Here is a 144,179-nt window from a genome sequence, read left to right on the forward strand (position 1 = left end):
AAAAACTACTTTAAACAATTATGAACTTTAGTCAAATAGCAGATATAAAATAAACCCTCATAAATCCTCAGCATTTCAGCATATTGATAGCAAGATATAGCAGCAAGAGCTAGAAAGAGAGATTCCATTTAAAGTAACTTCAAACAATAGAAAATACTTGGCAGTCTACATTCCAAGAGAGATTTGAAAACTCTATGAAAACAACTACAAAGCACTTCTCACACAAATAAAATCAGAATTAAATAGCTAAGTAAATATCAACCGCTCATGGATGGGCCTAGCTAAAAAAATTCTGCCTACATTAAACTACTCATTTAGTGCCTTAACTTTCAAAACTACAAAAATTACTTTAATGAGCTAGAAAAAATTGTAAGTAAATTCATATGGAGAAATTAAAAAGTCAATAATATCCAGGGATTTAATGAAAAAAGTACAAAAGAAGTTGGTTTAGCCCTACCAGATCTAAAATTATATTATAAAACATCAATCATCAAAACTGCCTGGCATTGGCTAAAACATAGATTGGTGAATCAGTGGACTAGACTAGGTACAAATGAAAAAACAGGAAATTACTATAGTAGTCTGCTATAAAGCCAAAAAGTATATAGTAGCTATATAGTAGTTTGATAAAGCCAAAGATTCCAGCTTCTGGGAAGAAAAAAATTCTCTCTTTGATAAAATTTTTTGGGAAAAATTAGACATAAATATAGTAGAGACTTGGATTATATCAACATTTTGCATTACACCAGGATAAGATCAGAATGTATATAGGATTTAGACATAAAAGAAACTATTATAAGCAAACTAGGAGATCAAAGAATAGTTTACCTGTCATATCTATGGAAAGGAAGCAGTTTATTACCAAGGAAGAGATAGAGAACATCATTAAAAACAAATTAGATCATTTTGATTATAGTAATTTAAAAAAGTTTTTGCACAAACAAAACCACTGTAACCAGGATTAAAAGAAATGTAGTAAATTGGGAAACAACTTTTGCAACTAGTATTTCTGACAAAGGACTCATTTCTAAAATATATAGAGAACTGAGTCAAATTTATATAAAAACAAGTCATTCTCCAATTGAAAAATTGTCAAATGATATGCAGAGACAATTTTCATTTGAGGAAATCAAGTCTATCCATAGTCATATGAAAAATTGCTCTAAATCATTACTGATAAGAAAAATGCAAATTATAGTATTTCTGAAGTACCAACTCACACCTCTCAGACTGACCAACATGACCACAAAGGGCAATGATCAATGTTACAAGAGATGTGAGAAATCTGGGACACTAATACATTGTTGATGAAGTTCTGAACTCATCCAAACTTTCTGCAGAGCAATTTGGAATTATGCCCAAAGGGCAAATAAAAATATGTATATCCTTTGATTGAGCAATACCAGAACTGGGTCTTTAACCTGTAGAGATCATGAAAAAAGGATAAAAAATATCACTTGTACAAAAATATTCATAGCAGCTCTCTTTGTGGTTGCAAAGAATTGGAACTTCGGTGAATGTCCATCATTTGGGGAATGGCTGAACAAATTGTGATATATGTGTGTTATGGAACACTATTGTTTTTCACTAGAAACCAGGAGGGATGAGATTCAGAGAAGCCTGGAAGGATATACATGAACTGAAGCTGAGTGAGATGAGCAGAACCAGAGCATTTTACACTATATCAGCATCATGGTGTTGATAATCAGTCTTAATGGACTTGTTCATTCTATCAGTGCAATAATCAGTGATAATTTTGGGGTATCTGTGATGGGGGTACCATCTGTATCCAGAGAAAGAATTGTGGAGTTTGAAGAAAGATCAAAGATTATTACAGTTATTTAAATAAACTATATTATCATATTATGCAATTCTGTTATACCTTATATTCAATTTTTCCCTTAAGTATATGATTTCTCTCTCAATACAATCAACTTAGATCAATGTATAGCATAGAAACAATGTAAAGACTAACATACTGCATTCTGGAGGAGGGGCGAGGTGAGGGAAGTGAGATTAGTGGAAAATTGTAAAATTCAAGAATAAATGAATAAATGTTTTTAAAAGAATGTAAAAAATAAAAGTATGATCTACATTAAAAAAGAAAATTATAGGAATATATCCCTAAAGAATATAGATGCAAAAATCTTAAATAAAATCATAGCAAACTCATTAGCAAGTTATCACTAGGATAATGCACTATGATCAAACAGGATTTATCCCATGACTGCAGGGTTGGTTCAATATTAGAAAAACTCTTAGTTTAATTAACTATAACAATAACCTATCAGAAATCATATGATTATATCAATAGATGCTGAAAAAGCCTTTAAAAAAATACAGCATCCATTTCTGCTAAAAACACTAGAGTGTTGGAATAAATGGATTGGTCCTGAGAATGATAAGCAGTAGTTATCTGAAACTATCACCCAGCATTATTTTTATTGGGAATAAGCTATCCAAAAAGTTCAGGGGTGAAACAAGTTTGCCCATTGTCATCTTACTATTCAATCAAGTGTTAAAAATGTTAGCTTCAGTAATAAGAAGAAAAAGAATTTGAAGGAATTAGAATTGGCAAGAAAAATACACAACTCTCTGTCTTTGCAGATGACATGATGGTATACCTACAGAATTCTAAAAAATCATCTAATAAACTACTAGAAGCAATTAGCAACTTTAGCAAAGTCACTGGATATAAAATAAACCCTTGTAAATCCCCAGCATTTCTATATATTGCTAGCAAGATATAGAAGCAAGAGTTAGAAAGAGAAATCCCATTCAGAGTAACTTTAGATAATATAAAATACTTGGGAGTGTACCTGCAAAGGCAAACTCAGAAATTCTAGGAAAAGAATTACAAAACGCTTCTCACAAAAATAAAATCCGATTTAAATAAATGGGCAAATATCAATGCTCATGAATAGGCCAAGCTAATATAACAAAAATTGCAATTCTACTTAAAGCAAACTACATATTTAGTGCCCTACCAATCAAAATTCTGAAAATTTACTTTAATGAGTTAGAAAAAAATTGTAAGTAAATTCCTGTAGGTAAAATGAAATATAAAGAATTTACAGGGATTTAATAAAAAATTGCAAAAGTGGGTAGTTTTGCCCTACCAGATCTAAAATTATATTACAAAGCAACAGTAATCAAAACTGGTATTTGCCAAGAATTAGAGTGGTGGATCAGTTGAATAGATTAGATGCAAAAGAGAGAGAGCAGTAAAATGATTGTAGTAATCTACTGTTTGATAAATGCAAAGAGTTCACCTTCTAGGATAAAATCACTATTTTCATCAAAAAATTTTGGGAAAATTAGAAGGGAGTAAGCAGAAACTTGGATTAGAATATCTCACACCCTATACCACAATAAGCTCAAAATGAATACAGGATTTAGACATAAAAGTCAATACTAAAAGCAAATTAGGGGATCAAGAAATAGTTTACCTGTAAGATCTATGGAAAGGAAAGCCATTATGTCTAAGGATGAGGTGGAGAACATCATTAAAAACAAACTAGATAATTTTTATTACATTAATTTTTTTAAAAAATTGGGTATAGAAATCTATTTTACTCTTCAGTAAAATAAGAAAGGAAAGGGATTGGAGAAAGGAAACAGGGAGAAAGAATGCAGATGAGAGAAGAGACAGATGATCATTGGTGAAAGTAGTAAGCTGAAACACCCTTTTGACTAGGGACAGGCTGAAAGGACACAGAAAGAATAGAATAGAATAAATGCTGCTAAGGAATAAAATGGAAGGAAATATAGCTAGCAATAGAAACTGTGGGAAAAGAGATTGAAACAATTTCTCTGATAACCTTAAGATGTTATCCATCCCAAAAACAGAGATGATGGTGCTGAATACAGACTGAAACACATTTTATTTTTCCTCACTTTATTTTTCTTGAGTTTCTCTTTGTTTATTTTTGCAACATGACTATTACAATAATGTTTTTCATGGCTACATATTTTTAACCGCTACCAAGTAACCTGCTTTCCCATTGATGAAACTGGGTGGAAAGAAGTGAGATAATTTGGAAATCGAGATTTTGTAAGTAAATGTTGAAATTTGCTTTTCATGTACCTGGTGGAAAATATTTAAAGTAAATAAAAAAAAAAGAAGAAAGAGGAACAACCAGATTTCTCCTGCCTGTCCAAACTGGCCCTATCTTATACCTACATGATATAACTCTTTTCTATTAGAACTATTTCAAATTTAATAATCTCAATATCAATTAATCCCAAACAGAACTCATTATCTTTTTGCCTTTGGTAGGACCAATTTCAAAAGTTTCTATCCTATGTAAACTATGTTAGTGCTTTTTTTTTTTTTCCGTAAAAGGTATTGAAATCATTCTTAACCTTTAACTGATTCAGGAGAATAAGAACAGAACTATCATTCCCCCAGGGTTCCTCATGTATTCTGCTCAACCATCTTTTCAGCATGACCAACATAAGCAGGGGGAAGCTAGGCTCAAATGAATCAATGATTTAGTATCACTAAATATCATTTTCTTGCTATGCTTAAGAAAGTCTATCTTTAATAACTGTAAAATGTACTAGTGTTGCAGTTCATTCCAATTATAATCTGAACTAGTAGTCTAGAGTAATTCAGGATGAATAGTATTGACTTTTAATCAGAGTATAATAAAAATACTGCAAAGAGATTTTGAGTTTATCAGGAGATCAGTCTCATAATAGTGTTATTTATATATTGTTGCTCACTTGTGTATAACTCTTTATGTCCCTGTAGGCCATGGTGATTCTCAGCAAAGATATGGGTGGTTTGCCATTTCCCTTCTCCAGTGGAATAAGGCTGACAACAAATGATTTGCCCAGATATACAGAGGTAGCAAGTGCCCTAGGTCAGATTTGAACTCAGATTTTTCTGATTCCTGGTTGAGCACTCCATTCACTGAGTCATGTAGCTGCTTCTTTGCCTAGATGCAGGCTACATACCTTAGTCTAAGGTAATTAGAAAGTAAAATTTCCATTTTCTTTCAGCTCTGAAAGGCATATATTGATAGTTTCAGGGATTTGACCAGGAATTTGCCCAGGGATTTGGGTAAAATAAAGGTTTAAACTGCTTTTTGTTGAATTTGCTCTTTGTATTTGAAGGTGAATGTGATCTTGAGGCCCACTAACTTGGACAGTATTATACGCTCACCCCTTTGAGCATATATTTGTCTAAGAACTATACCAGTACTCTATGCTTGACCTATCATGGTGATGCCATTACTGAGAATTAGTAGTTGAAATTCTCAACAGAGAGGTACAGAGACAGTATTATTGGCACCATTCTTATATTAGCATAGGAGGTCAGTGACAAGACTCAGAACCTGGAATGGGGAGAGAAGAACTCAGGGATTCAGGAACCAAGACCCAGCATAGAGGGATATCATTTGATTACCTTCTACCAGCAATTTTTTCCAGTTCCCTCTCTCATATACAATACCCCTTCCATAAAATAACTTTCAGTTTATTTTTTATATTTTTATAACAAACATATCTATATATAGTTTCTCACAATTAGACTGTGAAATCTCTGAGGTCAAAACATTCTAATTTTGAATTCATATCCTAATCATTTAACATAATCTTTGGCAAATACCAGGTAATTAACAGATGTTTTATTATTGTTACCATTATCAACAGGATCCCTTTTTACATCCCTATTTAATTTTCGTTGTACATATGCCACTTGTAGCCTGTGACTAACTCCTTAAACATTACTGTTTTTAAAAACTTCTTTTTCACTATTGTCCATATAGAACAATATAGTTCAGAGAAACAAGTCAATAATTGTATCTATACAGTTGATCTTGTAGTTTTCCAAGGCAGAGCCAAGATCTCAGCATGAAGCTAGGCTATTCCTTGAACTTTTCCATACACAACATTAAATGAAGCCTCTAAACAACCATTAAAGGGTACAGATCCTACCTGAACAAAATGAGAAAAATAAATTCTCGACTCTAAGCATGATTGTGGGTCTTCAGTGAAGGTCTGTCTCTTTGGGGGAAAAGGGGGAAATATAGTCCAACTAAGTTGGAGAGCAGTAAATTATCAGAGGCTTCTAACCATAGCATAGACCAAGTTTGGACACACAGATAGCAGCCCAACAAGATGGCAGTTCAGCAGGAAAGGCCCCAATCTCAGACAAAGTATTAACCCCTGAAGGCACTGGGGCAACAGACAGGACTGGATAGCAAACATACCATGTCATCGGTAAAGACTGGCGCATAAATGAGGAAATAAACCTCTTCAAAGGCAATGCCTGGGCTTTCAGCTTGGCATCCAATAAGCCAGGAGCCAGATTGCAGTCCTATCACAAAAAGATCAGCATAGATCTCTCTATCTCAGGAGTAAGGCTCAAGTTAAAAAAATGAAAATTACTAACCATAGAAAGCCACTATTCAGATAGAGATCATTGATAAAAATCCATCTAAGAAGAAGAAACAGTTTTGGATTGAGTGCATGGAAAATCTCAAGGGAATTTATGATTTGGGCTCAGATCCAAAGCTCATGGAAGAGATTAGAAAAGATTTTTCAAACCAGAAAAGAAAGGAGAAAAATGAAAAAAAAAAAAGAGGAAATAAATAAATGAGAGCCTTGCAGGAAAATTATGTAAAATGACTGAAGAAATCAACTCCTTTAAGTTAAAATGACCAAAAGGAAGAGAAGGCAGGAAAAAAAATCCAGAAATAAAATTTTCTTGGAAAAATAATGCAACTCATTTAGTAGTAAAGTCAACCACCTGGAAAAGGAAAGACAAAAGCTAATTGAAGAAAATAAGCCCTAAAAATTTAGAATTGGATAAATAGAAAGTAATGACTCTATGAGACATCAAAATTCCATTAAACACAATCAAAAGACTGAAAGAATTAAAGAAAATAAAAAGTATCTTTTAGGAAAAGCAATTGACATGAAAAATAGATCCAGAAAAGTTCATTTGAGAGATGGTTAACCAGAAAGCATAGAGCAAAAAAGAGCCTAGAAAATATCTTTCTGGATTATACTAGATCAAGAAGACAAAATAATACTTGAAAGAAAACACAGAACACGTCCAGAAAATGATCCCAGAATAAAGTACAATGATTATCATAGTCACATTTCAGAATTCTCGATTAAAGGTGAAAAATACTGCAAGCAGCCAAAACAACACAATTAAAAAAAATTAGAAAAAGTTCAACCAGATTTACCCAAAATTACCTCACTTCAATATTAAAAGGTACAGAGGACCTGGAATATGATATTTTAAAGGGTAAAGAAATTCATGAATTACAATCAAGGATTAATTACTCTGCAAATTTCAGCATATTCTGTTAGGGGAAAGATGGTCACTAGAATTCTGTTTTTTAATTCATTCTGGTATCTATTTATATGGAGATTTCCAAAATTTTTTGATGAAAAAGACCAGAACTGAACAGAAAATTTCATGTTCAAATATGAAACTTAAGAGATATCTGAAATGGTAAATGAAGGGACAGCAGTGGATAGAGCACCAGCCCTGGAGTCAGGAGGACCTGAATTCAACTCCAGCCTCAGACACTTAATAATTGCCTAGTTGTGTGACCTTAAAGGGAAATAAATAATAGTCAAGAACATTTAATTATAACATTCAGGAAAAGGAAAGATACTCTTTCAATTATTGATAATTGTGTGTTTTTCTTAGGACAGTTAAAAGGGTTGTGTATAGTTGAAGGGATTGCAATTAGGGGATATGAGTATAAATGAGACATGAAGCAATTTTATTTATAAGAGAATATTTCCTATAAAGATAGATGAGGGAGAGAACTTAGAGACTCTATACATTTAAATATTTTTATGGTAATGCGGTTAAGAGTGACTTGTCCAGGGTCACACAGCTAGGTAATTATTAAGTGACTGAGGCTGGATTTGAACTCAGGTTGCCCTAACTCTAGGACCAGTGTTGTATCCACTCCACAACCTGGCTGCCCCTTCATTCACCATTTCAGGTATCTCTTGAATTTCATATTTGAAGATGAAATTTTCTGTTCAGTTCTGGTGACCATCTTTCCCCTAACAGAATGTATGTATAGAGCCCATAAAGAAATTATGCACTGACCTTATTTTAATGGAAATTTTGGTTAATGTGGTAGTACAATAGGGACAGAAAGTGTGAGTATACATAGAAGGGTTGGATATAAATAGAATGGAAGTGACCTTGATATAATCCATATTTTAGTCAACAAAGGCCTTATTGCTGTGGATAGAATGCTAAAGGGACAGAGGGAGAAAGTGTACTAAGGGGGGCTAGACATGACTTTACTTTGCCTGATGCTTTGTCAAACAGATGGAGGGAGTGTCCTTGGGGGTGGGTATGAAAGGTTAATGTAATTATTTGGCTTTGAAGGATGCCTTCACTCAGGAGGACTGTTTATCAAAGAAATGTTCTCTGGAAAAGAAGGGGGTGATATAAATCAATTATAATTTGATGTGATTTCAGACTCTTGAGAAGTATATTTCCAATGTGACAGAGGGGAGTATGCTTGTTTAGTTCAAGAAAATGATGATTAAAGATCAGTTAAGTCAATGAATCAATCAACTTTGAGAGCGATACTCCCTTCAGAACAGATAAAAGGAGTACATAATGATAATGGGGTTGTAGCTACAAGATAGGGTTAAAACAGTAATGGCATATAAAGACTGACTATATTAGTAGAAGTTTAAGCATTAAAATAATACCAGGTGAAGAGGCACAAAGTCTTATTATACTAGAAATAGAGAAGGGAGTGTGGGAACATTCAATAAATCCTACTCTTAGTAGATTTGTATTAGAGAGGTATCAATATAAATTCCAAATTTGGTTTAAAAAATCTATCCTGATGGGGGCAGCTAGGTGGCTTAATGGATAAAGCACCAGCCCTGGAGTCAGGAGTACCTGGGTTCAAATATGGTTTCAGACACTTAATAATTATCTAGCTGTGTGGCCTTGGGCAAGCCACTTAACCCTGTTTGCCTTGCAAAAACCTAAGAATAAAATCTATCCTGAGCAATATGAACAGAACTAGAAGAACACTGTAAACCATAACAAGAATGTGGCATTGATGATCAACCTTAATGGACTTGCTCATTTCATAAGTGCTACAATCAGGGACAATTTTGGGGCATTTGCAATGGAGAATAACATCTGTATCCAGAGAAAGAATTGTGGAGATTGAACAGACCAAAGACTATCACCTTTAATTACAAAAGAAAGTTAAAAAAGAAGTTATCTTATTATGTAATCTTGCTATCACATATCTTATTTTTTTAAGGATATGATTTCTCTCTCAACACATTCAATTTAGTACAATGTATAACATGGAAACAGTGTAAAGACTAACAGATTGCATTCAGTGGGATAGGGGTGCGAAGCAAGATTTGGGGAAAAATTGCAAAATTCAGAAATAAATAAATGCATTTTTTAAAATTTATCTGATCCTATAGGAAAGTGGGGGGTAGGGAAAGAAAGAGGAGAAAAGGTGAGCTAAAAAGAAAAGCTAAGAATAAAAGGACAGTTAAGGTTAACATTTAAAATAAAAGGTAAAAGGGGAAGGTAGTAAAATAGAAGAGGAGGAATAAGAGGAAAGGAAAAAGAATAGTATAAATGGGGAATGATAGTGAGGAAGGACATACAGAAATAATAATTTTACCTGTAAATGTGAATGGGATGAAATCTCCAATAAAATGTAAGTATATACCAGAATGAATTAAAAACCAAAATTCTACAAAATATCGTTTACAAGAAATATATGTGAAATAGAGACATGCACACAATGCAAAAGTGAAAGACTGGGGAAATATATTATGTTTCACTGGAAGGAAATAAAAATTAGGGCTAGAATTCCTAATCTCAGTCAATACAAAAAAAAAAAAAAACCTCATTAAATGGGGCAAGAAAAGAAGCTACATCTTTTTTTTTTAGATTTTTTTTGAGAGGCAAATGATGTTCATTGGCTTGCCCAAGGCCACACAGCAAGGTAATCATTAGATGTCTGAGGCCAGATTTGAACTCAGGTACTCCTGACTCCAGGACCAGTGCTCTATCCCCTGCTCCACCTAGCTGCCCCAAGCTAAACCTTCTTATAAGGCATAAGGCACCATAACCCATACACCAAGTGGCATAGCATATAAATTCTTAGGGAAAATTTGAGACATAGATAGCAAAACTAGAATAGTAGTAGAGAACCTCAAATTCCCTCACTCAGAATTAGAGGTATCTAAGCACAAGTCAATGAAAAGGAAGTTAACAAGGTAAAAAAAAAATTAAACTTGTTATGATAGACCTCTGAAGACAACTGAATGGGGATAGAAAAGTATATAATTTTTTCTCTAAAGTACAAGGCACCCATACAACTTCTATCAGACTATTCACTTTTGATGGGAGAGGGATGGAAAAAAGGATGGTAAAACAATGTGTAACATGAATATACAAGTAAAGGAATGCTGAAAAACTTTCATAATATCATTGGAAAAAATAAAATAAAATGTCAATAATAAAATAAATTTATTCTTTAATTTTCAATATTCATACCCTTTCAATTCAATACTGACCTCCCTTACAAAAGGGTATACATTTTTTTATCTAAGGTTCAGATCTTGAATAAAACTCACAGTTCATGATTTGGCTTCTAAAACTCAGTGTGCTGAGGAGCAAAAATAGACTCTAGCAATGAGTAAGTTAATTATATATGGCCTCACTAGACCAGAAGAATTAGCCTCAAAAGTATTGTTCTTCTGAGTTCTATGTGATCATCCTTTCTCCTTCATCCTGGTGAACATAGCTTAAGGTAGCAGTGATAATATGTTCTTGCCACATGATTGAACGGAAGGACTTTGTGAACTCAAAACAGATATTGAACTATCCTGTAACCTCTTTCCATCTTCCTTTGTATGACTTATGTGTTTGTGTCTTTAGGCTCATGTGAAAGGATTATAGCCACAATTTATGGACATTACTTTTGAGGATATGGTTTTATGTACTGAACCAGAGAGCTCCTTAATAATCAATATCCTTGCTATTCCATTGAATTTTTATTATTCAATCTTCAACAAAGTTCTGTCTTTACACAATGGGTTTCATTCTCTCAAGTATCCTATCACAAGTTATTTTAAAATATTGCTGGATAAACATAGAGCTTGTCTTATGCAGATCTGATGGATGATTTAATATTTTTCAGTCATGTCTGAGTCTTGGCAAAAACACTGGAGTTGCTTGCCATTTCCTCTTGAGTTCATTTTGAAGTGACTTGACCAGAATCACACAGGTAATTAACATTTGAGGTCAGATGTGAACTCAGGTCCTACTGATTTCAGACCTACACTTTATTCACTACACCTAAGTACTCTTCTAATGAATAATGATGGCATGTTTCTATAAAGGTTTTACTATAAGATGCCTTGTTGTGACAAACTCCTGGGATTAGATACTTTAATTTGCTTAACCTTGTTTCATTCTGCATTGTCCTAAAAAGGAAATGTTTACAAGCCTTTGGGGAAAATTAAGAAAATGACTTAGGTAAAGACATCAGTGGGAAAAAATTGCGGTGGATTCCATGTCAGGAAACAACTTTGAAGTAACCTCAAATGTCTATTTTTTAATTTTAATTTTTAAAAAATATTAAATGGATAATATAAAGGTTTCATTTAAGACAAATGAAAAGAAAGAAATCCAATGACAAAAATTTAATCAATACTTGCTATAAATTATTCCTTTTTGACAAGTATCTGTAATAGAAATTACATAAAAACTTTTTGACAAATAAATCACACTTCTGTAAGATGATTAGATTAAGTAGAGTTGGGTTTTGATTCTGCTTTTGTCTCTTTCTGAATGAAGATAACATCTTCTGGATATTCAGTGTCATCCATTTCATAAATATATGATGATGTTATTGTAAGTGTGGTTTCATTATTACTGAAGGCAAGTTAATTCTGTGATCATGGGATGCCAATGGAACTAGCACAATTGTTTCTTGTTGAGTGGAACCTAAATATCAATAAATCTTACAAGCCTGTAGCAAATGTGTTGTGAAATGAAATAACACTGACAGTAAAACCAAATCAATATTATAATATTATTATCTTTTAGACTTTAAAATTTAAATGATTATTTCTTAGTCTTTACCCAGGACTTGGGTCCAAATATTCATTTGCCACTCAGTCTTTAATAGAGTTTGACACACAACCAAGCTTATTTGGAAATGTTAGTATGTAATGAGTCTGATATTTCAGACTGGACTCTTTCTGCTTGGCATAGCCCATATTTCTTAAGTCTCCCACCAAAACTCTCTGATCAGTTGTCTCCACAATTAATCTATCTCCAGATACAGTGAGATTGCAAACATTTTCTGGCAGAGAAAAACATCAGTGCATTACAATGAATTCTGGGATCATGCAATTTAAATGTTTGATCCCAACTTCGAATACCATAATATTGATTTCTGGAAAATATCTGACACATCTAAAGCAGTATAGTGGATTCCATTAAGGGTTTCTTAATGTGTATTCAAACCATGCATTTTTGGCTGGTGATCCAAACCCTCACTCCAAGCATGTTTTGGATCTAGAAAGCACAGTAGAGGAAAGCATCAGTGTGTTGTTATTTGAGCTGCAGGGATATCATACAGTAAGATTGAAATGTTCCAGGAAAAGGCCAGCAGGAACTGGGTTGTGTTGGACTTGAACTTCACTGAGTGGATAACATCTTCAGGAGGATGGTTCAATTGAATTCTTCACCTGGTCATTTTGTCTTCCATCTGATCTGTAGCCCACCCGAAATAACTATTTTAAATTTCACATTCAATTTAATATCTACTGCTTATTTCTGCTCATTCATCAAAATTAACTGGCTCAAAGACAAGAAAAGAGGTCATTTAAGAAATAATTGTGCAGAAATAGAAATCTATTACTAAGCTTAAAGGCACCTCCTGAATCTTAAATAAAAAATGTTGCTGTGGTGGGTAGTTGCTATTGTTTTAATTTAATTTTGTTATATATTGCTTGCTTTATCCTGTAAACTTGAGGAAATGATGAATATGATAGACGATACATAGACTTCCACTCTCATATTCTATCTTTGCCACTGGATGAATTTTTTTTTTTAGTTTTTTTGCAAGACAATGGGTTTAAGTGGATTGCCCAAGGCCACACAGCAAGGTAATTAAAAAATGTCTGAAGCTGGATTTGAGCTCAGGTTTTCCTGACTGGTGCTCCATCCACTGCATCACCTAGCCATCCCCCAGTAGATGAATTTTTGACAACATATGTGTGGAACAACTTCACATTATTTGACACATTATCATCAGTGAAATCATTTAGTATTGTTCATGAGCTCCAAACAATTCAGAGATTTTGGATGTTTCATTTTTTTTTTTGTCTGTGTGGCATAAAGAAACTACTGCACAGATATAAGAACAGCAAGCAACATGTTGAAGTTTCAAAGCCATTCCTGGGAAGTCTATGAAAAGAGAGTAGTAGTGAGTGGTTTAGATTTAGAACTAAAGTTTCATGTTTTTTGAAAATACACTGTATTCAGTAAAAGTATGCACACAAGTATATATATATATATATATATATATATATATATATATATATATATATATATTTGTATATTTGTGTGTGTTTGTTATCTAAATTAAATATCCCTATTCATATATAAGTGTTTTAATGAATGTGATGGAAATAAATTATTTATCATTTCGATGAAACTTGAACCTGGTTTGAATTGTAAATCATTCAATTAGCTAATGAGTATTAGGTAAGGATAGAGAGGTCAAGAATTCACTATAAAGGTGCAACTAAGCAAAATTCAAGATGTATTCAAATAAGTGGTCATAACTGAAAATTGGATTAAGGAGAACAAAAGTCAAAGATGTGAAATCAGGATATAGATTCACATCTGATGGTCTAATAGTTAACTTACATAAAAATTATTAAGGATTTTATAAAGTTTACATTACACTAAAAGAAAAATTGATACACATTGTTATAGAGTTTTTGAATATGAAAGTCCTATAGTGGGGATACAATACCCTAGACAAAGTTGCAAGGAGTTAATATGATCTCCTCATTCTCTAAATGAGGAAATCTAGGGGTCTAAACAGGGTCTAATGGGCTGGGGAGAAACAGAAAGAAGGAAGGCAAGAGCAGTGTAAAAGGGGAGAAGAAAATAATGACAAAAGAAAAAAAAGGTTTTTATGGCAGAGAATTTTTCATTGACAGTAAAGATTCCATTCAAGAAAGAGGTAGATAAAAGACAATAAAGAAAAATAGTAAATTCATCAATTATAGCAGAGAAGTATAGGTAGTCTCTGAAACTATTATGTGACCAAGGTAAGTCAGTGTCCTCATATGTAAAATAACAAGAAGAGAATCTAAATTCACTAAATTTACTTAAAAGAACCTAATCCTTCAAAGAGAAAAAAAAGCACATATTTAGGTAATAATGTATTGAATACAAAACAATTTTCTTGAAACAAGCCTATAAAAGATATTTATTTGTTTATTTTCCAGATATTGAAGGAAAGGACCAAAAACTTAAACTATTTGAACATTATCATTTAATAATAAAAGAAGCTATCACTTGTATACATCTTAATGGTTTGCAAAATGCTTTAAAGGATTAACATATTCATGGTTTCAATTAGTGTGGGAAGCTGTGATTATTATGTTTCCCATTTCATAGTTTAGGAAAGTAAGGTCAAAAAAAGTTGTCTCATGCCCATAGTCACATAACTAGAAAGTATCTCAACCAGTTAATAACTCAAGTTTCCCTGACCAAAAACAGTCAGTGAACAAGCTAATTGGCCATGCTAATAAATAGTTCAATACCCTTCAGCCTCTCCTTCTTTAATTTTTGTCAACTTTTAGCAACTCATTTAGTTGCCATTTAAAAAAAATGGTACAGATAATGAGAATGTTTGCATTCATTCTTTTTAAAAATACATTTTCCAATTATATGCAAAGTTATTTTTCAGCATTCATCCTTTTGCTAGATTTGGAGTGCCATGATATTTTTTTCTCTCATCTTCCATTGCCTCTCTCCTTCCTATGGTAGCACACTATTTGATATACGTTGTAAATGTATAATTATACTTGACATATTTCCATATTAGTCTTTTATTGAAAGAATTAAAACTAAAGTGGAAAAACATGAAAAGGAATGGAAGAAACATAAAAGAAGCTTTAAGACATGAACACAGTATGATCTTGTCTGTATTCAGAATCCATTTTTCCTGGCTCTGGATGTGGATGGTATCTTTTTTAACAGGTCTGTCAGAATTGCTCTTGATACAGAACTAATGTGAGGAGTTGCATTCATGAAAGTTTATTATATCAGTAATAGCTCTTGTGAATCATTCCAAGCTTCTCTAAAGTCTCACTCATGATGCCTTATAGAAGAGTAATATTCCATAACATTCATTTATAATAACTTTTTCAGTCATTTCCTAATTGATGGCTAACCCTTTAATTTCCAATAATTTGCCACTACACAAAGAGATGCTAGTAATATTTTTGATCATTGAGAGTTTTTTCAGTCCTTTAGACCTAGTAGTGATATTGCTGGATCAAAGGGTTTGCAGTTTTTTGCCCTTGGTTCCAAATTGCTGTGCATAATGGCTGGATCAGTTCCCAACTCCACCAACAATGCATTATGTTCTCAATTTGCCCATATTCACTCCAACATTGATCATTTTCTTTTTTTTGGCATCAGGTAATCTAATAGGTATGGGATAGCAATGCAAGTTGTTTAAATTTTCATGGAGCATTTTTTCATACGACAAAACTAGTTTTCATTTCAGCATCTGAAAATTGTCTAGTCATATCTTTTAACCAGTTATCAATTGAGATATGCATTTTAATATAAAAAATTTTATTCATTTAATTCCCTAAAAGATTTTGTCCAGGTTCTTTTATTCTATTCGTTGATTTCCAGTAGAGTACTTAATAAAAAATAGTAACATCTATATCTATTTTCTAGGTTTGCCATTTTTCTTAAGTTACTTTACAGTTTCTTTATATGACCTGTGTTTTGGTAGTATTTGGTGGAATTTGGGGGTTTGGGGGGATTTTAAGGATTTTATTTGGAATTTTTAATTTCCTTTTGTCTAAAACTTATTTTGTATGCTTCTATTTTGTTCAGTTTTTTTGTCAAATATTCAGTTATTATCCCAAAAGTTGGGATCTTTGTGTTTATCAAATACTAGTTTACTGTGATCATGTACTATGGTGCTTTGTGCATCTACACTGTTACACTAATTCTTAGTGTTAGAGAGTATTAGTTATTACTACTTTATGGCACAGTATGAGATCTGGTATTGTTAAACTTCTTTTATTTTAATTTTTCCAATAATTCTCTTGCTATAATTAACTTCTGTTCTTCAAGTGAATAGTTCTATGAAATAATTTTTGGTAGTTGGATTAGTAAAGCATTAAACAGGCAAATTAATTTGGTCAGAATTACCATTTTATTATGTTGGCTCAACTGAAAAATGAGCAATTGTTATTTTTCCATTTATTTATAGTTGACTGCATTTATGTGAAAAGTGTGCTCATATTGCTCCTGGTTTTGTATTAGCATGAAGTCTCCCAAGTATTTTATATTATTTACAGTCATTTTAAGTGTAATTTTTCTTTCTATCTAATATAACTGAATCATGTTGTTCATATCAAGAAACATTACCCATCTAGTCTATACCTATTTCAATTTAACAGGAAAATATCTGAAAAATAATAATGAGGTTATTATTTCATCAATGAAGAAAAATGGGATTGCACTATTATTTTTGCCTGCTTAATTTTATCCAGCACCAAGTTTGCATCTGCAATGTTACCTTAAATTGTAAGTCAGCTGATCATGTTATATGTATACACATTTTTCATTAATATCACATATGCAAATTTAATTATATATATGTATATATATATATATATATACATATATATATATTTCATCTGAGGTTTTTTCCCTTATTGCCTATTCTAATTCCTTTAACTTTTTATTATTATTCTGAAACTGGTTTTTCAGTTCAAACTTGAAACTTCCAATTAAATTTTATAACTAATTAGTGGAAATCTGTTCTCACAAGATGACAGAAATTCTTTTTCATCTCTATTTTGAGAGAATTTATCAATCAATTAGTGAAATGAAGGGAAGAATGTCTGTAAGAGAAGAGACAAGTTGAATATTCCATTAGAGTAATTACTATTTCCTGAGATACTAATGAATTCTTGCTGAAATTGTGAACTCATCCATCAATTCTGGAGAGCAATTTGGAATTATACCCAAAGGGCTATAAAGTAGTGCATAACCTGTGATCCAACAATACCACAATTAGGATTTATTCCACAGAGATCATGAGAAAGGGCAAAGGGCAATCATGTACAAAAATATTTATAGCTAATCTTTTTGTGGTGATAAAATATTGAAAACCGAGTAGATGCCCATTGATTAGCAATGACTAAACAAGTATAGGTACATGGGTACATGGATGGGATGAAATAACATTGTTTTCAAAACAAAATAATGAACAGGTTAATTTAAAAAAAAACATGGAAAGTTTTTTAAACTAATAATGAAGGAAGTAATAAGAACCAAGAAAACCTTGCACATAGTAAGAGAAAACTTGTGAAATGTTCAGTTATTATAGATCTAGTTCTCAACAATGAAGCGTAGCAAGACAATTTCAAAACTCTTGCAATGTTAAATACCATTCACATCCAGAACAAACACAAACTATGGAGTCTTAATACAGACCAAATCATACTATTTTCACTTTTTAAAATGTACTTTTTCTTTATTAATTTTTTATTTATTTAAGGCAATGGGGTTAAATGACTTGCCCAAGATCACACAGCTAGGCAATTATTAAGTGTCTGAGGTCAGTTTTGAACTCAGATCCTCTTAACCTTAGGGTCAGTGTTCTATCCACTCTGCCACCTAACTGCCCCTCTTTTTTCTTGATCATGTTTTACTTTCTTTTGTTCTGCTTCTTCTTTCATGATAACTATTGGGGAAATATGCTTAATATGATTGCATATTTTTAACATATATGAGATTGTTTGCTCTCTTTATGGAGGAGGGAGATAAAGGAGAAAGAAAAATGTGGAATTCAAAATCTTAGCGAAAAATAAATATAAAACTAACATTACATGTAAATGTAAAAAATATAATGTAAAAATAATTAAATTAAATAGAATGATCAGGCTTTTCATTAATAAAGAAATTCAAAATTCTTATGATTTGCATAGGTTAATCTTATATCCTGCAATTTTAGTATAGCTATTATTTCAAATAACTTTTAATTGATTCTCCAGGGTTCTCTAAGTATACAGTTAGCATCTGCAAAAAATTTCTATTGGTTTTGTAATTTATATTGTCAATTATATTTATAGTTTTCCTGTTGTTGAACCAAACTTTCATTCCTGTTATTAAATCCACCTGATCATAGTGTATAATTCTTGTGCTATTCTGTAGCAGTCAATTTGCTAGTATTTTGTTCAAAATATTGCCATTAATATTCATAGGAGAAATTAGTGTATAATTTCCTTTTGTTCAGTTTTATTTTTTCTTGTTTAGACATCAGTACCATATTGGAGGCATAAAAGAATTCCAGAAGTACCCCCTTTTCATCTAATTTCCATTTACATATATAATATTAGAGTTAATTTTTTTCATTTTGAGAATTTAATTGTGAAACCATCTGACCATGGAGATTTACTTCCTAGAGGGTTCAATAATTATTTCTTCAATTTATTTTTCCTATGATAAGATTAGATGGCATTCTATTTTCAGATCTAATGTCTAGGTAAGTCTTATATTTTCAGAATTATTGATTTAACTCAGATTTCTTGATTTATTCCACATATAATTGGGCAAAATATTTCCAGATTCCTTTAATTTCTTCATTATTGACAATGTCTTTAACCTTTTCATTCTAATATTGGATATTTGATTTTTTTCTTTCTTTCTTTCTTTTAATCAACTTAGCCAATGGCTTATCAATTTCATAGATTTTTTTCATAGAATCAGCTCTTAGACATATATTAATTCATTTTAAAAATATTCATTGTTATTAATTTACCATTGACATTCAATATTTGAAATTTTGTCCTCATATGGGGATTGTTAATTTGTTCATTTCATGATTTTTAAATTGCGTAATAGTTTATTCATTTGCTATTTTTCAGAGAAATAAATTTTCCTTTAAGTACCACATTCAGTTTCCCAGAAATATTTTGTTTGTTGTCCAATTGTTGTCATTCTCTTTAATGAAATCATTGATTACATTAATCCTTTGTTCTTTGACCAATCTAATTTTTGATATTAGATTATTTAGTTCCAAATTAAATATCATTTCTTTTCTCTTCCCTTTGGTGAATGTAATTCTTATTACATTTTTATTTGGGAAGTCATATAAATTGAGTCATAATGAATTAAACTGATGCAGGAATATGATTTACATGACTATAAAAATATAAATGAACAGAACAAAACAAAAAAATTAATCTGAATAATTATAATGACCAAAGTATGTGCTTCTGTGAAAAAGTTGAAAAATATATGGCTTCTGTTTTCAGAGAGGAAGGATTATGAGTTTGGAATGGTGCATACACTGTCAGGTTTGGATGATATTTTGACTTGCTTTGTTGAGTTGATTTTTGTTCCCACATATTTTGTTACAAATATAATCTTGATATGTAAAGTAATAAGTAAAAAAGATATTTAGAAATGAAATTGTAGTAAAAGCAAGAGATATCATGTTCTTCCAAATTGAATCATTTCTTATATAATTTCCTAACAAAAAGTGATCAGTCCTTTACTGGAAGACTTCTTCTGAGGGGGAGTCATTTCTTTTTTTTTTTTTGGCACAGTTCTAACTTTTATGCCCTTTTATATAATATATATTCTCAATTAACCTTTTTCAATCTAGTCATATCCTCTGAAAACAATCACAGTAACTTGAATTCTTCTTCTAGATGATATCCCTTCAAGTGCTTGAAAGACAGATAAAATTTTCCTACTCTTTTAATTTTCTTCTGACTAAAAAGTTATAATTTGTCACATTATCTTCATATTATATCATCCTTTGGTCCTTGATTATCCTGGTTTCCCTATTATGACCATTAGCTAAAATATAAAAATCCTAACATTCTTCATCATCTTCTAAATTGTCCACTGTTAATCATGAGTTTTTTTCTACTATTATTTCATGAAAAATTGAATACTTTTTATATTCATCTTGGCAGACAACAATGGCCCTCATTTTATTCCTTTCCTTCCATTTTCAAGCTTAAGTACATTTGATCAGAATCATAAGAATACAGGCATTAATGGGGGGGGCTTTTTAACAACACCTTAATAATGCATTCCATCACAGGCCAAGAGCCATACTTATTCAAGTTGAGGTTGGAAAAATCTAAATAACATTTTCAAAAACCATATTATTAACCAGCTGTTCACTCAAGAAATTTGTCTTTCTCTTCTAAGTCCCCTGTCTTCAGTCAGTACTAGTGATGAAAACACTACCTGTCTTTCTGTGTTCTTTAGAATTTTGGCTTGAAAATTAGTAATCCTTAACAATGATTTATCACATTTGTCCTGGCAGCATCATTTGGTTCCACCACAAAGAAGTAGGCAATTGTTTTAAAGTTTGACATTCCCAAGAGATTCTCCAATACATCTAAAACGTATGTCTTGGGAAGATCACAGATGTTTCTATTGTTATTTTCAACTCAATAAATAGACTCCTAAGTACGATCTTACTAGGAAGCTCTCAAGAAAGACTACTTACTTTTTCTTTCTGTGGTTGAATGACCTCTCAGCAGATAGCACAAATACATTATTCCCATTAATCATTTTTTGAATTACAAAAAGTTGCTTCTTTCTGATATGGGCATTGCTTTGTCCTATTAGGAAATGACTGCAAATTTTATTCAAGTAACTATTTACCTTTATCTCTTCAATTATTTTTATTATTTGTCTCTTTTTTAGTATTACTTTTAATTTCCTTAAGTCAATGGGGTTAAGAGGCTTGCCCAATTTCACACAGTTAGATAATTATTTGGTGACTGAGGCCAGTTTAAACTAACTAAGGGTCTCCTGATTTTAGGGCCAGTACTCTATCCACCATGCCACATAGCTGCCTTCTATGTGGGGGGCGGGGCTCTTTCTTGAAGCACCCATTCTTCCTTATCTTTATATGGTGGAATTTTATTCTTGCAATAATTTCAATTTCTTTATGACACAGATTAATTTGCAATTTGTGCATAAATTGAACATTTTATACTTTACAAATCCCTAAATTTCCCATTTGTCAGTCATGCTGGCTTAACGTGATATCCTAAGTCATTTTTTCCTCTTTGTTCAAACTGTCATGGCTAACAGTCATACTTGACTACCATGGCCAACTATTCTTTACTATACTAGTCACACCAATGTCTATACATTCCCTACTTAGGGATCATTTTTATTTGAGGTTCCAAAGCTAAAAATAACATAATTATGGCAGAACCTAGCCACTTTCAGCATCTAAAGTAAAACAATACTCCTGACCAATATAGAAGAAAGAATTCAGGCACTGTACTAAAGTCTCCTGGCTTTCCCTCAGAACTAATATGAATTTAGCCCTTTAATGGAATTTAGATCCACATTATACAGAAACAAAGAAGCTAGGAGAAGAATATCAACCATCAAGGTATTTCTCAGGGAAGCATGGGAGAGCTGGGAGCAGAGAGCAAAGAGCCGGTACAGAGATGGCAGGTTAAGGCTGGGGACTAACCTGAGAACAGTTGCTGAAGCTTTGTCTGTGTGATGAGTGGGTGGAAGAATGTCAGCTAGGCTGGAGGGAGAGTCCCAGCCCAGTTGGGCAGCAGAGCTCCAGAGTGAGGGTACCCCAAACAAATTATATAGCCCCTCTCCAACCCCAGACTCATGGTGGGCAGCAGATCTCTCTCACTACTGAGTTAAGACTAAGGAGATTAACTACCTACCCTGAAGGCTCAGGTCACATTGTTCAAGGATAATCCATATCCTGCTGTTCTTACCACCACCCCCAGGTCTAAGGAATGGAGCACAAATCAAAGTCACAAACACTCCAGAGAAAGCCTCTAGCAACCCTACTGGCCAAGCCTAATTGAAGTTGCTATGCCCAGTGAACAAAGCTTATAGGGATTTCAACAACACAGGTTTGTGAAGCAGCACCTCTTTCAACACAGGATCCTAGGATAAAGAAGATAAGAAAGCAGAAAGGAGGGTCCATCAAATGCTGCCTTTAAGTAAAAGATCCTAACTCAGAGCTAGAATTTCTGAGCAGAATATGAATTGGTATCCATCCCAGAAAGACTTCTTAGAAGACATCAGGAAGGAGTTGAAAAATCAATTGAAGAAATTATAAAAAGAAACATAAGAGAAAATTAACTCCCTGCAATGAGAAAACAAATCCTTGGAAAATCCAAATGGACAAATGGAAAATTCCATCAAAAATAGAATTGACCAATTGAGAAAGAGTTGCAAAATGTAAATGAAGAAAATCTCTAAAAAGAAATATTGGAGCCACTGGAAATAAATGACTTCACAAGAAAAAAGGAATCTGGTCAACAAACAAAATATTGAAAAAAAACTGAAAAAACTTAAACTATCTCATCAGCAAAATGGTAGACCTATAGAACAGTTCCAGGAGTGACACTTAGGGATCATTGAACTTCCTGAAAACATTGTGGATAAAAAAAGTCTGGTTTTGATATTTCAGGATTTCATGATGGAAAATTTTGCTGATATTATGGAACCAGAGGGGAAAATAGTAATTTAAAGAATGCATCATGGGGTGGCTAGGTGGCATAGTGGATAAAGCACCGGCCCTGGAGTCAGTAGTACCTGGGTTCAAATCCGTTCTCAGACACTTAATAATGACCTAGCTGTGTGGCCTTGGGCAAGCCACTTAACCCCAATTGCCTTGCAAAAATCTAAAAAAGAAAAAAAGAATGTTTCAGTCCCCTCCTGAAAGGGATCCCAAAATGTAAACACCAAGGAATTTTGTGGCCAAATTCCAGAACTATCAGATAAATGAGAAAATTCTGCAAACAGCCAGAAAGAAGCAATTTAAATACCAAGGAGGAACAGTAAGGATTACATAGGACTTGACTATATCAACATTAATGGATCAAAGGGCTAGAATCCAATCTTCCAAAGAACAAGTACAATTGGAATGTAGCCAAAAATTCACTATACAGCAAAAATGAGCCTTATCATCAGGGGAAAAAGATAGACATTTAATGAAATAGGATATACCCCGCTTTTTCAGATAAAAAGACCAGAGTTAAATGAAAAATTTTGACTTCAATCAGGAGACTCAATAGAAACATAAAAAAGGTTAAAAAAGGAAAAAAGAAAACAAAAACAGCTATCCAAAAAGATGAAACTGACCATATCCCCAACTGGGAGAAAGATTCTCATAATTCTTGAAACTTGTTAATCTCTTAGAGAGAATATACTTAGCCAGAAGTAATGGACACTCATGACTTGTCCATGAGGATGATAGAATGATGTAAAAACAATATCTCTTTAAAAAAGGCAAACGGGGCAGGTAGGTGGTATAATGGATAGAGTACTGGCCCTGGAGTCAGGAGTACCTGAGTTCAAATCTGGCCTCAGACACTCAATAATTACCTAGTTGTGTGGCCTTGGGCAAGCCACTTAACCCCCTTTGCCTGAAAAAATCTAAAAAAATATTAAAAAGGGTAACAGTAAAGAGAATGGAGGATGGAGGAGATTGTATGTGGTAAAATCTCATTACATGATAAGGTACCAAAAAACCTATCACAATTCAGGGGAAGAAGGAAGGCGGTGAGAAACATCTGAAATTGACTCTCATCATATCCAGCTCAAGGAAGGATTAACATACACACACTCAGTTTAGTTAAGGAACTTATCTAACTTCTCAAGTATTAAAAGGGAAACAGGGGAAGGGAGGAAACAGGCAGTTATTAGAAAAGGAAGGAAACAAAGAAGCGACAAAGCAAAGGGAAAAGAAAGGGGGGAGGGGGTTGGATATAAGGGGTCAAATACACTGAAGGTGGTAGCATTCAGAAGCAAAACATTGGGGAATATAGAGAAGGTGTAAAAAGGGGAAAATACAAAGAGGGAAGAGAGTTTGGAGGCAATAAAGAGTTAGTAATTATAAATTTGTGGATGAATGGGATGAACTTTCCTATAAAATGTAAGTGAATATCAGGGAGTTTAAAAAACAGAAATCTACAATATTCTGCTTACCAGAAACTCTTTTGAAGCAGAGACATACATATAGAGTAGAAGCAAAAGGTTGGAGCAGAATATATTTTGCTTCTTGAAGTGAAAAATTTATAGGTAGCAGACCTTATCTCAAAATGGTTGTAAAAATAGATGTCATTAAAAGAGATAAGGAAGTAAAGTATATCCTCCTAAAAGGTACCAGAGATAATAAAGCAATTTCAACACTTAAATATGTATGCAGTAAATAGTATAGCATCCACATTCTTAGCATAGAAGATAAATGGGTTACAGGAAGACAAAGACAACAAAACTCAACAGGAGTTTTGCTCAACCTTCCTCTCTCAGAGTTATATAAATGAACAAGAAGGAAACTAAGGAGTTAAATAGAAGGTTAAAACACATAGATATAATAGAGGTTTGTAGAAAATTGAATGTGAATAGAAAGGGATATAGTTTTTTCTGCAGTTCATGGCAATTACTCAAAAACTGGCCATGTACTAGGGTATGAAAACCTTACAATTAAATTCAGAAAGGCTGGAAATAGTGAATACTTCCTTCTCAAATTATAACATTATAAAAATCACATGCAATAATGGGCCATGGAGATAGACTTTAAACAAATTGGAAATTAAATAACCTGATTTTAAAGAATGAGTGGGTCAAACAACAAAACATAGATAGAATTAATGATTTCATCTTAGATAATGACATTAAAGAGACAACATACCAAAAGTTAAGGTTCACAGTCAAGGCAATTATTAAGGTATATATAATATATTTAACTTCTTACATGAATAAAATAGAGATAGAGGAAATCAATGAATTGAGCATACAATATAAAAGTATAGAAAGAACAACTTAAACCCCCCCAATTAATTACCAAATTAGAATTTCAATAAATCAAAGGAGAAATTAATGAAATTCAAAGCAAAAAAACTAGTGAACTAAATAAAGAAAAGAGTTGGTTTTGTGAAAAAAATAAAATTAATAAACATTTTGTTAATTAGGTTAAAAAAGAAAGAAGAAAATCAAATTATTAGTATCATAAATGAAAAAGATGAACTCATTACTAATGAGAAGAAAATAAAAGTAATAATTCGGAATTATTTTGCCCAATAGTATGCCAATAAATTTGGTAATCTAAGTGAAATGGAAAAATATTTATAAAAAAAATGTAAGCTTCCTTGGTTAAAGGAAGAGGAAATTAAATACATATATAACCCTGTCTCAGAAAAATGAAATTCAACAAGCCATCACTGAACTCACTAAGTAAAAATCTCCATGGCCAGATGGAGTCACAAGTGAATTCTATCAAACCTTTAAGGAACAAGTGATTCCAATTCTATATAAGATCTTTGGAAAAATAATTGAAGAAGCAGCTCTGCCTAACTCCACCTATGACACCAATATGGTGCTGATACCTGAACCAGGAAGATTCAAAACAGAAAAAGAAAATTATAGAGCAATTTCCCTAATGAATATGGATTCAAAAGTCTTAAGATTTTAGAAAAGTGATTACATCAAGTTGGCACTAGGATAATAGACTATGGCCAAGTAGGATTTATCCTAGGAATGCAGAGTTGGTACAATATTAGGAATACTATTAATATAATTGATTATATCAATAACAAACCTAACAGAATTCATATGATTATATCAATAGATGCTGAAAAAGCTTTTGACATAATACAGCACCCATTACTGCTAAAAATACTAGAGAGTACAGGAATAAATGGATTGTTCCTTATAATAATGAGCAGTATCTATATGAAACCATCAACAAGCATTATATGCAATAGGGACAAGCTAGAGGCATTCCCAATAAGTTCTGGGGTGAAACAAGAATGCCCATCATCACCATTTCTATTCAATATTTTGTTAGAAATGTTAGCTTCAGCAATAAGAGAAGAAAAAGTAATTGAAGGAATTAGAATTGATAATGAAGAGACAAAATTCTCACTCTGCAGATGACATTATGGTACACTTAGGGAATCCTAAAAAAATCATCTAAAACCTACTAGGAAAAAATAAGCAACTTTAGCAAAGTTGAGCATATAAAACAAACCCACATAAATCCTCAGCAATTCTATATCTTACTAACAAAATACAGCAGCAAGAGCTAGAAAAAGAAATCCCATTTAAGGTACTTTAGACAATATAAAATACTTGGGAGTCTACCTGCAAAGGCCAACTTAGAAACTCTATTTAAACAAGTATAAAACACATTTCACACAAATATAATCAGATTTAAATAACTGGGCAAATATCAACTGCTTATGGATAAGCCAAACTAATGTAATAAAAATGACAATTGGGAAACAATTTTTACAACTAGTATTTCTGACTAAAAAATAGAGAGAACTGAGTCAAGTCGTTTTGACAAATGGTCAATTGATATGCAAAGACAATTTGTATTTGAGGAAATCAAAGCTATCATTGTGAAAATTTGCTCCAAAATATTACTGATTAGAGAAATGCAAATTAAAACATCTATGAGGTACCACCTCATATCTCTCTGATTGGCCAATATGACCAGAAAGGACAATGGTCAATGTTGGAAGGGTTGTGAGAGTTCTGAGACACTAATACATTGTTGGTGGAGCTGTGAACTGATCCATCCTTTCGGGAGAGCATTTTGGAATTATGCAAAATGAGAAATAAATGTGCATACCCTTTTATTCAGCAATACCACTAGTGAGTCTATATCCAGAAAAGATAATGAAAAAGGGTATAAACATCACTTGTACAAAAAAAAAAAATAAAAGCAGTTCTCTTTGTGGTAGTGTCCAATTGGAAATAGAATTAGTGTCCACTAATTTGGGAATGACTGAACAAGTTGTGCTATATGTACGTTGTTGAGCACTATTGTTGTATTAAAAATCAGGAGGGATGGGATTCAGTTAATGCTGGAAAGACTTGAACAAACTGATGCTGAGCAAAATGAGCAGAAACAGAAGCACATTGTATATCCTAACACCAATAGGTGTGTTTGTGTGTGTGTGTGTGTGTGTGTGTGTGTGTGTGCATGTGCGTGTGTTCGTGGGGTTTGATCAACCTTAATGAACTTGTTCATTTCTTCAGTTCAATAGTCAGAGAAAATGTTAGACATTATGTGGAGGAGATCATCTCTATCCAAAGAAAGAACTCTGGAGTTTAAACAAGGCTCAAAGCTACTACATTCAAATTTTTAAAAAAAGTCTTAGGTACAACATAATTGTGCTATCTCTAATATTTTAATTTTTCCTCAAGGATATGATTTTTCTCTCAACACATTCAGTTTTCATCAATATATAGCAGGGAAACAGTGCTAAGATTATCAGATTTCCTCCTGTCTGGGGAAGGAGCATGTGGTGCAACAAAGTTCAAAACCTTGCAAAAATGATAGACACTAATATTGTACATAATTGGATAACAAATAATTATTTATTACAAATATGTAAAAATGAAAAATAAAGTGAAATAGTTTCCATATATACATATATATATATATAATATGATAACTCATAAGAGAGTTATATAATTGTGTCATTATGAAAAGTGTAAGAGAACCAATCAGGCAAGGTAGAGGCATTTAGCTGATGCCATGAATGCATCTTGAACCTGGAGTCAGGAAAACCTAGATTCAAATACACCCTCAGATTCTTACTTGTTGTGTGATTCTGGTCAAATCAATAACTTTATGCTTGCCTCAGTTTCCTCAACTGAAAATTATAATGATATCATTCATACTGCAAGGTTGCTGTGAAGATCAAGCAAGGTGATATTTGCGAATAATTTAGTTTAATATCTAGTACATAGCTGGCACTATATGAATGCTAATTTTCTTCCCCTTTTCTAGTTATTAACCATTTACATGAGTGTGTAAAAACAAATTTTGCTTCAGTCAAAAAAAAATCATCAATCAACAGTTAGAAGTAATGTCTTTCAAAAGTATACAGAATTTAATCTATGTTTGTTCAGTGTATAAAATATTGAATCATTCTAAGTCAATAAAATGTATTTTGATTTTCTACAGTTTTTCTGAAGTCATCTGGAGTTTTTGCAGCAAGAGACTGAGCCTCATGGTTTTTATATAGATATTACTAAGAAATTTTTTATATACTTATTCTGAAGTGTTATATTTACATACATAAGGACTGATCTTCATACAATGGACTGATTGCATGAGAAAAACATATCTTTTCAATAGTAATGTAAGTTTTTTTGCTTCAGTATCTCTCTCCTAGCAACCAGCTATGCTGTGATGAATCATCATACATGGAAAAAGTTATGTAAAAAAAATAAAACTATTTACAAAATTTCCATGTTAGTGAATATGAAGTGAAAATTTTACTTGTGTTGGAACTTCCCTCTAACAATCTTGCAATGGTCTATAATATGGGACCAAAATACAAGGAAAATGATTTAAGAATTTTCTAGTTGGGGGCAGAACCAAGATGGCCACATGAAGGCAGAATTTCCCTGAAACTCATTCCCAAAAAAAACTCTAAAAGCCTTCAAATTATGAATCTAGACAAAATTTAGAGGGGAAGAACCCACAGAAAGACTGAGTAATACATGTTCCCAGTCCAAGACAACTTAGAAGTTTGGTAGGAAAACTGTGTTTCACCAGGACCAGGGGTTGGAAAAAAGTCATGGCTGCAGTGAAGCCCAGGGATCACCAGGAACAGCTTGAAGGGGGAATGAGATGACTCTGCTGCACCAGAGTGTGGGAGCAGCAGCCCTAGAACAGCCCTGCAGTGAGAACCATCAGCAGGAATTGGGGAAGCCAGCTTGCAACCCACAGATGGTAAGGGGCTAGGGGGAAGATTGCAGAGATCTCTACTCTTCCTGGGACAGGTCTCAGTTGTTTTCCCACACTCAGATCCAGGTTGCAAGCTGGGTTTTCATACTAAGATAGTGAAGCAGGGATCCTCCTCACAGCTTCAGGGCAGAGGGGAGTGCCTGTGGTCATCCACATATCAAAGCACAGGCAAGAGAGCAGAAGTACTTGAAAGAATAAAGGTCCCAATGGGGTGCCACCAAATTCCCCTAAAGTCCTGGAAGTGTGTCAAATTAGTCTTAGGCTGAGGAAATGAGCAAGAAAAATATGTCCATAGAAAAGTACTTTGGTCCCATAGAAGATTCAGAAGGTAACAATCTCTAAGCTTCTGTATCCAAAGCCTCGAAAAGAAATAGATAGTGGACTCAGACTATGGATGAGATTACAAAAGATTCTGAAAAACAATTAAGGGAGGTGGAGGGAAAAATTGGGAGAAGAAATGAAAGTCATACAAATATTTCATCAAAACCAAATCAGCAGTTTGGTGAAAGAAATACAAAAAAATACTGAAGAAAATAAATTGTTAAAGACCAGTTTAGGCCAAATTGAAAAGGCAATGCAAAAGGCAAATGAGGAGAAGAGTGACTTAAGAAGCAGAATTAGCCAGCTGGAAAATGAGATAAAAATGCTCTCTGAAGAATATAACTCCATCAAATGCAGAATGGAACTAAAGGAAGCGGATGACTTTGTGAGAAATCAGTAAGAAATAAAACTTCCAAAAAAGCCAAAAATTAGAAGAAAATGTGAAATATCTCATTGGAAAAGCAACCATCCTCAAAAACATATCCAGTAGAAATAATTTTAAAATTATTGGGCTACATAAATGTCACAACCAGGAACAGAGCCTAGACCTCATTTTTCAAGAAATAAGCATAGTAGCAAAGACAGAGGGGAAAATAGAAATTAAGGGCATTCATTGGACACCTCCTGAAAGAGATCCCAAAAGAAAAACTTCCAGGAATATTATAGCCAAATTCCAAAACTACCAAGCCAAGGAAAAAATCCTAAAAGCTGCCAGAAACAAACAATTCAACCACTGTGGCTCTGTAGTTGGGATTATAGGATCTGGCAGTATCTACATTAAGAGCTCATAAGGATTGAAATATGATATTCCAGGAAGGCAAAAGATATTGGTTTACAACCAAGAATCAATTAGCCAGCAAAACTGAATATCTACTTTAAGGGGAAATGATGAGCTTTCAGTGAAACAGGGGACTTTCAAACATTCCTATTGAAAAAAAAACAGGGCTTAACAGAAAGTTTGATCTTCAATACAGGAGGACTCTGATCGACCATAGAGAGGATGGATGAGAAGGAGTAATTATGAGGAACTTAATCATGTTGGACTGTTTGTATTCCTGCATGAGAAGAAGATATTGACAACTCGTGAACTTTTTCATTCACATAAGAGTCAAGAAAAAGCTTTTTCAAAGGAGAGGAATGGGGGGGGCAAAGTGAGGTAGAATGAGTGAGCCTTCATTCTCATCAGAAATGGCTCAGAGAGGAAATAACATACACACTTAATAGGGTATTGAAATATATCTTACCCTAGAGAAAAATAAAGAAAAGGGGATAAGATAAGGGAGAATGGGGGGAATGAAAAGGGGAATAAGTAATTGAAGAGAGGGAAGATTGTGGCAGAGGGTACTCAGATACAACACACTTTTGGGACAGGAACAAGATGAAAGGACAGAGAGAACAGAATATATGAGAGAGGGGAGGAATAGTGTGGATGCCAAAACAGCTTGTAATAGCAACTGTGGGAGAAATATTGAAGCAACTTCTCTAGCGGACTCATGATAGAGAAGGCAACTCAGAGCTGTTGGAATGTGAACACAGACTGAAGTACATTTTTTTCTCTCTCACACTACTCTTGAGGTTTCTCATCTTCTTGGGGGGATTATATTTACTCTCATAAGATTATTGTAATAATATAAAAAAAACATGTTCTTCATGAAAAAAATAATTTTCCTGTGGTATCCTCTAGATTGAAATGATTGCAAGTAAAGGAAGAAAAACAAGTAGATATTCTAAACTTGGATTCATAAAATTAATATTTTGATTTATTTTTATTATTTTGACAACCATTTCAATATAATTTGCTTCCTTTGAAATTAAATGTATTATATTTTAAGAAACTTCTTTTTGATAAAGTGTTCATAACTTCTTCAAAATGTTGAAGTAATTATTACCCTAAATAAAGTACTCTCATAAAGACAAACCACCATATTTAATAGATGAAAGAACTTATATAGCAGCATGACAGTCAAAGGAACATGGAATCGAAATCTGATAGATCAGCATGGGGCCAGTTTTAAGTTAAGACATATCTGTTGCTTGAGGTATTCAATTGTCAGTAAACTCCTTGTATCAATCTTTAGATCTGACTCAGTTTCTGCCCAGTATAAGTTATGGATTTGATTTAGGGTTTCTAGGCTTCAAGAAGAAGCAATCTAGTATTTTTGCAGTCATACAGATATAAGTTCAAATAATGCAATGTTTGTTTGTTTTAACTTATTTAAACATGTATATGTTGTCACTTACTACAGTTCATATAACTAGCTAAAAAGGAGACAAAATAAAATATATATTAAGTCATTTGTGGACTTAAATTTTCCTTTTGGAATTATAAGATCAATGAAGGAAAGATGAGACAAATATCTCTTATTACATCTTTTTTATCTTTAGCACTTAGGAAAGTTTCTTGCACATATGTCTTTACCAAAATATGTGAAAGATTTTTCCTTTTATCCTTTTCCAGGTGCTAAATTCCTCCTTTTTTGGCCAGTATGACTGTTGTAACCCACTTATGTTTTACGTTGCTATAATTGAACATATTGCTTGAAATGCTACCTACCCAAGTTTTTCTACCTTTAGAAAAAAGACTAAGTATTGAATAAATGCATATATGGAATTGGATTAATTTATATCTCATTGCCTCTTCAAATTATATCTACACAGGCATATTTATCAACTAGTCCTTCAAATAGCAACCATCTATACTTGATATCTTATACATTTACCATAGTCATGTTACCTTCAAGGCCAATAAGGTGATCAGAAAAGCTTAATAGAACCCAAGCAAGGCATTATGAGGCATTACCTATAACTCTTTAAGACCAGTTATAAAAAAGAACAGTACTAGTAATCAAAATGAGCAATTTGCCTTTTCTCTATATATAAGAAAAGAATCTCAATGAAATTGCCTATTCCTGAACAGTGCTAAAAGGAACTGTTTCTAAAATTCCTCAGCCAAAAAGATTACTAATGGGGCCTGAAAAAGTATGACAGAAAATAAGAATACTTTAGAAAAAAACAAATTTTAAATATGTAAAAAATTATGATCAGCTACAATCAGGATAGTTTAGAAATAACAGGCAGATAGATTGATAGATACACCGAATGATATAGTTATTGATGGAATGAATTTGGCTTGACTATACACACTTCTTATAGGCAATTTGTATTTTTTTCCTCCTGATGCAGTTCTAATAGGAAGGAGGGAAAGAAATTAAATTTTCTTTTTAAAGTGGAAGGGAAGTTATAAATGTATGAACTTTCAGAGAAATCACTGCTTGTTTGATGTTTTTTTTGCAATACTATAAGATTTCTCGTTTTGATGGAGTGATTTGTAAATCTCTGTAATATACAAAAAATCAAGAAATCTTTAAAAAAATAACTAAAACATCATTTTAAATGGCTGTACTCTTATAAGCTCAAATGAAAAAAGTCTACTTGCCTAATACTTATGAAAAATTAATGTTATCTATAAAATATATTGTCTGTTGTAAAACATTATAGATTACTTTAGTCAGCTAGCTGAGTACTATAATTTCATACTGACTCATGCACAAAGAGATGGCCTCAAGGATTAAGCAATGTTATAAAGAATGTTGCTTTAAGCTGAATAGATATTAGAGGAGTTTGAGGTTGTTTTATGGGGGATTTTTGTTTATTTGTTTAGAATTTGATCAGATGTACATAAGAAATTGATAGAAACAATGAAGTAGTAATGGGGAGGTTGGTAATGTGACTTTGCCTGTTTAAGTAGCTAAGAATAAGTTAAATTAGAGAGTTTTTAAAAGAGGCTTATCACAATCAAGACAAGAAATGGAACACTAAGAATAGGGAATTTTCTTATTCTTCTACTGCTTCTTTTTTGTGACTCAACATCAAGTTTCTTTTTACATCATAGAGCTGCAGCTTCCTTATTACTCACTCATCCTATAATTTCTTGTCTAAAAAAAAGTTCTTTTCTCAGTGTTTTTTTTTAGGCTTTTGCAAGGCAAATGCGGTTAAGTGGCTTGCCAAGGCCACACAGCTAGTTATTTATAAAGTGTCTGAGACTGGATTTGACCCCAGGAACTCCTGACTCCAAGGCTGGGGGTTTATCCACTACGCCACCTAGCCACCCCCCCATTTTCTCAGTGTTTTATAAAAATTAGCCTATTTGAGGCATTAACTTGCATATTTCATGCTGCAATGACTTTTCATTAACCGCACTTAATTTGCAGTATTTTCTGATGTTGTTTACCTCTTCTTTGCTTCTTGAAAGGTTTTCCCTTTTTGACTTACCTGATGTGATGTTAATTTCTTTAATATTTCTTAACCTAATTCACAATTTTATTCGTCTCTCTCCATCACTGAATTGTAAGTATTCTTTCAGTTATAGTGCATGAGTCCTTAGTCTTCTGAATTTAAATGCTCTTCTTTGGTAACAGCATTAGCCACATGTTTTAATATTCACCTTAAAATTAATAATTCCCAAATCTGTATCTCTAGTCTTGACTTTGCTCCTAAACTAGAGTTCAAAATTATTTAATTATTGCTAAATATTATCTAAATGTCTTTATGACATCCAAATATTTATTCATTTATTTATTTATTTATTTGTTTATTTATTTATTTATTTATTTATTTATTTATTTAGTTTTAGAATTTTCACCCTAAATATGCTTCCTACCCAAAGGAAGACTGATAGTCTTTACATTGTTTCCATGCTATACATTGATCCAAATTGAATGTGTTGAGAGAGAAATTATATCCTTAAGGAAAAAATAAAGTATAAGTCATAGCGAAATTTCATAATAAGATAACTTTTTTAAGTAGAGGTAATAGTCTTTGGTCTTTGTTCAAACTCCGCAATTATTTCTCTGGATACAGATAGTATTTTCCACTGCAGATATCCCCCAAATTGTCCATGATTATAGCAATGATGGAATGAAAAAATCCATTAATATTGATCATCAACCTCATGGTGCTGTTATGGTATAAAATGTTCTTCAGGTTCTGCTCATCTAGCTCAGCATCAGTTCATGCAAATCCTTCCAGGTTTATCTGAATTCCCATCCCTTCTGTTTTCTAATAGAACAATAGTTTTCCATAATATATATATATATATATATATATATATATATATATATATATCACATTTTGTTCAACCAATACTCAATTGATGGACATTTGGACATTCACTCAATTTCCAATTCTTAGCTACCGCAAACATAGCTGCTAGGAATATTTTTGTATAAATAAAGTTTTTACCCTTTTTCATGATCTCTTTAGGGTATAAACAAAGTAGTGGTAAAGCTGGATCAAAGGGTAGGAACATTTTTATTGTATTTTGGGCATAATACCAAACTTTTCATCAGAGAGGTTGGATGAGTTCACAGCTCCATCAACAATATTTTAATGACCCAGATTTCTCACATCTTTTCAAACATTTATCATTGTCTTTTCTGGTCATAGTGGCCAGTCTGAGAGGTGTGAGGTGGTACATCAGAGATGCTTTAATATGTATTTCACTAATAAGTAATATATGACTGTAAATTGCTTTGATTTCCACAACTGAAAATTGCTTTTGGTTGTTGTTAGACCATTTGCCAATTAGAGAATTGCAAGGTTTTTTTAAAATAAGTTTGACTCATTTCTCTATATATTTTAAAATTTAGAAATGAGTCCTTTGTCAAAAACACTAGTTGTAAAGATTTTGATCTTGTTTACAGTGGTTTGTCTGTGCAAAATTTTTATAATTTAATGCAATCAAAATTATCCATTTGTTTTCTATAATGTTCTGCATCTCTTCCTTGGGCATAAACTGCTTTCCTTTCCATAAATCTGAAAGGTAAACTATTCCTTGTTGGATAATAATACTATCTTTTATATCTAAATCCTGTATCGATTTGGATCTTATCTTGTTATAGGGTGTGAGGTATTGGTCTATTCCAAATTTCTGCCACACTTACTTCCAATTTTCCCTAAAGCTTTTATCGAAGAGACAGTTTTTTATCCCCCAAACTGGATTCTTTGGTTTTATCAAACCGCTGATTACTAAAATCATTTCCTGCTATCTCTATTGTACCTACTCTATTCCCCTGATCCACCACTTTATTTCTTAGTCAATATGAGACAGTTTTGATGACTAATGCTTTCTAGTGCAATTTTAGATCTTGTAGGGTTAAGACAATATTTTTTGCACTTTTCTTCATTAAATCCCTGAAAATTTTTGACTTTTTATTTCTCCATATGAATTTATTTACAATTTTGTCAAACTCATTAAAAATTTTTTTGGAATTTTGATTGGTAGGGCACTAAATAAGTACTTTAATCTAGGTAAGAATTGTTATTTTTACATTGGCTCAGCCTATCCTTGAGCAGTTAATATTTTCCCAGTTATTTGAATCTAATCTTATTTGTGTGAATAGTATTTTGTAATTACATTCATAAAGTTGCTGAATCTGCCTTGGTAGGTAGAATCCCAAGTATTTTATAATGTCTGCAGTTACTCTGAATGGGATTTCTCTTTTTAGCTCTTTCTGCTGTATCTTGTTAGTCATATATTTCTATATTTCTATATATGAATTATATATATATATATATATATATATATATATATATATATATATATATATATATATATATACCTTGAGGATTTATGAGGATTTATTTTATAACCTGTGACTTTCCTAAAGTTGATAATTATTTCTCATATTTCCTTATTTTTAATGAGTATATATTATATAATCATTATATAAATCTGTTGTACATTAGTTTTTTCACTTTATTAGTGGTTAATTTAATTTTTTTTGAGTTTTTGCAGGGCAATGGGGTTAAGTGGTCTGCCCAAGGACACAAAGCTAGATAATTATTAAGTGAAGTGTCTGAGGTGAGATTTGAACTCAGTTACTCCTGACTCCAGGGTCGGTGTTCTACCAACTGTGCAACCTAGCTTCCCTAATTTAATTTCTTTAAAAATTTGAATTTTACAATTTTTCCCCCCTAATCTTTCCCTCCTCTCCCCCTCAAGAAGGCAGTCGGTTAGTCTCTAAATTGTTCCCATGTTATACATGGGTCTTAGTTGAATGTGATGAGAGAGATCATATCCTTAAGGAAGAAAAATAAATTTTAATAGCAGAATTACATAATAACATTTTTTCTAAATTAAAGGTAATAGTCTTTGGTCTTTGTTTAAACTGCACAATTCCCTCTCCAGATACAGATTTCATTCTCCATCACAGACAGGCTAAAATTGTCCCTGATTGTTGCAATGATGGAACGAGCAAGTCTATCATGGTTAATCATCACCCCCACACCACTTTCAGGGTACAAGGTTTATCTGGTTCTGCTCATCTTGCTCAGCATCACTTCATGCAAATCCTTCCATGCTTCCCTAACTTACCATTTCTTCTGTTTTCTAATAGAACAATAGTGTTCCATGACATACACATACAATAGTTTTTTAAGCCATTACCACTAGTAGAGTGTTGCAGTCTATGTCTTCCTGTAGCTTTTGCAAATTCTCCTCTAAGATTTTGCATGATATTGATATAGACTTGGATGCGTACTCATTTAGTATTGAAATTACTTTATGATCTATGGTACCCTTTAGGATTATACAGAGTCATTTCTTATCTCTTTTAATTCTATCTATTTTTTGCAGCTGCTTTTTCTGAGATAAGGATTGCAATCCCTGATTTTTTCACTTCAGCTGAAGCAAAATATATTTTGCTCCAACCTTTTACTTTTAATCTATATGTATCTCTCTGTTTCAAATGAGCTTCTTGTAAGCACCATATTTTAGGATTTTTGTTTTTAATCCACTCCGTTATTCATTTATGTTTTAAGGGAGAGTTCATCCCATTCACATTCAAAGTTATAATTGCTAACTCTTTATTGCCCTACATGCTTTCTTCCCTGTTTGTATTTTTGCCCTTTTACCTTTATCCATATTCCTCAGTATTTTGTTTCTGAATACTACCACTTTCATTGTGTTTGCTGTCCTATATCAACTCCCCCCTCCCCTTTCTTTCCCCTTTCCCCTTACTCCTTCCCTTCCTTCTGTTAGTTAACATTTTTCTCCCCTCCCTTTCCCCTTCCCCCTTTCCCCTTTTAATACTTGAAAGGTAAGATACGTTTCTTTAGTGTAAATTAATTTAAGTTAATTTTAAGCCAAGTCTGATGAGATGAAGATTCAGGTGGTTCTCACCTTCTCACTTCTTTAGTACCTCTTGATGTAATGAGATTTACCCTATTCAATCTCCTCCATCCTCCCTTCTCGTTCCTGTCCTCCTTTTTAAGGAGCTATTGATTTTAAATCATTCTATCTGAGTCACCAAAAAGTTATGAGTGTCCATCACTTCTGGATAAGTATATTCTCTATAATAGAGTTACAATTTTTGAGAATTATTAGTCTTTCTCTAAGGTAGAAATTTAGATTGTTTCACCATATTGTATAGGAGGGTTTTTTCTTCACCTATTTTCTCTACCTTTTCATAAGTCTCTTGAGACTTCTGTTCCATGTCCAAGTTTTCTATTTAGCTCTGGTCTTTTAGTCAGGAAATGTTTTAAGTCTCCCAGTTCACAAAATGTCCATCTTTTCTCCTGCAAGAGAAGGCTCGCCCTTTGATGGATAGTGGATTCTTGGATGAATTCAAAGCTCTCTGGCTCATCAAAATATCTCAGTCCAGACACTTCTATCCCTTAATGCTAATGCATCCAGGTCCTATGTAATCCTTACTGTGTCCCTTTGGTATTTAAATTGCTTCTTTCTAGCTGCTTGCAGGATTTTCTCGTTTACCTGATAGTTCTTTAACTTGGTTACAGCATTTCTTGGTGTTTTAATTTTAGGATCTCTTCCTGAAGGGGATCGTTGTATTCTTTCAATAACTATTTTTCCCTCTAGTTTCATGATATCAGGGCAGTTTACCAACAATAAATACTGTGATATTAAGTCCAGGCCTTGTTTCTCTTCAATGTTTTCAGGAAATCATATAATTCTCAAGTTGACCCTATTTGGTTGGTTCTCAAAGGCAGTGGTATTTGTTGATGAGGTATTTTCCATTTTCTCCTATTTTTTACAAACTTTTTGTTTTATTTAACATAATCTTGTTGTCTCATGAATTCATTAGTTTTTACAGCTTCCATTCTTTTTTTAGAGTAGATTCTCTTCATTTGCTTTTTGCAATTCCTTTTCTAATCAGTCAATTCTATTTTTGATGGAATTTTCCATTTGCCCAATTGAGGATTTGAGGAGAATTACTTTCTTTTTGTATTTCTCCAATTGTATGTTCTAATGTGTTGGTTTCTTGCTGCAAGGTGCTGATTTTCTCTTGAGTTTCTTTGCCAACATTTCCAATTGATTTATAAACTTCTTCATGTTTTCTTCATGGAAGGATTTCTGGGCTGAATACCGATTCATTTTCTCAGAAGTTCTAAATTTCCCTGGGTTGGAATATGGTCCTCCTAAGTATTGCTCTGTGGGCCCCAATTTTTGCTTCTTTTTCTTCATTTTTATAGGGTCTTGGGGGTAATATTTATTTATATTTAAGAAAGGTTGTATTTATTTTGCATTTTATAATTTTCCTCATTCTTGCTTCCCTCAGCCCACCCACCCACACAGAAGTCTTTACATTGCTTCCATGTTATACATTGATCTAAATTTGATGTGATGAGAGAGAAATCATATCCTAAGGAAGAAAATTAAGGTATAAGAGATAAAAATATGAAATAATTAGATAATGGTTGGGTTTTTTCCTAAATTAAAGGTAATACTCTTTGGTCTTTGATCAAAGTCTACAATTCTTTCTCTGTATACAGATGGTATTCTCCATCATATATACCTCAAAATTATGCCTGATGGTTGCAATGATGGATGAGCAAGTCCATCAAGGTTGATCATCACCCCCAAGTTGCTGATAGGGTGTACAATGTGTTTCTGGTTCTGCTTATCTTGATCAGCATTAGTTCATACAAATCCCTCCAGGCTTCTCTGAATTCCCATCCCTCTGGGTTTCTAATAGAACTATAGCATTCAATGACATACATATACCACAGTTTGTTAAGTCAATCTTCAATTGAAGGAAAGTTAAATAATTTTCAATACTTTACCACCACAAACAGGGCTACTATGAATATTTTTGTAAAAGTTACCTTTTTTTAGGTTTTGCAAGACAATGGGGCTAAGTGGCTTGCCCAAGGCCACAGGGCTAGATAATCATTAAGTGACTGAGAATGGATTTGAACCCCAGTAGTCCTGACTCCAGGGCTGGTGCTTTATTCACTGTGCCTCCTAGCCACACCTGTAAAAGTTATCTTTTTATTCTTTTTAAAATAATCTCTTCAGTGTATAGACCCAGTAGTGATATTGATGGATCAAAGGATATACAAATTTTTCAACATTGATCATTTTCTTTTATGGTAATATTGACCACTCTGAGAGGTTTGAGGTAATACCTTAGAGATGCTTTAATTTGCATTTCTCTAATAAGTAATGAGTTAGAGCAATTGTTCATATGACAATGAATCACTTTGATTTCCTCAAGTGTAAATTGACTTTGCCTTTGCTTTGACAATTTCTCAATTGGTGAATGACTTGGGTTTTTTTTTTTTTGAAAATTTGACTGAATTCTCTGTATATTTTAGAAATGTGTCCTTTGTCAGAAAAACTAGTTGAAAAAATTGTTTCCCAATTTAAATTTCTTTTGATCTTGGCTACAGTGTACAAATTTGTTTTAATTTAATGTAATCAAAATTATCTTAGATTGTTTTTAGTGATTTTCTCCGTCTCTTCCTTGGTCATAAACTGCTTCCCTTTCCATAGACCTGACAGGTAAACTAGTCTTTGATCTTCTAGCTTGCTTGTAGTATTGTTTTTTTTTTATGTCTAAATCCTGCATCCATTTAGCTCTTTTCTTGGTATAGGGTGTGAAGTGTTGGCCTAATCTAAGTTTCTTCCATACTAACATCCAATTTTCCAAGCAATTAACATCAAAGAGAGAATTTATATCCCAATGTCTGGATGCCTTTGTACAAGTGATGTTTTTATCAGCCCTGTTTGTTGTGGCAAAGAATCAGAAATCAAGTAAATGTTTTTCAATTGGGGAATGGCTTAGCAATCTGTGGTATATATCTGTAATGGAACACTATTGTTCTATTAAAAACCAGGAGGGATGGGAATGCAGGGAAGCCAGGAAGGAATTGCATGACTATTATAATTGCTTCCTGCTATTACACTTAGTCTATTCCATTGGTCCACGGCTCTATTTTTTAAGGATTTTGCAAGAAAAATGGGGTTAAGTGGCTTGCCCAAGGTCACACAGCTAGGTAACTATTAAGTGCCTGTGGCTGGATTTGAACTCGGGTACCACTGACTCCAAGGCTGGTGCTCTAGCCACTGCTTCACTTAGCCACCACCAGCACTCTATTTCTTAGCCAATACCAGACAGTTTTGATAACTCATGTTTTAAAATATAATTTTAGATCGGGTAGGGTTAAGATGCCTTCTTCTGTACTTTTTTTCATTAAATCCCTGGAAATTCTTGACTTTGTATTTCTCCATATGAATTTACTTACAACTTTTTCCTAACTCGTTAAAGAAATTTTGTGCAATTTTGATTGGTAGGGCACTAAACAGGTAGTTTAGGTTTGGTAGAATTGTCATTTTTTTATATTAGCTCTACTTATCCATGAGCATTTGATATTTGCCCAGTTATTTAAATTTAATTTAATTTATGTGAGAAGTGTTTTATAATTGTTTTCAAAAAGTTTCTGAGTCTGCCTTGGCAGATAGAATCTCAGGTATTTTGTATTGTTTGAGGTTATTTTAAATTGGATTTCTCTTTCTAGTTCTTCCTGCTGTATCTTGCTTGTCATATATAGAAAAATTAAGGATTTATGAGGGTTTATTTTATATCTTGCAACTTTGCTAAAATTGCTAATTATTTCCAGTAGTTTTTTGGATTATTTCTTGGGATTCCTTAGGTTTACCATCATGTCATCTGCAAAGAGTGAGAGTTTTGTCTCTTCCTTCTCAATTCTAATTCCTTCAATTTCTTTTTCTTCTCTAATTGCTGAAGCTAACATTTCTAATATGATATTGAATAGTAGTGGTGATTGGGAATGACTTTATGCTCTCCCCATTGAATATAATGCTTGTTGATGGTTTCAGATAAATACTGCTATTTATTCTAAGGAACAGTCCATTTACTCCTACACTCTCTAATCTTTTTATTAGGAATGGGTGCTTTATTTTGTCAAAATATTTTTCAGTAACTATTGATATGATCATATAATTTCTGCTAAGTTTACTGCTGACTATACTAATAGTTTTCATAATACTGAACTAAGCCTGCATTCCAGGGATGAATCCTACTTGGTCAAAATGTATTATCCCAGTGCTACCTTAATATAATAGATTTGCTAAGATTTTATTGAAGATTTTTGCATCTATATTCATCAGGGAGATAGGTCTATAATTTTCTTTCTCTGTTTTAACTCTTCCTGGATTAGCTATCAGCACCATATTGCTTTCATAGAGTTAGGCAGAGTTCCATCTTCCCCTATTTTTACGAAGAGTTTATATATAATTGGAACCAGTTGTTCCTAAAATGTTTGGTAGAATTCACTTGTGAATCCATCAGGAACTGGAGATTTTTTCTTAGTGAGCTCAATGATGGCTTGCTGAATTTCTTTTTTTCTGAGATAGGGTTGTTTAGGTATTTAATCACCTCTTCATTTAACCTAGGCAACTTATATTTTTGTAATTATTCATCCATTTCACTTAGATTGTCAAATTTATTGGCATAGAGTTGGGCAAAATAATTTCTAATTATTACTTTAGTTCTCTCCTCATTGGTGGTGAGTTCACCTTTTTGATTTATGATACTAGCAATTTGATTTTCTTCTTTCTTTTTTTAAAATCAAATTGACTAGAGGTTTATCAGTTTTATTGCTTTTTTCATAAAACTAATATTTGGTTTTATTTATTATTTCAATAGTTTTTGGCTTTTGATTTTATTAATTTCTTTTAATTTTTAGAATTTATAAATTTATATTTAATTGGGGACTTATAATTCAATCTTTCTCTAATCTTTTTAGTTGCATATTTAGTTCACTGATTTCCTCTTTCTCTATTTTATTCATATAAGCATATAAAGGTATAATATATCTCCTGATAGCCACTTTGAATGAATCCCATAGGTTCTTATATGTTGTTTCATTATTGTCATCATCTAGGAAAAAAAATTAATTCTTTGTACAATTTGTTTTTTTGATGCACTCATTCTTTAAAATTAGGTTATTCAGTTTTCAATTGTACTGGGTCTATATATCCCTGGCCCAATATTGCATGTGGCTTTTATTACATTGGCATATGAGAAAGATGTATTCACTATTTCTGCCTTTCTGCAGTGGATCATTAGGTTATTCTCTCCTAGTACATGGTCAATTTTTGTATAAATGCCATGTACTTCAGAGAAAAAGGGATATTCCTTTATATTCCCCTTCAATTTCCTCCATAAGTCTATTATATCTAGTTTTTCTAAGAATCTAATTACCTCCTTAAATTCATTCTTGTGTATTTTAAGATCTGATTTATCTAGATCTGAGAGTGGGAGGTTGAGGTCTCCCACTAGTCAAATTTTGCTGTCTACATCTTCCTATAGTTCTTTCAGCTTCTCCTCTAAGAATTTGGATGCTATCCCATTAGGAGCATATATATTCAGTATTAAAATCACTTTATTGTCTATGGTACATTTTAGGAGGATATAGTTTCGTTCCTTATCTCTTTTAAAGCTATCTATTTTTGCATCTGCTTTGTCTGAGATAAGGATTGCTACCCCTACTTTTTTCACTTCAGTGGATACAAAATATATTTTGCTCCAACCTTTTACCTTTACTCTATATGTATTTCTCCACTTCAAATGAGTTTCTTGTAAGCAGTATTTTGTAGCATTCTGGTTTTTAATCCACTCTGCTATTCACTTACAATTTAAAGGAAAATTCATAACATTCACATTTATAATACTAATTCTTTATTGCCCTCCACATTATCTTACTTCTGTTTGTCTTTTTATCCTTTCACCCTCTTATGCACATTCCCCAGTACTTTGTTTATGACTACCACTCCCTTAAGTGTGGTTTGGCCTCCTATAGCTACCCCTTCCCCTTTCTTTCCCTTTTCCCCATTTCCCTTTTCCCTTCCATTTCTCTTGTTATTCTTCCCTTCCTTTCTCCATCTACCCTCCCTTTCCCCGTTTTAACACTTGAGAGGTGAGATAGTTTTTAAGATACCTGAGTATGTGTATAAATTGACTTTAAGCCAATTTGATGAGAAGAAGATTCAGGTGTTTTTCATCTCGTCCCTTCTTCCCATGTATTGCAATAGGTATTTTGTGTCTCTTAATGTAATTCGTTTAATCCATTCAATTCATTTAATCCATTCAATCCCCTCCCTCCTCCACTCTCCTTCCTGTCCACTTTTTTAAGGAGATAGTGTTTTTAAATCATTCTTTCTAAGTCAGAGAAAATTCTGAGTATCCATCACTTCTAGCTAAGTACATTCTATCCAATAGAGTGAAAATTCTTGAGAGTTATTAGAGTCTTTCTCCCAAGTAGGTTTATAGCCAGATTCATCCTTTTGTATAGCAGTCTCATGGATAAGTCATGCGTGTCCATCACTTGTGGCTAGGTATATTCTCTCTGTTAGAGTAAAAATTCTCAAGAGTTATGAGAATTTTTTCACACACTGGGATATAGCCAGGTTCAACTTATTGGACAGGAATTTTTTTTTCTTTACCCCCTTTTTTCACCTTTTCATATGTTTCTTTAACCTCCCATTTGATGTCCAAATTTTCTATTTAGTCTGGGCTTTTCATCAGGAATTTTGAAATTCTTCAATTTTGTTAAATGTCCATCTTTTCCCCAGAAAAAGAAGGCTCAGCTTTGTGGGATAGTGGATTCTTAGCTGCATCCCAAACTCCCTGTTTCTTGGAATACCTCATTCCAGGCCCTTCAATGCCTTAATGTTGATGCAGCCAGGTCCTGCATAATTCTTACTGTGGCTCCTTGGTATTTAAATTCTTTCTTTCTTAATTCTTGAAGGATTTTCTCTTTTATCTGGTAGTTCTGGAATTTGGCCACAACATTCCTCGGTGTTTTCATTTTAGGATCTCTTTCAAGAGGGGATCTATGCATTCTTTAAATAACTACTTCTCCCTCTGGTTCCATGATAGAAGGGCAATTTTCCATCACTAGATCCTTTAATATTAAGTCTTGGCTGTTTTTTCCTCTTCATTGTTTTCAGTAAGTCCAATTATTCTCAGGTTGCCCCTACTTGATCTATTCTTGAGGTCAGTGGTTTTGCTGATGAGGTATTTTACATTTTCTTCTATTTTTTCTATTTAACAGGCTCTTGCTGTCTCATGAAGTCATTAGTTTCCACAGACCCCATTCTTTTTTTTTAGAGACTTTTCTTCATTTACCTTTTTGCAACTCCTTTTCCAATTGGTCAATTCTACTTTTGAAAGAGCTATTCATTTGACCAATTGAGGTTTTGAGAGAGTTATTTTCTTTTTGAATTTTCCCAAATGCCGATCTTAGAGAATTATTCTTATTTTATATTTGTCCAATTGAGGATCTGAGAGAATTATTCTCATTTTGTATTTGTCCAATTGTGTTTTCCAATGATTTGTTTTCTTTTTTTGTAAGTTGTTAATTGACTCTTCCTAATTTTCCAATTGATTTTTAAACCTTCCTAATTTCTTCAAGTATGTCTTTCTGTGCTGGAGCCCAGATCACATTCTCTTCAGTGGTTCTAGGTCTCTCTGAGTTAGGGTCTTTTCCTTCCAAAAATTTTTCGATGGGTCTACCTTTCTTCATTTTGCAAAGATCTTGACTTGGGGAGGGGCTAGTTCAAAAAGGTTTGATGTTGGGATCACAAGAGGCTTTACTCATTCAATTTAATTTCTCCAGCTAGCCAGTAGGAGGTGCTGATTGCTTTCTCTGGAGTTCCTGTGACCTTGATTGAGGCCTACTCCCTTAAGCTTAGAGGGAGTGATTGAATCTCTTAAATACTTTTTTTCTTCAATCATTGGTGGGATATACTCTGGTGTGAGGTCATCCTTCTCCCTATTGTCATCTGGGCTGATTCTTCTGCTCACATCCCTGTGCTTGGGGCAGAAATAATATGTAATTGTGTTTGTTCTGGGAAGAGGCCTCAGCTGCAATGGAGGCATGGACTTAGAATTCCTCAGATCAGGGGAGCCTAGGGATCATGTCCGGAACTTTCTCCCCAGCCCTGTCGGCAAGCTCCAGAGGGTTAGCGCCAACACCAATGCCTCTGCTCCCTAGTTGTCCCAAGGCCCCATGGTTGACCAGGCTCTAGCCCCACTGATCAAGCAAGTCTGGCTCTCAGGCCCTCAGTCTCCCAGGACTCCAACTCCACTGCTAATCAGGCTCATATGTGGCTAATTTGCCCTCTGCCCCCAGACTCACCCAGGACCACAGAAAACAAATCCAGAGGCAAATGTTCTTCCTTCTGGTTTTTCTTTCTGGGTTTTGTGGATTGCATTTTTGGTTAAGAGGTTTGTTTCATATCATAGATGGAGAAAGATCAGGAGACTTTAAGACTGTGCCTATCTTCTCTCCACTATCTTGGCAATAATGCATGAGTATTTCTTTTTCATATAGTGATAGAAGGCATTTAAACAATGAAAATATTTTTATCATTCATCAGTGTTAAAATGGTTGTCATCTTCATACATGACTCAATATGCTTCAGAAGAAAGGTCTTCCCTAACTCCAGAAAATTGTAACTGTATTAGAGATAATATACCTAGCCAGATATAATGGCCACTCATGACTTAACCATCACTCCGAGAGAATGTTTTAAAAACAATATCTCCTAGGGGTGGCTAGGTGGTGTAGTGGATAACGCACCGGCCTTTGAGTCAGGAGTACTTGGGTTCAAATCAGGTCTCAGACACTTAAAAAAATTATCTGGCTGTGTGGCCTTGGGCAAGCCTCTTTACCCCATTTGCCTTGCAAAAAACCCAAATAAAACACAACTTATCTTAACTTTCAAATATTAAAAGGGGAAAGAGTCAGGGGGAAGAAAAGAGGAACTAACAGAAGCAAGGGAAGGAAGAAGGAGCAAAGGGAAAGGAGATACAAAAGGGAGGAAAACACACTGAAGGTGATGGTATTCAGAAGCCAAATACTGGGGAATTTGGATGCAGTGAAAAATGGGAAAAATATAAACAGAGGGAAGATAGCATGGAAGGCAATCTGATGAACTCTTCCAGAAAACATAAACAAATAACAAAGTGGATTAAAAACAGAATCCTACAATATGCTGCTTAAAAGAAACACATCTGAAGCAGAGAGATACATATAGAGTAAAGGGAAAATACATTTTGCTTCAGCTGAATTAAAAAAAGCAGGAGTAGCAATCCTTTTCTCAGAGAACACAGCAGCAAAAAGGTATCTCATTAAAAGGGATAGTAAGGAAACTGTACACTCCTAAAAGGTACCATAGACAATGAAGCAATTCCAATACTAAATATATATACAACAAGTGATATAGCATTCAAATTCTTTGAAGAGAAGTTGAATAGTTACAGGAAAACATAGACAGTCAATCTCTGCTGGTGTGAGACCTCAACCTCCTGGTCTCAGATTTAGATTAATCTAACCATAAAATAAATGAGAAGGAAGTTAAATAGTTAAATAAATTGTTAGAAAACTTAGGCACGATAGAGCTTTGGAGAAAATTGAATGGTGACAGAAAGGAATAGCCTTATTTTTTCTGCAGTACATAGAACTTACAAAAATATCGATGTACTACGACATAAAAACCTGAAAATCAAATGCAAAAAGGCAGAAATAGTGAATACATACTTTCAGATCATAATACAATAAAAATCACATGGAATAAAGGGCCAAGTAGAGATAGACCTAAAATTAATTGGATACTAAATAACCTCATTTAATTAATGCATGCATCAGACAGCAAATTATAGATAGAATCAATGATTTCATCTTAGACAATGACAATAACAAGACAACATACCAAAATTCATGGGATACAGCCAAAGTAGTTATCATGGATATATTATATCTCTAAAAGATTACATGAATAAAAGAGAGACAGAGGAAATCAACAAACTAAGCATGCAATGAAAAAATAAAGAAAAATTTAAAACCTCCAATTAATTATCAAATTAGAAATTCTAAAAACTAATGGTGAAGTTAATAAAATCAAAAACAAGAAAAGTTATTGAACTAAAAAATGAAATGAAGAATTGGTTTGATAAAAGAAACAATAAAATTGATAAACCCCTGGTTAATTTGATTTACAAAAAACAATGAAATCAAATTGCTACTATCCTAAATGAAAAAGGTGAACACACCTTTTTTGAGTACAAAATTAAAGTAATAATTCAGGAATTATTTTTCCAAACTGTATGTAAATAAATTTAATAATCCAAGTGAAATGGATGAATGTTTACAAAAATATATATGTTCCTCAGGCTAAATGAATACATAAATACATAAATAACTAGATCTCAGATAAAGAAATTCAAGAAGCCAATATTGAAATCCCTAAGAAAAAAAATCTCTTAGGCCAGATGGATTCACAAGTGAAATCTATCAAACATTTAAGGAACACTTGGTTCCAATTCTATGTAAACTCTTTGGAAAAATAGGTGAAAATGGAACTCTGCTTAACTCTTTTAATGACACCAATAAGGGGCTGATTCCTAAACCAGAAAGAGTCAAAACAGAGAAAGAAAATTATAGAGCTATCTCCATGATCAATATAGATGAAAAAGTCTTAAATAAAATCTTAGTGAAATGATTACAGCAAGTTGTCACTAGGATGATACAATATGATCAAATAGGGTTTATCCTAGGTATTCAGGGTTGATTCAATATTAGCAAAACTGTTAGTATAATTAATTATATCAATAGCAAAACTATCAGAAATCATATGATTATATCAATAGATGCTGAAAAAGCCTTTGGCAAAATATAGCCCCCTTTCCTACTGAAAAATACTAGAGTGAAGAAATAAATGGATGGTTCCTTAGAATAATAAGCAGTATCTATGTGAAAACATAAAGAAGTATTATATACAATGGGGACAAGCTAGAGTAATTCCCAATAAGAGTGAAACAAGGATATTCATTATCACCACTATTATTCAATATTGTATTAGAAATGTTAGTATCAACAATAAGAGAAGATAAAGAAATTGAAGGAATTAAAACTGGAGAGGAAGAGGCAAAACTCTCATTCTTTGCTGTGAGAGATATATATGATGGTATACCAAGAGAAACCCCAAAAATCATCTAAATAAATACTAGAGGACGAAGATGGCAGACAGAAGATTGGCACAGTGTTAAGTACTCCTGATTCCCCTCAAAATTAGCATCAAAGAAATCTCTTAAAGGAAATTTCTTTGACAAAACCCAAGAGAAGTAGCTAGAAGAAGAACACGTACCAACAAGGTCTGTCTCAGGGGACTATGGGTGACTCTAGAACAGAGAAAAGAGAACCAGGGCAGGGATAGAAGCTGGGGAAAGCCTGAGGACCAGCATTAGCCACAGAGGCTTTGGTGTGTGGTGGGTGAAAGAACCACTTTTTTGCCACAGAATCTTTGGCCAGGGGAAGAGGAGCTATGGGAGGGTGAAGTCCAGCACAGAGAGTTTCAGAGCACATCTGGAAAATGACTAGATGGGATGGGACCTCAGTGCCATACTTTCAGCAGAGTCCTCTCCCCAGGACAATAGGTAAATAACCCCCACCCCTTCAGGCTCATGTGTAGGCAAAAGAATTCACTTGATTAAATGTTAAATTAAGTGTCTCCCTCAGGGCCCAGCTCATTGTTCAAGGTCAACTCAGATCCTGCCACTGAAGGGCTCAAACACCCCAGAGAAAGCAACCAACACCCCCTACTGGACCGCCCTTGGAATTACCAAGCCTAGTGAACAAAGCCTCTATGATCCTCGAAAGCAAACCTCTGAGAGCCAACACCCCCTCCCCCAAAAAACCACGATCGTAAGAAGTTGAAGGAAGGCCAGCAAAAGGGGGGGCCCATGGAAAAATACTTAGAAGAAATAAATCCTGACTCAGCGAGATCGAGCACTAAAAAGGAGAATATATGTATTCGTTTCCAGCCCAGAAAGAATTCCTTGAAGAAATCAGGAGAGTTACAGATCAAATGGAAATATTGGGAAAAGAAACTCAAGAAAAAATTAACACATTGCAACAAGAAAACAAACTCTTGCAAAACACAATTGTACAGATACAAAAAAGAGAATAATTCTGTCAAATCCTCAATTAGGCAAATACAAAAAGAAAATGATTCTCTCAAAACTACAATTGGCCAAATGGAAAACTCCTTCAAAATAGAATTCAAAAACTGGAAAAGGAGTTGCAAAAGGTAAATGAAGAAAATTCTTCTCAAAAAAAGAATGCAATCGGTGGAAACTAATGACTTCAGGAGACAAGAAGATTCTATTAAACAAAGCCAAAAATAAAAAAAAAAATAGAAGAATATCAAAAATACCTTATCAGAAAAACCACTGACTTCAAAAATACTTCAAGAAGGGATAATCTGAGAATTATAGGCCTTCCTGAAAACTTGAAGAGAAAAAAAAACTGGACTTAATATCACATGGTTTAGTGAAGGAAAATAACCCTGATATTATGGAATCAGAGTGCAAAATAGTTATTGAAAGAATACTTTGATCCCCTTTGGAAAGAGATTATGAAATGAATATACCAAGAAATGTTATGGCCAAATTCCAGAACTATGAGACAAAAGAAAAAATCCTGTAAGCAGTAAAAAAGAAACAATTTAAATACCAAGGAGCCACTGCAAGGATTATGTAGGACCTGGCTGCAACATTGAGGGATCAAAGGGCCTGGAATGAGATATTCTGAAGTGTAAGGGAGTTTGGAATGCAGCCAAGAATTCACTATCCAGCAAAGCTGAGTCCTCTCTTCCAGGGGAAAAGATGGACATTTAACAAAGTGGGAGAATTCTAATATTTCCTGATGAAAAGGCAAGAGTTAAATAGAAAAATTTGGAAATCATATAGGAGGCTCAAGAGACACACAAACAGATTTAAAAAAAAAAGGGAGCGAAGAGAAAAAAAAACTGGTATCCACTAAGATAAAACTGGCTATGTCCCCATTTGGGAGAAAGATTCTCATAACTCTTGAGAACTGTAACTCTAGCAGAGAGAATATATTTAGCCAGAACTGATGAACACTCATAACTTTTCTGTGACTCAGAATGATTTCAAAAAATACCTCCTTAAAAAGGGGAACAGTAAGGAGATGCGAGGATGGAGGAGATAGAATGAGGTAAATCACATTACTTAAGAGGTACAAAAAACTTATTGTAATAGAGGAGAAGAAGGGAGGAGGTAAGAACCACCTTAAACTTCATCTCATCAAACTTGGCTTAAAGTTAACTTATATACAGACAGTTAAGAAACTTAACTTAGCTTTCAAGTGTTAAAAGTAGAAGAGGGGAGGGGGGCCAGGGAGGGGGAGAAAAAGGGGAACTAACAGAAGGAAGGGAAGGAAGAAGGAGAAAAGGGAAAGGGGAAAGAAAGGGTAGGGGGTTGATACAGATGGGAAAGACACTGAAGCTGGCAGTATTCATAAACAAAACACTGGGGAATATGGATAAATGGAAAAAAGGGAAAATAAAAACAGAGGGAAGATAGCATAGAGGGCCATAAAGAATTACTAATTTGTAGTTCTGTCCAATTTTTCATTATCCTTTCAGGGGTTTTCTTGACAAAGATACTGGAGTGGTTTGCCATTTCCTTCTTCAGTTCATTTTATAGATAAGGAAACTGAGGCAAACTGTATTAAATGACTTTCCTAGGGTCACCAAACTATTATGTATCTGAGACTGAATTTGAATTCAAGTCTTTCATGAATCCAGGCCAGTCTTTTCACTCTCCACTGCAATATTTAACTGCCCTTAGCATTTTGTATATGGAAAACACTTTTGTACACCAATCATCATTATTTCAAACATAGATCACATTGCATAATGAATATTTCTAAGTAGTGACTGTTTTGTATTATTTAAAATAACTATTTAGCACAATAGTCAGAACATAAGAAATTGAAAATCAAATACCATTTTGATGCCAGCACTTATGGGACTTCAGGTCTCAGATTTCAATTTTCAGGACCTCAGTCTCTTCTTCAAAATTAAAACAAAGTCTGTCCTAGATCTGATATCCACTTTTAATTGGTACTGAAGGTAAAACAAGTAAGTAAAATTTCTGTCAACAACCAAGGTACTTTTCCTGCAAATCCCCACAAAGAGATCCCAATCACTTGTTGAGCACATATGACTTGTTAAGCATTCTGCTAACTATTGAGGATACTAAGGCAAAAATAAATAAATAAATAAATAAATAAATAAATAAATAAATAAATAAATAGACATTCCTTTTAGTCAAAAAGCTTACATTTTATTAAATGAAACATCATGAATGTACAAAAGTACACACACATAAACAGAAAAAAACATTCCAAATAAGTACAGTATGATTTGGGGAAAATAGAAACAATCTATAAACTCAAAACAATATAGCAATGTTAAGATCCACCTAATGCAAATTTAAGAATACATATTTTTAAATGTTCAGCTTACTTAAATGTTTCCGTTTTTTTTTTCTTTTACCATTTCTGACTTCTTTAAATAGCAGGAACATCCCATTGAAAATTTTGCACTTTTAAACATATGTAATCAATTATGAAATTTCTGGTCTCAAAAACAAGAGTTGAAATCATGCATCAGATATTTACTAACTATATGTTGCTAAGCAGATTACTTAAGGTATCCAATTATAAGTAAAGTAAAAAAAATTGAATCTTTGCATAGGATACAAGTATGAATATCACAATGTTTGGTAAATACTATGAAAGCCTATTTATTCATAAGGATCTATGTTAATTCCATTACTAGCTGTCAGTAATGTCCAATGATTCTCTGTTACTCTCAGAACCAAATATAAAACCTTTTGGCATGTAAAGTCCTTTGTAAATTGTGGTCTTTCTGCAATTCTTAATTCTTTTCCCCTCCATATATGATCCAGTGCTACTGGTCTTCTTTTTCTTTCTACCATAAAGCCATACTATATTCTTCAACCATAGTGTTTCACTGGGATTTCTCCAATGACTGAAATTCTGTCACTCCTCTAGGCTAACTCTTAGCTATTTAGTTTTCCTTTACATCTTAACTAGAATCACATCTTCTGCAAAAAGCCATTTTGAATTAATGCTGCTACCTTGCTGCTGAGATTATTTTCAAACATATATATTCATGCATATGTGAAAAGAAATATATATACATATGTGTATGTATATGTTTATGTTGGTGGGCATATATGTATGTGTGAATGTATTTATAAATATATGGGATGTATATGTATATGTATATGTATATGTATATGTATATGTATATGTATATGTATATGTATATGGGATGAACTCTCCCTTAAAACATAAGTGAATAGCAGAGTGGATTAAAAACCAGAATCCAACAATATGCTGTTTACTATGAACAGAGAAATATATATAGAGTAAAGATAAAAGGTTGAAGCAAAATATATTTTGATTCACCTAAAGTGAAAAAAAGCAGGGCTAGCAATCCTTGTCTCAGACAAGGTAGTTGCAAAAATAGATAGCATTAAAAGAGATAAGGAAGGAAACTATCCACCAGCAAGGTGCCATAAACAATAAAGTAATTTCCTTTTTTTTTTAGTTTTTTTGCAAGGCATTGTGGTTAAGTGGTTTGCCCAAGGCATGCAGCTAGGTAATTATTAAGTGTTTGAGGCTGGATTTGAACTCAGGTACTTCTGAATCCAGGGCCAGTGTTCTATCCACTGTGCCACCTAGCCACCCCCAACAATAAAGTAAATTCAATACTAAATATATTAAATATATATATATATATATATATATATATATATATATATATATATATATATATATACACCCAATGGTATAGGATCCAAATTCATAGAGGAGAAGTTGAAAGAGCTACAGGAAGACATAAACAGCAAAACTCTATTTGTCGGTGACCTCAACCTCCTGCTCACAGATTTAGATAAATCTAATCATAACATAAACAAGAAGGAAGTTAAGGAGGTAAATAGATTGTTAGAAAAACCTAGACATGATAGACTTATGGAGGAAATTGAATGGGGATAGAAAAGAATATACTTTTTTTCTGCAGTACATGGCACTTAGACAAAAATTGACTAGGGCATAAAGACCTAATAATCGATTGCATAAAAGGAGAAATAATGAATACATCTCTCTCAGATTAAACTACAATAAAAATCAAAGGCAATACTGGACCAGGGAGATATAGACCCAGAACTAATTAGAAAGTAATACCTCATTTTTAAAGAATGAATGGATCAAGCAAAAAATTATAGAGAGAATTAATTATTTCATCCTAGATAATGACAATAATGAAACAACATACCAAACCTATAGGATACACTCAATGCAGATGTCAGGTGATATATTATATCTTTAAATGCCTATATGAATATATTAGAAAAAAAGATGAAATCATGAAATAAATTTGCAACAATAAATAAATAAAAAAATTAAAAACAACAGTTAAATACCAACTTAAAAATTCTAAAACTTAAAGGAGAAATTGATAAATTTGAAAGGAAGAAAACTTTTGTACTAATAAATAAAATCAAGAGCTGCTCTTATGAGAAAACCAGTAAAATTTCTGAACCTCTGGACAATTTGATTAAAAAGAAGAAAGATGAAAACCAAATTCCTAGTATCATAAATGAAAAAGATGAACTCACCAACAATGAGTAAGAAATGAAAGTGATAAAGTGACAATTTGGAAATATTGTGCCCAACTCTATGCCATTGACAATCTTAGTGAAATGGATAAATATTTTCAAAAATATAATTTGCCCAGATTAAATGAAGAATAAATTAAAAAACCAAATGGGCCTATCTCAGAAAAATAAATTCAACAAGCCATTATTGAAAGAAAAAATCTCCAGAAACAGATGGACACTAAAGTGAATTCTATCAAACATTTAAGGAATAATTTGTTCCAATTCTATATGAGCTCTTTGGAAAAGTAAGTGAAGGTGGAACTCTGCCTACTTCTTTCTATGACAGCAGCATGGTGCTGATCTCTAAACCAGTAAGAGTTAAAATAGAAAAAGAAAATTATAGACTTCTCTCCCTAATGAATATGGATGCAAAAATCTTAAATAAAGTCTCAGCAAAATGATTATTAGATGATATCACTAGGATGATACATTATGATCAAGTAGGACCTATCCCAGGAATACAGGGTTCATTCAATATTAGGAAAACTATTAGTATAATTAATTATATCAATAACAAAACTATCAGAAACCATATAATTATATCAAGAGATGCTGCAAAAGTTTTTGACAGTATTCAGCATCCATTCCTACTAATACACTAAAGAGTGTAGGAAAAAAATGGATTGTTACTTAGAATAATAAGCAGTATCTCTCTGAAATCACCAACAAGCATTTTATGCAATGTGGATAAGCTAGAGGCATTCTTTTTATTAATTTTTATTAAAGATATTATTTGAGTTTTACAATTTTCCTCCTGACCTTACTTCCCTCCCCCCTACCCTAGAGGCATTTTTAATAAGATCGGGGTGAAACAAAGATGCCCACTATCACAATTACTATTAAATATTGTATTAGAAATGTTAGCTTCAGCAATAAAAAAAGAAAAAGGAATTGAAGGAATTAGAATTGGTAAGAAAGAGACACAACTCTAACTCTTTGCAGATGACATGATGGTATACCTAGAGAATCCCAAAAAATCTTCTACAAACTACTACTAATAATTAGCAACTTTAGCAAAGTCTCAGGATATAAAGTAAACCCTCATAAATCTTCAGCATTTATATTTATGACTAGTAAGATAAATCAGAAAGGACTAGAAAGAGAAACCCCATTCAAAGTATCCTCAGCCAATATAAAATACTTGGGAGTCTACCTGCCAAGGCAGACATAGAAACCTTTTGAAAACAATTACAAAACAGTTTTCACACAATTAAATCAGATTTAAATAACTGGGCAAATATCTACTGATCATAGGTAGAGCCAATATACTAAAAATGTCTATTCTACCAAAATTAAACTACTTTTTAAGTGCCCTACCAATTCCAAAGTATTACTTTGATGAATTAGGAAAAAGTTGTAAGTAAATTCATATGGAGAAATAACAAGTCAAGAATTCCCAAGTATTCAATGAAAAAAAAAATACAAAAGAAGTTGACTTATCCTTACTGGATGTAAAAATTTATTATAAAGCATCAGTCATCATAGCTGTCTGGTACTGGCTAAGAAGTAGAGTGTGGACAGTTGGAATAGAATAGGTGAAATAGCAGGAAATGATTATAGTAATCTGCTACTTGATAAAACCAGAGTCCTACTATTGGGATAATAACCCTCTCTTCAATAAAAAGTCTCTTTTTGATAAAAACTGTTGGGAAAATTTGAAGTTAATACAGAAGAAATTTGTATTATACCAGCAGTGTATGACTAAGGAAGAGATAGAGAACATCACTGAAACCAAACTAGATGATTTTGATTTGTTTGAATTAAAAGACTTTTGCTCAGATAAAACCACTGTAAGTAAGATAAAAAGAAATGCTGTAAACTGGGAAACAATCTTTACAATTATTGTTTCTGATATATGACTCATTTCTAAAATATACAGAGAACTGAGTCATATTTTAAAAAAAGCCATTCCCCAATTGACAAATGGTCAAAGGATATGCAAAGGCAATTTATGGATAAGGAAATCAAAGCAGTCTGTAGTCATATGAAAAAATTCTCTAAATCATTACTTAATAGAGAAATGCAAATTAAAGCTTCTCTAAGCTATCACCTCACACCTCTCAGACTGGCTTATATGACCAGAAAGGATAACGATCATTGTTGGAAGGGTTGTGGGAAGTTTGGGGCACTATTACATTGTTGGTGGAACTGTTAACTCATCCAACCTTTCTGGAGAGAAATTTGGAACTATGACCAAAGGGAAATGAAAGTGTGCATACCCTTTGATCCAGCCATACCACTACTGGGTCTATACACTGAAGAGATGATGAAAAATGGTAAAAACATCACATGTACAAAAAATATTCATAGTAGCCCTATTTGTGGTACCAAAGAATTGGAAATCAAGTAAATATCCTTCAGTTGGGGAATGGCTTAGCAAACTGTGGTATATGTATATCATGGAACACTACTGTTCTATTAGAAAGCAGGACGGATAGGGATTCAGGAAAGCCTTCAGGGATTTGCATGAACTAATGCTGAGATGAACAAAACCAGAAAAACACTGTATACCCTAAGAGCAAAATGGGGGTGATGATCAACCTTGATGGACATGGTCATTTCATCAGTGCAATAATTGGGGACAATTTTGGGCTGTCTGCAATGAAGAATGCCATCTGCATCCAGAGAAAGAACTGTGGAATTTGAACAAATTTTAAGGATTATTCCCTTTAATTTAGAAAAAAAACCTGATACATTTTTGTCTGATCTTGTCATTTCTTATACATTATGTTTCTTCCTTAAGGATGTGGTTTCTCTCGCATCACACTCAATTTTGATCAATGTACAACATGGAAACAATGTAAATACTGACAAATTGCTTTCTATATAGGGTGGTGGGAGGGAAGTAAGATTAGGAAGAAATTGCAAAATGCAAAATAAATAAAACCTATAATAAAAAAAGGAAATAACAAATTAAAAAAATAATACTTATTTTATGTTTTTCCTTTCAAAAAAAGAATAAAGAAATATTATAATTCATTCACTATTTATTGGAGAAGAGCAGATTAAAGAAATTCTTTTTAAAATATTTTTATTTTTCCAACTATATCAAAGATAGTTTTCAAAAATCATTTTACCATATGCTTTCAAGTTTCATATCTTTCTCCCTCTCTCCTTTCTATCCCTTTCCCCTGAAAAAAATCTAAGATGTTATGTGTCTATTACTATGATATACCCATATCTATCTATATTAATATTTTGTGAAAGAAGCAAATTAAAATGGGAAAAAATCAGAAAGAAAATAAACACTTAAGATAACTTTCAAAAATTAAAAATAAAAATTAACAAACTTTGCTGTACATTTAAATTCTGTAGTTCCTTCTCTGGATAGGGATGTTTGTTTTCTTTTCCATGCAAAATCTTTTAGAAATTTTTTTGATTATTGTACTGCTGAAATGAACAATACATCATGGTTGATTATCACCCAGTTTTGCTTTTAGTATGTACAATGTTCTTCTGATTTTTTTCCCCTTAATTCAGTATAAGTTTATGCAATTCTTTCCAGTTATTCTGAAGTTCTGGCACTCATGATTTAATTTTTTTTTTACATTTTCCTTCAGCTACATGCAAAAGCAGGTTTCAACATTTAGTTTCAAAGTCTTGAGTTTCAAATTCTCTCCTTTTCTCTCACCCCACCACCCACATTGAGAAATCAAGTTATTATTGTTATTATTGATATTAAATCTGCATCAAAGAAAAAGAATTTCTACAATAGTCATGTTGTACAAGTAAATATAACCCCTCAAACACAATAGACAGAAATTTCAAGAAAACAAAGTGAAAGAAAGTAAGTTTGGCTCAGACTGTATTCAGACACCATTGCTTTTGTCTTTGGGATGGATAACATTATCATAACTTCATCCCAGAAATGTTTTCAATATTTGTCTCCCACAGTTGCTATTTCTAATTGTATTTACCTCCATCCTATTCCCCACCATCCCCATTTTTGTCCTATTTTCTCTTTCCTTTCACTTTATCTGTCTTCAAGAATATGTTGCATCTGTCTATCTTCTCCTCCTTTTCAGTGTCCTAAACCCTTCCTCCCCTCCCCCATTCCCTTTCTCTCATCCATTTCCTCTTCTATTTTCCCTTGGGGTAAGATAGATGTCTATATCCAATTGAATGTGTACATTTTTTCTCTCTCTGAGCCATTTGTTTTTATAATCTTTCATGATATATGCATTTATATTCACTTTAATAATAATCTTCTTGTGAAAGTAAACAAATACTCACTATCCCCACCAAGATAGAGAAACATCAAGCAAAATACAAAGAGAGAAAAACATTGTGCACTTTAATGTTTGTTCAGATATCATTGGCTCTGCTCTGGGATGGGTTGCTGACTTTATCATAAGTCCATCAGAGGAGAAACTTCAATATTTTTTTCCCACAGTTGCTATTAATGGTATTTTCCTCCATTCTATTCCTGCTCACTCCCATTTATTCTATTCTCTCTCCCTCTCTACTTTCATCCTTTCCTTCCTCAAAAGTGTGTAGCAAATGACTACCTTATCCCATGAGCTTCCCTCACTTACAACAATGACAACCCCCTCCCCTACCCCTTTCATTTTCTCCTCTCCTTTTACTCTCCTTTTTCCTCTAAGGTATGATAGAATTCTATACCATATTTCCCTCTCTGATTTTTCTTCTGATGAATATGAAGTCTCACCTATTCCCCTCACTTTCCCTCCTTCTTTTTACTCCTTTGCAAAAGTTTTCTCTTGACACTTTTACATGAAATATCTTAGCATATTCTACCTCTCCTTTCCCTTTTACCCAGCACATTTCTTTTTCACCCATTGGCTCCTTGTTAATAACATTATACCTTTATATTCAGTTTCATCTTGTGCCTTGTCTATATATATGTCCTTCTAACCATTTTAATAAATGAGAAATGACATGAGCTGACAGTATCTTCTTCCCATTCAGTAATACATGCAGATTAATATCATTAAATTCGTCATGATTTGCCCTTCCTTTTCAAACTCTCTACACTTCATATGAGTCCTGTATTCGAAGATCAAACTTTCTCTTCATCTCTGGTCATTTCAACAGGAAAGTTTGAAAGTCCCCCGTTTCATTGAATATTCACCTTTTCCCCTGAAAGAGGATGCTCAGTTTTGTTGGATATTTGATTTTTGGTTGTAATCCAAACTCCTTTGCCTTTCAGAATATCATATTTGAAGCCCTAAGGGTCCTTAATGTAGACACTGTTAAATGCTGAATTTTCCAGGTTTCTTTTTGACTGGGGAACTCTAGAATTTGGTTATTTGTGGTAGTTTTTATTTTGGAATGTCTTTCAGGATGTGATTCATAGATAATATTAATTTCTATTTTATATTCTGCTTCTAGAATATCAGGGGAATTTTACTACATTATTTATTTAAAAGTGAAGTCTAGGGGGGTGACTAGGGGGCACAGTAGATAGAGCACTGGCCCTGGAGTCAAGAGTACCTGAGTTCAAATCTGGCCTCAGACACTTAATAATTACCTAACTGTGGGGCCTTGGACAAGCCACTTAACCCCATTTACCTAGCAAAAGGAAAAATGATGTCTAGGCTCTTTTCCTGTTTATGACTTTCAGATAGCCTAATAACTTTTTTAAATTATCTCTCCTGGTTCTTTTTATTCCAGGTCAATTGTTTTTTCCAAAGTGATATTTCACATTTTCTATCAATTTTCCTTCTTTTCGTTTTCTTTTATTGTTTCTTGATTTTCTTACAAAGTCATCAGCTTGCCTTAGCTCCATTCTACATTTAGAAGAGTTATTTTCTTCAGAGATTTTTCTTATCTCCTTTTCCATCTGTTCAGTTCTGCTTTTTAAGGCATTCTTCTCCTCATAGACCTTTTGGATTGCTTTTTCCATTTCATACAAATGGATTTTTACATGTTGGTATTATTTTATATTGCCAACACCAAGTTGCAGACTTGGTTTTCATGATTTTCATACATTGCTCTCATTTCTCTTCCCAGTTTTCCCTCTACTTCCTATATTTACTTTGCAAGGTCTTTTTCATGGTGTTCCATAGACTGAGGCCAGTTCCAATATTTTGTGGAGATTTTGATATGGAAGCTTTGATTTTGTCATCTTCAGATTGCATATTTTGATCCTCCGTGGAATCAAAGTAATTGATTTTTTTTTCAATTCCCCAATCTATGACTTGATTTTAACATAATCCCAAAGCTTTGGGGGCTTTTAGGGACCACCCTTAGGGACCATAATTCCTTCAAAGTCTTATGAGAAGCTCTGACCACCCTCTTGCCTGTGCTTTGGTCTAACAATAACCACTTGGACTCCTCTCTGTCCTGGGGCTGTGAGGAGGGTCCTTGCTCTCTGTAACCTGGATCTGTATGTGGGCAAAGCAGCAGAATCTGCCTCAGGGACAGTGGAGATACATCTGCAATCTCACCCCATCACCTTACCATCTATAGACTGAATACTCTGGAAGTAGTTGCTGGGTGACTCCACAGGTTTTGGGGCTGCCCTGAGTCCTCTGTTGGCCTGGTATCCATACTCACTCTGGCAGAGTTTTCTTGCTGACCTTGCAAGTTGTCTTTGGTGATTCCTGGGCTGAGAAATCTGGAAATTGCTCCTCTGCCACTCGCCAATATGCCCCAAAGACCCAATTCTTTTTCTCATTTCCCAATTTTTTTTTTCTCTACCTCTGTTGCATGATTGTTGAAATCTTTTTTGAGCTATTCCATAGGCTAACATTAATTCATATTTTTCTTGGATGCTTTGGCTGTAGGAGCTTTAACTGTATTATCTTATGAGTGCCTATTTTGATCCTCTACAGGATCAAAGTAATTTTCTATCATTGGATTTTTTCCTTCTATTTTCTTCTGCAGTCTGACTTGATTTTAGCTTTCTGTTAAGGTGATATATACATACTTTTGTACATGTGGCCTTCTTTACTTTTTTTTGTATTGTCTTTGTGATATAGACTTAGTAGTTGTATTGCTAGATCAAAATGTATGCATAGTTTTATTGTCCTTTGGGCATAAATTAAAATAATTCTGAAGGTCTACTTCATACCAAATATATATGCTAATAGGACAGAAGCAGAAATTGAAAAATGTTGGAGGAAATGTGGTTAAAATGAGCAAGTAATATAGTATTGGTAGAGCCGTGAACTTGTTAAACCATTATCTAGAACAATTTGTTCTAGGACCAATGGTCTATAAGATCATGCAAGTTCTCTTACCTAGCAATACTATTATTAGGTCTGTATCCCCAAAAAAATTTTAAAGGAAAAGGAAAAGATTTTCATGTACTATAATATATATATATATATATGTGTGTGTGTGTGTGTGTGTGTGTGTGTGTGTGTGTGTTTGTGTGTGTGAATATACAACTTTGGAATATGTGATTATCATAATACTATTCTGATATAAGAAAAGATCCACAGGGTGCTGTCAGAATAAACTGGAAAGGGTGACATGAACTGATACAAAGTGTATTTATTTTGCAAAAACCTGGAATATTTTGAAATAATTAAATGTGAATGTCTTCTCTATTCTCAATAATGCAATGATGTACGAAAACTCTGAATGATGATTTATAAGTAAAAGTGACTTTCGTCTCCCAAGAAAGAACTGATGGTGACTGAATACAGTGTGAAGTCTTCTGTTTTACTGTATTTTTGAGGATTTTCTGATCAGTTTAGTTTTTCTCACAATTTTCTCACTAATATAGGAATATTTCTCATGACTAAATCTGTAAAATCTAATTTGTAGTGTTTGTTTTTTAATGAAAATATATGGGAAGAGGAAGTGATTGAATTCAAAGTTTGAAAAATTAATGTTAATTTTTTTGCAAGTAATTGGGATAAAATTAAATACTCTAGAAAGTTAACAATATGGGCCACATGAGAGTAAAACCTCATGGATTTTTTACTATTGAAAATGACATACTAAAAAGCAAATAAGTTTCACTAATGTGAATAAGGAAAATGAATAAGATTGTCATCAAATTTTGAGATGATCCAGAGCAAAGAATTATACTGAAAACATCAGATAAAATTTCCCCTATTACTATGACTTTACTTACATAGGAAAATGTTCACAAGAATGTTCACAGAAAAATAGGAACCTGACTATAGACAATTACATTGATCCCATGGGGAATCAAAACACAAGTTCAGAAGATGACAAACTCAAAGCTTCTGTATCCAAAGCCTCCAAGAATAATAGGAATTGAGTTTAGGCTATGGGAGAGTTCAAAAAAGATTTTGAAAACCAAGTAAGGGAGGTAGAGGAAAAGTTAAGTAGAGAAATGAGAGAGATACAGGAAAAAGATGAAAACTAAGTAAGAAGCTTAGTCAAGGAGATCCAAAAATACTGAAGAAGATAACATGTTAAAACCAGTTTATAGGGGTGGCTAGGTGGCGTAGTGGATAAAGTACTGGTTTTGGAGTCAGGAGTACCTGGGTTCAAATCCGGTCTCAGACACTTAATAATTACCTAGCTGTGTGGCCTTGGGCAAGCCACTTAACCCCATTTACCTTGCAAAAACCTAAAAAAAACAGTTTATGTAAAATGGAAAAAGCAATGCAAAAAGTTATTTAGCAGATGAATTGCTTAAAAAGAATTGGTCAGATAGAAAAGGAGATAAAAATGCTCTCTAAAGAAAACAACTCCTTCAAATATAGATTGGAACCAAAAGAAGTTGATGACTTTGCAAGGAATCAATAAACAATAAAACAACATCAAAAGAATGAAAAATTAGAAGAGAATCTGAAAAAAATTTCATTGAATAATTGACCAGGAAAACAGAACCAGGAGATACAATTTAAAAATTGTAAGGCTACATGAAAGTCATGATAAGGAAAGAGCCTTGACTTCATTTTTAAAGAATTTCTATAGTAAAATTGCCCTGATATCCTAGAAGGTAAAATAAAGATTGAGAAAATCTTTCAGTCTCCCGCTGAAAGAGATCTAAAAAATATAACCCCAAGAATATTATAGCCGAGTTCCAGGACTCCCAAGTCAAAGAAAAACTATTACAAGCAGCCAAAATAAAACAATTCAAATATCATGTATCTACAGTCAGAATGAAGTCACATTAAGGGTTCATAGGGCTTGGAATATAATTTTCTGGAAGGCAAAAGAGCTTGGAATGCAACCAAGAATCAACTACTAGCAAAACTGAGCATTCTGTTCCAGGGGAAATGATAAGCATTCAATGAATTAGGGGTATTTTTTTTTTAGATTTTTCAAGGCAGTGGAGTTAAGTGGCTTTCCCAAGGTGACATGGCTAGGTAATTATTAAGTGTCTGAGGTTGGATTTGAACCCAGGTATGCCTGACTCCAAGGATGGTGATCTATCCACTGTGCTAGCTAGATGCCCCAGTAGGGGAATTTTCAAATGTTCCTTTTGAAACAGCCAGAGCTAAACAGAAAATTTGATCTTTAAGTACAGGACTCAAGTGAAGCATAGAGCGGGTCAACAAGAAGGGTAAATTATGAGGGATTTAATGATGATGAACTGTATGTATTCTTACATGGAAAGAAGATACTGATAATTCTCAAATGAATCTTCTCATTTATTAGAGCAATTAGAAGGAGCATATCTAGACAAGGTACAGCAGAGAGATGAATTTGAAAGTATAATATAGAGTAAAAATGAAGTCAGTGGATGAAATGGGGATATACTGGGAGAAAGCAAAAGGAGAGGTAGAATGGTCTCAGATACTTTATGTAAAAGAGTCAAGAAAATCTTTTGCAATGATATGGAAAGGGGGAAGGTGAGGGGTAATGAGGGAGCCTTCATTTTCATTGGAAATGGCTCAGAAAGGAAACAACATACATACTTAATTAGATATATAGAAATCTAGAGGAAAAAGCAGAGGAAGGGGATGGGATAAAGGGGAAAGGGGTAGGGGAGGGGGGGGGATGTAGATGATAGAAGAGAGGGCAGATCATTGGAGACAAAACTTTTTTTTTTTTTTTTTTTACTTTTTGCAAGGTGTTGGGATTGGGTGACTTGTTCAGGACCATGTAGCTGGGTGATTGCTAGATCTCTGGGGTGGGATGTGGATTCGGGGCCAGCTGGCCCCTTCACCAGTGTTTTGTCTGCTAGGTCACTCAGCTGCTATATAGCACACATTTGAAGAGGGGCAGAGTGAAAGGAGAGAGAAAATATAATAAAGGGGAGTGGGGAGGAATGGATATAGGGAATTACAATCAGCAGCAACTGTGGGAAAAAAATGGAAGCAACTTCATTGATGGACTTAGGATAAAGAATCCAATCCACTGCAGACTCAGAAAGGATTGTATCTTAACACAGACTGAAGCACATTGTTTTTCCTTTTCTTTCAGTTTATTTCTCATGAGGTTTATTCATTTTTGTTGGAGTGTTGGAGTGGGGGGATTGTGTTTATTCTTACAAGAAGATTATTTTAGTAATGTATAAATAAATAACAAGTTAAATTTTAAAAAGAAATTTGATTTACAAATTCAGATAAATATTTTTTCTTTAATATCTAGACTTAGACAATTCCTTGGGACAATGAGGATTTAAGAGATTTGTTACATATTCAATATGTGTCCAGAATGAGATTAAACTCAGATATTTTTGTTTTTCAAATCTCTACTCCAAATTGCTTCTCAGCTTATACAATAAGGATAAATAAATTTTTTTATAAAGACAATTTCAATATCATAAGATAAGAAAGGAACAGTTAGATATCAATTTTGTAAAACAAGATTGAGGATTTTCATGAACAAAAAGTTCAGTGAAACTATCTGTAATGATATAACAGTAAAAGAGAAAAAACAAAGTCAGAAAATATATGCATTCAACATGATCTTAGGCTGCTTTGAGAGGTAGAAATTTCAGTCTTAAAAAGCACTATGATCTACATGATATTAGTCCTACACAATTTAAAATACTGTGCTCAATTGTACACTTTAAGATAGAAAATTGGGGTCAGTCATCTGACAATGTTGAGGAAAGGGGAATCAGGTGAAGGATTTCAATTCCATGTCATTAGAGAATAAGTTGAAATAACTGGACATGTTTATCCTAGGTATTTAAAACAGTAGAATACCTCTGAGATCAGGATAGATTTTTTATTAGTATATGAATTACTGCAAAATAAAGATATATATTTATTTAATATAGATATATTTTATTGTATTTTGTTCTATTGTATCATACATTATATTATATTATATTTATTATAGCATTATATACAGATATATTTTGTCTGGCTAAAAAGGTTTGCACCAAGAGCATTGGTTTGGGATTGCAAAGAGACAATTTTATACTTGATTTAAAACAAAACAAATTTAAAACAACAAATTTCTTAATGATGAAACATGGGTTTCATCATTAATAAAATTTGTTGCTGCCTTAGTAAAGCAAACCCAAAATTACTCCCATTGTCAGGTTGTAGATGGAGATTGTGAGTGTATTTATGAGTTACACTAAATGGCTCCTGATCCCCATTTCCTCTATAAAATCAACTGATTTTATTGTTTCTAGCTTCCCTGCCAGTAATATGCCTTTTCATAAAATTCCTCTTTCTTTGGTAATGTACGAGCATTCTATCTATCACTAAGGCTTCATATTTCTTATCTTCTTTGCATACACTCTAATATTCAATCAGCTCTCAAGTCTTGTTTATTCCATCTCTAAGACATTTATTTTATCTATTTTATTTTATTTATTTTGTTTTATTTATTTTATCTCCCCTCATGTGACTTTTCCTTCAGATCACACTGTCTTAGTTCAGTCATTCTTATTCTTTTCTGTCCTAGTGTATTAGTTTCCTAATTCGCTAATCTTTGTACGCAGCCACTAAATTAATTCACTTGAAATTCTGAGTCTGGCATCTCCTCTCTCAAAGTATCTTCAATGGCTTCCTATTATCTGTAGGATAAAAATTTAAAAATAATTATCCTGAGGGCAGCTAGGTGGCTCAGTGGATAGAACTCTGGCCCTTGGAGTCAGGAGTCCCTGAGTTCCAATCTGGCCTCAGACACTTAATAATTACCTAGCTGTGTGGTCTTGGGCAAGCCACTTAACCCCATTGCCTTGCAAAAATTTAAAAATTTAAAAATAAAAATTATCCTGACAATTGAAACGTTTTATAATCTTAACCAAACCTGTCTTCCCAAATATATTTCCTAAAATTTCTTTTCATATGTTCTGTGTTTAAAGAAAATTAGCAAAAGGTGTTCTTGAGCTGCTTCCCTTGACTGGAATGTATTTTTTTGTCATCTCTACATCTTAGAATTATTTGCTTTCCCCCACATCCATCTCAGGTACTGTCTCATCCCTGAAGCATTTCCTGATTCACTTCAGTTGATGGTGTTCTTTCTCTGTCATTTCACTGTCTGTCTAAAGATTATGATTTTCTCAGTAGAACTTAAGCTCCTTGAAGTCAATAAATATTTTCTTTTTATCTTTTATTTCTCAGCATCTTGCTTATAGCAAACCTTTTCAAAATAATACATTAAATCTAATTGCCAAAGAAAAGATGTTAATAAGTAAAGGAATTTATGTGCAGTTTAGGAAGGTTCTATCCTTGGCATGTCCTTTTCAATAAATGTATCATTCAATTTCATGAAGAAAGAGATGGCATGCATATCAAATTTACAGATGACATGGGACTGGAAGGGATAACTAATATGCTAGATGACAGAATAGAGAAAGGAAAAAAATCTTGACAGGCAAGAATGGGATGAATCTAACAAGATAAAATTTAATAGGGATAAATGTCAAACCCTATATTTAAATTGAAAAGGAAAAATAAGTACACTAGTTTAGGATGGTGGAGAAATCTCTAGAATGATATTAATATGAAAAGGACCTAGGATTGGGGAACCATATAGGATTTGCAAACCCAAAAATGTACAATGAGTCATTAATGTGAGAAAGTAGAAAAAAAATGATTGGACTATGGCTATCTTCATGAAAGTATGATAACCAAAATGAGGGAGTTTCTTTATGTTTTTCTCAAGTCAAATAAATTCTATATTATAACATTCATTTTGGGATACCATTTTAGAAAAGAAAATTGTCAGGCTCAACTGGGTCTAGAAAGGAATAACTATGAAGATTAACAAATTCAAGCAAGGTCATTAAATGATAAATCAATGAACTCAAAATTCTTAACCTAGAAATAAAAAACAATATAGGTAGTGGTGGTAAAGTGAAGGGAAGAACATGATTTCAATTATGTATTAGGAGTGTTTTAATATAGGAAAAATGAGGTAAATGAAATCTGCTTATTCAGAAGGCAATGGTTAGCATGAAAGGATCAAAATTATGGGGAAACATATGCCTGTTCAGATATGAAGGAAATGACAGGAAGTATGACACTGTAGGGAGCTGATATTAGGGTCACAGAAATCAGGATTTGAGTCCTACATTTGAAATCTGCTGATATATGACCCTGGGCAAGACATTCTAGGCAACTCTCTAAGACAATTAATTTCAGATAGAATGCCAACTTGCAGTGACAGAAAGGGTTTATTTATCTGAGACATTTCAGTATCAAAAAATAATGTCTAGTCCCTATTCTTCATTCTATAAAGAATAATATTCCTTTGCAATTATGATATGAACAATTTGAATAATAGTGATTCCTCTGGCACTACATGTCTTCCAACATTTACTGGAATATTATTTATCAGGGATATTTTATAGATGATTCATAGACAAAGCAAGATTTTGTATAAGTTGGATTCTGTCATCCCATCCACCTCTGGCATGATAAATAATAAAATTAACTTAATTCGTAATAGGAAATATCATAATTATGTTCATTGATGTCATTTCAGCTATGATTGTTCATCATGATTAAAGATATTGTTTAAAATTACTGTTAACTGGTAGCTAGGAAGAAAGACAGGTAAAGAGAAAAGGAAGGAAGAGAGACAATGAGAGCAAGGATGGAGGATAGAAAGAAAGGAAAGGAAGGAGCAAACAAAGAAATGAAGGAAGGAAGGATTAATGAATATGTAAATAAATTTCACATATTCATATATATTATAATCACAATAGGACTTCATTTTTTTAATTTAATGTAACTGATTTAAGTGACTTCCCCAAGGTCACACAGCTAGATAATTATTAAGTGTCTGAGACCATATTTGAACTCAGGTCCTTCTGATTCCAGGGCCACTGGGCCACTACACCATCTAGCTGCCACAAGATTTCATTTTAAAAAGATTTAATTTTTTTGGTTGATTATATAATAAAAGTATAAGAAAATTAAAACAACACAGTTTGACACTGATTTTTATAACCAATAGTCAAATTTATATTATACATTGTCATTGATTCTCTGTTTTGTGTTTTTATAATTTGCTTGGTCAGCCTTTCTGAGCAACTGTCTATTGTTTTCTGTCTTTCATGGTTAGCCTGGAATTACCAAAACATTGTATTTGTATTTTTAATTGAAAAAAAAATGGAATCTCTGCCATTGTCTCTTTGTATTCCAGTTGTATTGAATTCTCTAACATTTCTTTATTTTGGCTTTAGATTTTCTTTAGATCCTACTTGTAACTGCTTTCAGTTAGTTCATGGCAATTGCTGGGTATGCCATCTGTTCTATGGATCCTATATATCTAAGGTAGGAGAACTATTTTTTTAGGTTTTTACAAGGCAAATGGGGTTAAGTGGCTTGCCCAAGGCCACACAGCTAGGTAATTATTAAGTGTCTGAGACCAGATTTGAACCCAGGTACTCATGACTCCAAGGTTGGTGCTTTATCCACTACGCCACCTAGCCACCCCGAGGAGTACTTTGTAATGACAAGAACACAATTCTGTGCTAATATTTTATGATGCTTCTCTTAAGTCTAAGACCTTATGTTGTAAATTTTGTCTTCATATGTAATGTTAAGTATGAGGAAGTACAGATAGGGATGAAATTTTTTGACATCAACCATATAACTTTTCAAAATAACTTTAATAACATCAGACCACAGTTCTATCAACAGTAAGCTGATAGATTTGTCATAAATGAACGCTAAGATTTTGCCATTTATAAAATTGAATAATCATAATATTGATCTCATATTATTGATAATTGCTTTATTGAATCATTATTTTCTTTTAATTTCTTTAAGACAATCAGATCCGGAACTAGCATAGGGTAAATGGAAGAGTCCATACTAAGTGTTATTTGAATTATTCAGCAATAGGGAATTATTTACTTCCTTCTCTCACACACACGCACACACACACACACACACACACACACACACACACACACATACACACACATGCATACAAACATTTCATTAAAGCAAGCAATTCAAAAAAAGGAAACTGGCATAGAATCCTATCAAAAGTTAAATCAATAAATACAATTATCTATAATGACAATTAATTTAGTACCTACCATTTACAAAGCATTGGTCCATAGATTTAGATTTTATTCTTAAGCAGAACTTAAAAGTTTGTTCTGTTTAAATGTACCTAGGATAGAGTTTATAATAACTATATATAATTGGATTCACATTTAACATTATTATGCTTTAAAATAACAAATAGATATTAGGCATTTATCACATTTATAGTTTTTCACTGATACTAAATACTGCTGTTTTATCATCCTATAAAAGTAATTTTAGATCTCTGAAGGAATTGCCACTGATATCTAAGTTTAATAGATGCAAAAAGCTATGGACCAGATCCCTACACCTCCCCAGAACAAGAGTCTTGGAAGCATGTCCCCTATGCTACAAAAGCAAAACTCAAATTATAAATTTCAAAAAATAAAACATTAATCTTAGAAAGCTACTTTGGTGACAATAAGGATAAAATGTCATCTCAGAAGTGGAAAACAATGCTAAAATGCCTACATAGAAAGGTGATTATGGTCTCAAGTTCATAAAGTCCTCTGCCAAAAGTCCAAAAAAGGATTTTAAAAAATCAAGGAAGAAATAGAAGAAATAGAAAGAAAAAAATATTCAGGAAAGCAATAAGAATTATGCAGGAGAATTTCCTTTCATTCATTCATTCATTCATTCATTCATCCATTAATTTATTTATCTTTAAGTTTTCTTTAATGTATTTATATATTACTAAAAAGTTCTGGTTGTAAGAGTAAACCTAATACTGCCTCTCCCCATAAAATATGAAATCTCATGGGAAGTAAAGTGAGATAAAGAGAAAAAAATTATGTTTCACTATGTGTTCTCATACCATCAACTCTGTCTTAGTTGGATCATATTCTTTATCATAAGCCTATCAGAGAAGTTATTTCCATATTTTTTTCCTTTCTGTTGCTTATTATAATTCCCTCCATTCATTCCTCCCCACTACCATCTATTACATTTTCTCTCTCCTTTTGCTCTGTCCTTCTTCTAAAATGTACTGTGGGGCAACTGAGTTGCACAATGGGCAGAGCACTGGCCCTGGGGCCAAGAGGCTCCAAGCCTACATCCTAACCCAGACACCCAGGAACCATCTAGTCCTGTGGTCCCAGACAGGTCATCTAATCCCACCACCTTGAGAAAAATTAAAAAAGAAAATGTATTATATCTGACCATCTTCTTCTCTATCATCCACATGCCCCCTCCACTCTCCTGCCCCCTTCTATCCTTTTTCTTCTTGAGTTTCCTCTCTGAGCTAATTCTGAGGAGAATGAAGGTTCCTTTATTCCCCATCACCTTTGCCCCTTCCAAATCATTGTAAAGGCTATTCTTGATTATTTAACTTGAAATATCTTAACAATTGGAGTGGCTTGGTGACACAGTGGATAGAGCACTAGCCCTGGAGTCAGGAGTACCTGAGTTCAAATCTGGCCTCAGACACTTAATAATTACCTATCTGTGCGGCATTGGACAAACCACTTAACCTCATTGCCTTGCAAAAACTTAAAAAAAACTATCTTAATCTATTCTACCTCTCCATTCCCATACTCCCAGGACAATTCCCTTTCATTCATTGACTCCATTTTTACCATATATTATGCCTTCAAATTCAACTCTCTCCTGTGCCTCATCTATAAAGGCAACTTGTACCTACCTACCTACATTCTCTATTACATGAGAAGGTTCATATGAGTATTGTAAGTATCTTTCCATGAAGAATTCATTCAGTTCATCATCACTGAGTCCCTCATAATTTACCCTTCTCTTCCAATCTTTAAGTTTCACCCAAGTCCTATATGGAAAGGTGAGGCTTTCTGTTGAGCTCTAAAAATTCACATTTTATTGAAAGTCCATCTTTTCCCCTGGAATAAGGGAGTTGATTCTTGGTTGCATTCCAAGCTTTTTTGCCTTCTGAAATATTATATTCCAAGCCTAACAAGCCCTTAATGTAGTTGCTGCAAAGTTCTGTGTGATCCTGATTGCAGTTCCATGATATTTGAATTGTGTCTTTCTGGCTTCTTGTAATATTTTATTTTTGACTTGGGAGTTCTGAAGCTTAGCTATAATATCCCAGGGGTTGGTTTTAGGTTTTTTTGGTCTCTTTCCAGGGGAGATCAGAGGATTCTCTCAATTTCTATTTTACCCTTTGTTTCTAGGATATAAGGGCAATTTTCCTGTAGAAATTTTTTTTAAATATGAGGTCAAGGCTCTTTCCCTGATCATGATTTTCAGGTAGCCAATAATTTTTAAATTATCTTACCAGAATCTGCTTTCCAAATCAATTGTTTTTTCAATGAGATATTTCACATATTCTTCTAGCTTTTCATTCTTTTGTTGTTGAATTATTGTATCTTGATTTCTCGCGAAGTCATCAGCTTCCTTTAGCTCCATTCTATATTTGAAGGATTTGTTTTCTTCAGAAAAAATTTCTTATCTCCTTTTCTATCTGGCCGATTCTGCTTTTTTAAGTCCTTCTTCTCATGAACTTTTTGAACTGTTTTATCTATTTGATCTAAACTTGTTTTTAACATGTTCTTTTCTTCAGCATGTTTTTGGATCATCTTGACTAAGGCTACTGACTTTCTATTCATGTTTTTCCTGTATTTCTCTAATTTCTCTTCCCAATTTTTCTCCTACCTCCCCTAGTCAAATTTCAAAATATTTTTTGATCTCTGTTATAGCCTGAGTCCAACTTCCATATTTCTTGGAGTCTTTAGATGTGGGAGCTTGGATTTTCTCATCTTCAGAGTGTGTTTTGCTCCTCCATGGGACCAAAGTAATTGTCTATGTTCAGGTTCCTTTTCTCTGTTTACTCATTTTCCCAGCCTTTGCCTGGTTTTGGTATCTTTCATGAGCTTTTGAGTATTATTTGGACACCCCTGCAAGGACTTCAGTTTCTTCAAGGTCTATTGAGAGGCTCTGGCTCCTATCCTTGTCTGTGAATGACCACAAGCTCACCTCTCTGCCCTAGTGCTGTGTGGAAAGTCCCTGCTCTACAGGGGCCCCAGACTGTGACCAAGATCTGAATAATTGTCATAGCCTCAGAATCCTGTCACAGGAACAGATTACAGACCCCAAGAGTCTCCTTCTACTCCCTTACTTTTGGTGGGACGGACTCAGCTCCCTGATGGGAAGCTCCATTGGCCTGAGTATTTTTCCTGGGATCTGGGCTGCACTGTGGGTCATGGGCACACCGAGCAGGAGAACTCTGGCCTGGGCTTCAAGCTTGCTCTTCAGAGATCTCCCTGACAATCTTCCAATTTGTGCTTGGTGTTCCTTGGTGGGGCTGGTCAGGAAACTGCTTCTGCTTCCAGGAGCCAGGGCTCCAAGGACCGAGATGTACTGGAGCAGTTCTTAGAAGGCTGAAGTTCCTTAGACACAGTAGAAGGCTGTTGCCCATCCAACCCTGTGTAACAGAACCTTCCCACTGTTTTCCAGTTACCTTGGGCTGGGAAATTGTGTCACTGGATCTTTCTGTGGGTTCTCTCACTTGAAAATTTAATCAAAAGTAATAATCTTAAGGGTTTTGAAAAATTTTGGTGAGAGCTCCTAAGAGAGGCAATTTTCTTGTCAACATTTTGTCTCCACCCCAAGAAGTTCTAAAAAAAGAAAACAGCAGGGAAAATAAGCAAAAAATTGATTGAAGAAAACAAATACTTTTAATACTAGAACTGGAGGGAAGCCAGATGGTGCAGTGGATAGAGCACCAGCCCTGGAGTCAGGAGTACCTGAGTTCAAATCCAGCCTCAGACACTTAATAATTAAATAGCTCTGTGGCCTTGGGCAAGCCACTTAACCCCATTGCCTTGCAAAAAATAAAAAAAAAATAAAAGTAGAAATGGACAAATGGAAAAGGAGGTAAAAATTAGACCTGGGCAAGTGGAAACCAGTGAACCGTGACACATCGAAAATCTGTCAAATAAATTTAAAAGACTAAAATTCTGAAGAAAATGGAAATTATCTAATAGGAAAAATGCCTGACTTGTAAAACAGATCATGAAAAGTTAAGTGAACAATTATTGTATTATCTAAAATGCATGATCAAACAGTGAGTCTGAAAAATAATTTTTAGGAGATTATCAAAGAAAACTGCTTTAATATCCTAAAATGAGAGGATAAAATAGTCCTTGTATGAATCTACCAATCACTTCCTGAAATAAATTACACAATAAATATTCAAATATATATTATAATCAAATTTAAGAGTTTTCATGTCAAGGAGGAAATATTGAAAGAAGGCAGAAAGAAAGGCAACTCCCGGGATGAATTGAGTCAAAATGATGGTATGAAGCTAACATGCTCCTGGAGCTTTTTGTTACCAAAGATATATGAAGCTTTTACTTTATACTCACACTAGATATCCCAGTGAGAAAAAAAGAAGATTCAAAGAAGTTTTCAACAGTTGACATTGTGGAGGATCTTCAGTGAAAATCTATCTCTTTGGTGGAAAGGGGAAGTAAAGTGCAAGAGGCAGGAGGCAGGAGAGTGAGATAGCCAGCAGTAGACTCTTAACCACAGTGGAATCTAGGTCCACACATCTGCACAACAACTGAGGTCCCAGCAACTAGATAGGAAGCTAGCATGGAGGATCCCAACCTCAAACAGAGTCTGAATCCTGAGAACACGAGGGTAAAAGAAAGGACTTTTTAAGAAACAAAGTATTTTTAAGTCAGAATCTGGATATAAAGGAGGAACAAAAACCTCTACAAAGGCAAGGTCTGAATTCCATAGGCAGTATCTTGTTAAATGACAAGCCAAGAATAAGACTCCAGCCCCCCTCCCCCCAAAAAAGGCTTGGATCTATACTCCCTATACCTAGAACACAGGCCCTGGAGTCAGGAGGAACTGATTTCCAATCTGACCTCAGACACTAAATAATTACCTTGCTGTGTTAACTTTGGCAAAACTTAACCTCGATGATTAAATAAATAAATTTAAAAAAATTTTACATATACTTCCTGGAAAATAGAAGGGCAGGGGCAAGATGGCTGCAGGAGAAGAGCCTCTCTTAGGTACTCTCTCCAAAATATTTCAAAAACCTTAAAATTATGACTCTAAATAAATTTTCAAGAGACAGAACCAACAGAAAGATCCAGTGAGGCAATTCTCCAGTCCAAGGTAATCTGGAAAATAGTGGAAAAACTCTTTTCCACTGGGCTGGAGGGGCTGTGTCACCAGAGATAAGGAACTTCAGCCTCCCATGAACAACCCCAGGGTGTCTGGGAGCAAAAGCTCCCAGCAGCAGAAGCAGTTCCCTGACCTGCACCACAGGCAGCACCAAGCACAACTTGGAAAATCAGGAGGGAGACCTCTTCCAGAGCAAGTGTGAGGCCCAACCCTCAGCACAATTGTGTCACTCAGTGTGGCCACAGCAGCCCAGATCCAGGAAACAGAAGCAGGCCCTTAGAGTCACCCAGCATGAGCTGAAGGTAAAGGAGTGGAGGGAGACTGCCAAGATATGGCCTCTGTCCCTGGAATAGAACTCTTGGGCTCTGACCACATTCAGACTTTGTCATAGTCTAGGCCCCCTATAGAGCAGGTGACACCGACCCCTCACAGCCAAGTGGCAGAGGGGTGTGCTTGTGGGCATTCATAGACCAGGAAAACAGTGAAAGCCTCACACACTGATGTTCTTGTGGAGGTGTCCCAATAATACTCAAAAGCTCAGGAAGCACCCCAAAACCAGGGCACAGGCTACAGAACTGAACAAAGGAATCTGACTGTAGACAATTATTTTTGTCCCATGGAAGGCCAAAATACTCAATCTGAAGCTGAAACAGGGCAAGCTTCTTCATCGAAAGACTCCAAGAAATATAGAAGCTGGACTCAGGCTATGACAGAGCTCCAAAAAGGATTTTACAAATCATGTAAGGGAGGTAGAAGAAAAATTAGCAAGAGAAATGACAGAGATGCAAGAAATACATGAAAAAGAAGTCAGCAGCTTAATCAAGGAGAATCAAAAAATGCTGAAGAAAGTGACATGTAAAAAACAAACTTAGGTCAAATGGATAAAACAAGTCAAAAATTTATTGAGAAGAATGTTTTAAAAGCAGAATTGGCGAGTTGGAAAAGGAGATAAGAAAGCTCTCTGAGGAAAAGAAATCCTTCAGATGTAGAATGGAGCTAAAATAGCTGATGACTCTATGAGAAATCAAGACACAATAGTTCATCAACAAAAAAATGAAAAATTAGAAGAAAATGTGAAATATTTCATTGAAAAATAATGGATCTGGAAGACAGATCCAGGAAAGAATTTAAAAATTATTGTAATACCTGAAAGTCACGATCAGGAAAAAAGCCTTGATCTCATTTTCAAAGAGTTCGTAAAGGAAAATTGCCCTCACATCTTAGAAACAGAGGGTAAAATAGAAATTGACAGAATCCACTGATCCCACCTGGAAAGAGATCCAAAAAATCCAGGAATATTATACTCATGCTTCAGAACTACCAAATCAAAGAGAAAATATTACAAACAGCTAGAAAGACATAATTCAAATGTCGTGGAAATGCAGTCAGGATCACACAGAACTTTGCAGCAACTCATTAAGGGCTCATTGAACTTGGAATATAACATTCCAGAAGGCAAAAGAGCTTGGAATGCAAATGAGAATCAGCTACCCAAAAAACCTGAAAATCTCCTTCCAGGAGAAAAGGCAAACTTTCAATGAAACAGGGAAATTTCAAATGTTCCTGTTGAAACAACCAGAGCTGAACAGAAAGTTTGACCTTCAAGTATCAGACTCAGGTGAAGCATAGAGAGTGGAGGAGAAGGGTAATTTATGAGGTACTTAATGATGATGAACTGCATATATTCCCACATGGAAAAATGGCACTGATAATATCCATGTGAACCTTCACATTTAATAGAGCAGGTAAAGGCTGTTTTTATAGATGAAGCACAGAAAAGAGCTGAATTTGAAGATATGGTATATTGCAAAAACTGAGTCAGTGGGTGAAAGGGAAATGTACTGGGAGTAAGAGAAAGGAGAGGTGGAATAGGCTAATATATTTTATATATTTTATGTAAATAATAATATATAATATAATAATATATTTTATGTAAAAGATATTTCATGTTGCTTTTGCAGAGAAGGCAAGGGGCATGAGGGAATCTTTATTCTCATCAGAAATAGCTCAGAGAGGAAACAGCATATACACTCAATACGGTATTGACATCTAGAGGATAAAGGAGTGAAGGAGGATGGGGGAAGGGGGCAACATGGGTGATAGAGGAGAGGGTAGATCATAGGAGGGAATAGTCAGATATAATACATTTTCTTTTTTCCTTTTCGCAAGAATTCTGGGATTGGGTGACCTATCCAGGACCATGAGGTTGTTTGGTTGTATGTGGACTTGGGGTTTCTTGTCCTTAGGACTAGTGCTCTGTGCACCACACCACTAAGCTGCTCCACAGCACATTTGTGAAGAGGGCCAGAGTAAAAGGAGAAAGAAAATATAATAGATGGTAGTGGGGAAGAATGAATGGATGGAATTCACAATCAGCAACATCAATTGCAGAAAAATATGTAAGTAACTTCTATGATGGACTTATGGTAAAGAATGTGATCCAGCTCAGACATAGTATCAGAACACAGACTGAAACACAGTTTTTCTCTTTCTTTTACTTTATTTCTCATGAGGTTTCATATTTTTGTGGGTGCAGGGTATTATGTTTACTCTTAAACAAGAATACTTTAGTAACATGTAAATAAAAAATAAAATCATTCTTAAAATAGAAATTAGATTGTATGAAATATATATGTGTATATATATATATATATATGTATATGTATGTATGTATGTATGTATATACTTCCTTTACCCCAGGAGCAGAGCTAAAAGAAGAAAGATGAGCAAAAAAAAAAAAACTAACAGAGGTCTCACTATAGAAAATTACTATACAGACAAATAAAATAACAATGCCAGATCTGAAGAAGAAATCTTTGAAAAAAATCATTCACAAGGTCTGTATCAAAACATTTGATAAATTGAGCTGAAATACAAAAACTCTTCTAAGAATTTTAAAAGAATTTTAAAAAAACAAAGGGAGGAAGTAGGAAAGTGGAAACAAAGAAATGAGGATCAAGCAGGGAAATTATGAAAAATTGACCAAAGAAAATTACTCTGTTAAAAGTAAAAATAGGGGCAGCTATGTGGTATAGTGGATAGAGCACCAGCCCTGGAGTCAGGAGTACCTGAGTTCAAATCTACCTCAGACACTTAATAACTACCTAGCTGTGTGGCCTTGCGCAAGACACTTAAACCCCATTGCATGGTAAAAACCTAAAATAAAAGTAAAAATAACCAACTGGAAAAGAAATCACAAAAGATAACTGAAGAAAATAAAACCCTAAAAATTAGAATTGAACAAATTGAATCCAATGAACCTACAAGACTACAAGATTACATCAAACAAAATAAAAAGGCTGAAAAAACTGAAGAAAATGTAAAGAAACTTTTTGGAAAAAATGAATGATCTGGAAATTAGTTCCAGGTGAGATAATCTATGAATCATCATTCTACCAGAAAGCCTGGATCAAAAAAATAACCTGGAAAATGTCATACAGGAAATTATAAAGGAAAATTGTTTAAATTAATGAGAACAAGATAACAATAATGAATGACACCACAGAAAACCTCCAGAAAGAGATACTCCTAGATAAAAACCCCAAGGACTGTAATAATCAAATTCCAGGACATTCAAATAAAGGAAAAGAATATTGCAAGCAGCAAAAAGAAAATAATTCAAATACAATGAAAACACAATCAGACTCACACAGGACTTATCAGTCTAAACACAAGGATTTGAAGAACTAGAATCACATATTTCAGAGAGTGAAGGACCTGAGATTACAACCCAGAATGTACTACCCTACAAAATTCAGCATATACAATCAGGGGAAAAGATGGCTGTTCAATGAAATACAGGACTTCCAGAATTTCCTGACACAAAGATAAGAACTGAACAGAGAATTCAATCCCAAATACAGGACTCAAGAATTGCATTAAAATGTTAATGAAAATGAGAAGGAAAAAACAAAACAAAACACAACAAATGTTGGTCAAGACCATCAAATTGTATACAATCCAGATAGGGAAGACATAACACTTAATTCTTTCTAACTTTACTTTTGTTAGGATAATTAAAGTGTTGAATATAATTGAAAAGAATTAACCTAAAGAATATGGGTAGATGGGGGTGTCTAGGTGGAGCAGTGGATAGAGCACTGGCCTTGGAGTCAGGAGTACCTGAGTTCAAATCTGGCCTCAAACACTTAATAATTACCTAGCTGTGTGGCTTTGGGCAAGCCACTTAACCCCATTACCTTGCAAAAACTAAAAAAAAAGGATATAGGTAGAATCGGATCTTATCTCTTCATTGAAGAGGTCCAAGATGACATTACTTTGCTTGAGACAAAAATCCCTAAAGAAAAGCAAGGGTTTTAACTTATAACTTAAGTTTCTCATTATTCTTTGAGCCATTTAAATTCTACTGTGATTAGCGCCTTCTATAATGATAGCACCATAAACTGCAACATCCTGAATCACTGCCTTTATAACTTACATTCATTTGTAAAGTTCCCTGGAGATCCAGAGCCACCCAGTACTTAGAGATCTTTAAGACTCTTGTAGTTTATTAGATCAAGGTATGAATTATCCCCTGCCAAACTAAACAAGGGGTCATATACCCCAGGTGAGGAAGGAGGAGAGTAAAGTGTGAGAGGGAATAGGCCTTTCATTGATTAACAAGTGGTTAAATAGGCTAGCCTTGGGTGGAGGAGGGGGAGGGGTGATATGTGTAAGAGAAAATAGTCTGGGGAAGGGACACAAATAGTTCAAGAAATTATATGGCTTTGGATGAAACTTTGGCTCATGAGGAGGATTGTGTATACTCAAAAGATATTTAAAAGGGGGATAGGTAAAAATGATTATAATTAAAATTTTATGTATTTTAAGTCAATGTTGCTTATCAAGGAATCAAGCTAACAATCTGTGCTGATAAATTGATAAAAATATGAGCTTATCAATCAGATAAGCAAATTGATTGATGATACCTGATTAAGAGAGTAGTAAGTAATACCAGTAGAAGAGGCAAAAAGATTGATAATTTTAGAGGAAAAGAAGAGAGAATGTGAATGCTGAGTAAATTCTTATTTTAACATATTTAGCCCAAAGAGGGAATAAGATTAATTATCACTTGGTTTGAAAACATAAACTAATCTACAGGGAAGGATGATACTGGGAAAGGGAAAGATAAGGGAATAAAATATTGATAAAAATGGAAGGTGAAAAGCATAAGTGAAAATAAAATGAAAATTAAAATTTTAAAATAAAATTCAAAGGGGGAGGTAGTAAGATTTTGGTGAGGAAGAATAAGAGAAAACGAAAGAGAAAAATATATATTAAGAAAGATAGCATGGAGGGAAATATATAATTGGCAATCTTAACTGTAAAGGTGAATGGGATGAACTGTTCCATTAAATCGAAGCTGGTAATATAATGAATTACAAACCAGAACCCTACAATATGTTGTTTATAAGAAACACACTTGAAGCAGAGAGATTAACACAGTGTAAAGGTAAAAGACTGGAGCAAAATATATTATGCCTCAGCTGAAGTAAAGAATTCTGGTGTAGTGAAGCTAGTCTTAGATAAATTAAAACCAAAAATCAATCTCATTTAGAGGAATAAGAAAAGAACCTACAGCATCTTAAAAGGCACCATTGGTAATGAAGCTATATTATTACTAAAAATGTGTGCATCTAGTGGTATAGCATCAAAATTCCTAGAGCAAAAGCTGAGTGAATTAAAAGAAGACATGGAGAGCAAAACTTTAACAATGGGAGACTTCAATCTGCCTCTCTCAGAACTAGGTAAATCTAACAACAAAATAAACAAGAAGGAAGTTAAGACTGTGAATGAAATCTTAGAAAATTTAGATATGATATTCCTCTGCAGAAAACTTAGTGGGGATAGAAAAGAAGATGCATTTTTTTTTCCCTTTGGAAGTTTATGACACATCCACCAAAACTGATCATCTACTAGGGCACTTAAACCTTATAATCAAATGTAGAAAGACAGAAATTATAAATACACACTTCTCAAACCATGATCCAAAAAAAATTACGTGTGATAAAGGGCCATAGTAAGATATACCAAGAATTAATTGAAAATTAAATAAATTCATCTTAAATAATGGGTGGATCAAACAGCAAGTAATAGAAATAAACAATAATTACATGCAAAAAAATTATAATAATGAGACATCATACCAAAATTTATGGCATGCAGCCAAGGCAGGTTTGAGGGTAAACATTATATCTCTTAATACCTATATGAATAAAAGAGAAAGAAGACATCAATGAATTTGGTATGTAACTAAAAAAACTAGAAAAATTATAGATCCCCACTTAAATACCAAATTGCAACTTCTGAAAATCAAAGGAGAGATTAATAAAATTCAAACCAGGAAAAGCAATTATCATATAAATAAAACTAAAGGTTGGTATTATGAAAAATAAGCAAGATATGTCTTTGGTTAATCTGATTTAAAAGATGAAGGAAGATAACCAAATGAAATAACCAAAATGAAAAGGGAGAACTAATCACTAATGAGGAGGAAATTAAAGACATTATTCAAAACCACTTTGTGGAACTATATGCCAATAATTTGGAGAACCTGTGTGAAATGGATGAATATTTACAAAAATTCAAACTTCCCAGATTAACAGAAGAGGAAAGAAGTTACTTAAATTACCCCATTTCAAAAAAATAAATTAAGGGAACCATAATAACCTCTCTAAGAAAGATTCTCCAGGTTCAGATGGATTTACAAGTGAATTCTACCAAACATTTAAGTAACAATTAATTCTTATTCTAAATGAATTATCTAAAAAAATAGGAGAGTAAGGAATTCAACCAAACTCCATTTATGCCACCTACATTGCACTGATACCTAAACCAGGAAGAACCAAAACAAATAAAATTATAGAACAATTTCCCTAATGAATATTAGTACAAAAATCTTAAATAAAATTTTAGCAATGAGATTATAGCAAGTTATTACTAGGATAATATACCATGATCAGGTAGGATTTTTACCAGCTAGGCAGGGATGGTTCATTAGGAAAACACTCAGCATATTTAAACATCTCAGTAATAAAACCAACAGAAATCATATGATTATCTCAATAGATGCTGAAAAAGTTTTTGATAAAAAAAAATCATTCCTATTACAAACACTACAAATTTTAGGAATAAATGGAGTTTTCCTTAAAATAATAAATAGTATCTATTTAAAACTATCAACAAATATATGCAATGGGAATAAATTCAGAGTATTTTCAATAAAATAAATAATACCATTATCACCATTACTATTCAATGTAGTCTTAGAAATGCTAGCAGTAGCAATAAGAGAAGGATAAAAAGGAACTGAAGGAATCAGAATTGTAAATGACTTAGCAAAACTTTCACTTTTTGCAGATGATATGATAGTATACCTAGAGAACCAAAGAAAGCCATCTAAAAAAACCCCTACAAACAATTAAACAATTCAGCAAAATGGCAGAATATAAAATAAACCCTCATAAATCATCAGCATTTCTATAAATGAAAAACAAAGCCCAAGAGCTTTAATTAATATATTATGCCTCAGGTGAAGTAAAGAATTCTGGGGTAGTGAGGCTAGTCTCAGATAAATTAAAAGCAAAAATCGATCTCATTAAGAGGAATTAGGAAGGAACCTACATCATCTTCTGCAATTCTACCCAAATTAAATTACTTATTCAGTACCATATCAATCAAAGTACCAAATAACTACTTTACTGAGTTAGAAAAATTATTAACAAAATTCATGTGGACCAACAAAAGGGAAAAAATAGCAAGGGAATTGATGAAAAAGAATGTGAAGGAAAGTGGCCTAGGTCTACGAGATCTAAAACTATACTATAAAGCAGCAGTCATCAAAACTGCCTGGAATTGATTAAGAAATAGAATAATGGGTCAGTGGATTAGGATAGGTTCAAAGAAGTCACAGTAAATGATTTCAACAATCTACAAACCCCAAAACATCACCTTCTGGGATAAGAACTCATTATTTGCCAAAAATTGTTGGGAAAATTGGAAAATAGTATGGCAAAAACAAGAAATTGATCCACATCTCATACCCTATACCAAAATAAGGTCAAAATGGGTACATAATTTAGACATAAAGAGCAATACTATAGATAAATTAATAGACCAAGAAATATTCTATCAGTTCTTGGGAAAGGGGATAACTAGAACCAAACAAAAATTAGAATATATTATAAACTGCAAAATGAATGATTTTGACTATATTAAAAAGTCTTTGCTCCAATAAAATCAATGCTGCAAAAATAAGAAGGAAAGCAGAAAGCTGAGAAACAATTTTAACAACTAGGAGTTCTGATACAGGTCTCATTTGTAAAATATAAAGAGAATGACATGAATTTTGTAAGGTCACAAGCAATTCCCCAATTACAAAAGGTTCAAAGGATATGAACATTTTTCAAATGAAGAAATTAAAACTATATATAATCATATAAAATTATGCCAAATCATTATTGATTAGACAAATGTGAATTAAAACAAAAATGAGGTACCCTCTCACAAGGGAAAATTATCAGTGTTGGAGAGGTTGTGGTAAGATTGGGACAGTGATGAATTGCTTGTAGAGTTGTGAATGAATCCAACCTGTCTAAAGTACAATATAGAACTGTGCCCAAAGATCAATAAATCCATTCATAACCTTTTCATTTAGCAATTCTAGTGGCAAGTCTAAATCCAGAAGAAATTATTTAAAAAAGGGAAAAATCCTACATATTCCAAAATATTCATATCAGTTCTTTTTGTAATGACAAAGATTTGGAAACTGGGGGGATGCCCATCAGTTGGGGAATGGCTAAACAAGTTATGGTACATGAATACTATGGAATGCTATTGTTATATAAGAAACCATGAAAGGTTGGACTCTAGAGAAGCATGGAATGAATTCTGGAATTTGATGTTGAGTGGTGGGAGTAGAACCAAGAGAACAATGTACACATCAATGACAACACTGTAAGAAGAACAACCTTAATGGAAGCAGCTCCTCTTAGTATTACAGAGGTAGGACTGACTATGGACTACATTATCCCCATCCATAGGAAGAAAAACAAAACAAAATCTCTCTCTCTCTCTCACACACATGCGCACACACAAAAACTTCAGCATTATGAACACTTTATAAAAATTATCTTTTATATATCTTTTCCCCTTAACCCTAATTCCTCATACCAAAAAACTAATCTGTAATCATATTTATCATAATATGTATATGCAATGCTAAGCTGACTTTTCACTGCTGAGGGCAGGGTGGTGAGAAATGAGGGTGGAAGGAAATTTTGTAACTTAAATATGTGCGCGCGCGTGCGCGCGCGCGTGTGTGTGTGTGTGTGTGTGTGTGTGTGCGTGCATATGGATGAAAATAAACAAATACATTTTTAGAAAACATTAGCAGACAGAAAACTACAAACCAAACACCAAAGGTATACAATTAGGGTTATTTAGGCCATAGCAACTTAAAGATTAAAGGATAGGAGGGCTTGAAATATGATTATTTTGAACCCAAAGGAGCTTGAATTATAATCAAGAATCAAATACCATATAAAATTTGACATTAATCTTCTAGGGGGAAAAAGATGGATATTCAGAAAAATGGAAGGAATTCAGACCTGCCTGAGGAAACTAATAATACCAGAGCTAAACAGAAAAACAAAATGAACTTCAAATAAAATACTGAGGGTATGTGTAAAAATATAACAAGAAAATTAAAAATGTGATTTAATTATACTAAGCTCTTTATATCCTTATGCTGGATAGAATATTTACAATTCTAGGGAACTTAATTTTTATTAGGACAGTTAGAAGAAGTATAATTAGTAGTTGAATGTATAAGTGGGTGATGATGTGATGTTATTACAAAAAATTAAGAACAAAAAAGGAATCATATGGGAGAAGAAGGGGGGGAAAGAAGAAGCTAAATCACATCACATGGAAAGGTGCAAAGAAGGGTATGAGCACTGATTGAAATTATCTCTCAGTGGATTTCATTCAAAATGGAAATAACACTCCCTGTGGTGTTTAGAAATTTATTTTAACCTAAAGAAAGTATGAAGGAATATGAAAAAAGTGGAAGGAGAAATAAAACAAGAGAAGTTAAAGATAAAAGAAAAAGGGAAAAAGGAAAGGGAGGAAATGATTGAAGTGAGGGTAAATTGAGATAGGTGCTGATAAAATCAAAATACTGATTCGGATGAATAGAGTGAAAGGAGGGAAAATATAAATGATGAATAATAGGATGGAGCAAATTACAGGGTTAGTAATCATAACTGTGAACGTGAAAGGAATGAACTTTCCTTTGAAACTAAAGAAACTATCAGAGTGGTAAAAATTAGAATCCTACAATATGTTTCTAACAAGAAACAAATTTCATACACAGAGATTCAAATAGAGTAAAGATAAAAGGCTGCTGCAGAATGTACTGTGCTTCAGCTGGATTTTTATAAAAAGGATAAGAATAGCAATAATGATCTCAGAAAAAAACACATATATATATAAATATATATATGTATATATATATGTATATATATATATATGTATATATATATATACATATATATATATACATATATATATATATATATATATATACATATACTAAGTGGTATTATAACCATATTCTTAGAACAGATAAGTGAATTTCCGGAAGAAAAAGACAGAAAACCTATACTATTAGAAAGCCTCAACTTCTCTAACTCAGATATCGAAAAATATAATTTTGCATATAATCATTTATAATTTTAGCTACAACATGAACTAGGAAGTAATTAAGGAGGTGAAGAAAATCTTGCAATAATTAGATATTATAGACCTTTGGAGAAAATTGAATGGAGAGGCAAAGAGATATGCATTTTTTTCTCAGTATATATGGTAACTACAGATAGACTGACAATGTATTCGGGAACAAAAATCTCAAAATCAAATGCAGAAGAATTTTTGAAAATTGGCTGAAGAAAACAATAACTTTTAAAATAAAGTCGACAATATGGAAAAAGGAAATAATTTCTTTGAAAGAATACTTGATCAGTTGAAATAGAAAAGCAGTTCCTTTATATGTAGAACTAGCCATCTAAAAAAGGAAATTCATTCAAGTGAAAGTAAAATGAATGAATTTTACTAAAGAAACATAAAATCTGACTAAAGAAAATAAAACTTTAAAAACTAGAATTGCACAAATGGAATCAAATGACTCTATGAGACACCAAGATTCCAGCCACCAAAACCAAAAGACTTAAAAAATAGAAGAAAATGTAAAGTACTTCCAGGGGAAAAAAAGGAGAAACTTGGAAAATAGATCCAGGAGAGATAATGTATGTATTATATTGGTGGACTTGAAAGCATGACCAAGAAAATACAGAAAGAAAAATTGAATCATATCTTTCAGGAAATTATAATTGAAAACTGCCCTGAACTCCTAGAACAATGAGATAACATAGCCTCTGAAAGAATACATTGAGCACCTCTAGAAAGAAATTTCAAAATAAAATCTCCAAGTAATATTATAGCTAAATTTCATAATTAACAAGCAAAGGAGAAAATACAGCAAGAAACCAAATATAAGCAATTTAAATATTTGGGTGTGACAGAATTATACTTGAAGTTTCCTCTTCAATATTAAAGGATGTGAGGGCATGGAATATGATATTCTAGAGGTCAAAGGAGCTTATATTACAAACATGAATCAAGTACAATTAATAGTACAAACATATTCTTTCTTTTTTTATAGAGGTATTTTATTTTTACATTGCAAACATTTTCATATTACTCACATTCCATAAGAGTTCTCTTCTAATAATTAAGAAAAACCTATAATAAAGTATACATGCAATATTCCATATTTTTAGCACTCCCAAGTTTCTCTAATTTGCAGTGCTTTCTTCCCATCCTTTTAGATTTTTAATCTCTAAAAAAAATATAAAAAAGAAATGTACTATCTGGCTGATGCATAAGTGGGATGACATTGGTTTATAAAGGTGAACAGCTTATTTTCCAGTTATACATTTAGACAGAGAAAACAAATATTCATCCCACAAACAATAAAGCAATTTGTTCCTCTCTTCTTCTAAGTCTGTATCTAAGGACAAATGTGCCCATTGTATTTTCACAGCAGGGGATAGATTTCAATCTGACTGGCTTGCCCAAATACAACTTTGTATCCATACTTTATCCAAACCAAGCCCTGCTCCCCCCAGCCAGGTTTTAGTTCTTTGCCTCCACAAAAAAAGAGCTGCTTTGTATTTTTAATACTTGGCAATTTTCCTACTTCTTTAATAATTCGGAGGCATAGACCTAGAAATGGTATATTGTTGTCAGTCCTTCATTCTTTTTTTTGTTTTGTTTTGTTTCTTTTTTAGGTTTTTGCAAGGCAAATGGGGTTAAGTGGTTTGCCCAAGGCCACAGAGCTAAGTAATTATTGAGTGTCTGAGACCAGAGTTGAACCCAAGTACTCCTGACTCCAGGGCTGGTGCTTTATCCACTACGCCACCTAGCTGCCACCCTGTCTTCATTCTTTATTTTTTAATTTATTTTTATTAAAGATATTATTTGACTTTTACAATTTTCCCTCCAATCTTGCTTCCCTCCCCCCACTCAAAGCACTCTGTCAGTCTTTACTTTGTTCCCATGTTGTACCTTGATCCAAATTGGGTGTGATGAGAGAGAAATCATATACTTAAGAGAAGAGAAGTCTAAGAGGTAAAAACATCGGACAATAAGATATCTGTTTTTTCCTAAATTAAAGGGAATAGTTCTTGCACTTTGTTCAAACTCCACAGCTTCTTACCAGGATACAGATGACACTCTCCTTTGCAGACAGCCCAATATTGTTCCCGATTGTTGCACTGATGGAATGAGCAAGTCCTTCAAGGTTGAACATCACCCCCATGTTGCTGTTAGGATGTACAGTGTTTTTCTGGTTCTGCTGATCTCACTCAGCATCAGTTCCTGCAAATCCCTCCAGGCTTCCCTGAAATCCCGTCCCTCCTGGTTTCTAATAGAACAATAGTGTTCCATGACATACATATACCACAGTTTGCTAAGCCATTCCCCATTTGAAGGACATTTACTTCATTTCCAATTCTTTGCGACCACAAACAGGGTTGCTATAAATATTTTTGTACAAGTAATGCTTTTACCCTTTTACATCATCTCTTCAGGATATAGACCCAGTAGTGGTATTTCTGGGTCAAAGGGTATGCACATTTTTGTTGCCCTTTGGGCATAGTTCCAAATAGCTCTCAAGAAAGGTTGGATGAGTTCACAGCTCAAACAACAGTGTAGTATTGTCCCAGATTTCCCACAACCCTTCCAACAATGATCATTATCCTTCCTGGTCATATTGGCCAATGTGAGAGGTGTGAGGTGCTATCTCAGAGAAACTTTAATTTGCATTTCTCTAATAATTAATGATTCAGAGCATTTTTTCATATGGCTATAGATTGCTTTGATCTCCTCATCTGTAAATTGCCTTTGCATATACTTTGACCATTTGTCAATTGGGGAATGGCTTTTTGTTTTAAAAATATGACCCAGTTCTCTGTATATTTTAGAAATGAGTCCTTTGTCAGAATCATTAGTTGTAAAGATTGTTTCCCAATTTACTACATTTCTTTTGATCTGGTTATCTTGGTTTTATCTGTGTAAAAGCTTTTTAGTGTAATGTAATCGAAATCATCTAATTGGTTTTTGGTGATGTTCTCCAACTCTTCCTTAGTCATAAACTGCTCCCCTTTCCATAGATCTGACAGGGAGACTAGTCCTTGATCTTCTAATTTCCTTATAGTATTGTTTTTTATGTCTATGTCCTTTAACCATTTGGATCTTATCTTGGTAAAGGGTGTGAAGTGTTGGTCTAATCTAAGTTTCTTCCATGCTAACTTCCATTTATCCCAGCAATTTTTATCAAAGAGGGAGTTTTTATCCCAATGGCCAGATTCTTTGGGTTTATCAAATAGCAGATTACTATAGTCATCTCCTGCTTTTACACCTAGTCTGTTCCACTGGTCCACCACTCTATTTCTTAGCCAATAACAAACAGTTTTGATGACTGATGCTTTAGAATATAATTTCAGATCAGGTAGGGCTAAGCCACCTTCTTTCGCACTTTTTTTTTTCATTAAGATCCTGGCAATTCTTGATTTTCTGTTTCTCCATATGAATTTCCTTACCCTTTTTTCTAACTCATTAAAGTAATTTTGTGGAATTTTGATGGGTAGGGCACTAAACAGATAGTTTAGTTTTGGTAGATTTGTCATTTTCCTTATATTAGTTCTACCTATACATGAAGAGTTGATATTTGCCCAGTTATTTAAATCTAATTTAATTTGTGTGAGAAGTGTTTTATAATTGTTTTCAAAAAGATTCTGAGTCTGTCTTAGCAAATAGAGTCCCAAATATTTTATATTGTCTGAGATTACTTTGAATGGGATTTCTCTTTCTAGCTCTTCCTGCTGTTTCTTACTAGACATATATAGAAATTTGAGGATTTATGGGGGTTTATTTTATAACCTGCAACTTTGCTAAAATTGCTAATTGTTTCCAGTAGTTTGTTGGATGATTGCTTGGGATTCTCTAGGTAGACCATCAGCTCATCTGCAAAGAGTGAGAGTTTTGTCTCTTCCTTCCAAATTCTAATTCCTTCAATTTCTTTTTCTTCTCTAATTGCTTATGCTAACATTTCTAATACAGTATTGAATAGTAGTGGTGATAATGGGCACACTTGTTTTACTCCTGAGCTTATTGGGCATGCCACTAGCCTCTCCCCATTGAATATAATGCTTGTTGATGGTTTCAAATACATACTGCTAATTATTTTAAGGAACAAACAGTACATTTATTCCTACACTCTCTAGTGTTTTTAATAGGAATGGATGATGTATTTTTTCAAAAGCTTTTTCAGCATCTATTGATATGATCATATGGTTTCTGATAGGTTTGTTGCTGATATAATTGAGTATATTAACAGTTTTCCTAATATTGAACCAACCCTGCATTCCTGGAATAAATCCTACTTGATCATAATGTATTATACTAGTGATGACTTGTTGTAATCGTTTTGCTAAGATTTTATTTAGGATTTTTGCATATATATTCATCAGGGAAATAGGTCTATAATTTTCTTTCTCTGTTTTAACACTTTCTGGTTTAGGGAACAGTACCATATTACTTTCATATAAAGAGTTAGGCAGAGTTCAATCTTTCCCTATTTTTCCAAAGAGTTTATATAGGATTGGAACGAATTGTTGCTTAAATGTTTGGTAGAATTAAATTGTGAATCCATCAGGCCCTGGTGATTTATTGGGATGGAGTTCCATAGTGGCTTGTTGAACTTCGTTTTCTGAGATAGTGTTGTTTAGGTATTTAATCTCTTCTTAATTTACCCTGGGCAATTTATATTTTTGTAAATATTCATCTATTTCACTAAGATCATCAAATTTATTGGCATAGAGTTGGGCAAAATAATTTCAAATTATTACTTTAATTTCCTCCTCATTGGTGCTGAGTTCGCCTTGTTCATTCATGATACTAGCAATTTGGTTTTCTTCTTTCTTTTTTTCAATCAAATTGACCAGAGGTTTATCAATTTTATTGTTTTTTTCTTAATACCAACTTTTGCTTTTATTTATTAATTGAATAGGTTTGTTTGCTTTTGATTTTATTAATTTCTCCTTTATCTTTTACAATTTCTAATTTAGTATTTAATTGGGGATTTTTGATTTGTTCTTTTTCTAAAAATTTTAGTTGCATGTTTAGTTCATTTATTTCCTCTTTCTACAATTTATTCATGTAATTATTTACAGCTATAAATATATCCCCTGAGAGTCTCTTTGAATGAATCCCATGGGTTTTGGTATGTTGTTCATTATTATCACTATCTAGGATAAAATGTTTAATATTTTCTATAATTTGTTTTTTTGGTCCACTCCTTTTGTAAATTGAGGTTATACAGTTTCCAATTTGTTCTGGGTCTACATATCCTTGGCCCAGTATTGCATATGACTTTTATTGCATTGTGATCTGAGAAAGATTTCTGCAGTTGATCATTAGGTTTTTATGTGCTAGTACATTGTCAATTTTTGTATAAGTTCCATGTACTGCAGAGAAAAAGGTATATTCCTTTTTATCCCCATTCAGTTTCCTCCATAGGTCTACCATATCTAATTTTTCTAACAATCTATTTACCTCCCTAATTTCTTTCTTGTTTATTTTATGTTTCGATTTAACTAGATCTGATAGCAGGAGGTTGAAGTCTCCTGCTAATAGATTTTTGTTGTCTATATCTTCCTGTAATTCTTTCAGCTTCTCCTCTAAGAATTTGGGTGCTGTCCCACTGGGTGTATATATATTCAATATTGAAATGACTTTATTGTCTATGGTACTTTTTAGGGGGATAAAGTTTCCTTCCTTATCTCTTTTAGCACTATCTATTTTTGCTGCTGCTTTGTCTGAGGTAAGGATTGCTATCCCTGCTTTTTTTACTTCAGCTGAAGCACAATATATTAGCAAAATATATTTTGCTCCAACCTTTTACCTTTACTCTATATGTATCTCTCTGCTTCAAATGAGTTTCTTGTAAGCAGCATATTGTAGGATTCTGGTTTTTAATCCACTCTGCTATTTGCTTACATTTTAAGGGAGAGTTCATTCCATTCACATTCAAGGTTATGATATACTAATTCTTTATTGCCCTCCATGCTATCTTTCCTCTATTTGTATTTTCCCCCTTTCCCCCTCCTTTTTCCATATTCCCCAATATTTTGTTTCTGAATACCACCCCCTTCAGTGTGTTTGCCCTCCTATATCACACCCTCCCCTTTCTTACCCCTTTCTCTTTTTCCCTTCCCTTCCTTTTGTTATTTCTCCTTTTCCCCCCACTCCCCTTCCCTTTCGCCATCACCCCCTCTCCTTTTCCACTTTTATACTTGAAAGCTTAGATGTTTTATAAGTTAACTGAGTATGTGTAGGTTGACTTTAAGTCAAGTCTGATGAGAAGAATATTCAGGTGTTTCTGCTCTGCTCCCTTCTTCCCCTCTATTACCATAGGTTTTTTGGTACCTCTTAGTGTAATGAGATTTACCCCCTTCAATCCCCTACCTCCTCCAGTCTCTTGCCTGTACTCCTTTTTAAGGAGGTAGATTTTTTTTAGATCATTCTAAGTCATAGAAAATTCTGAGTGTCTGTCCCTTCTAGTTCAATATATTCAATTGAATAGAGTCAAAATTCCTGAGAGTTATTAAAGTCTTTCTCCCAAGTGTGGTTAAAGCCAGTTACATCCCATTAGATAGCAGTCTCATGAATAGGTCATGAATGTCCACCATTTCTGACTAGGTGTATTCTCTCTGTTAGAGTTACAATTCTCAAGATTTATGAGAATCTCCCCCCCCCCACCCCATGATGGGATATAGCCAGTTTCAACTTACTGGATTGCATTTTTTTCCTTTTACCACCCTCCTTTTTTTTACCTTTTCATGTGTCTCTTGAACCTCCTGCTTGATGTCTAAATTTTATGATTAGCTCTGGTCTTTTCATCATAAATTTTTGGAATTCTTCCATTTCGTTAAATGTCCATCTTTTTCCCTGGAAGAGAAGGCTCAACTTTGCAGGAAAGTAGATTCTTGGCTGCATTCCAAGCTCCCTTGCTCTTCAAAACATCTCCTTCCAGGCCCTTGGATCCCTTAATGTTGATGCAGCCAGGTCCTGAGTGAGCCTTACTGTGACTCTTTGATATTTAAATTGTTTCTTTCTGGCTGCTTTCAGGATTTTCTCTTTTATCTGATAGTTTTGGAGTTTGGCCACAACATTCCTTGGTGTTTTCATTTTAGGATCTTTTTCTGGTGGGAATCAATGTACTCATTCAATATCTACTTTACCCTCCGATTCCATGATAACAGGCCAGTTTTCCATCACTAGATCCTGTAATATTAAATACAGGCTTTTTTTTCTCTTCAATGTTTTCAGGAAGTCCTATAATTTTCAGGGTGCCCCACCACAATCTATTCTCGAGGTCAGTGGTTTTGTTGATGAAGTATTTTACATTTGCTTCTAATTTTTTTTTCTATTTTTTGATTTTTTTAACTGACTCTTGCTGTTTCATGGAGTCATTAGTTTCTGTAGACTCCATTCTTATTTTTTAGGGAGGAGTTTTCTTCATTAACCTTTTACAACTCCTTTTTCAATTTGTCAGTTTTACTATTGAAGAGCTTTCCATTTGACCAGTTGAGGTTTTGAGAGAATTAATTTCTTTCTGCATTTTCCCATTTGAGGATCTGAGAGAATTATTCTCATTTTGTAATTGTCCAATTGATGATCTGCGAGATTTCTTCTCCTTTTGTATTTGTCCAATTGTACTTTCTGAGGTTTTGTTTTCTTGTTGCAAGGTATTAATTGTCTCTCCCAAATTTTTAAGCTCCTTTCTTATTTCTTCAAGGAAGGCTTTCTGTGATGGAGACCAGATTTTATTCTCCTCAGAGGTTCCAGGTCTCTCTGAGTTAGGGTCTTTCCCTTCGAGGAATTTTTCTACAGATCCACCTTTCTTCTGACCGTTCTTTGTTTTGCTAAGACCTCGAGTTGTGGGGGGGCTGGCTCACCAGGGCTTGGGATCGCTAACGGCTTTACTACCTGCGTGCAGTTTCTCTGGATGACCAGTAGGAGGTGTTGCTTGCTTTTTCTGTGACCTTGGCTGAGGTCTTCTCACTTTGCTTGAAGGGAAGAGTTGGAGCTATTGAATTCTTTTGCCTTCAATCAATGATGGGCTTTCCTCAGCTGCACTAGTTCTTCCACTCACACACCTGGGCCTGAGACAGAAGTAGTTTGTATATGTTTGCTCTGGGAAGAGGTCAGAGCTGTAATGGGTCTCAGAGTTCCTCAGACCAGAGGAGCCCAGGGATGGTGTGCACAGCTCTCCTGCACCAGGACTCTCCCCTCAGCCCTGTCCCCAAGCTCCAGAGGGACAGCACCAACACCAGCATGTCTGCTGCCCCGCTGACCCAAGCCCCTGTCGTCCAGCCCCACTTCTGATCCAGCAGCTCTGGCTCTCAGGCCCTCCAACTCCTGGTTTCAATTCAGCTGTTAATCTTTCTGATTAGGGCTGATCCTCCCTCTGACCCCAGACTCACCCGCAGGAATTCAGCCAAAGCTGCTGCTGGAGACAGATCCTGAGGTAGATGTTCTTTCTCCTGGCTTTTCTTTCTGGGTTTTGTGGGTGGGATTTCTTTTAAGTGGTTTGTTTCATGTGATAGATGGGGAAGAGATCAGGACACTTTAGAACTGTGCCTGTCTTCTCTTTTTACATCTTGGCCAGAACCCTAACCATATTCTTTCAGAAGAAATAATAGATTATCAAAATGAAAATAGAGCACTTTCAAACTTATTTAATAAAAAGACCAAAACTTAACAAAGTATTTGATATTCACATATATGATTCAATAGATGAGTAAAAAGGTAAATGGAAAGAAAAAGAATATCAGTCAATAAGACAAAACTGCTTCCTTATACAAGAAGGAGATTCTTATAACTTGTGAATTGCACTTTTCTTAGAATAGTTGAAAGGAGAAGAGTATAAATTGATTATGACATGATGATACTTTAACTCTTGAGGGTTGCATTGCTATTGAGACAATTCGAGGGCCTAAACCAAATCAGGGTTTAAAGTGATTATGATGCAATGATGCTTATGACTCTTGAGAAAATTATTTCTTAAGTGACAATTGAGGAGAGCATATTTGGACAGAGGGTTTGTGTATGAAGTGATTATGAAATGATGATCCTTATAATGCTTGAGAACTGAACATCTATCAGGACAACTGAAAAGCATATATTTCAATAGAGTATAGTGCACTTAAAATTGATGATGTAGAAGCTATTTTATTGGAACCATCGAAATATTTGCTTTTTTTGTTTTTAGGTTTGTTTGTTTTTCAAGGCAAATGGGTTTAAGTGGCTTGCCCAAGGCCACACAGCTAGGTAATTATTAAGTGTCTGAGGCCAGATCTGAACTCAGGTACTCCTGACTCCAGGGCCAGTGCTCTATCTACTGCACCACCTAGCCACCCCCAAATATTTTCTTGATATCTAAAATTCTGCAGTAACAGGATCCATTTATTTTCTGCTAAATCCTACACATAGAACTCATCTTATTTAGAGAAGGGTAGGTCCTTACTTCCAACCTGAATCATATCCTCCCATCTTTTCTTAGTTTTATTTTAGAATATCCTTCTCATTCTTTCTCTCATAATACTATATGCTATCTGCCCATGACCATAATTACATATTCTTTTTTTTATTTTTTTATTTAATATTTATTCTCATTTTGTACAAATTTTTTTACATTAATAAAATATTCTTGTTTAAGAGTAAACAAAATACCCACTCCCCCATAAATATAGACTTGCTTGAGCAATAAAGTAAAGGGGAGAGAAAAAAATTAAAATTAAAAAATAATAGTAATAATTGTAGGTATGGCCAGGTGGCACAATGGAGGGAGCACCAGCCCTGGAGCCATGAGCACCCAAGCCCAAATCCGGCCCTGTACACTAAACAATCACTAAGCTGTGTGAGATGCAAGCCACCTGAACCCTACTGTCCTGCAAACCCCCCCAAAAAAAGGGAAAAAAGACCCAAAATAAAATAAAATACTAATAATAGTAGGGGTGGCTAGGTGGAAGACAGAGCATTGGCCCTTGAGCCAGGAGCACCTAGGTACAAATCCTGCCTCAGATACCCAATGATCACCTTGCTATGTGGCCCCAGGCAGGCCACCCAGCCCTATTTGACCTGCACTACCCAAAATAATAATAATAAAAAATGTGCTTGAGTCTTTGTTCCAACACCAACAACTCTGTCACAGGTGGATAACATTCTTTATGATACGTCCATGGCAAAAGTTACTTCCATATTTTTCCACCGTTGCCATTGCTGATGACAACACCCCCCTTTCATATTTCTCCACTACCATGTACTATATTTTCTCCCTCCTTTCACTCTGACTCTGCTTTAGGGTAGCTGAGTGGCACAGCAGACAGATCCCTGGCTCTGGGGACAAGAGGCCCTGAGCCCCCATACTACCCCTTAGGCCGAGCATCCACCTGGCCCTATGGTCCCGAACTGGCCATCCAATCCCAGACACTTGCAAGAAGTAAAAAAGAAAATGTGTTGTATCTGACCACTTTACCCCATGGTCCATCCTCTGCTCCATCACTCACATTCACCCCTTCCCACTGCCCCCCTCCTTCTTACTCCAGATGTCTATACCCCATTGACTATATGTGCTGCTTCCTCTCCTAGCCACCTCTGATGAGAGCGAAGTTTCCTTCATTCCCACTTGCCTTCCTCCCCTTCCATATCATTGCAATAGCTCATTGTAATAAATAAAAATAATATTATATGAAATATCTTGGCCTATCCCCCTATCCTTATTCTTTCTCTCATTACATTTCACTTTTTTTCTATTGACTATTTTTATAACATATTTTATCTTCGAACTCAGGTTTTCCTGTGCTTCAACTATAAAAACTCCTTCTACCTGCTCTATTAACTGAGAATGTTCATATGAGTATTATCAATGTCATCTTTCTATACAGGAATGCATGCAGTTCATCATCATTAAGTCCCTCATATTTTCCTCTACTCCTCAAATCTCTATGCTTCACTTGAGTCCTGTATCTGAAGATCAAACCTTCTGTTCAGCTCTGGCCATTCCAACAGGAACATTTGAAATTCCCCTGGTTCATTGAAAGTCCATCTTTTTCCCTGGAAGAGGACATTCAGCCTTGCTGGGTAATTCTTTCTTGGCTGCATTCTAAGCTCTTTTGCCTCCTGGTATATTATATTCCAAGCCCTACAAGCTTCCAATATAGTTGCTGCTAAGTTCTGTGTGATCCTGACTGCAGCTCTATGGTATTTGAACTGTTTCCTCCTGGCTGCTTGTAATATTTTCTCTTTGACTTGGGATTTCTGGAACTTGGCTATAATATTCCTAGGGGTTGTATTTTTGGGATCTCTTTCTTGAGGGGATCAGTGTATTCTCTGCATTTCTTTTTTGCCCTCTGCTTCTAGAATATCAGGGCAATTTTCCTGTAGTAATTCTTTGAAAACGATGTCAAGGTTCTTTTCCTGATCACAACTTTCAGGCATTCCAATAATTTTTAAATTACCTTTGCTAAGTCTGTTTTCCATATCAGTTGTTTTTGCAATGAGATAATTCACATTTTTTTCTAATTTTTCATTTTTTTGGTTTTGAAGTATTGATTCCTGATTTCTGGTAAATTCATCGATCTCCCTGAATTCTATTCTTTGTCTGAAGGATTTGTTCTCCTCAGAGAGTTTTCTTATCTCTTTTTTCCATCTGGCCAAATTGCTTTTTAAAGCATTCTTCTCCTCAATAACGTTTTGAACTGTTTTATCCATTTGACCTAAGCTGGTTTTTAGCATGCTGTTTTCTTCAGCATTTTTTTTTGATTTTCTTAATTAAGCTGCTGACTTCATTTTCATGTTTTTCCTGCATCTCTCTCATTTCTTTTCCCAGTTTTTCTTCTAACTCCCTCATTTGATTTTCAAAGTCTTTTTTGAGCTCTTTCATAGCCTGAGCCCAATTTCTGTTTTGCTTGGAGTCTTTAGATGCAGGAGCTTGTACTTACTCATCTTCAGACTATTTTATCATTCTTGGGCTCATTTGCAAAATATTTCTCAATGGTCTTCCTCTTGTTTCTCTGCTTGCACATTAACCCAGCATTAGCCTGTTTTTGGGTTCTTCCTGAGCTTTTTTGGACACTCCCACAAGTGTATCAGTGTGTGAGGCTCTGTCCTCCCTCCTCGTCTGTGAATGACCATATGAGCCCCACTCTGCTATGGGGCTGAGGTGGGGGGGGGGCTACTGTTCTATTGGGGGGCCTAGGCTGCGATCAGGATCTGAATTTGATCAGAACCCCAGAGTCCTATTCCAGGGGCAGAGGACAGAGCTAGGCAGTCTTTCTCTCTTCACTCCCCTCCTTAGGTTCAATGGGCTCATGCCCTGGGGAATCCTGCTTACCGGCTCTGCCTTCTTCTGTTCCTGGATCTGGGCTGTGGTGGCCAAGCTGCTTTCTGTGTGCCCTGAGGGCTGGGTTCCATGTGCTTGCTCTGGCAGAGTACCCCTGTTTTTCCCCCAATTTGTGCCCGGTGCTCCCCAGGGGTGTAGCTCAGGAGATTCCCCTGCTGAGCCATGGCTCCCAACGCCCTGGGGCTGCCTCGAGGAGGCTGAAGTTCTTTTGCTCTGGCAGGCCACCCCTCTGGTGGGCCGCCACTACAACCCTGGGTTGCAGAGCCTTTTGGCTCTTTTCCAGGTTACCTTGAATAGGAGAACTACCTCCCTGGTTCCTTCTGTGGGTTTTATCTCTCAAAATTTTAGTTAGAGTCCTTAGTTTATGAGTTTTATGAGAGAGCACCTAAGACAAGATCCTTTCTTGTCACCATTTTGGCTCCACCCCCCTCCAATAAGATATTCTTAATACTGAAAATATAGTACCTTGACTTCATGACTCTAATAAACTACCCTTTTGTTTTCTCCTTGACATCATAACTAAATTACTTGGAAAATTTCCCTGAAGGTTCCACTCTCTCCCAAGTTACTCTTTAATTCCTTATAATTTAGACTTCTTTTTTTCACTGTACTACTGAAAATGTTTCATAAAAGTTTACAAATGAAATAACCACAAAATCCAGTGGTATTTTGTTAATTTTCATAGTCCTTGATCTCTGTATTTGATCCTGTTGGTTACTATATTTTAGGTAACTTCTCATCCTTGTTTGACCAGTGATCTCTTTCAACAATTTCAGAAATTTAATGACTAAATGCAAAGCTTATTGATTCATTATTTCTGCAACTCACTAGAGTCTCTTTTTAATGAAGAAAATGTTGTAATCATCTTTCTTTTCCAAGGGTTTTTCCAATCCTCATGCTTCCTTAAAGAATGTTGGAAGTGCTTTTATCAGAATAACAGCCCATATTTACTTAGCCCTTTAAAACTTACAAACAGACTTCCAGCCAAGATGGCAGGGAGAAGACAAGCACTGTGATAGATGTTCTTTCTTTCCCCTCAGAAATAAAATGAGAGAAATATCTTGACAGAAATTCAGTCAACAAAATCCAGAAAGAGAAGATAGTAGAAGAGCACCTACCAAGAAAGTCTGTCTCAGGGGCCTTTGAGTGAATTGAGAGACAAGAGCAGAGGATCAGCGTGGAGATTGCACCTGGGGGAAGCCATAGGGTCAGCCTCAGCCATAGAGACTTTGGTGAGTGGCCCGTGTGAGATCCAACTTTAGCTGCTGCATCTTTGGGTGGGGAGGAGTTAAGTGAGGGTGAGTTCTAACTCAGAGTCTCAGAGCATGCCTGGAGAACAACTAGCTGAGCCAAAGTTCTGAGCTCCATAAATTCAACAGAGCCCTTTGCCCAGAACAAAGAACAAACAGCCCCCCACCCCCTCAGGGTAACAGTTCACTCAAAAGAAAGAGATTAACTTCCTCTCCCAGGACCCAGCCTAGTGTTCAAGGTCAACTCAGACCCTGCTGCTGAGGACCTCAGTCCAGGTAAAGAAATCAGCACCCCCTACTGGCTGGCCCTTGGAATTACTAATCCAAGTGAACAAAGCCTCTGGGATCTTCAAAAGCAAACCTCTGAGAACCAGTTCTCCTCTCTCCCAACACAACATGAAAAAGGTCAGAGAAAAGGGGTGCCTATGGAGAAATACTTAAAAAAAGACAGGTTCTAACCCAGAGAGATTTAGCACTGTTGAGGAGAATATGAATTGGTCTCTAGCCCAGGAAATCTTCCGTGAAGAAATCAGGAAGGAGTTTAAAAATCAATTGGAAAAACTGGGAAAAGAAACTCAAGAAAAAATTAATACATTGCAAGAGAAAATTAACATCTTGCAAAAAGAAAACAAATCTTTGGAAAGTACAATTGTAGAAATACAAAATGATAATAAATCTCAGATCTTCAATTTGGCAAATGCAAAAAAAATGATTATCAAAAATTCTTAATTGGGAAAAAAAGCAAATGATTCTCTCAAAACTACATATGGGCAAATGCAAACTTCCTTCAAAAATAGAATGGACCAACTGGAAAATGAATTGCAAAAGATAAAAGAAGAAAAATCTTCTTCTGCAAAAAAAAAAGAATGGAACTGTTGAAAACTAATGACATCATGAGGCAACATGATACTGTTAAACAAAACAAAAAGACTGAAAAAATAGAAAAAAAATATAAAATAGCTCATCAGTAAAACCAACTGACCTCCAAATTTGATCAAGACAGGAGAATCTGAGAATTATTGGCCTTCCTGAAAACACTAATGAGAAAAAAAGCCTGGACTTAATATTACAGGATTCAGTGATGGAAAATTGCCCTGATATCATGGAATGAGAGGGCAAATTAGTTATTGAAAAAAATAGATCTATCCCCTCTGGAAAGAGATCCAAAAATGAAAACACCAAGGAATGTTGTGTTTAAATTCCAGGACTATCAAATAAAAGAAAAAAAAATCCTACAATCATCCAGAAAGAAAAAAATTTAAATACCAAGGATCCATTCAGTACCTGGTCACATAAACATTAAGGGTTCGAAGGGCCTGGAATGAGATATTCTGAAGAGCAAAGGAGCTTGGAATGCAGTCAAGAATTCACTACCTGGCAAAATTGAGCTTTTACTTCCAGGGGAAAAGATGGACATTTCATGAAATGGGAGACTTCCAAGACTTCATAATGAAAATACCAGAGCTAAATAGAAAATTTGGACATCAAACAAGAGGCTCAACAGACACATGAAAAGGTAAAAAATATTGTTATACAATAAGATGAAACTGGCTATATACCTACTTGGGAGAAAGAGTCTCCTTATTCTTGAGAATTCTAACACTATTAGAGAGAATATGAATAGCCAGAAATGATGGACTCTCACAACTTTTCTGTGACTAAGATCAAAATGATTTAAAAACAATAAGTCCTAAAAAGGGGGGGCAGTAAGGAGAAGGTAGACTGAATGGGGTAAATCTCATTACATCAAGAGGTACAAAAGACTTATTGTAGCTGAGGGGAAGAAGGGAGGAGGTGAGAACCACCTGAATCTTCATCTCATCAGACTTGGCTTAAAGTTAATTGAGGCACACTTAATCAAGTTAAGAAACTTATATTACCTTTCAAGCATTAAATGGAGAAAAGGGGAGGGGGAGTTTATGTAAGAGGGCAAACACCCTGAAGATGGCAATATGCAGAATCATAACACTGGGGAAGATGGATAAAGGGGAAAAAGGGAAAATACAAACAGAATGAAGATAGCATGGAGGACAAGAAAGAGTTAGTAATTATAACATTGAGTATGAATGGGATGAGCTCTCCCTTAAAAGATAAGTGAATAGCAGAGTGTATTACAAACCAGAATCCTAAAATACATTGCTTACAAGAAACTCTTTTGAAGCAGAGAGATACATGTAGAGTAAAGGTAAAAGGTTGGAGCACAAATTATTTTATTTCAGCTGAAGTGAAAAAAGCAGGGGTAGCAATCCTTATCTCAGAAAAATCAGCTGCAAAAATATATCTCATTAAAAGAGATAAGGAAGGAAACTAGATCCTTGTAAAAGTTACCATAGACAGTAAAGTAATTTCAATACTAAATATGTATGCATCCAATGGGACAGCATCCAAATTCTTAGAAAATTTGAAAGAGCTACAGAAACATATAGATAGCAGAATTCTACTAGTAGGAGACTTCAATCTCCTGCTCTCAAATTTAGACAAATTGAAACATAAAATAAACAAGGAACTTAGAGAGCTAAATAGATTGTTAGAAAACCTAGATATGGTAGTTCTATGGAGGAAATTGAATAGCATTAGAAAGGAATAAATTTTTATTTCTTCAGTATATGGCACTTACATAAATAACTGATCATTTACTAGGACATGAAAACCTAATGATCAGTTGCAGAAAGGCAGAAATAATGAATACATCTTTCTCAGAACATAATGCAATAAAAATCCTATGCAATACTGGGGTAGGAGATATAGACTCAGAACCAGTTGGAAACTGGATAACCTCATTTTAAAGAATGAGTGGATCAAAGAAACAAATTATAGAAAGAAAATGATTATTTCATCCTTGATAATGGCAATAATGATACAGCATAAAAAAACCAAGTGATACACTCAATGCAGCTGTCAGTGGATATATTATATCTTTAAATGCTTACATGAATAAATTAGAGAAAGAGAAAATCAGTGAACTAAATAAGAAAATAAAAATTCAATAAAGAACAAATTAAAAACACCCAAATAATAACAAATTAGAAATTCTAAAAATTAATGGAGAAATTTATAAAATTGAAAGCAAGAAAATTATTGAGCTAATAAATAAAACCAAGATTTGGTTTTATAAAAAAACTCATAAAATTGATAAATATCTGGTCAATTTGATTTAAAAAAGAAAAACACAAACCAAATTGCAAGTATCATAAATGAAAAAGGTAAACTTACCACCAATGAGGAAGAAATTAAAGTAATAATTAGGAATTATTTTGCCCAACTCTATGCCAATAAATTTGACAATCTAAGTAAGATGGACAAATATTTACAAAAAAAATATGTTGCCCAGATTAAATGAAGAGGAAGTTAAAAACCCAAATCTCAGAAAATATTCAACAAGCCATTATTGAACTCCATAAGAAAAAATCTCCAGGGCCAGATGTATTCACAACTGAATTATATCAAACATTTAAGGAACAATTCTAAATAAACTCTCTGGAAAAATAGGGAAAAATGGAACTCTGCCTAATTCTTTCTATCACACCAATATGGTGCTTGTACCTAAACCGGGAAGTGTTAAAAAAAAAAAAGAAAAAGAAAAAGAAAATTACAGACCTATCTATCTCCCTGATGAATATAGATGTGAAAATCTTAAAGTCTTAGTTACAAGTTACAGTTACAACAAGTTATCACTAGGATAAAACATTATTGCCAAGTAGAATTTATCCCAAGAATTCAGGGTTGGTGCAATAATAGGAAAACTCTTAGTTTAATTAATTGTATCAATAACATACCTATCAGAAATAATATGATCACATCAATGGATGCTGAAAAAGCTTTTGATAAAATACAGCACACATTCCTAATAAAAACACTACAGAGTATAGGAATAAATGATTTGTTCCTTAGAATAATGAGCAGGATATATCTGAAACCATCAACAAACAATATATACAATGGCAATAGTCTTGAGGCATTCCCAGTAAAATCAGGCATGAAACAAGTATGCCCATTATCAACAGGATTATTCAATATCACATTAGAAATGTTAGCCTCAGCAATAATAGAAGAAAAAGAAATTGATGGAATTATTATAGGGAAGGAGGAGGCAAAACTCTTATTCTTTGAAGATTACATGGTGGTATACCTAGAGAATCCCAAAATGTCATCTAAAAAACTATTAGAATTATTTAGCAACTTTTTGTTCTCTTATTGCTAAAGCTAACATTTCTAATATTAGCAGTAATGTGATAAGATCATCCCTGATCTTATTGAAATGTTCTACTTATGCTTATTATATATAGCATTTGTTGATGGTTTTAGATAAATGCTACTTATTATTTAAAGGGAAATATTTATTCCTATACTTTTTAGTGGTTTTTAGTAGGAAAAACACACCACCTTATCAAAGACTTTTTCAGCATCTCTTGAAATAATAAGATTATATTTCTTGGATTTGTTATTGATATCTTGAAGTATGTTGAGTGTTTTTGGTATTGAACCATCTCTACCTACCTAATATAAATCCTAGCTGATTATGGTGGATTATCTCAGTAAAAAAACTTTCTGTAATATATTTTGTAAAATTTTATTTTAGATATTTGCATCAATGCTCATTAGAGAACTTGGTCTATAATTTACTTATCATTTTTGGTTCTTCCTGGTTTGGGTATCAGCGCCATATTAGTGTCATAAAAGAATTATCACACAATACCATCTCCTATTTTTTAAACAGTTTATGGAGAACAGGAATTAATTGTTCTTTAAATGTTTGTTGGAATTCATCAGCAAATCCATCTAACCATCAAAACATTTTCTTATGGAGTTTATTGATGTTTCTTTCATTTTTCTCAAAAATGAAGTAATTTTTGTATTTTTCTTCACTACATTCTTATTTTAAGTTCTTTATGGTGTGAATTTGACCAAGGAATTCAAAACTCAAGAATTTAAGATGTGGGAAATCATCATCATTTATCTCTTGCTCAAAGGATGGCTCAATTTAGAAGCGGATCATCAAAACATGATAAACTGATTTCCTGCCATTATCATCAAATTCATCACCATCCTCTTCTTCTTGAAAAGTTTTAATATTAATTTTAAAACTTTGAGCTCTAAGCTCTTGCTCCTCCTCCTTCCCCATATTCCCATTAAGAAGACAAACAATTCAATTCAGATTATACAAATGAAGCTATGCTAAGCATTTCCATACTTATAATGTTGTTAAAAATGTATAGGGATATATATATATATATATATATATATATATATATATATATATAGTCTACAGAATAAACCATTTAAAAATATAGATAGTTCAAAATAAAGACTGCTTCAATCTACATTATGATGCTAATAGTTGGGACTTCTGACCAGGATGACAGAGAGAAGATAGGCACTGTGTTAAAGTCTCCTGATCTTCCCTCATAAATAATATGAATTAAACCTGTTAAAAGAAATCCTGTTGACAAAACCCAGAAAGAGAAGCTAGGAGAAGAACATGTATCTCATGGGTGAGACTAGGTGCAGAGGATGGACACTGCCAGGAGCACAGGACAGGGGGAGAGCCTGATCTGTGTAAGGAACAGGGTCCAACCTGGGAGTAGAGGCATTGTTGGTGAAACTGGAGGTGGAGACGCTGGAGCTTTCTGGCAGGGCCTGTGGGTGAGTTTCAGTATGGGAGAGTTGCAGATCCATAGGCTCCTCTGGCTGAAGGAACTCAGAGTCCATACCTTCCTTTCAGATGAATCCTTTTCACAAGAAAAAAGGCTAATCACAGTCCTCCTCACCAGGCTCATGTGTGAGCAGCAGAGCTGGATGAGAATGGGTAAGCACAGGACAGGGTGAGACCCTGAGAACGTGAGAGATGGACAAGCCTGATCTGCTTTAGGGTTGTGGGCCAACTAGTGAGCACAAGCATTTGTAGCTTCACTGAGGGTCTGGAGCTTGCTGGCTTGGCTGGACGGTGAGTTCCAGTGTGAGACAGTTGTAGATCCTTCCATTCCTCTGCTAAAGAGGTACTCAGAATCTATACCTTCATTGCAGCTGAAACCTCATCCCAGAACAAACACAAATACAGCCCACATATGGCCCAGGCTCAGATGTGAGCAACAGAGTTCCCTCAGTTGAGAATATGGAGAACAATTAGCTTTTCCTAGGGCAAAGCACACCATTGATCAAATAAAAGTATTCAGCAGCTTTAACCACCCCCAACCCAGGCCAAGGGAGAGGGCCTCAAATCAAGATCACAGATACTTCAGAAAAAGCAACCAGTACCCTCTATTGGTCAGGCCACATAGATTTACTAAACCCAGTGAGTAAAGCCTCTAGGGATCCCAACACCAAACCTCTGTGAACCAGTAACTCCCCAACACAAAGTCTTAGGAAAATGAGAAAGGCCAGCAGAAAGGCGAATCCATAGAAAAATTCCTAGAAGAAAAAGACCCTAACACAGAGAGATCTAGAAACTCTGAGGAGAATATGATCTGGTCTCCAGCACAAAAAGATTTCCTAGAAGAAATCAGGAAGGAGTTTAAAAATCAATTGAAAAATTTGGGAGAGAAAATTAACACCTTGCAACAAGAAAACAAATCCTTGGAAAATACAATTGGACAAATGCAAACTGAGAATAATTGTCTCAGAACCTCAATTGGGCAAATACAAAAAGAAAATAATTCTCTAAAAAACTCAACTGGCCAAATGGAAAACTCCTTCAAAAATAGAATTGACCAATTAGAAAAGGAGTTTCAAAAGGTAAATGAAGAAAATTCTTCTCCAAAAAAAAATTAAGAATGGAATCTGTGAAAACCCAATGACTACATGAGACAGCAAAAGACTGTTAAACAAAATAAAAAAAAGAAAATGGAAATACCTCCTCAGCAAAAGCACTGACCATGATAATAGATTCAGAAGGGATGGCCTGAGAATTATTGGTCTTCCTGAAAACATTGAAGAGTAAAAAAAAAAAAAACCTGGAATTAATATTTTGGGATTTAGTGATGGAAAACTGTCCTGACATCATGGAACTAGAGGGCAAAAAAGTTATTGAAAGAATACATTGATCACCTCTGGAAATGGATCATAAAATGAAAACACCAAGGAAAGTTGTGGTGAAATTCCAGAACTATCAGATAAAAGGGAAAATTCTACAAGAAGCAGAAAGAAACAATTTAGATACCACAGAGCCACAATAGGGATTACACAGGATTTGGCTGCATCAACATTAAGTGATAAAAGGACCTGGGATGAGATATTCTGAAGAGCAAGGGAATTTGGAATGCAGACAAGAATCCACTATCCAGGACAGACAATCCTTCTCTTCCAGAGGAAAAGATGCACATTTAATACAATGGGAGACTTCCAAAAATTCCTGATGAGAAGACCAGAGTTAAATAGAAAATCCTGCATCAAACAGGCAGTTCAATAGGCACATGAAAAGGTTAAAAAAAAGATAAATGAAAAAACTGCTATCCAATAAGATGAAACTGACAATACCCTGACCTGGGAGAAAGATTCTCATAACTCTTGATTATTGAAACTCTATTAGAGAGAATATAATTAGCCAGAAATGATGGACACGCATGACTTATCTATGAGACAGAATCCAATAAGATGAAACTGACTATATCCCTGCCTGGGAGGAAGAAACTAATAACTCGTGAGAATTACAACTCTGCTAGAATGAACTTTGTCAGAAGTGATAGACACTCATGACTTTTCTGTGACTCAGATAGAATGATTTAAAAACAATACCTCCTTAAAAAGGGGGACACTAAGGAGACAGGATGATGGATGAGATTGAATGGGGTAAATCTCATTACATTAAGAGGTACAAAAGACCTATTCTAATAGATGAGAAGAAGGAAAGAGGTAATAACCACCTGAATCTTCCTCACATCAGATTTGGCTTAAAATTAACTTAAACACACATTCAGTTAAGTTAAGAAACTAATCCTATCTTTCAAATATTAAAAAGGGAGAGGGTGCAGAGGAGGAGAAAAAAAAGGGAACTAACATAAGGAAGGAAAGTAAGAAGGGGAAAAGAGAAAGTGGAGAGATAGGGAGGGGGTTGATATAGGGTGGCAAAGACAACTGAAGGGGGTGGTATTCAAAAACAAAATACTAGGGAATAAGGATAAAAGGAAAAAGAGGAAAAATATAAACAGAGAGAAGATAAGATGGAAGGCAATAAAGAATTAGTATTTATAACTTTGAATGTGAATAGGATGAACTCTCCTTTAAAACATAAGTCAATAGCAGAGTAGATTAAAAACCAGAATGTTTCAATATACTGCTTAAAAGAAACTCATTTGAAGCTGAAGGATACATAGAGTAAAGGTAAAAGTTTGGAGCAAAATATGCTTTGCTTCAGCTCAAGTGAAAAAAGCAGGTGAGGACTTCCAGCCAAGATGGCTGAGAGAAGACAGGCACAGTTCTAAAGTCTCCTGATCTTTCCCCATCTATCTGACCCACAAAACCCAGAAAGAAAAGCCAGGAGAAAGAACATCTACCTCAGGATTTGTCTCCAGCAGCAGCATTGGAGGAATTCGGTGGGTGAGTCTGGTCTCAGAGGGAGCATCAACCCCAGATCAGCTGGATTAGCAGCTGAATTGTAGCCAGGAGTCTGAGGGCCTGAGAGCCAGACCTGCTGGATCAGTAGTGGGGCTAGATGGGAGGGGCTTGAGTCAACTAGGGAGCAGAGGCACTGGTGTTGGTGCTGTCCTTCTGGAGCTTGCCGACAGGCCTAGGCAGAGACTTCTGGTGCAGGAGAGATGTGCACACCATCCCTGGGCTCCTCTGATCTGAGGAACTCAGAGTCCACGCCTCCATTACAACTGAGATCTCTTCCCAGAACAAACAATTGCAGACTATCTCTGCCTCAGGCCCAGGTGTGTGAACAGAAGAACAAGCCCAGCTGACAATCCAGAGAGAAATGACCTCAGGCCAGGGTAAAGAGCACCATTGATTGAAGGCAAAAGAATTCAATAGCTCCAACCCCTCCCTTCATGGCAAGGGAGAAGGCCTCAATCAAGGTCACAATCACTCCAGAGAAAGCAACCAGCACCTCCTACGGGCCATCCAGAGAAATTTCATTCAGTGAGTAAAACCTTTAGCAATCCAAAGCCCCTGTATACCAGCCCCTCCCCAACTCAAGGTCTTAGCAAAATGAAGAAGGGTCAGCTGAAAGGTGGACTCATACAAAAATTCTTGGAAGGGAAAGACCCTAACTCAGAAAGACCTAGAACCTCTGAGGAGAATACAATCTGGTCTTCAGCACAGAAAGACTTGTTTGAATAAATAAAGAAGGAGCTTAAAAATCAACTGGAAAATTTGGGAGAGACCATTAATACCTTGCAACAAGAAAACAATTCCTTAGAAAATACAATTGGACAAATACAAAAGGAGAAGAAATCTCTCAGATCCTCAACTGGACAAACAGAAAATAAGAATAAATCTCTCAGATCATCAATTGGACAATTACAAAATGAGAATAAATCGCTCACATCATCAATTGGACAAATACAAAATGAGAATAATTCTCTCAGATCCTCAATTCGGCAAATGAATAATTCTCTCAAAACTGCAACTGGTCAATTCAAAGTAGAATTGACCAATTGGAAAAGGAGTTGCAAATGGTTAATGAAGAAAACTCCTCCATAAAAAAAAAGAATGGAGTCTGCAGAAACTAATGACTCCATGAGACAACAAGAGCCAGTTAAACAAAATCAAAAATTAGAAAAAATAGAAGAATATAAAATACCTCATCAACAAAACCACTGACCTTGAGAATAGATCGAGGAGGAGCAACCAACCTGAGAATTATAGGAAAACGCTGAAGAGAAAAAAATCTTGAGCTTAATATTTCAGGATCTAGTGATGAAAAATTGCCCTGATATAATGGACCCAAAAGGCAAAGTAGTTATTGAAAGAATACATCAGTCCCCTTCAGAAAAAGATCCTAAAATGAAAACACCAAGGAATATTGGGGGCAAATTACAGAACTGCCAGATAAAAGAGAAAATCCTGCAAGCAGCCAGAAAGAAATAATTTAAATATCTAGGAGCCACAGTAAGGATCACGCAGGACCTGGATGCATCAACATTAGCGGATCGAAGGGCCTGGAATGAGATATTTCGAAGGGCAAGGGATCTTGGAATACAGCCAAGAATCTACTACCCCGCAAAGCTGAGCCTTCTCTTTCAGGGAAAAAAGATGGACATTTAGCAAAAAATGGAAGAGTTTCAAAAATTTCTGATGAAAAGATCAGAGCTAATCATAAAATTTAGACATCAAACAGGAGGTTCAAGAGACACATAAAAAGGTAAAAAAAAATAGCGGTTAAACGGGGGAAAAAAACTGCTCTCCAGTAAGTTGAAAATGGCTATATCAAAGCATGGGGGAAAAGATTCCCATAAATCACAAGAATTGTAACTCTAACAGAGACAATATGCCTAGCCAGAAATCGTGGACATTCATGATCCATGAGACTGCTATCTATTGGGATTTAACTGGCTTTAACCTCACTTGGGAGAAAGACTCTAATAACTCTCAGGAATTTTGACTCTATTCAATAGAATATATTTAAGTAGAAGTGAAAGACACTAAGAATTTCTATGACTCAGATAGAATGACGTAAAAAACACTACCTCCTTAAAAAGGGTGACAAGAAAGAGGCAGAAGGAGGGAGGGGATTGAATGGGGTAAATCTCATTACACTAAGTGGTACAAAATACCTGTGGTAATAGAGGGGAAGAAGGGAAGAGATGAGAAATACCTGAATCTTCCTCTAATTGGTCTTGGCTTAAAGTCAACCTATACATACTCAGTTAACTTATAAAACATCTAACATTTCAAGTATTAAGAGGGGGGAAATGCGGATAGGGAAGGGGGGATGAAGAAAGGGAAGGGGAGTGGGGAAAAAAAGGGGAACTAACAAAAGGAAGGTAAGGGAAAAGAGAAAAAGGGAAAGGGGAAAGAAAGGAGAGGGGTGATATAGGAGGGCAAACACACTGAAGGGGGTGGTATTCAGAAACATAATACTGGGGAATATGGATAAAGGAGGGGAAGAGGGGTAAAAATACAAACAGAGGGAAGATAGCATGGAGGGCAATAAGGAATTAGTAATCATAACTTTGAATGTTAATGGGATAAACTATCCATTAAAATGTAAGCCAATAGAAGAATGGATTAAAAACCAGAATCCTACAATATGCTGCTTACAAGAAACTCATTTGAAGCAGAGAGATGCATATAGAGTAAAGGTAAAAGGTTGGAGCAAAATATATTTTGCTTCATCTGAATTGAAAAAAGCAGGGGTAGCAATCCTTATCTCAGACAAAGCAGCAGCAAAAATACATAGTATTAAAAGAAATAAGGAAGGAAACTTTATTCTCCTAAAAGTTACCATAGACAATAGTTATTTCAATACTGAATATATATGCACCCGATGGGACAGCATTCAAATTCTTAGAGTAGAAGCTGAAAGAATTACACGAAGACATAGAGAGCAAAACTCTACTAGTGGGAGACCTCAACCTCCCACTCTCAGATCAAGATAAATCGAATCATAAAATAAGCAAGAAAGAAGTTAAGGAGGTATATAGATTGCTAGAAAAATTAGATATGGTAAACTTATGGAGAAAAGTGAATTCTTATTTGGTTAACAGCATTATATTTGTTTCATAAAAGGAATTTGGCAGAACTCCATTTTTATAAAAAATAGTTTATATAGAACTGGAATTAATTGTTCCTTACATGTTTGGTATAATTCACAGGTAAATCCATTTAGACCTGGAGATTTTTTCTTACCGAGGTTATGGATGGTTCTTCAATTACTTTTTTCTGAAATGAGAATATTTAAGTATTTTATTTCCTCTTCTATTAATCTGAGCAGCTTTTGTTTCTGTAAATATTAACCTATTTCATTCAGGTTGTCTAATTCATTGGCATAATGTTAGACAAAATAGTTTCAAATTATACCTTTAATTGCCTCCTCATTAGTGATTCATTTTTAATACTAGCAATGTATTCTTCTTTTTAAATCAGATTAACTAATTGTTTATCTATTTTTTCAACAATGGATTTAGTTTTATTTATTAGATAAAAGGGTTTCTTGCTATAAATTTTGCTAATCTTGTCTTTGATTTTCAGAATTTTTAAATTGATATTTAATTGGGGATCATTAATTTGTTCTTTTTCTATCTTTTGTAGTTCGACCCTCAATTCATTGATATCCTCTTTCTCTGCTTTATACATAAAAACATTTAGAGATATGAAATTTATATCTAAAAGCTAAATGTTATTACATTTTGCACCTAAAAAACAGCTTTGGCTGAATTCCATAAATTTTGGCAGAATGTCTCATTGCCATCACTTTCGTGGATGAAATAATTGACTTGTTTGATCCAGTCATTCTTTAAAATTATTTAATTTCCAATTAATTTGTGGTTTTTCTTTCTGTGACCATTTATTATATGCAGTTTTTACTGTATCATGATGTGAAAAGTAGACATTTATTGTTTTTGTCTTTTGCATTTAACTGTAACAATTTTATACCCTAATATATGGTCAATTTTGTTATGTGTCATGTACTACAGTGAAATAAACCATATTCTTTTATATCCTGATTCAGCTTTTTCCAAAGGTTTATCTTATCTAAGTCTTCTTAGATTTTATTCACCATCTTACCTTCCTTCTTGTTCATTTTGTTTTTGGATTTATTAATTTTGAGAGAGGGAGATTGAGGTTTCCCTTTATTAAGGTTTTCCTGACTATGTCTCCTTGCAGTTCTGTCAGCTGCTTCTCTAAGTATCTGAATGCTATACTATTTGGTGTGTATATGTTTAATAATGACTTATCATCAGATGAGTCAAGATGGTGAAATAGAGGTAGGAACTTTTGCAAACTTCCCCCCAAAAAACGTGCCAAAAACCTTTAATTAATGAATGTAACTGAATTATTTTTTAAAATATAAATACATCATTTCTTTTAAAATTAAATAAAATAGTAGTTTCTACTATTTATACAATCATATTTGCAAGGGTTTAAATTTTCCAATTTTTCCTCTCTACTCCCTCCCCCCCTCAGTCCTGACAACAGAAGACAGTCTGATACTCTTCACATTTGTTTCCATGATATGCATATAGCAAAATGGAAAGTGTTGAAAGAAAAGATAAGTCCTTAAAGAAGAAACAATATAATCAAGATTGCAAAATAATGCAATACATAACACAGCTTTAATGAATGAAGAAAATAATTGTTGGTCTTTGTTTCAACTTCACAGTCCTTTCTCAGGTTATAGATGGCATTCTCCAACACAGATCCTCTAAAAATATCCTTGATTATTGCACTGATGGAGTGAGCAAGTACATGAAGGTTAATTGCCAGCCTATGTTGTTGTTAGAGTGTGCAGTGTTCATCTAGTTCTGCTCATCTCACTAAGCTTCAGTTCATGCAAGCCTTTCCCAGACTTCTCTGAAATCTTATCCCTCCTGATTTCTAATAGAACAATAGTGTTCCACCACATATATTTTGCACATTTCTTCAGCCATTCACCAATTGATGGATATACCCTCGATTTCTAATTCTTTGCCACTACTACAAACACAATTGTTATAAATATTTTTATACAGATGGGGTTTTTACTCTTTTTCATGATCTCATCAGGAAATAGTGGGAATAATGGTATTGCTGGACTAAAGGGTATGCACATTTTTATTGCTCTTTGGGCATAATTTTAAATTGTTCTCCAGAAATGTTGGATCTGTTCATAGCTCCACCAACAATGCATCAGTGTTACAGATTTTTCACATCACCTCCAACATTGATCATTAGCCTTTCTGTTCATATTGGCCTATCTAAAAGTAGGAGGTGATGCTTTAATTTGCATTTCTCTAAGCAGTAATTATTTAGAGCAATTTTTTCATATGACTATAGATAGCTTTGGTTTCCTCCTCTGAAAATTGCCTTTGCTTATTCCATTTTGTCAATATAGGAATGACTTGCTTTATTTTTATAAATTTGACTCATTATTCTATATATTTTAGAAATGAGTCCTTTGTCAGAAACACTAGCTGTAAAAATTGTTTTTCAATTTACTATATTTCTTTTGATGTTGGTTAGTGTGATTTTGTTTATGTAAAATCTTTGGAATTTAGCTGTATTCATATTTATCCAATTCATTTTTTTATTGGTCTCTAACTTTTCTTTGCTCATAAATTGCTCCCTTTTCCATAACTCTGACAGTTGCACTTTTCCTTGTTCTAATTTGCTTATAATATTGTCTTTTATCCAGCAGCTATTTTGATCTTATCTTGGTATAGGATGTGGGATATTGATCTAATTCTAGTTTCTACAATACTATATTCCAGTTTACCCAGAAGTTTTAATTGAAGATTGAGTTCTTATTCCAGAAGCTGGACTCTTTGGGTTTATCAAATAGTATATTACTATAATCATTTTCTGCTGTCTGTTTTGCACTTAATCTATTCCAATTATCCAGCACCAGACAGCTTTTTTTTTTTGCAAGGCAAATGGGGTTAAGTGGCTTGCCCAAGGCCACACAGCTAGATAATTATTAAGTGTCTGAGACAGGATTTGGACCCAGGTACTCCTGACTCTAAGACCAATGCTTTATCCACTATGCCAACTAGCAGCCCCACACCAGAAAGTTTTGATGACTGGTGCTTCATAATATAATTTTAGATCTGGTAAGACTAAGTTGCTTCTTTTGCATTTTTTCATTAAATTCCTTGATGTTCTTGAATTCTTGTTTCTCCATATGAATTTAATTACAATTTTTTTCTAGCTCACTAACATAATTTTTTGTAAATTTGGTTGCTATAGGAGTAAAGAAATAGTTTAATTTGGGGTGGCTAGGTGGCGTAGTGGATAAAGCACCGGCATTGGAGTCAGGAGTACCTGGGTTCAAATCCAGTCTCAGACACTTAATAATTACCTAGCTTTGTGGCCTTGGGCAAGTCAGTTAACCCCATTTGCCTTGCAAAAAAAAACCCTAAAAAAACAAAGAAATAGTTTAATTTAGCTAAAATTGTCATTTTTATCACATTAGCTCAGCCAATCCATGAGCAGTTGATATTTTCCCAATTATTAAGAACTGATTTTATTTGCATGAAAAGTATTTCAAAGTTGTTTTTCATAGAGTTTCTGAATCTGCCTTGCCAGGTGGACTTACAAATATTTTATGTTCTCTGATATTATTGTAAATGGGATTTGTCTTTCTAAATCTTCCAGCTTTTTCTTGTTGGTAATATACAGAAATGCTGAGAATTTATGTTGGGTCTATTTTATACCCTAAGGCTTTGCTAAAGTTACTAATTGTTTCCAGTAGTTTATTAGATCATTTTTAGGGTTCTCTAGGTATATTCATATCATCTGAAAATAGTGAGTTTTGATCTTTCTTCCCAATTCTAATTGCTTGAATTTCTTTTTCTTCTCTTATTGCTGAAGTTAACATTTCTAATATGATATTGAATAGCAGTTGTTGATATTGGAAATTCTTGTTTCACCACTGATCTTACTGGGAATGTTTCTAGCTTTTCCCTATTGCATATAATGCTTGCTGATGGTTTTAGACAGATACTGTTTATAGTATATTATGCTAGTGATAACTTGTTGCAATCACTTTGCTCATATTTAATTTATAATATTTGCATTCATATCCCATAGGGAATTTGGTCTATACTTTTCTTTCTGTTTTGCCTCTTCCTGGTTAAGGTATCAATGCCATATTAGTGTCATAGAAAGAAATAGTCTTCACTTATTTTTCCAAATAGTTTCTATAGAATAGGAACCAAATGCTCCTGAATGTTTGATACAATTCTCTAGGGAATGCATCTGGTCTGAGATTTTTTCTTAGGAACTTCATTGATGAGTTGTTAAATTGCATTTTCTGAGATAGGGCTATTTAGGTATTTAGTTTCCTTTTCATTTAACCTGGGTAATTTATATTTTTGTAAATAGTCATTTATTTCACATAGATTATCAAATATATTGTCATACAGTTGGACAAAATAGTTCCAAATTATTACTTTAATTTCCTCCTCATTAATAGGGAGTACACCTTTTTTCATTTTTGACACTAGTAATTTGATTTTCTTTTTTTAAATCAAATTAATGAAAGGTTTATTTTATTCTTTTTATAATGGTTTTATTTGTTAATTTAATACTTTTCTTGCTTTCAATTTTATTAATCTCTCCTTTTATTTTTAGTATTTATAATTAGGTATTTAATTGGAGGATTTAATTTGGGGTTTTCTTACTTTTTTGTTTCATTCTCAGTTCATTAAGTTCCTTTTCCTCTATTATTCATGTAAGCATTTACAGATGTGATATGTCCCCTAATGACTGATTTGGCTGTATAAGATTCAGTATGTTATCTTGTTTTTGTCACTGTCTTGGATGAAATAACTAATTCTTTCCATAATTTGTTGTTTGATCCTCTCATTCTTTAAAGTGAAATTATTTAGTTTCCAATTAGTTTTAGTTTATCTCTCCATGACCCATTATGGCAAATGATTTTTATTGCATAATGGTCAGAAAAGAATGCAATCAATATTTTTGCATTTGCATTTGATTATAAGATTTTTTTTGCCCTAATTAATGGTCAATTTTGGGGTAAATGTCATATACTGAAGAAAAAAAGGATATAATACTTTCTATCCCTCTTCAATTTTCTCCACAGGTCCAACATATCTAAATGTTCTAACATTCTATTTACCTCTGTAACTTCATTATCATTAATTTTATCTTCATCTAATTCTGAGAGGGATAGGTTTGAGGTCTCATACCAGGAGAGTTTTGTTGCCTATGTCTTCCTGTAATACATTGAGCTTCTCTTCTAAGAATCTGGATGCACCACTGTTTGATGCATACATATTTAGTAGTGAAATTACTTCATTGCCTAGGAGGATATTGTTTCCTTCCTTATCTCTTTTAGCAAGATCCATTTTTGCATCTGCTTTGTCTAAGATAAGACAGCAACCACTGCATTTTTCACTTCAACTGAAGCACAATACATTCTGCTTCAGCCATTTACCTTTTCTCTGTATGTATATCTCTGCTTCAGATGTGTTTTGTGTAAGCAGCATATTGTACAATTTTTGTCTTTGATCCACTCTATCTGCTTCCTTTTATTGGAGAATTCATATCATTCACATTCAAAGTTATAATTACTCTTTATTGCCTTTCATGTTATATTGTCTCTGATTGTATTTTTCCCCTTTTTGCTATTCCCCAATATTTTGCTTCTGAATACCATCTCCTTCTTTAGGTTTGCCCCCTTCTATGCAACTGCCCCCTTTTCTTTCTCCTTTGCCTTTGCCCTTTCTTCCTGTCAGTCCCTCCTTTCCTCCTTCCTCCCTTATCCCCCTCTAAGTACTTAAAAAGTAAGGTAAGTTTCTAAACTCATTTGAATGTGTATTAATCTCTCTTTGAGACAAATCTGATGTAAGATTCAAGTGTTTTCATCTCTTCTTCTCCTCTATTGCAATAGATCCTATGAACCTCTTCATGTAATTTAATTTAACCCATTCAGGCTCCTTTATCCTCCTGTCTCTTTACTGCACCCTCTTTTTAAGGAGATATTATTTTACCTCATTCCATCAGAGTCACAGATAATTCATTAGTATCCATTACTTATGGCTTAGTATGTTCCCTATAATAGAATTACAATTCTCAAAAGTTATAAAAATATTTATCCTATGAATATAGCTAGTTTCATCTTATTGAATACTTTTTCTGTTAAGTTCTGATCTTTTCATCAGGAATAGTTGAAAGTCTCTTATTTCATTAAAGGTCCATCTTTTCCCCCTGGAAGAGAAGGTTCAGTTTTGCTGAAATGTGAATTCTTTACTGTATTCCAAGCTCCTTTGTTCTACAAAATATCATATTTTAGACCCTTTGATCCCTTAATATTGGTGCAGGCAGGTACTGTGTAATCATGATGGTGGCTCCTTGGTATTTAATTTGTTTCTTTCTGGTCACTTGCAGTATTTTCTCTGTGATCTGATCATTGCCTAATTTGGCCACAATAATCCTTGGAGTTTTCATTTTTGGATCACTTTCAGGCAGCGATTGATATAGTCTTTCAATGATTATTTTGATTTCTGCTTCCAGGATATCTGAGCAGTTCTCCATCACTAAATCTTGATGTATTGTTCAAGGCTTTTCTTCCTCTTCAAGGTGTTCAGAAGTTCTATAATTCTTAATTTGCTTTCCTGGACCTAGTATCCAAGTCTGTTGTTTTGCCAGTGAGGTATTTTACATTTTCTTCTATTTTTTAATTATTTTTGGTTTTGTTTTAGAAATTCTTGGTGTCTCATGAAGTCATTAATTTCCTTACATTGCAATCTTTTGTTTAAACAAGTGTTTTCTTTAGTTTCCATTTGCAACTCCTTTTTCAATTGGTCAATTCTATTTTTGATGGACTTTTCCATTTGCCAAATTGTGTTTTTTTTTTTTTATTTAAAGCAATGGGGTTAAATGCCTTGCCCAAGGTCACAGAGCTAAGCAATTATTAAGTGTCTAAGGCTCAATTTGAACTCAGTTCCTCCTGACTCCAGGAACAGTGCTATCCACTGAACCACCTAGCTGACCAACAATATGTTTTTGAAAGAATTATTTTCTTTTTACCCTTGTGTAGTTCTATAATTTTTTTAGCTTTTTGCAAGGCAAATGGGGTTAAGTGTCTTGCCCAAGGCAATAACAATTACCTTAGCAACAGTTCACCTACCACGCTCCCTTGTGACAGACTTTAATGACAGATATTCTTCTCTTCTATTCTTTTTTGTTTCTGTGTTTCCAGAATCTGCTAAGAGCCTTGGTTCATGCTCTGAGGCAAAGCCAGGAGAGCGTAAATCAATGCCTGGCTTCTCTCTACCATCTTAGCCAAAAGTCTCCTCTAGCCAAATTCTGGAGTACACACACACACACACACACACACACACACACCTTGACTGAAACAATGTCACAGCCCAAAACAACTTGGAAGATCTTCGGGAAGGGTCTATTACACTGTGGTTAGAAAGGACCCCACAGTAAAGATTAGGCTGTGCTACAGCAAATTGACTTCAGTTGTCCAAGATCAGATTTCAGGAAACCTGGTTTTGTGGCAGTGATGGCAGTTTCCAGAACTTTCAGCCTGATTGCTAGAAAAATTGGGAAGAACAGCAGGAAAACTGCTGCACCAAAGTGGGGGTGCGATGCAACAAAGGCCTCAGCACAGATTCAAATCCCAGGGAACAGGAGCAGGAATTGGGAGCCATATGTCAGGGCACCACCCAATAGATGATTCCACAACTCTCAGTCTGTGGATAGTTTGGGGGCTGCGGAATATTCAGAGGTCTCTTTATTATCTCTGAGTCAGGACTCTATGGATTTACCCATATTCAAAACTTTGACTCACTGTGGGGATCCTATAACAGGAAAAGAGGAGAAGCACAACAGAGTTCATTGCCTACAGCTAAGCAGGAACCTCTCCTCACAATTCCCAGGCAGAGGAGAGTCTTTGTGGTCATCCACAGACCAGAGCACAGACCAGGAGAGGAGTCAGAGGCTCTCATAACACCTTGATGGAATTGAGAACTTAAAGGTCCCTGGATGTTGGGGTGGGGGAAATGTCCCTAAGAACAGCTGCAAAAATATCTCAAAAGCTTGGGAGAGATCATCTTCCATCCTGTCCACAGAACCGTACATTAAGACAGAGTTAAAAGCAGTGGAAATAAGCAAACAATAGAAGAATAAATCAAGCCAAAAACATTTTATTTGGTCCTATACAGGATCAAAAATACACACTCAGAACACCAAAAGTCAAAGATGCTAAATCAAAAGTCTCCAATAATGATAAATCTTCATTGTATGATTTTTTTTTTAGGAAGATAAAGTTTCCTTCCTTTTCCATTTAATTGGGACTAATTTTTGCTTTTGCTTTATCTCATATCTGTATCACTACTTATTTTTGCTTTTTTTAGTTTTGTTCTGGGTTTTTACTTATGCTGAAGCATAATATATTTTGCTCCATGCTTTTACCTTTAGCCTTTGTTTAACTATCTACTTCAAATGTGTTTTTTGTAAACTTGATTTAACAATTTTTAATCCATTCTGCTATCCACTTCCATTTTACCAGAGTTTATGACATTCCCAATTACAATTAAGATTACTAATTATCTACTTCCCTTCAAATTGTCTTTCCCCATTTATATTTTCTTCTTTTCTTTTCTTATTCCTCATCTCCAATGTTTTGTTCTTTTCCCTTTAACTTTACTTTAAAATTTTAACTTTAACTTAACTTTCACATTTAACTTGACCTTCCCTTTTATCATTCCCTTCTTCCACCCTACTTCCCTGTAAATTAGGATATACTTTTAAAGCCAATTGAGAATGCTTGATATTCCTTCTCTAGACCAAATCTATTGACTAGCATTCACTCAGTGTTCACACTCTCCCTACTTTCCCTATAAGTCTTTTTGTTTCTTCATCTTGTGCTATTTGTCCATGAAAGCTTAATCTTTTCCTAGTATAATCCTTTTATGTTCTATTGTTTTTATTACATTTAAAATATGTTATATTGTCAAAATATTCTCCCTTTACCTTTCCTGATAGGAAAACCTGCCCTCAAAAGTTGATTGATTGATTACTTGATTTATTGATAAGCAGCCTTGCTTCATAGTCACTAAATATCTCCCTTCTTCTGCCTTACTAGAATGTACTTCTCAAGAGTCACATAATTATCATGAGCCAAAGTATCATGCAAAGCAAAATAATTACATGATACATTTATGCATCCACCAGCATACTCCCTTCAATTATTGCCAAAGTGTCTTGAAAAGCAAATCTTTTCATAATTTTTGCATGCCCAGTTCATCTAATACACTCTGTGCATCTCCATAATAATCCAACCATAGTCATACAACCCTACCCAACCAATTACAAGGTATGTTCTCTCCCTCTGTCCCTATAGCATCCCATCCATGATACTAAAACCCTTATTAACTAAAGAATTGATTAAGGCAAGATTAATTCTTAATCTATTTATGTCCAAGCTTTCTATGCATGCTTCTATCCTCTGCCCCTATTTTACTATAGCCATCCTTAAACAAGGTATCTAGTAAAGCAAGGTCACTTATGAATTAATTATTTATAGAAGCAATAAGTACTCTAAGTACTGATATACTCTGAAGATCTCTGATAATAATTTTAGAATTGACTGTAAGATCTGGAGCATACTGACACAGAACAACCAAGTACATGGTGCCATCATCATAGAAAATGTTGAGTTCTATGACAATGAAGAATTAAAGTAGCTCAAACAAAATATGAGATACATAAACTTATAGAACAAACACCTCTAATTTTCAATTGCATTATTTGTGCCTGACCTGTAGTAGAGCAGTCTGAACTCATATTAATCTCATCAGGCACCATTGGACACACTGCAATTTGTCTCAAATGTAGTGATGTCGTTTTGATATTCTTCAATAAGGAAGGACAAGAACCAATCTTACCCATATCCTCTAAGTACACTCCCTTTAACTTTATTCACGTCTTAAGCTATCTTAAGAGGGAAAAAAAAACAATTCTCCAGTTACAAATGTTGTCTTCCCTTGTAGGGTTGCATACAATTTAATGTCCTTTGCAAGCTTTTGTTTTTTTCCCCTTTCTGTTCATACAACTGTTTTTACAACGCTTTAGTCTTGTATTTGAAGATCAAAATTTCTATTAATTTCTGGTCTTTTTATCAGAAAATTTTGGAAGTTCTCTATTTCATTGAAAATCCATGTTTTCCCTTGACAGAATATGCTGAATTTTGCAAGATAGTTAAATAATGGTGGTAATCCAAGATCTTTTGCCCTACAAAAATATAAAATGGGTCAGCTGCTCCTTTAATGTTGAGGTGGATAAGTGCTATGTAAATTTTCTTTCCTTTTCTATTTAAAATGATTTTTTTTGGCTGCTTGTAGTATTTTCTCCTTTATTTGAGAATTTTGGAATATGTCCATGATTGTCCATGCAGTTTTATCCTGGGGTCTCTTTCTGCAAATATTCTGCATATTCTTCCTTTTTTAATAAATTGATATTTTATTTTTCCGAGTCCATGTTATGAAAGTTGTTCAACATCCATCCATGCACGAGTCTACTTTTTAATATACAAAATTTCCATCCACCCTTGCTTCCCCCTCCTTACTGCCAGTAGTGAACAGTCAGTTTAATATTGTACTTATATATTTGTGTTAAACATAGTTACAGATTAGTCTTTTCAGCATGAGGAATTAGGAGGAAGGGAAAGAAATACATAAGGGATACTTTTAAAAAAAATGAATGCTGTGTTCATCAGATTCTAAAGGATTTTTGTTTTGTTTTGTTTTGTTTTGTTTTGTTTTGTTTTGTTCTTCTCAATGGGAATATCATTGTCCATAGTCCATCTAATAGGGTATTCCCAGTTCTCTGAACTGATGAGAGCAGTTGCATCCATCAGGATTGATCATCTCACAATGTTGTTGTTAATGTGTACACTGTTCTTTTGGTTCTGTCCCTTCATTCAGCATCAGATCCTGTAATTCATTCCATGTTCCTCTAGAAAGCAATTATTTATGATTTCTTCTAGAAGAATAGTATTCCATAATATTCATATATCATAACTTGTTCAACCATACCGCAATTAAAGGACATCCCTTCAATGTCCAGTTCTTTGCCACTGCAAAAACAGTTGCTATGAATACATTGGAACATATGGAATTTTCCCATTTTGAGTGATTTCTTCTGGATATAGGCCTAATATTGAAATTTCTGGATCAAACAGTATGAACAATTTTATTGCTCTTTGGGCATGGTTCTATATTGTTCTCCAGAATGGCTGGATCAGTTCACAACTCCACCAGCTATGTATTCATGTCCAAATCTTCCCACAATCTCTTCAATATTGAACATTTTTGCTTTTTTTGTCTTCTTAACCATTCTAATGGGTGTGAAGTAGGTGTGAATTTTTTTGAATTATTCACTTAACTAATTTTTTAATTCTCTAAAAATGAGGTCAAGGCTCATTTCCTGATCATAACTTTCAGGTAGCTCAATAATTTTTAAATTATCTTTTCTGGATCTGTTTTACAGATCAGTTGTTTATTCAATGAGATATTGCTCATTTTCTTCTAATTTTTCATTCTGTTGGTGTTGAATTACTGTCTCTTGGTTTCTTGCAAAGTTATCAGCTTTCTTTAGCTCCATTCTATATCTGAAGGATTTGTTTTCCTCAGAGAAATTTCTTATCTCCTTTTCCATCTGGCAAATTTTGCTTTTTAAAGCATTCTTCTCCTCAATAACTTTTTGAACTCTTTTATCCATTTGACCTAAGCTGGTGTTTTACATGTTATTTTTTTGGATCTCCTTGACTAAGCTGCTAACTTCATTTTCATGTTTTTCCTACATCTTTCTCATTTATCATTCCATTTTTTCTTCTACCTCCCTTACTTGATTTTCAAAATCTTTTTTGTGCTCTCTAATAGCTTGAGCCCAACTTCTATATTTATTGGAGTCATTAGATGCAGAACTTTGGACTTTCTCATCTTCTGATTGTGTCGTTTGGTCTTCCATGGGACCAGTGTAATTGTCTATGAATAGATTCCTTTTTTTCTTTTTACTTAATTCCTCAATCTGTACCTGCTTTTGGAGTGCTCCTGAGATCCTGGGTATCATTGGGACACCTCCCACAAGGACTTCTGTATGTGAGGCTCTGACTGCTTTCCTGGTCTGTTGAATGACCACTAGCATAGCACTCTGCTCTGGGACTATGTTGGGGTCCCTGCTCTATGTGAGGCCTAGACTATGACCAAGGTCAAATGTGATCAAAGCCCCAGAGTCCTGTTTCAGGGATAGAGGACAGACCTAGGCAATCTCCCTCCACTCCCTTACCTTAGGTGGGCTGATCACTCAGAACACAGCAGCAGCAGATGCTCCAGCTGGGTAGTTCCACAGGCCTGCTTCTGTTTCCTGGGATCTGGGTTGCCCTGAGGGTTGTGGCCATGCTAAGGAGGGCCATGCCGGCCTGAGCTTCATGATAACTCTAACAGAGGTCTCCCTGCTGCTCTTCCAAGTTGTGCTTAGTGCTCCCTGGGGTTCAGGTCAAGAACTTGCTCCTGCTGCTAGGTGCTGGTGCTCCTAAGTGCACTGAGGCTGTTCCCAGAAGGTTGAAGCTTCTAATTCCAGTGGTGAGCTGCTTCCCCTCTCCAACCGTGTAGAACAGAGCATTCCCACTATTTTCCAGGTTACCTTGGGCTGGAGAATTGACTCACTGTTTCTTTCTGTGGGTTCTGTCTCTTGATAATTTAGTTGGAGTCATAATTTTAAGGTTTTTGAAATATTTTGGAGAGAACACCTAAGAGAGACTGTACTCCTGTCACCATCTTGGCTCACACCACCCCCAAGTGATTACTTTTTCTGAATAGTTTTCCTTTTCCAGTTTTATTTTTTTAATATTTATTGAGTAATTTTACTTTAAGATTAATTGCATTCCTTTTCAATTTGGTCATTTTATTTTTTCATGAGTTGTGTTCTTTTTCCAATTGGTTATTTTTACTATTAAAGGAAATTATATTCTTTGGTCATTTTTTCACAGTTTCTCTGCTTGGCTCTTACTTATTTTTTTCCAAGTTTCTTCTTCCTTTGTTCTTTGGTTTTTACATTTTTTAACTTCTTCTAAGAGGTTTTTGATTTGTGTCCAATTCATAAACTCCTTTGAGACTTCCTACATAGGTGAATTTTCACTGGTTTCTTTTTCTGAGATGGCATTTTTATCATCTATATCTGAAGAGTTACTTTCTATTGTTAGTATTTTTTTTCTTTTTTTGTTGTTCATTTGATTATTAATCTCTATTCCTGAAGTACAAAGAACATAGTCCCAAACTTTCTTCCATGGGGCTGCGTTCGGATCTTTGGTTTATCCTTTGCCAAAATGTTCCCTATGCAGCCCAAGAGTTGCCCATGAAGATATTTTTTTCCTACTTTATTTGCAGTTTCTGCTTATTCAGTGGTTTGATCCAAGGCTGCCATAGTGTTCCCTAGGTTCAAACTTTGTCTGAGGATGGGACCATCCCTACTGACCTGCGGTCTGACTGCCAGGAACTGGTATGCTGTCTATCTTCCTGGACCTGAGTTGCAATGTGCCTAGAAAGCTCCTGTTGGCTTTTCTATTCTCCTCTCTAGATGAGCTTTACTTAACTTTTTTTCCCCTGAAGAGACAGACCTTCACTGAAGATACTTCATGATGGCTGCAGTTGAAAACTTATTTCAATTATTTTTTAAAAATTTGGTGGTATTTATGAATTTGATGTCTATGTAGACATTTAACATTTTGTAGGAACATACTCTGGAAGCAAGCTAGCTTCATGCCATTACTTGGCTCTACCCTGGAAATCTGATAACCTAAAATATGTATGGATTGAGCAGGATCCTAAATTTTTGAGAGACTGATTTCCTACCCTTTGGTTTTCATATATTCATTTATTAAACATTAACAAATGTACATTTACTTGAGTCTTACCATGAATTAACACACCATCAATGTAGTGAATTATTTGGTTTCATGGCATAGATAGTTCCTACAAATGTGTTGTTACTAATTTGTTACATATAGTCAGATTAGATATATCTCCTTGTGGCAATTTAGTACAAGTTCATTGCATGCCTTGCCATGTAAAGGTGAATTGATTGCAACATTCCTTTCACTGATATGAGAAATCATTAACTAAATCTATAACAGTATACCGGGTTCCAAAATGTGTTTGTATTTTCTCTATTAAGCTTAAATGAAACGTTAGCATACAAATGGAGTGTCTCCAAACCACAATCATTCACCATGTCCTGTTTTCTTATCTGGCCAAATAGGATTTTTCTGTTAGATAGTACTAAGTACTAGTACCTCAGCATAATTAAAGATTTCATTATTTCCTTCTTTTAACTTCAGAATAGAATATTTTAAAGCATTCCAGGAACATTTGTCTGATGGCCCCATTGCGTCAGTAGGGTGATATTTGAAGGTATCATTCAGGTTATTAAAATCTCACCTGTCTTTTGAGTAAATCTAGAACATATTTGATACTTCTTGTTGGGTAAAATACTTTGATATCACTGGGAAAGCATTTTAGTCCTGAGTTTCCACCTTTCTTCATCTGACTGACTCTTAATCAACTAGCTTATTATTTTAATAGCTTTTTTCCCCTATATCTACTTAATATGCCATACTTCAAATTCATTGGAGGGGTGTTTTCTTTGAGAAAAAAAGTATTTTTTTCATTCTGTTCATTATGCCACAATTGTGTTGCAAAACAATTAGTAACTTCAACTTTAAACTAGTTTTGATTCATATGAGAGAAGAAAAGACCACAAGAATCAGATTATTAAAGATATTAAGTTTAATACCTCAGGAAAATTATAAATTTCAGTAATGTCTCAGTAAAATGAAAAGCCACAATAAAATCACAATTCACACTAAGATCATATCACAATAAGATATCTTACTACAATCAGTCATAACTGTCACAATCCAACATTCTTATTACAATCAGTCATCACTTGCAAGGGATTGGCAACATCTGGTGAGTCCTGAGCTATGTATCCATAACTTAGGGGACACTCCAAAGAATAGATTCTGAGCTTCCAAACTAAAAACCAAGGAACACTCTATTCCAGGTTATATGATCTGCTTTTTGGTGGTGTTTTCAGGATCCCAAGAACTGAATATCCAAAAACTACCTCAAGGGAAAATTAATAATTAGGGGAAATGATCAGTTCTCCTGAAGTCTAAAAACTAAAGAAATGAAGAAATGAAGAAAGAAAAAGAAAGAAGAAAAATTGAGTAAAGTAATTAGAATCATACAGAAGAGTGATGAAAAGTGAAGTGAAAAAATCAATGCCATTAAAAGTAAAAATGACTAAATGTGAAACAAGTAAATTAAAACCATTAAAAGTAAAGTTGACCAAATGGAAAAGAAAAATATTCTTTTAAAAGGAAAATTGATCAACTGAATAGTGAAAGGAACTCATTAAAACATAAAATTTACCTACTAGAATTGGAAAACAACTGATCTGAAAGTAAAATTAAGCAACTGGCAAAGAAAACACAAACTGAAAAAAAAAATAAAACCCTAAAACAAAACTTGGAGGAATAGAATCCAATGACTATGAAGGATCAAGATTACATCAAAGAAAACCAATAGAAGTGAGTTCAGATTGATGGATGCAGAATTAAGAAACAAAACACTGGTGAGGATGAATAAACTGAAAGGAGAGAGAAAAGTACAAAAAGGGGAATAATAAGATTAAGGGAAATTCAGAGTTAGTAATCATAACTTTGAATGTTAATGGTATGAACTCTCTCTTAAACAGAAGATGATTGCAGAATGTGTTTAAAACCAGAATTACAGTGTTTACAAAAAAAATACATCTGAAGTAGTGATATACCCACAGGGTAAAGGTAAAAGGCAAGAGCTGAATATATTACAATTCAGAAGAAGTAAAAAAAGCTGGGGTGGCAATCCTGATGTTAGATCAATCAAAAGTAAAAAGATATCTAATTAAAAAGATAAGGAAAGAAACTATATCTTCTTGAAAGATGTCATATGTAATAAGGTAATATTAATAGTAAATAAATGTGCACCAATTGCTATAACATTCAAATGCTTAGGGGAAAAGGTAAATGAGTTAGAGGCAAACATAAACAACAGAACCGTCTTAATGGTGAATTTCAATCATGATCTATCACAATAATATAAATCTAGCCAATAAGGAAATCAAGAAGACAAGAAAATCTTAGAAAACTAAGATAAGGTAAACCTTTGGGGAAAACTGAAAGGAAATAGAAAGGAATGTAACTTCCTCTCTGGAGGACTTGGCACCTACACAAAAATTGACAGTTTATTAGGGCTTAAAAAAATCACTTAATCAAATGCAGAATGATATAAATATTAAATTCCTCCTTTGCAGATCATGATGTAATAAAAAATCACATATAATAAAGGGTTGTGGAAAGATAAAATGAAAATTAATTGGAAACTGAATAACCTAATTTTAAAGAATCTGTGAATCAAACATCAAATCATAGATATAATCAATAATTTCATCCTAGCCAATACAATAATGAGACATCATACCAAAAACTGTAGGATGCATGCAAACCAGTTATTAGTGAGAATTTTGTCACTAAATGGTTATATGAATAAAACAGGGAAAGAGGAGATGAATGAATTAACCACAAAACTTACAAAGGTAGAGAACATTCAGTGGTACAATGATAGAGATCTATTGGGGCTATTCTCAAAAAAAGGTTTAAATGAAGTCTCTGCACAAACCCTAAAGTTAATATTTTCCATAAAGATGAATGAAATAAATTCTCAGTTCCTGATATCATGGAGGAACTTCATTAAAAGCCTGTCTCATTTTGACTCTATTTGATACAATATACTGAACTAGAAGGGACAAACACTCAGAATTTTCTATGACTTAGAATGATCTAAAAAAAACACCACCTCCTTAAAAAGGGGAACAGGAAAGAGACTGGAAGAGGGAGGGGATTGAATGGGGGTAAATCTCATTACACTAAGAGGTACAAAAAACCTATGGTTATAGAGGGGTAGAAGGGCACAGAGGAGAAACACCTGAATCTTCTTCTCATCAGACTTGCTTAAGGTCAAACTACACATACTCAGTTAACTTATAAAACATCTAAGTTTTCAAGTATTAAAAGAGGAAAAGGTGAGGGGGGGCAGACAAAGGGAAGGGGAGTGAGGGGAAAAGAGGAAATTACAAAAGAAAGGGAAGGAAAAAGGAAAAGGGGAAAGAAATGGGAGGATGTGATATAGGAGAGCAAACACACTGAAGGGGGTGGTATTCAGAAAAAAACATACTGGGGAATATGGATAAAGGAGGGGGAAAGGGGGGAAAATGCAAATAGAGGGAAGATAGCACAGAGGACAATAAAGAAATAGTAATCATAACCTTGAATGTGAATGGGATGAACTTTCCCTTAAAATGTAAGCAAATAGAGTGGATTAAAAACCAGAATCCTACAATATGTATGCTGCTTAAAAGAAACTCATTTGAAGCAAAGAGATACACATAGAGTAAAGGTAAAAGGTTGGAGCAAAATATATTTTGCTTCAGTTGAAGTAAAAAAAAAGCAGGGGTAGCAATCCTTATCTCACAGAAAGCAGTAGCAAAAATAGATAGCATTAAAAGAGATAAGGAAGGAAAATTTATCCTCCTAAAAGGTACCATAGACACTAAAGTCATTTCAATATTGAATATATATGCACCCAGTGGGACAGCACCCAAATTCCAGAGGAGACACTGAAAGAAGTACAGGAAGACATGCAAAATTCTACTAGTGGGAGACCTCGACACCCCACTCTCAGATCTAGATAAATCGAATCATAAAATAACCAAGAAAGAAATTAAGGAGATAAATATATTGTTAGAAAAATTAGATATGGTAGACTTATGGAGAAAACTGAATGGGGATAGAAAGGAATATACCTTTTTCTCTGCAGTACATGGAACTTATACAAAAATTGACCATGTACTAGGACATACAAACCTAATGATCAACTGCAGAAACGCAGAAATAGTGAATACATCTTTCTCAGATCACAATGCAATAAAAGTCATATGCAATACAAGGGCAAGGAGATGTAGGCCAAGAAAAAATTGGAAAATAAATGACCTTGTTTTAAAAAAATGAGTGGACCAAAAAACGAATTATAGAAAGAATTAACCATTTTATCCTAGATAATGATAATAATGAAACAACACACCAAAACCTACAGGATTCATTCAAAGAGACTCTCAGGGGATATATTTATAGCTCTAAAAGCATACATGAATAAATTGGAGAAAGAGGAAATCAATGAACTAAACATGCAACTAAAAAATTAGAGAAAGAACCAATCAAAAATCCCCAATTAAATACAAAATTATAAATTCTAAAAAACAAAGGAGAAATTAATAAAATCAAAAAGCAATAAAACTATTGAATTAATAAATAAAACCAAAAGTTGGTATTATGAAAAAACCAATTAAATTGATAAACCTCTGGTCAATTTGATTAAAAAAAAGAAAGAAGAAAACCAAATTGCTAGTATCATGAATGAAAAAGGGGAACCCACCACCAATGAGGAGGAAATTAAAGTAATAATTTGAAATTATTTTGCCCAACTCTATGCCAAAAAAATTGATAATCTAAGTGAAATGGATGAACATTTACAAAAAAATATAAGTTGTCCAGGTAAAATGAAGAAGAGATTAAATACCTAAACAACCCTATCTCAGAAAAAGAAATTCAACAATCCATTATTGAACTCCATAAAAAAAATTCTCCAGGGCCTGATGGATTCACAAGTGAATTCTACCAAACATTTAAGGAACAATTGGTTCCAATCCTATATAACCTCTGTGGAAAAATAGGGAAAGATGGAACTCTGCCTAACTCTTTCTATGAAACCAATATGGTACTGTTACCTAAACCAGGAAGTTAAAAATAGAGAAAGAAAATTATAGACTTATTTCCCTGATGAATATAGATGCAAAAATCCTAAATAAAATCTTAGCAAAATGATTACAACAAGTCATCACTAGGATAATACATTATGATCAAGTAGGATTTATTCCAGGAATGCATGGTTGGTTCAATATTAGAAAAACTGTTAATATACTCAAATATACCAACAACAAACCTATCAGAAATCATATGATCATATCAAAAGATGCTGAAAAAGCTTTTGACAAAATGCAGAATCCAGGGGCGGCTAGGTGGCATAGTGGATAAAGCACTGGCCTTGGAGTCAGGAGTACTTGGGTTCAAATCCAGTCTCAGACATTTAATAATTACCTAACTGTGTGGTGTTGGGCAAACCATTTGCCCTGCAAAAACCTAAAAAAAATACAGCATCCATTCCTATTAAAAACACTAGAGAGTGCAGGAATAAATGGACTGTTCCTTAAAATAATTAGCGGTATGTATTTGAAACCATCAACAAGCATTATATTCAATGGGGAGAGGCTAGTGGCATGCCCAATAAGCTCAGGGGAGAAAACAAGGGTGCCCATTATCACCACTACTATTCAATGTTGTATTAGAAATGTTAGCATCAGCAATTAGAGAAGAAAAAGAAATTGAAGGAATTAGAATTGGGAAGGAAGAGACAAAACTCACACTCTTGGCAGATGACATGATGGTCTACCTAGAGAATCCCAAGAAATTATCCAAAAAACTACTGGAAACAATTAGCAATTTTAGCAAAGTTGCAGGTTATAAAATAAACCCTCATAAATCCTCAAATTATATATATATATATATATATATATATACCAAGAAACAGCAGGAAGAGCTAGAAAGAAAAATCCCATTCAAAGTAACCTCCGACAATATAAAATATTTGTTAGTGTATTTGCCAAGACAGACTGAGAATCTTTTTGAAAACAATTATAAAATATTTCTCACACAAATTAAATTAGATTTAAATAACTGGGCAAATATCAACTGTTCATGGTTATGTAGAGCTAATATAAGAAAAATTACAATTCTAAACTCTTTAGTGCCCTACCAATCAAAATTCCAAAAGATTACTTTAATGAGTTGGAAAAAATTGTAAGGAAATTTATATGGAGAAATAAAAAGTCAAGAATTGCCAGGAGCTTAATGAAAAAAATGCAAAAGAAGGTGGCTTAGCCCTACCTGATCTAAAATTATATTATAAAGCATCAGTCATCAAAACTGTTTGCTATTGGCTAAGAAATAGAGTGGTGGACCAGTGAAATAGACTAGGTGCAAAAGCAGGAGATGATTATGGTAATCTGCTGTTTGATAAACACAAAAAGTCTGGCCATTGGTATAAAAACTCCCTCTTTGATAAAAATTGCTGGGATAATTGTAAGTTAGTATGGAAGAAATTTAGATTAGACCAACACCTCACACCCTTTACCAAGATAAGATCCAAATGGTTACAGGACATAGACATAAAAAACAATACTATGAGTAAATTAGAAAATCAAGGACTAGTCTACCTGTCAGATCTATGGAAAGGGGAGAAGTTTATGACTAAGGAAGAGTTGGAGAAAATCACCAAAAACCAATCAGATGATTTCAATTACATTACATTAAGAAGCTTTTACACAGATAAAACCAATATAACCAAGATCAAAAGAAATGTAGTAAATTGGGAAACAATCTTTACAACTAATGACTCTGCAAAGGACTCTTTTCTGAAATATACAGAGAACTGAGTCATATTTTTTAAAACAAAATGCCATTCCCCAATTGACAAATGGTCAAAGGATATGCAAAGGCAATTTACAGATGAGGAGATCAAAGAAATCCATAGCCATATGAAAAAAATGCTCTAAATCATTAATTATTAGAGAAATGCAAATTAAAACTTCTTTGAGGTACCACCTCAAACCTCTCATATTGGCCAATATGACCACAAAAGATAATGATCATTGTTGGAAGGGTTGTGGGAAATCTGGGACACTATTACACTGTTGGTGATGCTGTGAGCTCATCCAACCCTTCTGGAGAGCTATCTGGAACTATGCCCAAAGGACAACAAAAATGTACATACCCTTTGACCCAGCAATACCATTACTGCGTCAATACCCTGAAGAGATGATGAAAAAGGGTAAAAACATTACTTGTACAAAAATATTTATAGCAGCCCTGTTTGTGGTGGCAATGAATTGGAAATCAAAAAAAGGTCCTTTAATTGGGGAATGGCTTAGCAAACTGTGTTATATGTATGTCATGGAACACTATTGTTCTATTAGAAACCAGGAGTGACGGGATTTCAGGGAAGCCTGGAGGGATTTGCATGAACGGATGCTGAGTGAGATGAGCAGAACCAGAAAAACACTGTAAATCCTAACAGTAACATGGGAGTGATGTTCTACCTTGAAGGACTCACTCATTCCATCAGTGCAACAATCGGGAAGAATATCGGGCTGTCTGCAAAGGAGAGTGCCATCTGTATCCAGATAAGGAGCTCTGGAATTTGAACAAAGTGCAAGGACTATTCCCTTTACTTTAGGGGAAAAAACAGATATCATATTGTCTGATCTTGTTACCTCTGAAACTTCTCTTCTCTTCTTTAGTGATATCCTTTCTCTCTCTCATCACACCCAATTTGGATCAAGGTACAACATGGCAACAAACTAAAGACTGACAGAGTGTTTTTCGTGGTGGGGTGGGTGGAGGGAAGCAAGATTGGGGGGGAAATGTAAAACTCAAATAATATCTTTAATAAAAATAAATTTAAAATAAAACCTGTCTCACTTGGTTGAAAGGGAAGTATAATCTAGAATAAGCGAGAGAGTTCAAAATCCAGTGGGAGGCTCTTAGCAACAGAATAATTCAGATCAAGGCTCAACAATCCAGCATTGCAGTTGACCTGCAGTGAAGATCCCCATTCCAGTGGGGAAGAAACCCCACCACCCAAGGAGGATTGTGCAACAGACAAGACTCGACTGGGCTACCTTAATGCAGGGAATAAACCATTGTATAGACAAGTAGAAACCTTGCGTTAAGCTAAAGGAGAGAATAAATTGCTGCAAAGGCAACACCCTAAAATATTACCCTTATTTCTGTTGTGTAGCTGACTCTTTGTTGTAATCCAAGCTCTTTTGTCTTTAGGAATATCATATTCTCAGGATTTCACTTTTTCCAGTGCTGAAGCTGCTAAATCATGTTTTATCCTGACAGAGATTGCAAGATAATTACATTTTGGGGCAGCTAGGTAGCATAGTGGATAGAGCACCAGCCCTGGAGTCAGGAATACCTGGGTTCAAATCCAGTCTCAGACATTTAATAATTGCCTAGCTGTGTGGCCTTGGGCAAGCCACTTAACCCCGTTTGCCTTACAAAAAACCTTAAAAAACCTGGTTACTTGCAATATTTTGTCTATGAGTCATATAAGCTGTTTGGGTATGAATTTCATCAGGAGAGTGGTGGTATTTTTCAGTTTCTATTTTGCCTTCTAGTTCTAGAATATTAAGGCTATTTATCTTAAAAATTTCTTGAGTGATTATATTTTAGCACTATATTTGATCATGCTTTTCAAGTACTTCAAAAATTTTAAAGTTATCTCTCTTGGATCTATTTTCCAGGTCAATGGTCCTTCTAATCATATATTTCCCATTGTTTTCTTTTTCATCAAATTTTTTTCATTGTTTCTTAATTTCTCATAGTCATTTGTTTCTGTTTTGGCAATTCTAACTTTTAAAAAATTATTTTCTTCAGTAAGCTTTTATGACTTCTTTTACATTTGGCCTGTTCTACTTTTTAAGCCATTCTGCTCCTCCTTGACTCCCTTATTAATATTTGGCTTTGCATCTTTTTTTAAAGATATTGTTCCTTTTTTAGTATTGGATTTCAGTATTCAAAATTTTGTTGCACTTGACCTTTCTTTTTTTAATTTAATTTAATTTTCTTAGGTTTTTTTTTTCTTTTTTGCAAGGCAAATGAGGTTAAGTGGTTTGCCCAAGGACACACAGCATGGTAATTATTAAATTGACCTTTCTTTTGAATGACATTTAACCCATAGTTTATTCCAGTCAGTATCATTCAGTTGTGATTTCATAGGGATTGTGATGACTTTTTAAACATTTAAATTTATTTAATGTTAAATATAAAATAAGAAAATGAAAAAAAACATTTTCATGTACACAGGAAAACATGACAGAGGTTAACATAAACCAATAAATTTAACTTGGAAGAACACCTATAAAATCAATACTACAAATTATTTTAATGCTATCTAGCTTATGTTTCCTCCTTTGTAGAGTTTCGTTTTTCTACAATGCATATTTTAATTTTTTAATAGATTAATGATTATTTCTATTATATTCCTCTATTAATTTCCATTGTATTTACTTAGTCTAGTCAATTATTATTTCATATACTTTACATATTCAAACTAATATCAATATGTATTTTCAGGGCAGCTAGGTGGTGCAGTGGATAGATCACTTTGCCTGGAGTCAAGAGTACCTGGTACCTGAGTTCAAATCCAGCCTCAGACAATTAAAAATTACCTAGCTGTGTGGCCTTGGGCAAGCCAATTAACCCCACTGTCTTGCAAAAAACCCATATATACATATATATATATATATATATATATATGTATATGTATATGTATATGTATGTATGTATGTATATAGTGTTTGCTTGTTTTCTATACCTTATATTCAAGGGGAACTAGAAAAGTTTGGATGGAATTTTTTTTGTGGTTTCAAAACTTTATACTACAATTGTTAAGTTCACGTGGCTATTATAAAATTCCCTGGCTTAAGCACACAATGCTGACTAGAGAATTTTCACTCTTGACCTAATGAATAAATTATCAAGACCAGCATGGTGAAAAGGCCTTGGGTTACATTAAAGGAGAGAACAAACTGGACTCCACCCTTTTTCTTGTCTAATTATCTTGACCAAGGCCAACCTGGTAGAGATGACTTAATGATACAGAAAGTATCTGAACTACGCTTTTTGCCCTTCTTTCTTTTGCCATCACCCTATGATGAACACATGTCCATCCTATGATCATTTAATCAATACTTACCTTGCCCAATCTGTGACTACCCATGAAGATCATGAGGAAAATCTGAAAAATCATTTATTTAAGTACATGCACCCTTTGATAAATTATTATTGGCTCAGAGTTCTGCCTCAATGTTTTTTATGACAGATTGGATACATTTTTATGTCTCAGACATTAGACCCAGGAATACCTGAGTTCTAAACTGTATGTTTCTGGTTAAAGGGATATAGCATCTCTCAATTCTAGTTTTCTTTTCTGTCAAATGTGATAATAATAGTATCTATACAACAGGGTTTATGATAGCAATATAACAGGGTTTGTTGCATTGTATATAAAGTGTTTTCCAACCATATAATAATAACCCACATTTCTTGGTATAATTATGATAATATCTTTTTGACTTGCAGGGATCTGATGTATAGAAATATACATACATACATATATATATATATATATATATATATATATATATATATATATATATATAAACTACACTGATCAATACATACTTGTTCCTTAAGGATAAAGTTTCTCTAATTTTGACTCACTATAATCTGATCCTAGATTATAGTATTGTTTATAGTGGTGGTAGCATTACTTTATGATTTTCATATTTCTCAAAGGAATTCTGCTAGAGACTGTCCAGTAACAATTCTTATTATGTTTTATTATTATTACATAGTTAATGCTCTTAAAACTATCACACAGAAGGACCAAGAGACTCTTCTGTGCTCAAAAATACAACTAATAAAACAGTTATTATAATATATCAATCAAAATTTTACGATATGAAAGTATATTATTCTACAATGTGTACCCATAGTACAGTTACCAACCCAAACTAAATTATTGAAATATCCTGATTCCTTCTGTTCAGTAGACAGTTCGGTGAAGAATATGCAACTTTTACATTTTTTTCTTTTTGCACACACATACACATACACATACACATACACATACACACATATACACTCTAACACACAGACACACACTAAAACACAGACACAAACACATGCAATCACACATAAACATTCACATACAGATATCTTCTCATAAAAGAAAAGTATGTAGCCAGGAGTTATTAGTTATGCTTACCAAAATGTCTTTATGCTCATCTTTACTGAACATCATTTGTTTTAAGCATGATATTTGGAATTCTAATTTATTTATATAAAATGTTAAGCATTACTCTCCTTACCACTACCACCTCCCAACCAAACTCCTTGTTATTTGCATAAAATTAATCTTTTCTCATTACCATATTCCTGTCAGAGACCCAGGTCTGGACCTTGGCCAAGTACGGGCTGAGAGACCCCTGGGGGTGTGAACCCGCCCACATGGGCACTGGGAATGCCCCATTAACAGGAACGGCTCTGCCCATGAGGGAGTAACAGGGACCAAGGGAATTTCCACCTGGCTTCCCTTAATAGGGGAAAGAGCTGGACAGCCTCAGATTAATTTGAGATTAATCTGAGATGAAGAAATGAGGCAGGGGCACAGTTTTCCTCTGATTAGACCTGAAGAAAAGGCAGTTCTAGCTTGTTAGCTATATAAATTAGGCAAGTGGCATCAATTTAAGCCACATATTAAGCAGTGCCATGAATTTGTAAATAAGGTATGGGAGGTCTCCCCGTGGTTAGTACATTCAGGAATTACGAAAGAAAATTGGGAGGTGATTGGGCAGCAGATAGCTTCTTTTGATGAGACATGTCCTGGAATTTTAACTGACCAGGACTTCTCCTTTTATTCTTTCATAAAAATAATGCTACAGGGGGCTTCTCGTCCCTCTGGGAGAGAAGCAATTGGTACACAAGTGGGAGAATCCTTAGGAGAATCTTTTGAGGATGAGAATTGTGGTCTCCCTCCTCCTCCTCCTCTGATTTACACTTGGGCAGAACTTGGGAAGAGAAAGTTATAAGAAACACACTAAATATAGAGCCAGGGAAGAAGAAGGAGGAATTACCCACACGGAGGGCAGAGCGAGAGCAGGGAGGGGAAGGGAGGAAGTCAGAATCAGGGCTGTGGTGCAGCAGAAATTGAAAAAGGAGGAAGTGCTTATGGCAGAGAGCAATGAGGAAGAGGTCTCCGCCTCTCTGTACTCCAAGACTCTGAAACACAGAGCAAGTTTCACTTTTGGTTCTTCCAGGGGCCCTGATCCAGAAAGTCTTATAGTACGCAATCTTAAAGTGACTGCTGAAGAAGGGTAGATTGCAGATTGGGAAGACTGGGGTTTTACTCCATCTCTTTGTCCTGTTTTTGATGATGGCCAGGGTGACAACCACCATCATGAGAAAGTTCCTTTTGAAGTATTGAAAGAGCTCAAGGAAGCTGTTGCAAAGTGAAGCCCCTCTTCACCCTATGTGAAGCATTTATTAAGTAATGCTACTGCCACATGGCCTTGGATCCCTTACAATTGGCACGAGGTTGGGGGTGCAGTGCTCACCCCAGGACAAGCAGTCAATTTTACTGCCCTTGTAAAGAGAGAGGCAGACCAGTACATAGAGGAGAGAGGTATCAACAACCCCAATGAGGCTTTTGAAATGATTACAGGGTCAGGAAGATGGATGAGACCTAGAGCCAAAATATACTTACAGCCCATGGTATTTGCTGCTATTCAACTTTGCCATGTCAGAGTCTTTGGGAAGTTAGAAGCCCAAGGGGCAGAAAGGGAGAAACTTATTGGTCTTAAACAAGGAGCCAATGAAACCCCTACAAATTTCATTAGCAGGGTACAAGAAACAGTCATGCGCATTGTAAGACATGCAACTGGTGCCAAACTGATTATTCTGCAGTTGGTGAAAGAGGGTCTTCACCCTGAGTACCAACAACACTTGGCTGGTCTGGGCACCAATCCCTCACTAAATGACATAATCGAGCGCCTCCTAGTGGCCCTCCTAAGAGTAGAGAACATCAAGCCATGGAGATGGTGATTGCCCAGGGGATTAGTGAAGGCCTCAAACAATGAAAGTACACTTGTTTCAATTGCAGAAAAGAAGGACATTTTAAGTCATAGTGCTGCGCAGCTCAAAAAAGGGGCAGTACGTAGCCCACCTGTTATTGCTGTGGAAAAATTGGACATGTGGCAAAGTTCTGTAGATTTAAGAAAAGACTATTTCCAGGAAATGGGAGGGGGGCCCTCCTCCTAAGGGCCCTGACCCCAGAGCCTACCCAATCACAGTAGCTTCAGAGATGCCCATGGGGCCAGACCCAGAACCAAAAGGGTTGTAGGAGCTATATCAAAGGGAACTACAAAACAAAAGAATCGAGGTGAAACTATTCTAACAGTTGCCAAGCAGGGAAAGGAAGAGGATTCCTTAACAATCACCCCCCTGGAGTACTGCCTCCATAGAGGTTGTTCTGACCACAATCCCTGGACTAGTAGTGGGTGCCACAGGATACTCACCTATACTTGTCCACACCCAACTACTGCCATCTGGTGGCACTACTGTGTACCTTACCAACACTCACTGCTACCCAGTAACCCTTCCCCCTGGCACAGCTATTGGCAGAGGGATATCTCTGCCATGGATCGAGATTGAGAGCATCCCACAAGTGAATTGGTGTACTGAAGTTGGGTTACAACAGCCCATTATACAGATAGATATAGAAGGCAAATTAGTGTCAGGAATGATTGACACAGGAACTGATGTGTCCTTCATTGATTCAGTACAGTCGGACCCCTCCTGGCCCCTTATGTCATCTACCACCCCTGTCCTAAGGGTGGGAGGCCACCAAGGAACTAGAAAAGCAGAACGCCACTTGAGATGGAGCTATGAAGGACAAAGCAGCTTCATCTGTCCCTTAAAGATTATGGGGTTAGGCTCTGCCTTATGGGGTAGGGATTTATTACATCGGTTACAATTGTATCTTACCACCCCTGAACAGCTGACAACAAACTTCTAGGGGCTACTGCTATGGTGAGCTGCCCAAAGATTACTTGGAGGAGTGATAACCCTGTGTGGATGGAATAGTGGAGCTAGAGGAGTTAACAAAAAAAAAAGGTCCTTTCCTTGAGTAAATATGGGCTTCAAGTAGCTCCTCATAACATACAAGAAACCAGCCCTTATCAATACCTTGGTCATACCCTTAGTGAAGGACGAGCATCTAGAACACCCCCAGAGGTGAATTTAGAGAAATGTAGGACCCTTAATGACTTCCAAAAACTAATTGGCTCCATACAATGGATACACTCTACAATTCCTATTCCAGGTGATTTGATGTATCCTCTTTTTGATACCCTAAAGGGAGATTCTACATTAACCTCCCCTAATATTGGACCTCACAAGCAAAGGAGACAATGGCACAGATCCTTTCAAGGTGTCATAAGTCCATAGTTCAATTTGATCCTGAGCAACTCATATTTGCTACCATTTTAAATCAAAGGTTGCATATTGGTTGTCTCTACCAAAAGCAAGGTGTCATAGAATGGCAATATTTCCAGAAGAGTAAAAGAATCATCCCTTGTAAATTCACAATGCTAGCAAAATTGTTCCTAGCCATGTCTGATTGTTGTCTTTGTATGTTTGGAAGATATCCTGCCTTAAATATTAGTGTTTCTGAGGATGCTCTTCGCTACTTTACTGACTCAGTCCCCAAGTGGGCTGCCCTACTCACTTCATGTGATGTTGCTAACTTTCCCTACCCTCAACACTTCATGGATGGGACAGACTTCCATTACATCCTCCTCCATAAATCATCTTCTCTAACCATGTTAACGGACAAAATGTGTTCACAGATGCCACCAAAAGTAAACAGGCAGCCTTCTACATCCCACAAAAATAAATATTACAAGTTTTTACCACTGAGTATACCTCAGCCCAGAAAAATGAACTCCTTGCTATTACTCCTGCTCTTGCTTATCTTGCCAACAAGCCTGTTAATCTTATCACCAACTGTCTCTATTGTGCTGTGGCACTTCAAGAACTCCCTACTGCTTTTATCAATCCTCATGTTAGTACTATCACTTCTTTGTTGGCAGACCTCCAAAATCTTCTCCTCTGTCATCATTGTCCTGTGATTGTGTTGCATATCCGTTCCCATGTCTCAGCTGTTGGTCCCATCTATAGTGGCAATGATGTGGTAGATTGAGCATTGCTATGCCCTTTACTCTCAGAAGCCCATCATGCACATAATAAGTACCATCTCTCAGCTCATTTTCTTCATCACTTGTATGGCATCACTAAGGATCAAGCCAGGGACATAATGAAATGATGCCTTGGCTGTGCTCCATTTTGTCCTCCACCTATTGATCATGCAATCAATCCCTGCGGAGACCGCCCTAATGCTTTATGGCAGATGGATGTTACCCATTATGGAAAAATTCTTATTTACATCTCTGTAGACACTTTCTCCAATTTTGTTATGGTGACATTCCAACCTGGTGAGGCAGCTCGCCATGTTATAGCACATCTCTTATACTGTTTTTCCACTTGTGGAGTTCCTACAGCCATAAAAATGGATAATGGCCCTGCATATTTTTCCAAGGCATTTGCAGTTTTTTTGTCAGGAATTTTCCATTTTACATAGTACTGGCATTCCATACAATCCCACCAGCCAGGCCATAGTTGAACGTGCCAACTGTATCCTCAAAACCCTCCTCATTAAACAAAAAGGGGGAGTCAGTGGTTGTGGCTGCCTGACACATACACAATTAGCACAGGCCACATACACCATGAATTTTCTTCAATTGAGAGATTAGGGTACCTCCCCAGCTTTATGCTATTTTGAATGAACTTCACAGACACTCCATAAACATGCAACTAGCCGTCCCACTCCCTGCCCAATAGGCAACCTAGTACTTTGGAGGAGCCCAGACGGCCAGTGGCATGGTCTGGGCTTGGTAATTGTAAGGGGACAAGAGTATCTTTGTATTCAACCAGATCCAGGTCTGGATGGTGAGGAAAAGGAAGAACCAGTCTGGGCACCAAACAAATGGGTCAGAGACCTCGTAGAAGAAGAAAATAAGGAGAAGAAGACGAGGACAGAGAGGATGGTGACCCCCAAGGAAAGAAAAGATAATGAAGACCCTAGCTCTTGCCCTCCTTGCTATGGACAAGAGATGAATGGGACTAATGGGACTCAATATTGGACTTATTTTGAGCATCCTCATTGGGTTAGGGTAGCAACTTAGGGGACAAATTTTTTCTGGGATTAGGAAATTTAGATTTCATCTTTTTAATGAAGCCTGTGCTTAATTATATCTCTGTATTAGAACAGCTAAACTTGAATTTTATAGAGTTACTTAAGAATGTATTCAATTTTGATTATTAATTGGCTATTTCAAAATCTTAATGAATTTGCTATGGCTTTTGGTGTCCCTACTGAAGGCCGCCTTGATCAACATCGAGGTAGATACCATGTCCCTTTTATATTGTACCCCTCAAGCCCCTTCTGTTTAAAACGAAAAAGGGGAATTGTCAGGGACCCAGCTCTGGACCTTGGCCACCTATGGGCTGGGAGATGGCTGGGGGTGTGAACCCTCCCACGTGGGTGCTGGGTATGCCCCATTAACAGGAAAGGCTCCTCCTATGAAGGAGGAACAAGGGAGGAGCTCAGGACTATAAAAGGGATGGGACTGGGGAAGACGGAAGCCATGTTCACACAGATGTAACCAAAAAATACCTGTTTGTTAGACTACAACCAAGTGCTCTGTCCAGTTTATTGCCCTCCATCCCCAAGGAGGGCCCGTGATGTCCGAAGACCTGGAAGAGGTATGTATCCAGGCGGAAGCTCAGGATAGGTCCCTGAGCATATTCCAAATTGGAAAATAATTCAAATGTTGTTATTTTAAATTTGTGCCTAGCCTCAAGAATTCAAGCATAGAAGGGGAAGTAGGGCAGTAAAGTAAGAAAAACATAAAAGATAAATAAAATCAGGAGCATTCATCTTTCACTGATGATTCAATGTCCACATTCCTTTAAGCCACTTAAAGAAATAATGGTAAATGTAGAGTTTAAAAAAACCTACTTATATAGCAGCATGAAAGTGCCTTAATCACTGAAGCATCAAAGACGATGGCATTATAGAAATTCATACTCACACCCATGAAATACATGATCCAAATGAATAATTGATGAGTTTCCACAATTCATTGTTCCTCACTGGACTGAAAAAAAAGCCTTATTCTTAAGATCAGTTTTATTTTTTTGTTTGTTATCTTTTGTAAATAGAACTTTGGTTCTTTTTTTATATTTTTTTAGGTTTTTTGTTTTGCTAGGCAAATGGGGTTAAGTGGCTTGCCCAAGGCCACACACCTAAGTAATTATTAAGTGTCTGATGCCGGATTTGAACTCAGGTACTGCTGACTGCAGGGCCGATGCTCTATCCACTGTACCACCTAGCTGCTCATGACCTTTGGTTCTTACAAAAGAGATGGAAGGTTCTGTCACTTGAGAATTAACATGGAATGCCTTTGAAAAATAGTACAGCATTCTATGTGCCTTAAGAAAGTATATAGTAATTGTACTATGACAAATACTATTTCTATCAATAGGAAAACTAGCCATATGAATTCTTAAGACAAAATATTCAAATGTTCAAAATTGAAAGGCCAGTTTTTGAAGTATTTTCCAATATTTTTTCTTTTTTAAATTTTCTTTATTTAATTTATTACTAAAATATTCTTGTTTAAGAGTAAATATAATAGCCTTACCCCCACAAAAAGATAAAACCTCATGAAAAATCAGGTCTGTCTTGGGAGGATCACATTCTTTATCATAAGTTCATCATAGAAGTTACTTCCATATTTTTCCATAGTTGCTGTTGCTGATTGTAATTCCCTCCATCCCTTCCTCCCCAATACCATCTATTATATTTTCTCTCTCCTTTCACTCTGTCTCCTCTTCAAAAATGTGCTGAGGGGTAGCTAAGTGGCACAGAGGACAGATTACTGAGCCTCGGGCCAAGAAGCCCCAAAGCTACATCCTACCCAAGAGATGCAAGCACCTGTCTCCGTGGTCCCAGACAAACATCACTTTTCAAAAAGTAAAAAATAAAATGACTTATATCTGGCTATGCTCTGCTATGATCTACCTTCTTCTCTATCACCCACATCCCCCTTCCATTCCCCACCCCCCTTTTCTTCTAGAGTTTTATACCATATTGAGTGTGTATGGTTTTTCTTCTTTGAAGCATTTCTGATGAGAATGAAGGCTCCCTCATTCCCCCTTGCCTTCTCCCCTTCCATACCATTGCAAAAGCTACATCAAATATATTTTATATGAAATATCTTAACCTATTCTACCTCTGCTTTCTGTTACTCACAGTACATTTCCTTTTTACCCATTGACTCCATTTATACAAAATATTATATCTTAAAACTCAGTTCTCTCCTGTGCATCTATAAAATCTCCTTTTATCCACTCTATTAAATGAGAAGGATAATATGAGTATTATTAGTATTATCTTTCCATTCAGGAATATGTGCAGTTCATGATCATTACGTCCCTCATAATTTACCCTTCTAGTCCATGCTCTCTATGCTTCACCTGAGTCCTGTACTTGATCAAACTTTCTGCTCAGCTCTGTTTTTTTTCAGCAGGAACATTTGAAATTTCCCTGTTTCATTGAACGTCCATCTTTTCCCTTGGAAGAGGATGCTCAGCTTTGCTAGGTAGTTGATTCTCATTTACATTCCAAGCTCTTTTTCCTTCCAGAATATTATATTTCAAGCCCTATGAGCCCTTAATGGTGCTGCTAAATCTCATGTAATACTGACAGTAGCTCCATGATATTTGAATTGTGTCCTTCTGGCTGCTTGTAATATTTTCTCTATGACTTGGGAGTTCTGGAACTTGTTTATAATATTCATGTGTGTTGTTTTTTTTTATCTCTATCCAGTAAGATAGGTGTATTCTCTCAATTTCTATTTTACCCTCTGCTTTTAGGATATCAGGTCAATTTTCCTGTAGAAATTATTTAAAAATATGATAAAACATTCTTTACCTGACCATGATGTTCAGCTGCCCAATAATTTTTAAATTAGCTTTCCTGGGTCAAGTAGGTGTCATATTGGATAGAGCACCAGCCCTAGAGTCAGGAGGACCTGAGTTCAAACCCAGCCTCAGACATTTAATAATTACCTAGATATATGGCCTTGGGCAAGTCATTTAATCCCACTGCATAGCCAAAAAAAGAAATTATCTTTCCTAGATCTGTTTTCCATATCAGTTGTTTTTATTTTTTTAATGAGATATTTCACATTTTCTTCTAGCTTTTCATTCTTTTGGTGCTGAATTATTGTGTGTTCATTTCTTGCAAAGTCATCAGCTTCCTTTAGCTCCATTCGGTATCTAAAGGATTTGTTTTCCTCAGAGAGATTTCTTATCTCCTATTCCATCTGGCCAATTCTGCTTTTTAAAGCATTCTTCTCCTCAATAACTTTTTGACCTGTTTTATCCATTTGAACTAAACTTGTTTTTAATATGTTATTTTCTTCGGTATTTTGTTTGAATATCCTTGACTACACTCCTCACTTTGTTTTCATGTTTTCCTCAATCTCTGTCATTTCACTTCCCAAGTTTTCTACCTCCCTTCCTTGATTTTCAAAGTTTATTAATTCTGTCACAGCCTGAGCCCAACTTCTATATTTGTTGGAGT

General features: G+C 34.5%; 1 pseudogene; it reads right to left on the reverse strand.

The window, feature by feature from the left end:
• Positions 1 to 11,796: 11,796 nt before the first annotated feature.
• Positions 11,797 to 72,792, reverse strand: LOC141499299 (mitotic checkpoint protein BUB3 pseudogene; annotated as a pseudogene).
• Between the last annotated feature and the right edge of the window lie 71,387 nt (positions 72,793 to 144,179).

The sequence above is a fragment of the Macrotis lagotis genome, chromosome X (genome assembly GCF_037893015.1).
Source record: "Macrotis lagotis isolate mMagLag1 chromosome X, bilby.v1.9.chrom.fasta, whole genome shotgun sequence".
Taxonomy (NCBI): Eukaryota; Metazoa; Chordata; class Mammalia; order Peramelemorphia; family Peramelidae; genus Macrotis; species Macrotis lagotis.